This window comes from Poecilia mexicana, unplaced genomic scaffold (assembly GCF_051168715.1).
Source record: "Poecilia mexicana isolate PSO_F unplaced genomic scaffold, ASM5116871v1 scaffold_15, whole genome shotgun sequence".
NCBI classification, from domain to species: Eukaryota; Metazoa; Chordata; class Actinopteri; order Cyprinodontiformes; family Poeciliidae; genus Poecilia; species Poecilia mexicana.
This window is the reverse complement of record NW_028263384.1, coordinates 2,303,660-2,416,920: the sequence shown is the minus strand read 5'-3', so window position 1 is coordinate 2,416,920 and position 113,261 is coordinate 2,303,660. Positions and strand designations below refer to the sequence as shown.

Genomic DNA, 113,261 nt, shown 5'->3' with positions numbered 1-113,261 from the left:
TCAACCACACTACCTCAACATTATGAATATATTGGTACTCACCAGGCACAGGAAATCAAATGCATTCAATAACTGATCAATGGTGAATGTGACCAATGTGTTGCAATTGTAATAGAACAGTTACAAGTCCAGTTATTAAATCTCTCCACTTTTTATTCCAAGTGTCAGTTAATAAATTTGCGAATTTACACAATAATCTAACTCGGCGTTTTCTGTATTACATGGTACGTCGTATGTACTAAAAAAGGTCATTGCAGCTAAAATAGAAATCCGTCAATAAACATTTTCTGTTTCTTATTAGGCCGAAAAATAAACTAAAACTTATCACGCCTTTTTAAAAATTTAATTTTGTTTCCATATCCATAAAAAACATATTTTTCTGGGTTTTGTTTAGGAACAACGGACTTAAGAAGCGCTTCTAATCCCCTTGTTTTACTGTATTTATATGGTACAGGCGAAGCCAAGGCTCTCGCGATATCGCGTAATACCTTCCTAAAACCAAAAATAGACGAAGTCTCGCGATATTTGCATGGCGTTACCCCATTTTCCAGCTGTCCGTCACTCGATTGGGATTTCTGAACCACGGGAGAATCACCGGAAAGGCTTTTGGTGATAAACCGCCGCATTTTGGGAGAATACATCACAATTTATGGTTACACAGACACACAAAGAGTTACTTTCTAGAGCTTTTAAGGATGGAAGCTGAACTATGAGGTAAGTAGAGACTGTAGAGAGTGGCTGATGTGAAAGAATGTCCCTGAGCTTAGCCTGCATGCTAATTCTACTGATAACGGTCGGTTGGCCAGTTTCTCGTTTACTACAAGAGTAGTTCACTAGTTTAAACGCTAAATTGTTACATTCGCTATTTTAGGCCGTGTCTGATATATATGTTACGACGAGAACAAGATTGTAACGCGCTCACAGTCATGGAATTAGCCACTATGCTAATGTAAAATCAGTGCATCTCCTCTGTGACCCCCGTAACACTGATCGGAGTTACTGATGGCTAACCTCTGGCTCGATGATGCTCGGTCCCAATAGTCTCATAAGCTGACCACGTTACCCTATTTAAGAGGGAAAATGTGTGGATTTTTTCAAAAGATATATTGTCTGTACTAATAATGATGTTAGTCTCAGCTGTCAAATCCAAAGAAAGCTCCTAAAACCTTCTTAAAACCAAAAACAGCTATTATATGGGTTCAGGACCATTTGTGTATCGAACTGAATAAAAAAGAGGAAGGGAGAATCCGTTCTGGTACTGTAAACGCTCCCCCCTCACAAGAGAGCTGGGTACACTCCCTTTAAGCCTCACCGATGTGTAACTTCATCAGGTTCATGGGGGATAGGGCTTACAAGGCGGAGTCGGTCAGAGCTGGTCTCCATGGTAACGCGGATGCTGACAGTTCTGTTGAAGGTTGGGGGGCAGGGTGACAGGGTCCCAATCAACTAGACGTGGGACAAAGAGTGGACAATGTGAAGCATTGCTTCACCACTGTTCAAGGATTGCTGTTGATGTATATATTTTAAAAATTATAATTAATGCCACACAAAATTAGAAATGCACTGATTAGAACTTTGTAGGTCATTCCTATTTCTCTTTTAAGAATAATAATCTTAGAAGTTGTAAGAGTAGCTTTCAAAATATGCTCATATGCATCCTGCTATGAGCAGCCATAATTATTTATATTAAGAGTAGAGGCAATGTCACACTGTGTGTGTGAGGAGCAGTTGCTACAGTGGCTCCTAATGTTTTGCAAAATGAAGAAAAAATTTTCATGTCAAAGGCTCTTCATCATCTTACTTTAACTATTATATGATTAGAATAGCTTTCAGAATACATTTATAACACACTTTGCACCTTTATTGAAATGAAGTGAAATGACATCAGATTTATATAGCACTTTTCAACCCTCAAAAGGTTTACATTACGTGTCGTCTTTATTATGTGTAATGAATATCTCCACAGATATTCTAGGAATATCTGTGGAGATATTCCCAGAATTACTGAACTTCCCTGTTCATATCAGATCAGTTCAAAAATATGTATAAATCCTGGAGGAAAATTAAATGGAATTGAAAATTGTAGCTCATATTATTCATTCATCCTTAAAGCATCCTTAAAAGTCTTACATTTTAATACCTTAAAATATCTTAAATTCATTGAAAAAAGAAGTTAGCCTTAAATATGTTAACCACAGGTTTTGAGGACTAGTTAAGCTCATATATTTTATGAAGTTTTATTTTTTCTTGTGGGACTTTACTGTTAGACAAAACTTTTAGTCACATGCAGATGTATTCACTGTGTTCTGTGACTCAAGGGGGTTGTATCTATCTGCTAACTATTGGCTAATAGCTGGCTAGCTTTTTTACTCCATTACGGGTAAGTGCAAATTTATCACCAGTTGGCTGGGCGATGTTTGTCTTGATCATTGGCTCATTTCTGTTGGCAAACCCAATTGATTGATTGATTTGTAGTTTTCTTTTGTACATTTCTGTTGCGATACTCATCTTAAATTTTTCATGGTGATCTTACAATATTTTAATGTTGAGTTGGTGAAACATGCAGAAACCCTGTTATTGTCTTCACAATAATAGCTTTTCCAGAATTGCTGTGATCCATCCACTTTCAGATAAGTCATGTAGAGTGCACTTCATCTAAGGTAAAGGAGCCCGTATAATTATGATTGAAAGCAGTTTTTGGTTATCATCTTGGCGGTGTTGCATTATTGATATAAAATATCTTCACAAGGGCTGGTGACAGCCCATCACGCACATCCTGGCTTAAAAGGGAACTTCATGCCACAGCATGACTGGAAGTGCTTCACAGGTAGTTTCTTGCTTTTTAATCTGGTATTTTGTATTTTCCTCTGTATAAAGCTGAGAAAAGTCCTTTGGCCAATAAGGGAAAACTCTCTAAACGATGCCTTACTAATTCTTGCTTAACTAAAGTTGTTCTGCAATCATGACAATTGCTCTTCTTTATCTTTTTGAAGTAGTTTTTACATTGTTGTACTGAAATCTGACTTCTTGTGGTTGCTTTGACTTTTCACTGACAAATAAATCTGCCTATATCAAATAATGTCAAGCAAAATAGGAAACATTCATTCAAAGTCAAACGCAGCCTGCATCAAAATAAACAATCCTTCCTGACAGCTTGGCTAGCTGAGTAATGATGGTTCTGATTGGTTGTTTCTGACCGAGCTGAGTAATTCTGCAGAACACAGGAGGAGGCAGAGGAGATCGATTATTTTTTCAGAGATTATCTGTCTTGTATTAGGACAGCGAAAGTTTTAATCTATATCTAAAATCTTTTCTTGTTTTAAGTCGAGATACATGCTGCAGCTTTAAGCAGAGGTTCGGTGTGAGAGTTCACTGCAGGTGGAGCAGAAACGGCGCTACGTCTGTGAAATATTATTACTACCAGCAGCGCGTGGCGGAGGTTCAACAACGAGAACAGAACCAGCGTCTTACACCACTAGCTCGAATACTTAAATTATTTTTCAGGTTAATTTGTTTAGCTTTCTGACCGTGATGTTAATCCGGGTGAGTGTTGGTAGTTGTGCGCTACTATCTGGCCGCTCCGGATGTCCTATTTCCTGCGTTGAGCCTCGATGTAGCCAAACTCTGTGCTTGTTTTTTAAATGTCACATTAGATTCGTTGTGTTGATGCATTTTGATGTGCTTCACCCCCGAGGTAATTTTCCACCGCAACACGCAAACTTCTCCATTTATTCTGAGAGCGTTCAAGTTCCACACCACACTGCTTAGGATTTACCGCTGCACGTTTGCGGAGTGTGAAGAGAAGAGGAGACAGCTGCACATGCAGGCTGCGAATGAGATACAGGTGATCGGCAACAAGAGACCGTGATCGGCAATCACCGATCATACACTTTTTCACGGGAAATCGGCCGATTATGATCGGTGGTCGATCGATCGTAACAACTCTACCTGTTAAGTATTAAACATGGCCCCACAGGTTTATTTGTGTGGACAGATGTATAAATGTAACTTGTTTTAAATAGCACATTATAATATAAACTCAGGGTTCTCCCCAGAAAACTTGCTATGCCCAGTGGTAGGGGCTCTAGAGCTGTCATCCAGCAGTTCAGTTGTTTGATCCTAAGTTGCTTTATTTACTGAAGTTGTTGGTGTGTAGACCTGTAAAGGCAGGCATTGATACAGAGTTTTGGTCAATAAAAAACACACCTCTCTATGTGTTCACATACTGACCATACTATGTTGTCATTGCACTTCACTTAAGTTATTTAAGAGACTCATTAACATTGTTATTGCTGTAGAAAAATAAACTATAATAAATTAAGTGTAGGCTGGTAACTTGCCAGGCTTATGATACACTGAGGGAAACCCTGGAAATAGACAATGTTCATTAAGTCAAAGCAAGTATGTGAATATAAGTGCATTATTTGTTGCAAACAGTAATGCATGGGGCCCTAAATCTCAATTTTCCCATTAACACCTGTAAACACATGCAGAGTTTCCTCTGATCTCCATTTTGGTCTGAGTTTTTATAAATAATCATTTTTAATGATTTTAAACTGAGTTTTAATGTGGCTGGAAGGCCAAATTACATGAAAAGGTATCTGTTTTCAAAGATATTCAGCTACATGTGAACTATGCCTGAGATGAAGCAGTTCTTCTCTGTCATGGCCTCTGTCATGTCATTAGCCTGATGTGTGTGTGTTTGTCAGTCGTCTTCTGACGTCCAGTGTATTTCTATTCCTTATCTTAATCTGCACACTTCCTTTGGCTTTTATTTAGGTTATTTCTGATCAAAAAAATGTCGTTTTGATGCCTGAGAAGAAGTCATGAAAAGTGCTGGCAGTGCATGTCTGGATCACATACTCTCGTTTTCTTCTTTTTTTTTCTGAAACGGTTACACACTTAGTGCCATCATCAGCTTTCTGTGGGGCTGATGATGGGTGATGAAGCAGGTCATGGGGTGGGTTGAACTGCTTTGTGTCGTTGTCTCAGAGCAACAGAGAGCTAAGTGTGACAAACTGAGTGTGGTGATGCAGGTATTAATATACCAATGTCTGCAAGACATCTGTGTAAGAAACGGTCAACAAATTACATCCTGTATAACCTAATATACACCTTTTATGTTAATCATACATCAGCAATATTTGATCCCAAATCGCTTGCTGTTTTTCCTGTTCATTGATTTTTCAGATTGTCACTCCTGCTTATTGGAGAGATGTTTTTAAGGAATTTCAGTTTAGTAGAGCAAGAAAACAGTTGTTTTGTTCCTAACTTGTCTAAATTCATTACAAATTAAGAATAATGGAGAGGAAAGAATATAAACAGGGAGAGAGAAAGGACAGTCTTCTTTTGTGTCCTGTTCTGACAACTGTGTGTACACAACAGACTTACTACGCAGTAACATCCCTTTGCTCTAATTATACAGACTAATCCCACAAATACAAGGCGCTCAGGGGAAACGGAGCATTAAGCCTTCTAGTACACATGTGAAACACTTATAAGAATGTTATGCATTTTTTGATGTTGGGACTAGGAATGCTAGTTATCAATTGGGTTAATATAAAGTAGCTTGATCTTGTCGATTATTTTATTAGCGGCCATTTTCTTAAAAACCAAATTTTGCAGCACATCGGCTGAATGAATGCTATTGAGGTGAAACTTAAGAGCTTAAGTGTTTATATTTCCAAACAGAACCACATAAAGTTCATTTTACATCCCAAACCAGACTCTGTTTGGACCATTTCTATTCCCCATTCGGGTGTTGCCGCCATCTTTAATTCTGTATCAATCTTTGGCTGTGCTTAAGGATGACCAGCAACTCCCTCTTCTGGATGGCGACCAAACTACAACATTACGTTGGTCTATTTCCGGACAAAAAGTATGCCTTATCATTTTAAAAATAAAGAAAAATAAAATCCAATAAATCATCAGGTGAAAAAGACAAATACGTCCATCTCAAAGCAGACAAATCGTTATATTTCTGGGTTTCCCTCAGAAAACTTGCTAAGCCCGCTGGTTGGGGCCTCAAACACCTGGCATAACTTTGCTGGAATCAGAGGGATAAGCCCATGTCTATTGAGCTTTAATAAGCGCCACAGACACTGTTTTGGTTGCCCAAGCTTTATGGGGCAAGTTTTTAGATCTCCGTGTGACTACGCACATTATCTCTGGCTGACTTTAAGTAGACAAAACATTTGATATGGTGCAGTTTGATGCACCGTGTCACCACAAAGAAATAAAATGAGATGAAAATAAAACTAGGGATTATAAAGCGAACACAAAAGCTTTTCAATGGGCTGAACCATTGGTCCACTAATGCACAGTCTGCAAAATCAGACACACACAGTGTGCTGAGACCTAAATGCAGACGCCACTCTTCTCTTTAATATTTACATGATTCCACTACTTCAAATTATACAACAAAATAATATAGATTATCATAATTATGCAGATGACACACAGTTATATATTAGTCTATCGCCAGGGGACTACAGTCAGGTACATATACTTACTAAATGCATCGAGCAGATTAATGTCTGGATGTGCCAAAATTTCCTCCAATTAAATATAAACAAAACTGAAGTGCTAGTGTTTGGACCAAAAGATCATAGATTACAAATGATCACCCACCTTCAATCGATTGGCTTAAAATGTTCTGATAAAGCCAAAAATTTGGGAGTGATGATGGATCCAGATTTAAACTTTGACAGCCACATCAAATCTATCATAAAAACTGCATATTATCATTTAAAAAATATTTCCAAAATTAGACGACTGATCTCCCTACAAGATTCTGAAAAACTAATTCATGCCTTTGTCTTTAGCAGGCTCGATTACTGTAATGCCATTTTTACTGGATTATCAAAAAAAGCAATAAAACAGCTGCAGCTTCTTCAGAATGCAGCTGCAAGAGTCCTGACTAAAACAAAAAGAGATCATATCAGTCCAGTTCTGAGATCGTTGCACTGGCTCCCAGTTGCTAAAAGAATAGAATTTAAAATCTCTTTATTGGTGTATAAAACTCTACACAACAAAACCCCAGATTATATTACGGATCTTCTTCAGCCCTACATACCTCCCAGACCTTTAAGATCAACTGAGTCAAACCTATTAGTCATTCCGAGAGTCAGAACAAAATACGGGGAAGCAGTTTTTAGTTTTTATGCTCCAGCCCTCTGGAATAAGCTTCCGGCTCACTGCAAGTCTGCCCCAACTTTGAGTTTATTTAAAACAAGGTTAAAACATTTCTATTTGAAGTTGCCTATTCTTGAATTTTTTTTTTTTTTTTTTTTTTTTTTTTTACTTGTCTGATTGGTATTGTTTTTCTGTAAAAGCACTTTGAATTGTCTTTGACTGAAAGGTGCTATATAAATAAAATTGCCCTGCCTTGCCTTGCCACACATAATCCTTTGTTCACAAAGATATATCATCCCATTGCACACTCAACGCACACCTCTAAATGCACAGCTATATTTGCAGTTCACTTTGAGCTTTGTTAGCAGAGCAAAAGTGGTGATTTTTAAACTTGGCTCATACCTTGATAGATTCTCCAAGAAACAGTCCTCACTGGGGGTTGATATAAATGTTCATACAGATGAGCCAGTTTGAGTGAAAGGAGGCCCCACTGAGCGCCTTGTGCGCGATCTGTGCCAAGGTAAACTTCAGAGATCAAGCAGAGGTGCCAGTGGAGTGATTGGTGCTCGTTCCCTGTTCAGTGCTTTACAGGAAAACCCTGTAAAGCTTAAGATATATTTTGTGTTAAAGTTGACTATTAGGTTGTTTGACACATCGAAACAGCACATAAATGTATACATGTAGTTCCTTAGCACTAAAAAAAGTCTAAGCAGATGATATAATCAATTTTAACTAATTCTTCTCTGCAAGCTCTGTCAGATCAGATAGAAAGCATCGACAAACAGCAATTTTTAAGTGTTTCTGCAAATGGGCTTTGACTAGACCACATCAGTGCATCAAAATACTTTGATGAAACTCATTTCATTGCATTATCCTGCAGGAAGTTGAGACCTAATCCTTGTCTCAAGTCTTTCAGCCATCACCGTGTTTTTCTACTCCCTTATTTTGCATATAGGATATGAACATAACTTTTTTTTACTCTACTTTTGTCTTCTGAAAGTAATTTGCATAAATATCTCAGCATCTTTTCTGCTGAATAATTTCCGTATCTTTCAGTTTTTCTACTGCTGCACAAGCAGAAAATGATCGCTCATGCATTAGTCACGTATTGCGTAAAAGTTGACACAAAAGTCAAGTTGTTCCACAAGGAGCTCAGTTCTTTGAAAAGAGATTTGGCTCGACGTCTCACTAGATTTTGAAAACATTGTTGGTGAAAATGAACAAACTTGAGCATTACATGACTTTCTTCATGGTGTTTGGTAAATAAAGGCTTTGTGTGATTTGAGGATTACTCTTATCTCCAGTTCTTCCCAGTAAGGCGGTGGCCTGTCATTGCTCAGCTACTCAATTGCTGAGAAAAAGCTGGAGCTAATGTGTCTGTGTGAGGTGCTCTGTAGCTCTCTGACCTAGTTCCTTTGGTTACTTTGTCCCGCCACTCGGATGATAATGGGGAGCATAAAGACACCCCGCTATTCACCCCCAAGAGGGCCAGAAGAAACTGTCACCTACTCTCCCACATCGCCCCATTATGCCATGCGAGTCTGGAAATGGCAGTGGAATTGCTAGAATAAGGAGATATATAAATGTTATATGGGATAGCCTTTCAAGTGATTTTTGATATTGCACACACTCATGTTGTCATGACGATTGTGCAACTCAAATTGCTCAGTTAGACACCATTAGAGGCAAACTGGTAATGCTGTCATTAGCTAAGTGTTGTTTTCCTTGTAAAACGCAATAAAAGCCACGGCCTGTTGCAATGTTGCTGCTCTGCTTCGAGTGGAAGAAGGCAAGCGTGGATCTGATTAGCTGTGTTAAACAGATGCACTGTAAGGGGTGAAGCATGGTTTTAGTTCAAAATATTCAAGTAAGCCTCTAGTCTTTGCTTCGTCCAACAGAAAGGCTCTACTGGAGGTATCCATTGACCAGGAGTGGTAAACTTGTGTCCTCAAGCCTTTCTGTCAGATGTAAATCATCCCGCATTTGTGAATGTGAAGCAGAGTAGTTTCAAGGATGAGCATCTATGAGGCAGTGTGGCACAAAAAGAGGGTTTCTGCTCTGTCAACACACAACCAAGAGCACTAAAGAGAAATTCCCAACTGAAGCAGAAAAAAGACATCCGAGTGGAAAATGAACTCTACACTGATGCTGAAAAAAAGGATTAAAAGCTGCATCAGCACCTCATTCTGATGACCGGCGGGTGCTTTTTGGTACTTTTAACAGAATACTAATGCCCCTTTTCCACCGGCTCTACTTCAACAACCCGGCTCGGCTCGGCTCTGTTTCGGAGTGACCGCGTTTCCACCGGCCCACTTGGCTCTGTTGCAGGGTACCGCCTCCTGGAGCTACGTGCTGTGCTTCGTTACATGCGACCTAACGCGAGTTGATATTTTTCTGATACAAAAGAAGAAGAGAGAGCTGAGCTATTTTTTTATAGCCTGATTGCGATTTTTCTGAGACTTCAAGAAAATGTGACAGTGGGAGGAAAGCTGCGATGTGGTGAGGAGGAGCTGATCTCCGCCTTGCAGTGGCAGGAAAGCAGGTGGCTCAGACGGTTCAGGTGAGCTAACGATGATTTTTGTATTAAACTACGATAAAACTTGTAATAGTGCCGAATATACATGAGCTAATGTCAGTCAGGGTGTTGCAAATAACTTACAAATATCAGAATTAATTCATAATATATTTCAATGTGTTTTCATGTTGGTAAACTGCCGCCGCAGACCACCGTGGTTCTTCGTGCAGCCTTTGGGTTGTAGGATCTCATCAGTGTCTTCCTGACTGCTGGTCGGTGTTTACCTTCAGGATGTCCAGAGACCTTCACCTTTCTGGAGCAGGAATCACATGAGCTCAATATGCTGATGAAACATTTCTGATAAAAAAATGTGTCTGTTGTTTTTAACTTCTCAATACGTTTAATTATGATTCACCTGATGTCCAAGGTATACTGAGAACAAATAAAACCATATTCCTTCCAATCTGACTGGTTCTAGTTCCATGTTTTCACATTTTGGACACTAAGAATTTAAAGTTTAAACTCAGTCTTATTTATCACTAATTAAGGTTACAGGTTTTGGACACATTTTCTCCCTTTCTTACATTGAAGATTCTGCAGGAAGACAGATAAACAGTGAGTGGATAGAATGATGATGTATAAACTAGAAACTAACATGATTTGTATTTAGGGTTCTTGTTAATAGAAACCCTGATAATAATGTCAAAATGTTTGGTTTGCTGAATAACGTATTCCGTTTCGGATGGCTTCATTGGTAATCTACAATGTTAAGTTCAATGAAATATTTATGTAATATAATGTTATTTTCACTCTGGCTAAAGCTCCTCACATTTTGGGAGGATTGTATTAGGAGTTTGATGCCATATAAACTACAGTATATATAATAATGTGTGGAGTGAGCAGAAATAGAGACTTTGTTCACTGAGACACAACAACTTTTATTTTTCTGTTCGTCTCAATTCTTCATGGAGCTCTGCCATATCTGCTGGTAGCTGCTTCCTCCTGAAGGAGATCCTGTTCTGATGGTTCTCCTCATCGTTCTCCATCATGTCAGCCATGTTGCTCTTCTTCTGCTCCCTGGGAAAAGTAATTAGATGTTATAGCTTATAGCACATAAATGTAGATAAATAACAGTTACTAATGTGGAAGTTACATACACATAAGGAATTATTTAAAACAGATATGTTACTTTATACATGCAAACACTTTATTTTTCCATCCAACCATACAGAATTATAAATAACTGGAATAGTGTAAATTAAAGACAAAATGTAATTACTTGTAAGTTTTAGACCTATGCATGCATACAGCCATGGATAAAATACCACTATCGTTTTCTTCAGGTTTATTGCTCATTCTACAATTACTAATTCATAATTTGATAAGAGAACTGATATCTAGCCATTTTACAATAATAGGATGTCATATAATATGTTTTATTATCTCGCAACAGGGGAAACTCAGATGCAACAGCAAAATGAGAGACAATCGAAGCACATAGATTCACGCAAAGATAAGAAACAAGCGAAGGTAAAATGCTGTACAATATTGAGTTATTTAGAACTGTAATGTGCAACCGAGTGTCTTCAGAAAATGCGCATGTTGTGTTTGAGCAATAAAAATACAGCAGACTTTGTGTTTTAAATGTCTTCCATGATTGTATGTATGCAACCTTAAATGTAGTACAAACCAGACAGATATATCTACAAACTGCTCACCTGGCTGGAGAGCAGCAGCGGCGTCAGCTGCGTCTGCGTCGGTGTTCACCGTGGGGCTCCGTCGCTCCGAAGAGGCTAACGAGGCTGTACATTCGCTCCACTACTGACAAAAACGACTCATTCCTCACGGCTCCATCGAGATGCCGCTGAATATTGAAATCCAAACAAAGAAAAAAGCCGGCATCTTTTTTTAGTTAACGGCTTGTTTGTATCTTCCATCACTTCCGTGTTGCAGCGAGTTTCAAACGTCGCGCCTTCCTTTTTCTTCTCTCTCCGCTGATCCGTTTTGTCCACGCCCTCAGCCAATCAGTGAACAGCAGCGAAGCTTGCGTCACCTACCAAACCAGGGCCGGCCAGACTGGCCCTGCTCTGAAGCAGGACCCTAAAAAGCAGGGCCAGCCCCGTTGAAAAGGGCTGGTGGAAACGCATTTAAAGCGAGCCGAGCCGAGCCGGCCGAGTAGAGCCGGTGGAAAAGGGGCATAAGTTAGTAACTGCAGTCGTGCGGATGTGAGCTGGTGGGAGGGTCTGACAGCCTATCCTCTCTCACGACAGAGAAGAAGAAGACAATAGTGGATTTTAGCCTTTACTGAGGTAGATCAGATCGGGGGATAGGATCATATAAGATAACATAATTAAATGAGTTTAATAATAATACTATTATATTAATAATACATTTATTCATGGATATTTGTTGATTTTGATACATAGACATCCTAAAATCCCACAACTCCGGTCACCTCTCTGACATCTCAGTAGAGGGACTTTAAGCTGTATTAAAGACATTACCACACTTTCTATAGTTTTGCAATTACAATGTTTTGAAATCTCAATACACTTTGACTCTGTGAACCGCCTAATGCCATGTACTAATGAATTGTTGGAATTGCATTTCAATTTTTTACATTTAAAAAAAAAAATTGTGTTGTTGTTCTAGGCGTTGTGTATTTGCTGAAGACTGAGTGAACCATGGCACAGTTCCCCACTGCTTTCACAGGTCAGTATGTGTGTAAATATGACCAGGGGCATTGTAAGGGGGTATAAATGAGGACTGAATTTTCAAAAATATGCTGAGCAAGTAATGGACTTTGCCATAACTACTTGTAGTGTAATATTTCCTGATTTTGAAATATTGCCTGAACTTCTGCCAGGTTTAGTCACTTTAGCTCGGAGAGTCAGATTGGGATGAAAACAGACAGAGGAGTATTTCTAAACCTCTGTGTTTGATTTGTTTGACCATGAACAGAGTCACTATTCATCTTTGAAACACATCTGAGTTGGCTTAGGGTAGCAAAACCAGTGATGCTAAATCGTATTAGCATTTGAAGAAATAGTTCAAATGTTCTGGATGTAGAATGTGAACACAAGTTAGTTATTTCCTTTTTGGTTTTCTAAAATTGACTCAACACGAATCTCTAAACATGTGGGTTAAAAATTATACAGAAAGTTGGGGTTTAAGGAAAGCACTTAAAGTGGCTGAATCCTGGTGTGAGACTAATGTAGCATCTAATTTAATTGGCCGATGTATGGAACATTAAAACTAATAGTTAGGCTGGTCATTGAGAGGAAAACCTTCAACACCAGGTCGTTGTAACACTGCCTCTAGGTCTGGTCTTTATTGTGCAGATCTGATTTTACTGAACAAGAACTGAAACTTCTGACTCACACATTTCTCACATTCCAGCCTTTTCTCTGGCATTGCCCTGCCCTCTCAGACTCTAATCGTGTGTGTGTTGTATGGGTGTGTTAGGACAAGACGTGTTTCTGATCACTCCGGATGAAAGAGCCAAACATGATCAGCAGTTTCACGGCCTCGCTCCGTCTGCTGGGGGTTACATAACAGGTAACGAACTGTCCATCACATCTGGACGTCTGTGTATTTGTGAGCTGAAATAAGGCTATGAAGAAGTCGTAAATCTCCTTTACTGATATTTCCCAGCTGATTTACAGGAATCATTTTGGGTTTTTTTTTCTTCTTTTGCTTGCTTTTGTCTCACATTTTCTTTCTGTTCACTCGTTAGGTGATCAGGCTAAAAACTTTTTCCTTCAGTCAGGGCTGCCCCCGCCCATCCTGGCCCAAATATGGTGAGTCACGAAACCCAAAGGAAGCTTTTAGCTAACATTCTGACAGATAATCGCAAAATCAAATCACCTGTTTCTTGTTTCAAAGGCTGTTTAGAATTGCAGCTCTTACAGTTAGCTCTGTCACAGTTGTAATATTTAACAAACAAACAATAGTTACACTAATAACTAACATTATGACCTGGAATCATTAAAGAATCATGTTATAATGTTATTCCCTCATCAAAAACATATCTGGAGTGTTGCCTTGAATTTTTCATGTATATTTGAAAAATCCTTCAGACTAGCCAGCTGCAATTAGCAAAACACCTGGTGGAACTGGGCATCTGCTGAGCTCATTATTGGAGCTACTTTTCACTGAAACGCTGATTAAAAACTTAAAGGGTTAATAGAGGAGCCATGTTGTGATGACTTCCTGAAGGTGGAGTTTCAGAAAGGAGCTTCTTAAAGAGACAGAGGCCCAATTTCAAGATGTTAAATTATGAAGTCAAATTTCTTTTAAGTCATATTTGATAGTTTTTTTTTTTATAACAAGTGAATGTAACATAGTTACTTGATTGTGCTATAAAATGGCACAATGTGCCTGGAAAAAAACATAATGCTGCCATTTTAAAAGCTTCTGTAATAGGTTTGTCTTCTCCACCCCAAGTTGTAAGAGATTTGAAGTGTTATCATGTTTGTGTTGGAGTAATTGTGTTTCCTCTGAATGTGCAGGGCTTTGGCTGATATGAACAGCGATGGCCGAATGGACATCCACGAGTTTTCTATCGCCATGAAACTCATCAAACTGAAGCTCCAGGGTCACTCTCTGCCACCAACGCTTCCTCCCAGCATGAAGCAGCCGCCGCTCTCCTTACCCCCACAGGCCAGCTTTGGTGAGACACACGGGAAGATTTTACTTTTTATAGTTTAACTAAACCCCAAACCAACATTATTTGTTTGCAGATAAGTTGTATAAATTTAGTCTTTACTGTGCAAATTGTGAGATTTTAAAGTAAACTTGTCTGGCCCAAAACCATCCCTGTGCTGCCCGCTTTGGTTTGAAGAGTGGTTATTGCCATTGAATTGTCCTGTTTGTTACAAATGGCACAGCTTGGTCAATGTTTACGTCATACAGCCAACGTGTGATGGGATAAAATCATCCCACTCAAAGACACATGTGTCCAGCAGACGATGTTCACAACGTTTTTGCCTTTCGTTGTTTGTATGTTTAGACAGAAAAAAATGTAAATTCAGGGTTAGTAATAGTCTTTTTCTCCTTCCGACCTTTGCTATGGTAACAAATATTTTAACATTTATGTGTAAATATTGTTTTTGTCATTAAAGTAATCACATGAGCTCCTGTGTTTTCTCCCAGGCATGCCCCCTATGGCACCCATTCCGACTCCCATTCCAGCCCCCCTTCCAGTTGTGCCCCCACTCCCTCTTCCTCCTCTTCCCGTTGGGGTGTCTCCTCCTCTCGTCTCTTCGGCTCCTCCGCCCCTTCCTCCACCCATTGCCAACGGAGCTCCTCCCACAGCTATGATGCCGCCCATCTCAGGCTTTCCCCACTCAGGTAAAACAGAAGAAAGCTGTTTTTTTATTGTTTCATGCCTTTTATATTTTTATAAAAGGCATTAAACCTTTTATAAGGCTTAATGACTTATAAAACTGATTGTAAGGCATTATAATTGGTTTTATAAGGCAAACCAGCAAAAACCGATTAGCCGGTAATTGGCAAGAAACATGCATGAAACATGAACATCGGTTCACTTATTTGAATTAATCAGAAATTGTGCAGAAAAACCTTGAAAATGCACTGCTTCAGCATTTTCTGTCTCTTCCTAAAGAGAGGTTTTGATTTTTTTAAGTCACAATTGTTCTCGGATTTCTCTCTCAGCTCCCTCTGTGAACAAGACCTCTTCGTTCAATCGTTCCAGCACCAAGCCACAGAAGGGCTCATCGTTTGATGCTGCAGGGTAGGCTCTGAGTCCATTACTTTCTTCTATTCAGGTTAATCTAAAAACATAAGAATATAATTGAAAAGGTAATTTAGTTCATTAATAAACAAACTTTTTATAGTGTTTATTTCCAGCAGGACCTGAGTTCTACCTACACTTACCAAAGTACATTTAAAGTCCGCCATGCTACGCTGCATCGATGCAGTCATTTCTCCAAAAAAGAAATCTGACCAGTGCAGGACATATTTTGTACATAGTGGTTTCAGCAGGACAAAATTTCTGCCTAAAAATCTTATGAAATATAATTGTGCTTTTTTTATGGAATTTAGAGTTTGCAACCTTTGTAATTGAAAGAGCCATTTTGCACTCAGTCCAGCTAAATAAAACCTGTTTAGGACCACATATATTACATGACCTTAAAAAAAAAGATATATCTCCATCTTCTTCGGCTTATCTGGGGATGGGTCGCAGGGGTAGCAGCTTCAGAATGGAGGCCCAGACTTCCCTCTCCCCAGCCACTTCTTCCAGCTCCTCTGGAGGAATCTCATGGTGTTTCCAGGCCAGCCGAGAAAGGTGTCCAGTAGGGCTGTTGTAAACGAATATTTTAGTAATCGAGTAATCTATCGATTATTCTTACGATTAATCGAGTAATCGGATAAAAAAAATTATAAAATGAAATATTGGTAAATCTGGCATAATACTGGTGTTACTATCAGATATCAATATCAGTCCAATTTTTCATATTTGAGCATCCCTAACAGTTGCTTTTTTGTAGTTTAGAAAACTAACCTGTAACAATAATAGCTCACTTTCTAAGTTAACCAGAAGAAAAGTTATAGAAAAATCTGAAATTATATTGAATTTAATAACAAAGAGGCAGGCTCACAAATATGCTTATAAAAAATGTCTACAATCCAGCTTTTAGTTTATGTATTCATCTTCAGTGAGTTTAATAGATTAATTAAACTCACCTTGCCACCTAACCTGTCACGCTTTGGGTTTGAAAATACGGGAAATGCCGCCTGGAGTGGGAGGAGAGGGCGAATGAACGAACGTAAGATGGAGGGGAGGAAATAGACCAGCGGACTGACGAACCGTTAGACCGGGGGACGAACACGGGGGGTGGGGGGGGGGACCAATATGGGATATTTACGACACCTTCACTGGTCACACTCAGAAACTCATCTACCAGCCATGTACGATGCGCTCCGCCACCCGTTTCTTCTGACCGGGATATGAAATTTATTGTGCGGTTCGTCGGTAAAGCTACATTTACACGGTAAGCATCAGCTACTCAGCCGCCCGCCCTGTTCAGTCTATCCGCTCACCTCAGCGCTCTTCCCGCCGTTTGCTTTCAACCAGCAGCCCCGGAGGAGAAATGCTGCCGTACTCCAGGCATTCCCCCAGTCATTTTAAGGATGTTTATTGGTTCCCCAAAAACGATAAAAAGTCGGGCATTATCATCAATCAATAAAATCCCCACGGGCCAATCTTGAAGATTGGACTTTATGCCGCTGAGACTTAGCTTTTGTCAACAACTCAGAGGCGGAAGTGAGAGCTCCGCGCAATGCAAATGAAGTCCCGGCCGGAACACGGTGCGCTAACTAATAAAACATAAATTAACGAAGCTTCGAGGCAGGTAAATTTTCCTCGAGGAATTTTAGTAATCGAGGTACTCGAATCATTCGAGGAATCGTTTCAGCCCTAGTGTCCAGGAGGCATCCTGATCAGATCCCCAAGCCACCTCAACTGGCTCCTCTCGATGTGAAGGAGCAGTGGATCTACTCTGAGTCCCTCCCGGATGACCGCACTTCTCACCCTATCTCTAAAGAGCCCAGCCACCCTCAGACAAACTAATTTTGGCTGCTTGTATCCATGACCTCGTTCTTTCAGTAATGACCCAAAGCTCATGACTTCACCACGACAGACCGGTACAGCTCCCGTTTCACTGCAGACGCTGCACCAATCTGTCGATCTCCCGTCCAATTTTTCTCTCATTCATGAACAAGACCCTGAAATACTTGAACTCCTCCACTTGGGCAGGACATCCTCCCCGATACGGAGAAGGCACTCTACCTTTTTCCGGCTCAAGACAGTGACCTCAGATTTGGAGGCACTGATCCTCAACCCAGTTGCTTCACACTCGGCTGCGAATCGCTCCAGTGAAAGCTGTAGATCATGACCTGATGAAGCCAATAGGACCACATTATCTGCAAAAAGCAGAGATGCGATCCTAAGGCCACCAAAACGGATCCCCTCAACATCTTGGCTGTGCCTAACAAGTCTGTCCTTAAAAAGTAATGAACAGAATCTGTGACAGAGGGCAGCCTTGGCGGATACCAACTCTCACCCGTAACGAGCCCAACTTACTGCTGGCAATGCGGACCAGACTCTGACACCGGTCATACAGGGACCTGACAGCCCGTATCAAAGGGCCCGGTACCCCATACTCCCGGAGAACCCGAAGGGCTCCCCGAGGGACACGGTGGAACGCCTTCTCCAAGTCCACAAAACACAAGTAAACACATATATACATATATATATATATATATATATATATATATATCTCACAGAGGTGTGCCGATCGATCGGCCGCTGATCACAATAAGCTGATTCCTGAAAAAGTGTATGATCGGTGATTGCCGTTCACTGTCTCAACACGAGTTGCAGAGCCTTGATTTAAATGAACTGAAATAAGCACTTAAAATTTATCACTGTGTGTGTAAGGACACTATTTATATTGAATTACTGTAATAAAATAACTTTTCAATGATATTTTAATGTATTGAGATGCACCTGTAGCTATAAAAAGAGACAACACAGCATAGTAATCATTGCATCTTTCATGTTTCAATCTTCTCCCAGTACTCAGCCTCCTTCTGATTGGGCAGTTCCTCAGTCCTCCAGACTAAAGTACAGGCAGCTTTTTAACTCCCATGATAAGATGATGAGCGGGTACCTCACCGGTGCGTCCACACACACACTAACAGTTTTTTATTGAAATTTCAACGCCTTTCTCTAAACTACTCACATGAATTTCTAATTCAGGACCCCAGGCTCGCACTATTCTGATGCAATCCAGCCTTCCTCAGAGCCAGTTAGCCACAATCTGGTCAGTGCATTGAATTCAACCATTTATTAGCTAAAAGAAGAAGAGCAAACATGTGAAAATCTGTTGGATTATGATCTCCTCCAGGAGTCTGTCAGACATTGATCAGGATGGGAAGCTAACAGCGGAGGAGTTCATCTTGGCTATGCACCTCATAGACATGGCCATGTCAGGGTTACCACTGCCTCCAGTGTTACCAGCAGATTACCTCCCGCCAACCTTCAGGTATCTATCCCACTGTTGTCGGTTTGGTGAACGGGAGATGAACAGCCAATCAGATGAACATATGTGTGTGTGTGCGTGTGTCAAAGGCGTGTACGGAGTGACAGCGTCCAGTCAGACCAGAAGAGTGTCCCAGAGGAGACGGAGGAAGAGAACGAGAGCAACCTGGAGAAGAAACTACCAGGTGGTGTTTGTTCCGGCTCCATACCGTACCAGCTAGATTACTGGTATGGTAGCAGAAATCTAGCTTATGCTACCATACCAGCTGAGATTTGCCATAATAATTCCCTTAAATATACTTTGAACCTTGCTCATAATAGGTAAACAAACCAAATGCTCCACTTTATACACAAGCTACATATTGATGCTTAAAACCTATTGACATTAAAAAGTGCAAATATAGTTGTGCTTCCATTGACCATATTTTTCTGCAATCATTTTGATATTTTGAAAATAAATTTGCTTAATAAAATTTAGAAGAAAAAAAAAATTATTAAAAAATTTGCTGCTTTTTTTATCTTATCAAAATTGGTCTGGGGAAATTGCAATGGAAACACTTTTTTTCACATCACATGATGTGTGAAACAAAACAACTGAACATTCATTCATTTGTTTTGTCACATGACAAAACAACCGGATGTTGCCACTGGCGTAAACCACAAAGAAGACTACAACAGGAAGTGGTAGGAAGATGATGGCGCTGCATGTTTTTTAATTGCTTATTGGGTGAAAAAACAAATTTTTACCCATCGTTCTCTGCAAAAATCATGGAAAGCATATGTATTTGTCCCCCTTTACTTGAATACCCCAAAAGAAAGTACATCACAAACAACTGCCTTCAGAAGCCATCCAATTATTAAATAGGTTCTTCCACCTGTGTGTAGTTTAGTCTCGGTATAAGAAAAACAATCAATTATTGAAAGCCAAAAGAAGTCCTGCTTGTCCTGAATGTGGTATTTAGCCTAGCACTTAACACTGCACATCATCCTAAAAACGCTGTTGCCACGGTGACACATGGTGGTGGCGATATCATCCTGTGGGAAGGTTTTTGAAGCAATTCAGTGGATGTTGATAGTTTTGAGAGCACTATATCTGTAGAAGTTTAATCCTGTTCCTTCTGGAAGTTTCTTCTTGCACAACATTAAAATACTGCATGGTTTGTGTTGTTATGGAAACGTAAATGAATTTTTTTGCATTTCTGTTTAACTCTTAGCCAATTTCCTATTAATATTAAATCTAAACAGATGCTTTTTCTATTCACATTCTTCACTGTTTTTAGCCATTAACAGTGGTTATGTTTATATATTCCACCCCTCCACAGTGACATTTGAGGACAAGAAGAGGGAGAACTTTGAAAGAGGAAATCTGGAGCTGGAGAAAAGACGCCAGGCTCTCCAGGAGCAGCAGAGGAAAGAGCAGGAGCGGCTGGCGGCGCTGGAGAGGGAGGAACAGGAGAGGAAGGTACGCTTATTTCCATATCAACTATAACATGGGAGTAAAAAAAAAACAACTCTATTATCTGGTTACGTTTGCGTCTCGGTGCTTCAGGAGCGTGAGCGTCTGGAACAGGAGAGGAGGCGACAACAGGAGCTGGAGAAGCAGCTGGAGAGGCAACGAGAGCTGGAGAGGCAAAGAGAAGAAGAACGACGCAAGGAGATAGAAAGGAGAGAGGTAGAGAGAGGAGGAGGAGCATTCAAGAGGTTTTGTGTAAAGGATTTCATTTCCTAGTCCTGGAAATCTTAAATAGATTCAAAATGTGCAAAAATCTATTTCAAAATATGTTTAAGTTGTACGTCTTTGCCACTTCTATTTCCGAGTGTACCTCACATTGCATTACGTGTCCATTCAACCTCAGTAAATATTTTCTTATGTAAGAAAAAGCCAAACAGCGAAGCAAACAATACTGATAATTTAAGTTGCAGAAATTTATGCACAAACCTATTTTAGTTGAAATATAAACTGATGGAATTCGATGCGGTATGAGACCCTGTAGAATTATCTTAAATTAATGTTTACACTTCCAGAATCTCTTGCCCATTTGAATAGAAAATTAGTGTCTGAATCGAAATCACTAGACATTGAAATATTGGCACCTCTAGATTTCTACATCTGAAGTGAAGACGCTGCACCTGTAATTATAGAGCTCTCTACCACCTGTGTGGAATACGAATGCACTGCTCCAGTATCTGTTTTCACTTCCAAAACCGATACCGGTATCTCACGTTTAGTATTGGTCAATACTGATCCGATACAGAAAAACTGTTCTGAAAACATTTCTTTTTTTTAAATGTATTTTATTACACATTTATTTGGTAACTCTGCACCAATACAGCACTCCAAGAGTTTCATAAGTTGGTCAAGCATGTAAAAACAACACAACTTTAATTTGCTCAGTCACAGCAGTTAGAAATATAACACCCAATGTAAAATAATAAAGAAACTGAAGCTGACAAAAACGACAGGTTGAATACGTTGGTCGAAGATGTAAAAAATAAGCTGCAACAAACCTTTCAAATGGTTCAGAAAGTAAAATTAGGAATTCTAAATATAATGTAAAATAAACAACATGATGTTGCTCAGAGTACAAGCCATAGAATTAGACCGAATAGATCTGCAGTATTGTATCGAACAAATTCATAACCAATCAACAATTTTTTTTCAAACTCGAGACCGATACAGATATTAATATCAAATCGGTGGATATCTAGTTTTGAATCTCTGTGTTTACTGTAAATAAGCTCAAACATCACCCTGCCTTGTTGCTTCTAAGCAAGTATGCCTGGAAGCATTCTGTTATGGACCATGAATAGCTCCGTGTTGTGATTCTTTAGCACCTGTCTGTGTCCCAGGCAGCTAAGCGGGAACTGGAGCGCCAGCGTCAGTTGGAGTGGGAGCGCCAGCGTCGCCAGGAGCTCCTAACGCAAAGAAACCGAGAACAAGAAAGTATAGTGCTGCTCAAAGCCCGGAAGAAGACGCTGGAGTTTGAACTGGAGGCTCTGGTAATTCAAAATAACCTGTCACAAAACACACCCTGCACACACACTTTGACTGGAAGCATCACAGGTCCTCCACTGTACTTAAAGAGGCAGTGTTATGTAAATTGACTTTTATGAGCTTTACATCATGTTATGATGTTATTCCCGTATCAAAAACATACCTGGGGTGTTGCCTTGATTCTTTCATGCATGTTTGAGAAATCCTTTAATATCCATGGCAACCATTCAGCTGCGCAAAACGCCTGGGTGGACATAGCTCCAGACACCTGGTGGAACTGCACATTTGCTGAGCTCATTATATGAGCTACTTCTCTGCAATGCCGTTTTTGCCGGCGTGGCACAGAATGTTAACAGAGGAGCCATTTTGTGATGATTTCCTGAAGGCGGAGTTTCAGAAAGAGCAGGAGTTTCTGAAAGAAACAGAGGCCCAATTTCAAGGTGGTAATTTACGAAGTCAAATGTCTTTTAAGTCATATTTGATAGATATATATATATACAGGGGTCATGTTAACGGAATATTTTCCGTAATTGACCATAAAAACGCTTGCCCAGGGTTCAATTGATTCTGTCTCTCAAAACTGCTTGATATATATATATATATATATATATATATATATATATATATATATATATATATATATATATATGTATATATATATATATATGTATATATATATATATATTAGGGCTGAAACGATTCCTCGAATGATTCGAGTACCTCGATTACTAAAATTCCTCGAGGAAAATTTACCTGCCTCGAAGCTTCGTTAATTTATGTTTTATTATTTAGCGCACCGTGTTCCGGCCGGGACTTCATTTGCGTTGCGCGGAGCTCTCACTTCCGCCTCTGAGTTGTTGACAAAAGCTAAGTCTCAGCGGCATAAAGTCCAATCTTCAAGATTGGCCCGTGGGGATTTTATTGATTGATGATAATGCCCGACTTTTTATCGTTTTTGGGGAACCAATAAGCATCCTTAAAATGACTGGGGGAATGCCTGGAGTACGGCAGCATTTCTCCTCCGGGGCTGCTGGTTGAACGCGAACGGCGGGAAGAGCGCTGAGGTGAGCGGATAGCCTGAACAGGGCGGGCGGCTGAGTAGCTGATGCTTACCGTGTAAATGTAGCTTTACCGACGAACCGCACAATACATTTCATATCCCGGTCTGAAGAAACGGGTGGCGGACGCATCGTACATGGCTGGTAGATGAGTTTCTGAGTGTGACCAGTGAAGGTGTCGTAAATATCCCGTATTGCTCCCCCCCGTGTTCGTCCCCCGGTCTAACGGTTCGTCAGTCCGCTGGTCTATTTCCTCCCCTCCACCCCATGTTCGTTCATTCGCCCTCTCCTCCCACTCCAGGCGGCATTTCCCGTATTTTCAAACCCAAAGCGTGACAGGTTAGGTGGCAAGGTGAGTTTAATTAATCTATTAAACTCACTGAAGATGAATACATAAACTAAAAGCTGGATTGTAGACATTTTTTATAAGCATATTTGTGAGCCTGCCTCTTTGTTATTAAATTCAATATAATTTCAGATTTTTCTATAACTTTTCTTCTGGTTAACTTAGAAAGTGAGCTATTATTGTTACAGGTTAGTTTTCTAAACTACAAAAAAGCAACTGTTAGGGATGCTCAAATATGAAAAATTGGACTGATGTTGATATCTGATAGTAACACCAGTATTATGCCAGATTTACCAATATTTCATTTTATTATTTTTTTTTATCCGATTACTCGATTAATCGTAAGAATAATCGATAGATTACTCGATTACTAAAATATTCGTTTACAACAGCCCTAATATATATAGTTATATATATATATATATATATATATATATATATATATATATATATATATATATATATATATATATATATATATATATATATAACTATAGTCAATCAAGTAACATAGTTACTTGATTGTGCTATAAATGCCTGGAAAATACATAATACTGGTCCTTTGACAAAGCACATGAGATTCTTTTCCTCATATTCACTTAATGGACAGATGCGGATTCTGTTTTCTCTCTTTTTTTTTTTTTTTTTTTTTTTGCTAGGGGATAAATAGAATAAATTGAACAATACGTGTTTTCCTGTTCTCCAGAATGATAAGAAGAACCAGCTGGAAGGTAAACTGAAGGATGTTCGGTTTCGTCTTTCAACTCAGCGGAGAGAGATGGAGCAGACCAATCAGACAAGAGAGACACGCATCGCCGAAATCACACAGCTTCAGCAGCAGCTTCAGGTACATAAACTCAACACACACACAGACATTCTTTCCCATCTCATTTATCTAAGTCTGTTATGTTGCACACCTTTGGGTTTTGTTGTAATCTTCAACTTTAGGAGAATTAGGACTAATAATTCCTTGAATGATTTGAATACCTCAAATATTAAAATTCCTTGAGGAAAATTGATCTGCGTCGAAGCTTTGTTAAATTATGTTTTAATTAGCGCACCGTGCTCCAGCCGAGTCATTATTTGTGTTGCATAGCGCTCTCACTTCCGTCTGAGTTGTTGACAAAAGTCAAGTGTTGGCAGCGAAACGTCAAATTTCAGGTTCGCTTTGGTAGGATTTTATTGATTGATGGTAATGTACGGGTTTTTATCTTTTTTCGGGGAATCAATAAGCATCCTTAAATTGATAGGCGTGATTCCTGGAGTTTGGCAGCTTTTCTCCTACCAGAGCTGCTGGTTCAGAGCGAACGGCACGCCAGGAGTATTTATACAGGTGAGCGGATAAACTGAACACTGCGGCCACCTGCGCTGTAGTTGATGATTAACGTATGTGTAGCTTTACGGACGAATCGCAAAATAAATTTCATATCATCCCGGTCTCAACAAATGGGTGGCGGTACATATCTGGTAGATGCTTCTGTGTGTGACAAAATCCCGTCACTAACATGGACACAGAAGCTATAAATGTCTGAGTAAGGTGCGAGTTCATCTATTACATTGACTGAAGATTAAAAATAACTAAAAGCTGGAGCATAGACATTTTTTTAAAAGCGTATTTGTGAGCCTGCCTCTTTATTATTACATTGAATATAATTTCAGATTTTTGGATAACTTTTCTTTAGGTTAACTAATTTTCTAAAAAACAGAACAGTAATAGTAAGAAATGCTCAAATATGAAAAATTGCACTGATGTTGACTGCTATTACATTAGATTTACCAATATCTTATTTTATCAAAAAAAAATTTATGATTACTCGATTAATCGTAAGAATAATCGATAGAATACTCGATTACTAAAATATTTGTTTACAACCGCCCTAGCTGTAAGTTAAAGCAGAGGTGTAAGGTATGTGTTAGTGTGTGGTTGATATTTTTCTGTTGTATGCAGGACTCTCAACAGTGGCTGGGGAGGCTCATTCCTGACAAGCAGAATCTGAATGAGCAGTTAAAGCAGGTCCAGCAGAACAGTTTGCACCGTGAGTCAAACACACACAGCAGGGTTTTTGTCTGGAAAAGCATGGGATTTGAGTGTTTTATCCAGAAAATTAAACAAGAACATCGCTACAGTGTAGAAATGAATTAGAAAATATTTTCTGTCTTTCCGTATTTCTTTCTTTACGTCATGCTGTACTTCTCTCTTTCATTTTGTCTTCCTTTATTTGCTTTTTTCTTTCCTTCTCTTTCCTTTTTCTCCATTTCTTTCTCTTTTTCTCTTTCTTCCTTTCTTTGTTTTTCTTTTATTTGTTTTACCTTTCTTTCTCTCTTTTTTTGTCTTTGTTTCTTTCTTTCCATCTTTCTAAATTTTCCCATGATGTTAGAAAAAGTTCTGAGCTCTGGAAACTCTTGTACTATATCAGATTAAAAGGTTTGTTTTATAGCAGCAGCCAAGATTCTGATCATTTTTCCTGAATTTTATAGTAACTTCTAAGAAACCAGGATCTGTCCTACTGCCTAAGTTTATCTAACTAACATCATCTACTCTGTCTGTGTGTGTGTTTAGGTGACAGCCTGTCATCGCTGCAGAAAGCCATTGAACAAAAGGAGAATAGCAGGCAGCAGCTCAAAGAGCAGCTGGATTCAGTGGAGAGGGAGACCAGAGCGAAACTGTTGGAAATAGACGCCTTCAACACACAGCTGAAGGTAATGACACAATGTGTTTTTAGAGCGCATCATGAGACAAAGAAAACATAGATACACAACATAAATATTTAGCAAAGGGTACTGTTTGAGGGATAGGTTAAATAAATTGGAATGCAGCTTTAAGCTGGAGTTGCTGAAGAAATCTCAGCTACAAAACCAAAACATGCCTAAGTGTAGAAAGTCCACAAAGTTGGTAAAAGTACCAGCTGATAATGCAATAATGTTGTTTTAATAAGGATCAAACCCCACAAATAGGATTTCAACCCATGTGAGTAAAACTGCTCCAATCAGTCTGCGCTCTTTAACAATATTGACGACAGACAGCTTGATTGGCAAGGCTGATACTGGATCAATAAACTATTTAGAAAACACAAAATGGTGTTAATTTTAAAAGAATAACATTTATATAATATTGTCATAGATTATTCATACTGTTCCAGACATTTTCAAAATTCTTAGTAAAGCTTCAAAACATTTAAAGACCAGGCATAAAAATTTTGATTATTGGCACTTTAGGTTTAATATTGACCGATTTCATACTTAAGAGGAAAAATGTCTGATACATAAAACAAGATAATGGTTCATAAACTCTATTGTAGAGAGAGAAAATGAACCAGTCAAATGCTTATTCTCTACTTTTATAATGATGTCCATTTTTCATAGCATTCATCTCAAAGCTTAGTTGTACTTTGTTTATTGGTGAACTGAGCTTTGGTGCATTTCTGTTCCTATGGATGTTGTACTGCTGCTGCTGCTGCCACGTTTAATTGTTGTGTTTTTGGCGCCAGATTATGGAAGCAAACAACTGGTTATTTACAATGTATTTATAGACCGTGTCCATTGTCACATTTTCTCCTGTCACAGGAGGAATGTGGAAGTTTTTATGATAAACTTCCCCATAAATTCTTTGGATTTGTGAGATAGACCATCCTGAAATAGTGCATAAGTGTGAAGTGGAAGGAAAATTATTTTCTAGAGTTATGCTGCTACTAGTGACAGCAAGTTGAATTCTTTTTGTTGACTTCTGTACATGTTTGATCATTTATTTCCTTTGGATTTGGAATGCTGTGCAGCTGAAAAGAATTTTGCCTCAGCCTGCCACAATAACAAATTTTGCTGGACAATAAATTGTCCCAGAAATTATTGTGATAAAAGATAATATTGTTATTTTGACACTATTGTCAAGTAACCTAATGATAATGGCCCAATAATACTAGTTTGCCCTGTCAAAGACCAATAAACTTTGATTTTGTAAAGAACACCTAGCACTGGAACTGGAAGGGGTATTAAATATCCAAAATAAAACTAAGCAAACAAAAACAATAAATAAAAGCCACACATAACCAAAACTGCAATTAAAATGGATTATGAAGTATCTGTAAACAAAATGGCCGTTCAAAATATATTAGTCCTCTGAATTGAAATTGTTGAGCTGATTTTAATTTATTAATGTGATTAATTGCTTATTGAGACAGGCTGCTACAGGAGATCCTTCCAGCCCACATCTCCACCATCCGCAATAACTAATTAAGGCTATTAGTTATGGCTATGTCGTAAATGAGTTACAACATTTAATTTAACCTTTTAGAAAAAAATATTTTTAAATTGAATTTTTCTGCGTCTAAACAGGTTTCTTTCCTATGTATGCAACATTTTCCTTCAGTTTCACAATATGCTGTTGGATGTCAATTTATCACTCATGAAGAAGTTTATGGGCACTGATGATTTGACCAGCAAAAGATTAGATTTATTCAGTATGACGACTAGGGCTGTTGTAAACGAATATTTTAGTAATCGAGTAATCTATCGATTATTCTTACGATTAATCGAGTAATCGGATAAAAAAAAATTATAAAATGAAATATTGGTAAATCTGGCATAATACCGGTGTTACTATCAGATATCAATGTCAGTCCAATTTTTCATATTTGAGCATCCCTAACAGTTGCTTTTTTGTAGTTTAGAAAACTAACCTGTAACAATAATAGCTCACTTTCTAAGTTAACCAGAAGAAAAGTTATAGAAAAATCTGAAATTATATTGAATTTAATAAAGAGGCAGGCTCACAAATTTGCTTATAAAAATGTCTACAATCCAGCTTTTAGTTTATGTATTCATCTTCAGTGAGTTTAATAGATTAATTAAACTCACCTTGCCACCTAACCTGTCACGCTTTGGGTTTGAAAATACGGGAAATGCCGCCTGGAGTGGGAGGAGAGGGCGAATGAAGAACGTAAGATGGAGGGGAGGAAATAGACCAGCGGACTGACGAACCGTTAGACCGGGGGACGAACACGGGGGAAGCAATACGGGATATTTACGACACCTTCACTGGTCACACTCAGAAACTCATCTACCAGCCATGTACGATGCGCTCCGCCACCCGTTTCTTCAGACCGGGATATGAAATGTATTGTGCGGTTCGTCGGTAAAGCTACATTTACACGGTAAGCATCAGCTACTCAGCCGCCCGCCCTGTTCAGGCTATCCGCTCACCTCAGCGCTCTTCCCGCCGTTCGCGTTCAACCAGCAGCCCCGGAGGAGAAATGCTGCCGTACTCCAGGCATTCCCCCAGTCATTTTAAGGATGCTTATTGGTTCCCCAAAAACGATAAAAAGTCGGGCATTATCATCAATCCATAAAATCTCCACGGGCCAATCTTGAAGATTGGACTTTATGCCGCTGAGACTTAGCTTTTGTCAACAACTCAGAGGCGGAAGTGAGAGCTCCGCGCAACGCAAATGAAGTCCCGGCCGGAACACGGTGCACTAACTAATAAAACATAAATTAACGAAGCTTCGAGGCAGGTAAATTTTCCTCGAGGAATTTTAGTAATCGAGGTACTCGAATCATTCGAGGAATCGTTTCAGCCCTAATGACGACATATTAGGGGCATTGTAGAAAGATTTGAAAAAAAAAATGTACTGGTTAAAAAAAAAATTCTAGAAAAAAAAACATTTTTACAAAAACTTTAGAAAATTTCTGAGTTTTAAAAGTCAAAAAATTTGCTTGAAAATTTTAGATTAATCTCAAAATGTATCTAGAAAAAACATGTAAAGTTCTGAAAGTCCACAAAAAGGAGGAGTAAATTTCCACCAAAAAACTCAAATATTTTGAAATTCATCTCAGAATCGTTTTAGAAAAAAAAGGGAAATTTCTAGTTCAAAATTTCCACAGGTCAAAAATTTTCTGAATTTCACATTACTTATAATAATTATGAAATTTATCACAAAATTTTAAAATTTTTTACTAGCAAATTTTCAACTTTTGGAGCCCAGAAATCTCCCAAGGAACTTGCAGAGATTAATCTCAAACTTTCTGATTTTTATTTTTTTTTTTTGGCAAAATGTACTCTTTTTTTCTGTCTATAATGGCTCCAACACACCATGATACTTCAGAACCAGTTAGTCTTTATTTTATTTTATCTTATCTTATCTAGGTCCGTGGGAGAGGTCAGAGAATGCAGACTCAGTCTTGTTGTGTGTCGTAGCCAGAAGCAGATGGGAACACTCAGGAGATGGAGGAAGGCAGAAGAGCAGCTACCATAGAGACAAAAATAAACTAATTTTCTAACCACTAATCTAATCAATGTGGCTCAGGATTTATGTAGCGAAGCCAACATAACAGAGGTGTCAGTAGAAGTAGAACAGAAAGTAATAAAGCAGTTTCTTTCAACTCAAAGCACGTCTCAGTTGTGTAGTTGTTTACAGTAAACGAGACAAACATCACTGAGGTGCGAACAATATTTGACTTTACTTCCCTCTACCCTCCCCTCCATACCGCTATAACTCCCTAAATCTTCCTTGGTCACTGCTGTGCCTCTTTAACGACTGGGACTCTACATCTGCTCTGCTTGTGTACCTGTTTGTTTGTTTGTTGTTTTTATTTTTGCTCCTGGCTGTACTTGTTTTTATTTTATTTCTGCTTCCTCAACCTGCATTCCTCCCATTCATTTTCTCCCTGTTATTATTTGTTCAACCCACTTATTAAATCCCTCCTATATTTTCTACTCCTTTCATTTACCTCCCACACTGGCCTTTTGCTCCCATGCCAGTGTCTGTGTGAGTTCTATGCCAACCACTGTGCCAGGATAGAAGCCCTGCGATGCCAGCTTCACCGCCAAGAGAAAGGGAGACAGGTAGAGCACACTGCCATGGCTGGAATGGGGTGGTACTGCAGTTGGGATATACTTAGTGGTTATGTAACTGGAGTTCTGCTGCTGATCATCAGCTGACCACTAAGGTCAGTTTTTTGTGTTTGAATTGGATATTTACCAGGTGACTAACTTGCTTTTGACTTTAACCACCAAGAAGCAGAACCCTGAAAGGCTTTTTGTGTGTTGATGGTTGAGAGTAACCTAACTGCACAGTACTAGCTACGTTTCTGTTATAAAAGTGTACAAAACTTTGTCAGTCGTCCACTAATATCGAAGAAACACAGTTTCATTAAATATGAAATGCATGTGAATAAGTAAGTCATTAAAAATAAAAACATACCGTGTCATCATCCTTCTACCACTTCCTGTTATGTTGGATACAGCCGAAAAAGCACATCATCCAAGCGTAAAAACATTTTTCATAAAAAATATATATAATAATCACATTTATATACACTGCTCAAAAAAATAAAGGGAACACTCAAATAACACATCCTAGATCTGAATGAATGAAATATTCTCATTGAATACTTTGTTCTGTACAAAGTTGAATGTGCTGACAACAAAATCACACAAAAATCATCAATGGAAATCAAATTTATTAACCAGTGGAGGCCTGGATTTGGAGCCACACACAAAATTAAAGTGAAATGTTCCCTTTATTTTTTTGAGCAGTGTATAATATATATAAATAATGTTTTTAGTGTTTATATTTTTCAAAATTGGTGTGTTTCCATCAAAGTAAATTTATTTTTCAGAACTCCAATTACAACTAAATATCAGTTAATGCTTTAATATTAGCAGAACTAATGTTTGATTAGTGCTTTAGGATTGACACAACTAATGTTTTTAGCTAGCATTGCCCACTACTGCTAATTGAACATCAAATAATCTCTTAATAGAGCCAAATGGAACAAATTCGGATGTGTATTAGATTTTTGAGGCTCACTACTGAAAACATATTTTTCCTGGAATTTTTACTTTGTTTTAAAAGAAACTTCTTTTTACATATTTTTTATAAAAAGAAGTTTTTGAATATGAGCAGCATCATAGCACAAAATACGGTAATTGAAACGGTGCCGGCATCTTGCTTGTTTGCATAACGCTGACTAAACCAGCTTTTGTTAATATGTGTTGCTCATCACAGTGAATCACAAACGTCCTCCTTTAAATGAGTCACCATCATAGCTTTAAAAAACAGCTGCCATTTGGAATAAATTAGGACTTTGAAGGCAAATATGAACAATTGTGGTTGAAGGAATTTTAAACCCTCAAAGCTCTTTTTGCCTTTCATGTTTCTAATATTAAACACTTTATACTACAAGAGTATGTTTAACTTATTGGTTGTTAACACTAGAGTGTTTACAAAGAGCTGAGATAGTAACAAACTGACAAAAAAGTTCACTTTTATTCTTTCAATGACGAAATTGTGAACAAAATTATTGAAACGCTGAGAGATATGCCTTCTTCTGTGTTTGTGTGTATTGCCTGTTGTATGCGTGTGTGTGTGTGTGTTTCAGCGCCAGGAGCAGGGACAACTGCAGGAGTTATTATCAGCCATCAGTTTGTCTGACTCGGTTAGCTTCCGCTATAAAGGTCCATATAACAACCCATCCTTTCCTTCTTATAATCACCCTTGTTCTGTCTTTCTGTCCTTTCTTTGGTCTCTTTCTATATCTTCTTCCTTATTGCTTTTATTTGTCTTTTTAAAATAATTTGTCTTTCCCTTACATTGCGTTGTTTAGCTACCTGCTTATCCAACTAGCTAGCTTTGTTCTTTTAGCTAACAGTAGAAACGCACTGATCAGACATTTTTACAGAGCTTCTGATACAGAATTTTGCTGATTCAATATAGATTCCCCAAGATAACATAAGTTCTAATTTAAGCCTGAGATGTAGAAATGTCTGTTAATATTGCTAAACCACTTATTTTCCATGTCAAGTAGCTAGTAGTAGAAACAGAACCTAGCCTGCAACATGCTAAGGTTTGCTGCAGCTCAGTTCACTCTTGTACCAACATTATCTTAGAATTGGAGTAGCTCAGTTACTGTAGTTCTAATTTGTTCTTTTTGTCCACTTTTGTTTATAAGTTTTATTATTTTTCAAATTGAGGCATTGCATATTTGGACTGTTATTCCATCTGGTTTTGAGTGCTGTGCATCTGGAAGGATTTTTGCTTTTAATTTTTTACTTTAAGGCAGTTATTATGATGCATAACTGTGGCAACAAGATGCTTTTACAACTGGAAGCAGCTGATTATCATCCCAAAGCTCGAATAATACCTGAACTATGGCCCCAAATCCCAGAAGAGGTAGAATTACAACATATCTAAAATTATGAGACCACACAGATTTAAAGAGGAGCGGAATGCTCCAAAAGTAAAAAATGGCAGCAGAGTGGAATGACCAAAACCTATCAAAGTGTCCTGTGTTAAGCAGAATGACTAGCCGGCTTGCTACCATAGAAATTTTAAAAGCCTCATACTGAAAATGGCTAACTATAACAATTATTTGCTTCATAACATCTTTCATACTGTAGCGTTGTTGTTGTTGAAGCCTGCGCTGGTCTGCCAAGCTTAAAATAGTCCAATTGTGTCTCGGTGCATCTTTAGCTAACACTGTTGACATTTTTATGGTGTTCTTTGCTATGCATGGCTACTTCACCTCACGTCACTGTAGTCCCGCCTTAACTATTGTTTCAACCTGACAGGAAGCTGGGAGAGTTGTGTTAGGTTTAAAAATAAACAGGTTTAATGTGTGTGTGTGTGTGTGTGTGTGTGTGTGTGTGTGTGTGTGTGTGTGTGTGTGTGTGTGTGTGTGCGTGCGTGCGTGCGTGCGTGCGTGCGTGCGTGCGTGCGTGCGTGCGTGCGTGCGTGCGTGCGTGTGTGCGCGCGCGTGTGTGTGTGTGTAGGTGTTTGTCTGTGTTTAGGTGTGTGTGTGTGCGCGCGTGTGTGTGTGCACTTGCGTGCTTGTGTGTGTGCGATATATTTGATAAATCCAAATTTAAAGATAAAGAGCTCTGCTGAAAGACAGGGCTAGGAAATCTTAAAGGCAGACCTAACAAGAGTTAAATGTTAAAAGCAAGCCCCATAAGTGTCCAAAAAAGTATGTGTGTAAAGCTGGGCCTCTTAAGGTTCGAACATTAAAAGCAAGCCTCATAATGGACTAAAAAACTTGTGTGTAAAGGTGGACCCCGCAAAGCATAAATGTTAGAAATGTGTGTAAAGGTGGACACCACAAAGCATACATGTTAGAAACGGGCCCCACAAGTGAGCGTTAAACTGACATGTAAAATAAAGTTTCAAATTGTGTTTATAGAAGGTGATTTTTAGTGTCAAGATTTTTTTTGACTTGCCTGATTTTTTTCATAGATCTAGGACGTCTAGAAAGGGTGGGCCCCGCAACTCACCATTCTACTTTCGGACCCCTTGAAGTCTATAAATGAGTGCATGCGTGCGTGCGTGCATGCGTGCGTACGGAACATGGCATCCACATTGCATTGTTTTAAGCGACAGAGTGGTTTCTAACGGCACAGATGGTTGTCATGGGTACACAGATCTGCCCATGTTTATTCCAGCGCACTCATCCCTTTTCCACCCTCTGTTAGCCTTCCTTTATTCATTCAATCTTTTTAACCCAGTATGTCAACACAAGAGAGTCCTTTGTGCAAGCTCCGCCCCTCCCCCTTCAGCAGCGCACATTGCTTTGGGATTGGTAGCAGCAACATCCATTCCAGTAAAAAAAAAAATCTTCTGAACTTTTTGCAATTTTTTTGAAATTACAAATTTAGGAAAACTGATCATATGAAGCACTGAAGATGTAAAAACCGAACCAATATATGAAAATATACTTCATATTTTTATTTTTTAAACTTCACTATCACTGTATAACAAATTTTGCTGGATGAGAAATGTTCCCAGTAATTATTGCGATAAATAATAATGTTGTTTTGAGTCCATTTTCAAATAATATGATGATGGAATAATAATTCAAGTTTGTCCTCTCAAAGATCAATAAACACTGATTTTGTAAACATTAACACTATAACTGGAAGTTATTTCAAATATCCAAGAATATACACAACATGCAAAAACAATAAATAAAACGGATATCAAAACACACACAAATGAAACATGAATTGCATTCAATTTAAATTCAAAAACATTTTATTGATCCAAAGAGGAAATTAAATTACTAATGAAATAAAATGGATTATGATGTCTCTGTAAACAAAATTACTCTTCAAAAAATGTTAGTCATCAAAACGGTAATTATTGAGCTAATTTTAATTTATCCGGCTATTAATTAATGAAATGTTTATTCTCCCTGAAGGAGCAGTTGGAAAAAAAATGAGAAAGGAGATCAAGAACAGATTTCTGCACTTAAAATTTTTCTGAAACTCCTATACCAATACGTTATTTTTTGCCTATTGGTCTTCTCCCAGCCATATTTTTTCACCACTAAAGCAATTCACAAGGAATAAATCAAATGAAGATGAATCTAAAGTTTCAAAAAGTTTGGACAAAAAAAATCATAGCACTTTACAAAGATGGTGGAAACACTCCACCTCACTATGTATAGACAACAAAACATACATTGCTAGAAGACTGAAATGTATGAAAAGGTTGTGATTTTGTTTTAAATAACATTTATTTAAAAAAAAGGTTTATATATTGATTCCTTGTTTCCTTTTGTTGGAAACATGCCAAAACGTTATGCTGCTCCGTTTATTGGAAGGGGGCGGAGCTTGTCTTGATCACCTGACTAATACGAAACGTGCTGCCGCTGCTGGTGTTGTTGTTTAGTTGTGGACTGTAACCCGTAGCCACCGACCCTCTGACCCCACTTCACCCTCATTGCTGTTCCTTTCCTGTACGCCATGATGCTTTGCAGGAACTGCGGGAGATCCACAGCCGGCAGCAGAGGCAGAAGCAGAAGGAGTTAGAGGGAGGCGCTCAGTCACTCTCCCAACCTTACATGCAAACAGCAATCGAAAGGAAGTCTGCTGAGCTGCAGGAGGGCGGGTAAGACAGGAAGAAATACTGAAATGTTGGCTTTTTTGTTTTGGTAAATAATGTGACCTTCTTTGCACCTTATTCTTGCCAACATCCAGGTCATCGTCAAAGGAAGGAGTGGCTTGGCGGGGAGAAACGGGAAGCTCCGCCCCTAAAGTTCCTAGCCCTACCTCCGTGTCTGCGTCACACGCCTGGCTAAACAGAGTGACTCAGGAGGAAGAGGAGAGGAAAAGGAGAGGGATGGAGGAGGAAGAGGAGGGCAGGAAGGGGGCCAGCTCAGTGGAAGAGAAGGATGTGGAGAGCAGAGGAAAGAAGGATATGCAGGACAAACTGAACAAGTTGTTCAGCCAACCAGCCGACCCCTGGGCTTCATCAGGTGGGTTACAGCTGCTGCTGATTGGGATTCTCCTGAATATGTGGTTGGAATCAAGTGGGAAGTGGTTATATCTGTTCATCCAGTTGAAACTAGACTTTTACATACACCAAATAAAAAGACGCATTCACCTTTATTTCTGTCTGAAGTTAAATCAGACCAAGTTCTTTAGTTTTAGGTCTGTTAGAATTAAAGAGGCACACATTAAAGAGAGAATGTCAGAAATGTATTAATGTCTTCAAATTTAGAAGTTCATATACAGATTGATGACTGTCTCTTTAAACAATGAGGGAAAGCCCAGATGATCATTTCATGGCTTACGGCAGGTTAACTCAGTGGCTCCCAACCCTGGATCACTGTCCAACACTTTGTTAGGTGTCTCCTGGCTACTACACACCTGACTTAAATGAATCTCTGACTAACGGGGTTCTGCAACATATCAAAGCATACAGAGGATGTCATGCAGTCATCTGAATCAGGTGTGTTGGAACACACCTAAGACATGAGGAACAGAACTCTGTGGACCAGCATGGATGTATTTTAAGGTCACATCTTAAACATACTTATTTCTTGTTTGACATAATGAGAAAGTCAAAAGAAATCAGCCAAGATATGAGGAAGAGAATTGTGCAGCTGAGCAAGTCTGGTTCACCCTTGGAAACAATTTACCAATGCTTGAAGGTGCAGTGTTCATCTCTTCAAACTATTCTGTGTCAGTATAGACATGATGGGAATGTTCAAACATGGTACCACTCAGGAAAGAGACACTTTCTGTATGCTAGAGATGAATGTATTAATCGTCTCCAGAACAAAAGCCAAAGACCCTTTGAAGATGCTGCTGAAGCTGAAAAGACAGTCATTATCCACCGTGAAACATGTCCTGTACTGACATAAGCTGAAAGGCCACTTGACAAGGAGGAAGTCATCTCTCCATAAGAAACATAAAAACGCAGATTGCAATTTGCAGATGGACACAGGCAAAATATCTTGATTTTTGGAGACATTTGCTGTGGTCTAATGAAGCTAAAGTGGAACTGTTTCTCTATAATGAGCAGCGTTACATTTGGAGGAAAATCCGGGATGCTCGTACCATCCTAACTGTCAAGTATGATGGTGGTAGCATCAAGTAAAATCTATGGTACAGATTGGTCTTCCAAATGGACAATAACCCTGAGCACAAAGTCAAAGTGGCTTAATGACCATAAAGCCAATGTTTTGGTATAGCCATCACCAAAACATCTCAATCCTATGGAGAAGTTGTGGGAAGATCAGAAAAGGTTGGAATGAGTGTGAAAAGGCCTCCAAACCTGAATCTGTTGCACTGTTTTTCTCAAGACCAAGTATCTCTGCCTGTCTTATTTCCTCACTTTGTACTACGTTGATTAGATTTTTAGCGGCATTGGCTGAAAAATACTTCCATCAACTTGCTTGTTTAGTGTTTTTTGCACTAAACACCACTGGAAACAGTTACATTTGTTTTCATTTGACCATAAAACAGAAGAGCAGTAGTCTTCTTTGTCTTTGCCCAGCTAAGCTTCAATAAAGGCCTAGTGGGCTTCTATGTACCTAGTTCTGAGACGTGGCACGCATCTTGGTCTACGTCCAGTGTCACCTTCAGTATGGTATATCATGTGTATTGTTTTTTTGGTCACAAGCAGCCTGAGTTTGTTATATTTCTGGTTCTCTGATCTCCCTACAGTAGACAAGACTCCTGGCCCAAGTCTGTTTGACCAGAAAGCTTCTGCCAGTGGCTTCGAGCAACAAAAACAGCAGCAGCCAGTGAAGGTGGTCTACTACAGGGCTCTGTATCCATTCGATGCTCGTAGTCACGATGAGATCAGCATCCAGCCTGGTGATGTCATCATGGTGCGTACTTTGACCCATTCACTTCAGAAAGAAGCTTTAGAGAGTGCTTTCGACACGCGTTCTGTTTCGGTTTCTTGGGCTTCCTCCTGCAGTGTGCTTGTGTGTGAAAGACTGATTGCTTGTATTAACTTTTTCCTCTCTCCTCCGCTGTGCATACTGAAGGTGAAGGGGGAATGGGTAAGTCCTTGCCCCTCGTCCCCCCAGCCCCGCCCAGTGCAGTGTTGTGTGCTTCCACCAATCACAAGCCAAAAACAAAAGAAAACACTTGCTGCCATTGGTTCATCTCATGTCATCTAGATGTTTTTCCATTTACCAGTGGATGAATGTAATTGACTTTGTTTTTCACAAAGTCATCACAGATAGATGTCCAGCGCCTGTGAAAAGTATTGAATGTTGAACCATTTGACTTCTTTGACAAATCAATCAAAATCAACTGAATTTGGCTTTTCTTTTCTTTTTTTTCTTTTTTTTTTTTTTGACCAAAAAAATTTACAACATTCTTTTGCTAATTCTGTCATTTGTTTGTCACAAAAGCCAAATTTTGTTAACCATAAATGATTTGTAAAACTAAGAAAAGTTGAAAAATATCCAAAGGGGTGAGTACTTTTCATAGGTAGCCGGAATGCTGCCAGACCTCTTGTATTTTCATAATCAGCGTGAGCATCCCTTAGACATGGATCACTTGACAACTAAAAGGACTTGTAGTTATGTGTGTTTTAATAAATACGGTTGTGTCGCTTTTAAAGGGGCAGTATCATGTAAAATGTACTTTTCTGAGCTTTACATAATGCTATGTTATTCTCTCATCAAAAACAAACCTGGAGTGTTAACTTAATTCTTCCATTCATGTTTGAGAAAAGCTGCAGTTTCCAAGCCTACGAGCTTGGAAACTGCAACCTTTCCTCACAGTTCTCCCACTCAGCTCCTAGCCAGCAGCAATTTGTAAAACCTGGTGGTACATTCAGAGATGTGGGGTCACTTCATAAACAGGTCGCTAAATATGTTGACAATGCAAGTCTGGTTTGGTAAATGAAAAAAAATCTGCTTACTGGAATTCTGCTCTGAGAAGCTGAACTTAAGATGTTTTATTATTTCTTCTCTTCAACGGTGAATCTGAGTTACAGCTAAGCCGGAGTGCCTGCAGGCCTACATGTTATTAAGGGTGCATTTACACCAGCCACATTTAGTCTGCTTTAATCCAACTCTAGTTTGTCTGCTTTGAAAGTCTGGTTTGTCTGGGGAGGTGTGAATGCGTAATAGAACTCTGATGTGGACCAAAAAAAGCAAACTAGTCCACCCTAAAATCCTCGGTCTCGGTTTCATTAAAGTGAACTCTGGTGCGGTTCAAGTGCATAAGAGAACGCCAAGCAGACCGGAAGCTGCTTTTAAGCAGGAAACTCACTGTAGTGCAGGGCATTCTGGGTAAATAGAACCAGGAGTCAAATGCTAGAAAGAGAAATTGCAGAAACTGCAACTGCTAAAATCTCACACTACTCCACTTTTATTTCTATTTTGTGAATAAAGAAGTTGCGCTCATGTCTTCTGAGGTTTTCCTGTGGCTTCCTTCAGAGGTTCTTGGTGCAGCGCCCCTACAGGTGGCTCCCAATTAGTTTGGATTGTTTGACGCAGTTCAGTGAAAGTGAACCGCATCAGCTGAAAATGCAACAAATATTGCAGTTTTGGTTGCTAATCGAGCCAAGTCCACCAGACTGTCAGGTGTGAAAACACTCTAAGAGTTTTGTCTAGAAACACAGCATATCTTTGATTTTTCCTGTTGCATCCTCCTAATTATTCAAATACAAGAAATAGTTGCTGAGCAGCTATTTCATTGTAATTTGGTCAAGAAAGTTGCTAAATATAATGAACACTTGGTGGAACATTAACCAGCAAAAGGATTACTCCGCCTCACTTTTTCTCATCCATTTTTCTAGTATTTAATAACTTTGCTCACTGTGACAGATGGTCTCACTGGCAAAGCTTTGTTTTTGTTGTTCATTATCCCTTTGAAGAGTTGACGGTAGTATTTAGAGCTACCTGTGTGTCAGTAGACCTTTTTGTAATGTTGCCTCTGTGTTCTGATAGGTGGATGAGTCTCAAACTGGGGAGCCTGGGTGGCTAGGTGGTGAACTCAGAGGCAGGACCGGTTGGTTCCCAGCTAATTATGCAGAGCGGATACCTGAAAGCGAAGCACCAATCAGCTTGCGGCCTCCGTCTTCAGCCACACCCCCTTCGACCCAGCAGCCAATGGCCACTCCCCCTTCAGCCTCCGGACACGCCTCCACCTCAACATCTTCTGCTAACAGCAACTGGGCCGACTTCAGCACCACGTAAGTCGGACTTACTTCCCGACTCCTAAATGTGTCGATAGTTTTCCGCTGTCGCCTGATCGTCCGATTCCTTTGTGTCAGTTGGCCATCCAGCACAGCGAGCCAGTCAGACAGCGAGGGATGGGACGCCTGGCCTACCTCCTCAGCCAATCAGAATCCCTCTCTCAGCGTTCCATCGGCACAGTTACGGCAACGCTCCGCCTTCACGCCTGCCACCATGACGACAGGCTCCTCACCTTCTCCTGTACTAGGACAGGTAGAAAAAGGGATAAAATGAATCAGTCACTATGCAAAGACAGATAGTTGTAATATGCTGCAATCCCACCTTTTTTGTGTTTTATTTTTAGGGGGAGAAGGTGGAGGGACTTCAGGCTCAGGCCTTGTATCCTTGGAGAGCCAAGAAGGACAACCACCTCAACTTCAACAAAAATGAGGTAGCAGTCCATCTAGTGGTCGCTATCCAATCCCGTGTTTACAGTTACTAGTTACCTGAAGGACAGAAAAAAGATAACAGAAAATCTACTGTACAGGATATTAGGTGTGGAGTACCACAAGGATTGATCATTGGACCTCTACTTTTTCGCTTTCTAAATTTCTTCAGTGTATCTTATTTGTGGATGACAATCTTATTTTATTCAGGAGAAAATATTAAATTGCTGTACATTAGTGGTGTCCCGATCGATCAGCCACCGATCAGAAGCAGCTGATTTCCGTGAAAACGTGTATGATTGGTGATCGCCAATCACTCTCTCTCTTATTGCCACAAAAATCGATCACCTACATCTTGTACTTCGCAACCCTCTGAAGCCAGTATGCAGCGTATTTCCCCCTTTCCTTCACACGGCGCAGGCGCATGGTAGCAAATCCTAAGCAATGTTGTGTGGAACTTTAGTGCTCTGAGAGTGATGGAGAGTCCCGGTTGACAGAGTTTCAACTAAAGTCCTAAAGGGTTAGAGTCCCATTTAAATGGCGTTTTAACTAAAGTTCTAAAGGGCTAGAGAAGGGGTGCGGGTTTTAATGTTTCTTTTTGTTTGTTTGTTTATTCAATATTACATGACTCTGCATTTTAGTTTTTAAAGATCTAAAGCACTTTGAAATAAATGCCTTGCTGCTGAAATGTGCTATGCAAATAAAATTTAATTGATTGATGGAGTAAAGTTCCGTCTTGCGATGAAAAAATACCCTCGGGGTGAAGCACATCAAAATGCATCAACACAATGAATCTAATATGACATTTAAAAAAACAAGCACCTGACAGACTATCACTACATCGAGGCTCACTGCAGAAAAAAGACACTGGGGTGATCAGACAGCAGGTAAATCAGCGCAGTTCTCGTCCAGTTGAGCATGACAGTCAGAAAGCTAAGCAAATAACCCGAAAAATAATTTAAGTCATCGGGTTAGATAACCAACAGTGGAAGACGCAGGGTTCTACTCTTGCTGTTGAACCACCACTGCGCTACTGAGATGTCGTATTTCACAGACGTAGCGCCGTTTCCACTCCACCAAATGTTCTCTCACATCGAACAACTCCTAAAAGCTGCATGTAACATAACAAAAAAGTTTTTACATAGATTTTAAAACTTTCGCTGTCCTAACATGATAGATAATCTGTGAAAAAAGTCACCCTCCTCTGCCTCCTCCCTGAGTTCTGCAGAATTACACCGTTCGCTCAGAAACAACCAATCAGAACCAGCACCAAACAGCTGGCCGTGTTCACAGGCAGTTTCGACTTAGTAACAAGATTGTTTACTTTAATGTAACCTGCATTTAACTTGAAATGAATGTTTGCTTTTGTATTTGACATTGTTTGATACCGGCAGTGCTGTGATGTTTATTTGACTTAATGTATAATTTTAGGCTGTTAAGAGCCTTGGTGTTAAATATTGTTTTACCGATTGCAGGTTTTCCTGTTGTCTTTTTGACTGAATACTTGCTGCATTGTCTTTGCAAGTATTTTGCATGTTTTCTGTCTAAATTAGGTCATTTTGTTACCAGATCATTTTTCCAGTTTGCTAGATCACATAGTAGCATTTATACCTAAAGTGAAAAATTAACAGCCAATCTGGATGCTCACTATTGGTGATCGGCCTTCATGGATAATCCGTATCGGAATTGGCAGCAAAGAACCTGATCAGAGCATCCCCACTATACATGGTTGGAAATTAATTCAGAAAAATAAGAAAATGGTTTGATAGTAAAAGATTATCAGATTACTACCAGTAAAACAAAGTTTATTATATTTTGTTGCTATAAAAAATGCAGATGCACAATTACATATCAAAGTAGTTGAGCTACAAAAAAACAAAAGATATTAAGTTTTGGGGGTCCTCAATGATGAACATTTGTCATGAAAATCTTATATAAAATATCCGAAACAATTCCTGTTTTAACTAAGGTAAATGAATTAGTCCCTTGGATTCAGACTGATGATGATAGAAAGATGCATTTCAGTTAAAGGTGTCAGTTTATAGAACAACCTTGACAGTGAGCTAAAACAATCTAAACCTCTTTCTGCATTTAAAAGAAATGTGAAAATCATTAATGATTTCTTTTAGTTGTTACATGAAGTATTCATATTTATTGAGTGAATTAAATAAAAAAATGAAATGAAATGAACTATGGACTCGTGTATGAAGTTTTTGGTCTGAAAGCGGTAACGTTGTTTTTGATGCAGATCATAACAGTGTTGGAGCAGCAGGACATGTGGTGGCTAGGTGAGCTTCAGAACGGACAAAGAGGCTGGTTCCCCAAAAGTTACGTCAAGCTCATCTCAGCCAACATGACGATTCCCTCTGCTGCCGCTGCTGCTGCAGTCCGCAGCAAAAACACTAAGTAAGTTTAAAAGAGCCCATCACTCCACAGTCCTCTCAGAATGGCAACGCATCGATGACAATTAAATAATGTTTGATCCAATTCAGTGATGTCCATGTTCCTAAAAAGGAGAATCTTTATCTTAAATTCATATTGTACTCTGAGGTTATACTTGACTTTTTATTTATTTTTTTATTTTTTTGGTGTCAAAAGTATCCCATCATAAGCTATTATTATCACATTATGCCATCACACATGAAGAAAATTAATACAGGTGGCCCCAAGAACTAGATATTAAAAGAATCTAACTAAATGATATTTAAATTATGAACGATTCACCTGCTGTGGTCTGAACACAGTCTCACAACTTCGGCATGGATCTGAATTGTGTGGCAACTTGTGCTTAATCAAACATCTCAAGGTTTTGATGTTGATCTGAATGCTGAATCTGCACTCTGCTGCAACAATGGAGATTGGAATTATAAGAGCCACTTCAGCCAGTGTTTTGAAATCAGGGAACATTTCTCCAAGTGAAGATTGCTTTGCACTTCTGCACCAAGTGGTCAGGAGTGTGAATTGAAAGTGGTCAAAATGACAGAGGGCCTTCAGATTTTTTTGTCACAGTTTTAAAAATTTGTTAAAGGCAGAAAATGTTCGGTGAACACCACCTTAACCAGACTGCATCCAGCTGCATTTTGTTTTTGTCAGATCTGGAAGTGTTTGTCGAAATATGGTAAACTGTGATGGCTCTTTGGAAATCAGCTTGACAACATGACATTCCTTATATAGAAATTATTTTACTTTTAAATATTTACACATTTTGAATCTTTTCGTTTTGTTTGCCCTCTTGTCCCCTAGTGAAGCTGGAATATCGGAGAGTCCGCCCAATGGGAAACGACCCTCATCCTCTCCGGCAAAACCTTCCGAATCTGGAGAAGGTAACTCGATAAAGAACGTTTACTGTTTCCTGACTTTCTCTAGAGAGAGTGGTGACTTTTTCCTCCTGCTTTTCTCCAGAATATGTGGCCATGTACACCTATGAGAGCAGTGAACAGGGGGACCTTAGTTTCCAGCAAGGAGACATCGTCGTGGTGACCAGGAAAGAAGGGGATTGGTGGACTGGCATGGTGGGGGGAAAGACTGGAGTCTTTCCTTCCAACTACGTCAAACCACGTGACTCAGTGCCAGAGGTTGAAACCTATGTTTCAGATTATTTAGTCTGGGCTAAAATTATAGTTTGGGAATATTTGCAGGATTTTATTTTATTTATTTATTATTTTTAATTGTCGTGAATTTCCCTTTATCAGTCCCTGGGACCAGCAGGGAAGACGGGAAGTCTGGGGAAGAAACCAGGTGAGATTTTTTCTTATCTTTGTTCTAATAAAACAGATTTGGCTTAGATTAGTAAATCTAATTCAATCTATGTGCATCATTTGTTCTGCTGGTTTCCACTTAGTATTATAACTTGTTTCGCGTCTTTAGGAATTTAAATTAGAATGTTTGCAAAATGCTGATTTCTGCTTTTAGTCAAACTGTAATATTCTTAGACGTTAAAAAAACCCATCTTCCTTCCTTTTCCCTCTTTTAGAGATCGCTCAGGTGATCGCTGCTTACACTGCAACGGGCGCAGAGCAGCTGACGTTAGCACCGGGACAGCTCATCCTCATCAGGAAGAAGAATCCCGGGGGCTGGTGGGAGGGCGAGCTGCAGGTACACCAGCACTGTCCAACCTGGACAGATGTCTATCAGGTCGTCTTAACATGGACAACATAAACATGCTTATTAGAGGTGTAAACAGGGTGCCCTCATGTCCTTAAAAGTCTCAGTTTCATTTATCTAAAATTAAGGCTGTAAAATTTCTTAAATTCATTAAAATAAGGCCAGTGCCACATGACCTTTTGAGAAAAGGTAACTTTTTAGGCAAATATCTACTTTAGGACATTTCTTGTAATTTTTAAATAACCAGCATTTTATTTCAATTTTTAAGATTTAAAATAAAGATAAACATAAGCAGATGGACAATTTATTTTACAAAGCACACAGTTTCCAGCCTAGTGAGAAGGAAAACAGATATTTGTGTCATTCCTTGTGGAATTTCAATGCAAATATTGCAGAAAAAAAATTGAAGATAGTTAAAAACCTGCATTTGTTCTTATCTGTATTTACAAACATTAGCTAGTTTATAAGTTTTTGCCAAAATTAGTACACACTCTTAAAAAGTCTTATATTCATACATATAGAAGTAAGGCCTTAAATGTATTAAATTTATTTTAAAAGAAATTGAAGTTGGTCTTGAATACGTTCATCACAGGTCTTAGATTGATGTATTTTAAATCAAGGCTTTGAAATGTCTTAAGTTAATTAAAATAAGGCAAGACAGCCTTAAATATCTTATTCACAGATCTTTAAATATATTTAAATATTCTTGCCACCACATCTTGTGGTTACAGGAATATTTAATATTCAATCTCATATTCTGTTATTTTTTTCTTTCTCATGGGTCTTTTCAGGCAGTTGTTTGAGTTGTTTAATCTGCTTCTTCTTTGCGTTCTGCAGCTTCAACAGCTTCAAGGCAGTTGAAGCTGCTGGTAGCTAGCTAGCTGCTAATATACCTTTGCAGAACATTTGTTCTGGTTTCCACAGTGAAAACGGAAGGAGAAGGAAAAACTAGCTAGCTAAAAATATGCAAGCAAGCATGTTTTTTTTGCGTGTGTTTTTTTTTATTTTTATTTTTTTTAGCTTTTTTGCATCTATCATGGTTTAAGTGCAAATGTATTGGCAGGATGATGTTCATCTTCACTATTGGATCACTTCTGTTACGATGCTACATTCATTCTGTGCAAAAAAGCTTGGCACTAGGGTGGTTAAGGCTGTTTCTTTTGTACATTTCTGATGTGATTCAGGTCTTGAATTTAATCCAATGGTCTTAATAAGGCCTTAAGAAATAAATTACATTTTAAAATCAAATTCAAAGTCTTAAATATGAAACCTTCAAAAACCTTGTGTAAAGGTACACAACAATCATAGTTTGATACCTTGGTTTTACAGTCACAGTTTGGTGTGCTTTGAACAAGAAAAACTATTGTGGGTGAAAAACATTAAAGTGTAATGGTTTGAGTCAATTGCTCTAAAGGATGTTCAAAAGTAACAGCTCAGTGTGGGGGCTGAGCTGATATCTGCTGTCGTTCTCTATTTCTCATGATGAAGGCTCGGGGGAAAAAGCGGCAGATTGGTTGGTTCCCAGCCAATTATGTGAAGCTTCTGAGTCCCAGCACCAGCAAGACCACTCCCACAGAGCCCACCCCTCCTAAACTGGCTCCTGCCAGCACAGGTATGCATGTCACACATTTATATCTGTCTTTGTGGACCTCACTCATCATAGGTGGTTGATGCTACTGCTAACTAGCTGCTAATGTACTCTTGCTAGTTAGCTAGATTTTTTTATGTCTCTCATGGTTAAGTGAAAATTTATTGCCAATTTATTGTCATTTGTACATTTTTATCACAATACAGGTCTTAAATTTCATTAGTAATGGTATTAAAAAGGTCTTGAAAAATCTTACATTTGAGTTGGTGAAACCTGAAAAAACCCTGTAGTCATTGTGGAAGGTACAAAGAGCCGCAGGTTTCAGACACCTGGGCTAAGGTAGAGATAAATAAAAATAAAGGTGAGTCTGGGCAGATAAAACGAAAGAAATGCTTTAAGAAATGGTTTTTTTTTTAAGTCACTTTTGGTTTGGAATTTTGTGTCAAATCGAAAATGTTGATGTCTGGTCCGTCTTTTCTGTTTTTGTGAAGCTCTGTGTCAGGTGATTGGCATGTATGACTACGTGGCCCAGAACGACGATGAGCTGGCCTTCCAGAAGGGTCAGGTGATCAACGTGCTCAACAAGGACGACTGTGATTGGTGGAAAGGAGAACTGAACGGGAGGGAGGGCCTGTTTCCTAGCAACTACGTCAAACTGACGACAGACACCGACCCAAGCACGCAGTGTGAGTACGCGCACACACGACCCCACCTGTAACGTAGATTCCACCGGCAGTGTGCGCTAAGATGAGCAGACTAACGTTCAGTTCCGTGTAACACAAACACACTGTCACACTCAGACACACACACACACCCAGAGCCAGGTGTGGAGATGCTGTCCCTCTCTGTCAGTCTTTTTGACCCCAGGCTGGTTTCACCTTTCACCTTCACACTCCTTTGGGCCTCTTTGATAACCTCCCCATCATGCACCACCTCTGGGTGGTGTCTGTGTGTGTTTGTATGCTGTGTATTTGCATGTAGATGTGTGTTAATTTGCATGCATCAGTACATAAGCACCTTTTTTTCCTCTCTGCATGTTTTCCTTCAGCATGATCCACCATAAATGTGAGAGTTTCTACAGCGCAGCAGAAACATCACAACACAGTAAAAAGAAAACAGAAAAAGCTAAGCACGGGGACTGGCAAATGCAAATTTGTTGGCACCCTCTGTGGAATTTGAAGAAAAATAAATGAATATTTTCTCATAGTGAGTAATTCTGAGGAATTGATCTTTAATTCATTCAGTTGGGAGAAAAAGGAAAATCCCATGTTGACAAGCATCACAGATCCCTCACCATACCCAAGAGTGGACATGAGGTTTAACTCTGGCTTCATACTTTGTTTCTCCCCAGACCCAACTGGATGGGTGTTAGTTGCTGAATAATCCAATCTTAGTGCTTTCACACCCGAGTTGTTCATTGTGTTTACTACGAACTGTGTAAACACATTGAACTCTGTAAACACCACTTAAATGGTAACTTTATTGTCCTCAATCACAAACTGATTTGTGGCTTGTCTAATCATCCAACGACACATGCATTGAATTCACACATACACAAATTACCGTATTTTCCGGACTATAAGGCGCACCAGATTATAAGACGGATGCTAAAACATACGGTCAACAAAAAAAAAAAAAAGGTAATGGAAACAAAACAGTAAGTTTAGTTGAACTTTATTCGCCCAATACACTCACATTATTTTTTATTCTTCCACAAATCCATCAAAGTCCTCCTCTTCTGTATCTGAATTGAACAACTGGGCAATTTCGCCATCAAACATGCCAGGTTCCCTCTCATCATTGTCGGAGTCAATCTCGTTGCCAGGTGCCTGTTCAGCAATGATGCCGGCTTTCACGAAAGCTCGGACAACAGTTAAGGCAGATACATTAGCTCAGGCATCCATTCAATCCATTCGCACATGGTGGCGTAACTCACCCGGCGCTGCCTCCCCGTCGTGTGTTCGCAGTCTGTCATCCATCGCTCCCACGCCACTCGCAACTTCTTTTTGAACGCCCTGTTTACACCAATGTCCAGCGGTTGGAGTTATTTTGCTAATCCTCCCGGAATGACGGCAAACTCCAAACTAGTTTGCTTCACTTCCTTTTTCACAGTAGCAGTGAGATGGGCGAGCATGGAGTCGCAGATGAACAGGGACGGTGATGCGTGGAAAAACCTATCTGGTTTTTACCGGAGGCGTATGCTGCAGAACTCGGACAACAATTCTCTGATTGGTTTATTGCTGCTGGCGTACGTACTTTACGTATTATGTAATGTCCTCTGATTGGTTTATCGCTGCTAGCGTACGGACTGTACACTTTAGGTCTCTGTGTCAGGGACAGATTTTGGAATTCAGTCCACACATAAGGCGCACCGGATTATAAGGCGCACTGCTGATTTTTGAGAAAATTTAAGGCTTTTAGGTCCGCCTTATAGTCCGGAAGATACGATACATAAATTAAAAATTATGGCATAAGGATGTCTTAAAAACGTTAACAAATGTAAGTTAGTTAAATGTATTAGTCAGAGGTCTTAACTTTTGTTGTGGCAGAATTGTTTAATCTCATATATCAATTTTTTGGTGGTGGCAGGACTTTTCTCTCATACAACAGATTGAGTCACATGAAAACATCTTTCGTTGCATTCTCTGACACGAGGCCGTTCAGGCTCCCGCTAGCTAGCTGCTAATTTATGCTTCATAGCTAGCTAGCTACCATTTTTTGTCTATCATGGGTAAGTCCAAAGTTATTGCCAGTTGGCTGAACGAAGTTTATTTTCGACAGTGGCTCACTTCTGCTGCAAACCCATATAATAAGAACTTTTCAGCTGCATATATGTTTCTCATATATGCAATGTGAGAAACATAAAGCTGCTGCCAAGAGCCACAAACAAACCCCAGAAATGTCACTCAAGGGGGCATTAAAAATGCCTTAAAATGTATTCAATTAGACTTACTGACTTGTAAATACCCTGAAAAAACCGCTGTGCGACCTTTACCCCATGTTTCACCTTTCTTTTCTTCTCCTGTCTTATTGTATTACAATCTAATAATGGCCACTAGTGACTGAATGTGGAAAAGTGAAATAAAAAAAATTGATTAGGTGGACCTCTCCTCCTGTCGCTCACCCATGCATCATATAAAGTGCTCCACCCTCTTCAATAACACCCCTATAATAACACTGCATTATAATAGATGTGTTCCTTGGTAGCAAAAACAGATCAATAAACGATGAAGATGCTTCTTTTTCGTAAAGCATAAAGCTCCATGCAACTTTGAAGATGTATTTTCAAATTTGCTAAGTTTGAGCCAGATAATTTTCCTCAAGGAATTTTAATCAAGCTTCTTGAATGATTTGAGGAATTGTTATAGCCCTAATACAAAAGTATTCAGCCCCCTTTTCTCTGAATGCAACCACAGGTCTTCAGAAGTTCCCTGATGACTGCTAATGACTGAATAGAGTCCACTGAAGTGTAATCTAATCTCAGTACAAATTCAGCTGCTCTGTGACGAGAAAATCACTTATTGAATTTTACAGAAAAGAATAAAACCATAAATCCTGTGTGAGCTGTGTGTTGCTGTCGCTTTAGATGCTCCGGTCTTGTCCCATGTCTCGGTGCACCTCCACACACACTCTGTCTTGCTGCACGCTCCACCCACCTAGCACCCAACCAGACATTGTTCTTGTTGTTGTTTCTTGTTGTTGTTTTGTTTTTTTTGTTTGTTTGTTTTTTTTTGTTTAGTTGGGGTTTTTTTTTGTTGATGTTGTTGTTGTCGTCCTCTCTCTAGGATCATATCATTACCCAGAACCCCCCTCTCCTCAAAGCCCTCAAAGAGACCCACTAGGCCACGCCCACTAGGCCACTCTACCAATGGGACAGCAGCGAGAGGTCACATGACCCGGACATGACGCCTCTCCACCTGTAGAAGCCAGAGACAGGCAGACACACAGACAGACTGTAACGTTAAAAAATGAACACGCCCTGAACTCTTTGTCTATGCATGGTTCTGACCGGACTTGGCCAAACTCTCCAAACGGCATGCTTCACCAGGAAAGGAGATCAGTAGTCAGCACTCCTCCTGCTCCTCCTCTTCCTTTCTTGCTTTTCATCTCTTTCTGGTTCATCTGGCTAGAGGTTTCGATTGGGAATGAAGGGAGAAGAGGAGGGGAACTTGTTGAACTCCTCCCCTTTTTAAGATTGGACTAATGAACAGGTCTTTACTGGATCACAGTAGCTGTATACACACACATGTACTCCCATAGCCGCACACGTACACACACACACACACACACACACACACACACACACACACACACACACACACACACACACACACACACACACCTACACACACACACACACACACACAGAGCCTTGTGCCAGCAGGGTGAAGTGGATAGTGGGTCATTTTGTGGCTTTATGGGAGATTTAGTCATTCACTCAACTCATTCCAATCTCTTTTGTTTGTTTTGTTTTGACCCTGCTTCCATCGCTTTAGTCACATGTCAGTCAAAGGTGCTGGCTCCCCTCCCTCACTAACCCGTTCCCCCCACCCCTCCCACAGCTTCACAGAAAGACCCACTATCTGCTGGAGGACAAGTCTCAGAGTTAAACTGTCTCCTCTGCTCAATGCCAAAGATTCCCTTCCTCTATGTCTTGCCTCTTTCTTCCTCACCCTTCCCACCCAACTCAAAGGGAGAAGAGAAGTACTGATGGCAGCAGACGGTTAAAGGGATAGTTGAGAATTCCAATTCTGTTAAAACACTATAGACGGGTAATATCTTTCCAGCAATATATCAGTTTTCTCGCAGTCTTCATTTAGTATGAATTAGGTAGTTGGTCCTGGAGGCTGAAACCAGGTTAATTTTATGAGCCTTTATATGTTGTTTGCATTTATTTATTTACACACAAACCGATTATACAGGAAACGGAGACCGCAGGAGCATGCTCTGAAAATGGAAAACATTCTGTGCTTAATGTAAAAGTAATTCATCTTAAAAATTAATAAAATCATGTTCATTTAAACGTGTTGCACATATTTCACAGGTTGCGGTTTGTGTTTCCATGGGAAGATCATTGGTGGCGCACTCCCTCCTACCTTCTTTTTTTGTGTGTAAATAATCACTTGGCTTTGTGTGAGCAACTATTCAAATCAAAAATGGCTGGCATAAAAGCTCATAAAATAAATCATTTTAGTCTTAGCCTTTCTCGGACTAACTGTAGGCTTCCAAAATCAACTAATCTGGATTTGTACTAAATTAAGACAAGTTATTTATTGCAAATAAAAGACTAAATGTTTGCCTGTCTTAGAAATTGCTGAACTATCCCTTTAAATCTTACGCTGCAGCGCTGCTTGCCTTCTGGCAGGAAAGGGGACGAGCGGCCGGAGTGGAGCTGAAGTTCCTCTGCAACTAAATTACACAAAAGAACCTGATACACAGAACACAGCCACACACAACTCACAGCAGATATGTTTTAATATGTAAAACCTTACCATTCTGAATGTGTATTAACTTCAAATGATCCATTAATGTTTGATGTTTTGTTTACATTATTATTGTTTTTTCTGTTGCTATGTCGATGGGAGACATTCATGCAATAATGAGCTAGACCAAGATAAGGACACCGTGATGACGTGCAGGTGGATTTGGTACTAAGCCTTTTAGGGGTGCAGTGATTGTGCAGCGGCTGCTTTCAAATGTCTAAATCATTCCAGTGAAAGAAGTCATCGGACTTTTTAAGATTCTTACCCAAGTTATTGCGTTTGCACATAGGAATTCATCTTATTTCTAGGGTTTTGTTTGTTGGAGGAGTAAACATTGTTCCTCTTGCCCTGGTTAAACCAAGTAGCACATCTGACTCTAGATTAATATTAACACACACACACACACACATAGTGTCACAGTTATATTTATCATGTTTTTCACTTGGTAAAAAGGTGTTGATCCCATTTTCTTAAAAAAAAAAAAAAAAAAAAAAAAAAAAGGCCAAACTGCTTTGTACTATTGTTCCTTACCAAGCAGGTGCTGTTTTATGCTTGGCAAACATGTTTGTTCAACTTTGAGCTCCTTTTGCATTGTATGCAAACATGATTCAGCCATGCACAACTATTTCACCCCTCTGAGATTTTAAAGAAACAGTATTGTTTTACTAAAACATCAAAGACACACAAACCTGAAAGAAAAAAAAAAAAACTTTTTTCCAGTAGAGATGCACCAATCAGAGATTTGTGGTCATTTTCCTATATCTGACTTTCTGCTGATTGTAGACTTTTCCAATTCCTCTTTATGAGCTATATTTATCTAGCTTTACTGTCATAGGCGATCAGTATTTATAGTATAAGTGGCAAATGCAATGTCATGCTATATGAAGGAGACCAGTAGTTGTAAAACAGGGTTTTACTTTCTTATTAGCATGGTTGGAATTAACTCTAAAATTTCCTGAGAAATCTAGTATCTTGCATGAACCATATGGTTGTTGTTTTTTTTACCTGTTTGACAAAACATCCCAAAGTCAGGAGGGACTTGACTTCCTGAGTCAGATTGCACTTTTTTGTACCACTGAAAAAGTTGGTATAAAACAAACAAACAAACAAACAAGTACCAACAGGTGAAAGAGTGATATAATTAAAACCTGAAAGTCGCAACTTCCACACCAAAGGCTGTGAAAGTTGTTAATGACAACCTGGTAGCATTTAGAAGATCCATTCACTAATTGTCTATATAAAAATTGGAGTTTTGAGTTTGCAACCAGTCAACCGACTGGTCGCTTAACCAGCTGAAAATTGGCCAGTTCCATTCAGTTCCATTCAATTCCATTCAGTTCTGTTCAGTTGCGTTCGCGGGCAGATTTCTCGGTGCATCTCCACAATGAAATCAGTTTGTTTCAAGCGGATCATTTTTCCCTCACCTCATTCCATCCTGAAAGCGTCACGTTTTAGTGTCATTTTACTGAATCAGCCAATGCACAGGAGAGTCTTGCTTTTACTTGAGACAGATTATTTTCAGTGTATTACCCGTTGCAGACGAGACCTGAACCTTTTTTTTGTTGTTTTTTTGCATAGCAACAGACTAGTGTTGGAGGGACTGCCATATCTTTGTATTAGGGTTATTTGTTGTTGTTTATTGAAATGACAGTATTGTGATTTTAATGTTTACCCTCAGAAACACAGATGAATGAAATGATTATAAAAATACATTTTTTATACAGGAAGCAATAATCTGTTAGCATTATGAGCCTTCTTGAATCTCATTGGTTCCTCATTGAGTCAGTATTGAAAGTCAAGCTGTCTGATTGGTCGATAAGTTAAGGTCAGTGGGGGGTTTAGCAAACTGGACTTGTTAGTTTTGGGAGCTTGTTTAATTTACATTCACCTTTTTGTTTTGTTTTTTGTACTAGTTGGTAACTGATTATCAAGGCTTGACAGATGGAGCTCATGAGTTTAGAGAAAGGAGCCAACTAAACCAGAGCCACGCTCCTCCACACCGGTTTGGTTGAGGATATATGATGGCTAAAATCAATTGTGTCCCAACCTCTGCAGTTACTTTTGTCTCCATCGCCATTTATCTAAATCATTCAAGAATTCAAAGTAATACAGGTCAAAAAGGTTTGAATTTATACATGTAGTTTTTTATTTGTAGAATAAACTTTTATGATGTGTCAAAGTGGTTTTATTGGAAGAAAAACCTTAACTAAGCTCTGAGTTACATCGTGACTCTGGTTTAGTCTGCTTAGTTAAAAAAATATAAATAAATAAGATCTTTTTGATTCATAATTAATAACCTGTAATGCACTATCCTTTATGTGGATAAGTATAGCTAAACTGATGGTTAAAGAAAGCCAAATGTAATCAGAAAGGTGGCAGTGAGTGCATGTATGAATGAATGTGTGCGATCGAAAAACAATGCATAAATGAGCAGTTTTTATGGAAACCAATAAACGGGATGGAAACACAGAAGACTTGAATGAGTGAACAAAGTGTACAGAATGATGGTGTTTGTTGAATTGTTCTTATGAGGGGAGGTCTTCATGAAACAGGGAAGCCTGCTTGTTCTGATGATTAAACAATGTAAGATGGACTGCAGACAACTTGCCTTGTTATTCACATTATTACACATCCGTTTTTAAAAAGGCTCTTTAAAATAGCAATTTAGTGTAATAAATTGACTTAAATTATTAAAACTTGATAAAATATTCATTTTATAAAGATACTTCTCATATTGAGAATTGAATAATAAAATAAGCAATGCTGCTTGTCTCTATGGTGGATTCCAAAACTATTCAATATGTTGCACACTTAATAATTAATCAGTGTGGTTTTGTGCAGGTTCTTTTATTTTGATGAACGCTGTTGAGACATGAGAGCGACAGTGAGCGCCTTCGCTGACCAGCCGGTACTGCGCTTAATTGCCGTTGGCTCGCTGAGTCAGGAGCGTCACTGTGCTCCATGTGCCCACTGGTGGCGAACCGTTGTAACTGCAGTACAGCGCATCTCAGCAAGAGAAGTGCAGCTTAAGAGCACAGCCAGCACGAGAAAAATAGAAGCAAGTAAACAAAAACAAAAAAAAAGAAAAGGGAGGGGGTGTAATTATTTCTGATATCCATTCTGTCACAAATACCTTTACTTAGAATCATAAACCAAATCAATTCCAAACCAGGAACTTTAGTTCAGTTCATATAAACCAAATACTAATCATACTTCTGACAAAAGTAAATTTCAAGTAATCTTTGTTGAACCAACAAGTTTGTTTTTAACTGGGTGTAACTGGGTTTCTAACTGAGGCGTCTCCCAAAATTTAGTCAACTGTATTCATACAGAGCCAGTTCACAGCACATGGCGTCTCTGTAAAAAGTATTTAGTTCAGTCATACACATTAGGGCTGCAACTAACAATTATTTTAATAACTGACTATTCCAACTATTAATCAAATAAAAATTAATTGATTACTAAATTAGTTGACAATTACTTCAGTAATCGATAAATCACGATTAGTCATTTCAGCTGTTCTACACATAATCCACTTTCATCTTATTTATCAAACATTATTGTAAAGTTCAGTTCATAATGCAAAAACCCGAGGAAACAGAGCAGATTCTGCAAGTGTGCATGTTCATAAAGATAAGATCATAAAACAAAGCAAATATTTTTCCAAAATTAGCATGTCAAAATAATTTCAACCCTTTTAAGTAAAGTTAATGGGAAAATCAGTTTTAGCATTATAGCAAATAAAACCAATTAAATCTAATTCCTTTTGTCATGTGTCCTCTGTTGTTTTGACAATAACCTTTAAACTCTTAACTAGAACTGCACAATATTAGGAAAACATCTATGTCATAATATCTGTGAATTTTGCAATAGTGATATGACTTTTGATAAATAAACAATCATAAATTATTTCTGACTTTTTGCTTTTGGTTTCTAACAAACGTAGTTCCCAGCTAATAATATTCAATATTTCCATATCAGCAATAAGGCTTTATTGAAAAAGTTGCACCTGCTGTTTCTATGGAGATGGTCTACAAAAACATCTTTCTTTTTTGTGTAAAAGCTGTTTGTGTCCATGTAGTTTGATCATTAATTCAGCCTGTTGTCTGAAGCACACCACATTCTGTGCCTTCTTGTCTGGCTGAATCGCTCCAGCTCAGTGCAGCAGCTTCCTTCAACAATAAGTCATCCACCATCCTACACACATCAGTGCAGAGTGTCCTTATCGCAGAACAAAACTCCACTGTAGTAAACATAGTGAACAGAGCTTCATATTGACAGTGTCACATTTGACTGAGATGCCACTCCAGTGTTTGTATGTTGATCTCAGGTATGTATGACCTAAAATGGTTTCCTTTTGTTCTATGCTTAGTGTATGTAGCGCCGTTCCTGCTGAGAAAAGCCAGGGTGACGGTGGTGTGTTGTTTTTTTCTTTTCTGTGACATTTGACCTTCAGGGTGCGCTGACCTCCACCTGCTGGACATGCTGAGTCCGATGGAGAGGAAGAGACAGGGCTACATCCATGAGCTGATCGTCACAGAGGAGAACTACGTCAACGATCTGCAACTCGTCACTGAGGTAACCACAAGGTCAAAGTAACACGTCCATCTCACTCTCAGTACAAAAACCTGCCCCTAAGCACCTTGGGAAATACTTCCCACTATTGCATTTTTTCTTTATTTGAATTGCTAACTAAGCCTAGCTCGATAAGCAGTAAATAAATTCATTACCTGATCAGTTAAAATAAGCTCAATAATTTCCATTTGGACAGCTGTTAAAGACATGCTCCAGAATTTTGAGAAACACTGCAAACATTTGATATTCAGCATGAAGCAGTGTTCAGACATTTGCTATAAATTGATATCAAACGACATAAAACAGCAGTTCGCACGGTGAAATCTGCCTTGTACTAAACGTCACTTCTTCTCCGTTGGTGTAGATCTTCCATAAGCCTCTGCTGGAGTGTGAGCTGCTGACAGAGAAGGAGGTGGCCATGATCTTTGTGAACTGGAAGGAGCTCATCATGTGCAACATCAAACTTCTCAAGTGAGGAAAAAAAATCTATATTGTTGGTGGGGTTTAGATAAACGCCTCTTGTAGCTTTTACAGACTTGGGCTTTCCTTGCAGGGCTCTCAGGGTGAGGAAGAAGATGTCGGGCGATCGGATGCCTGTGAAGATGATCGGCGACATCCTGACCAACCAGCTGCCTCACATGCAGCCGTACATCAGGTCAGGAAGTGGATCGCTTTCCATCTGTAGGAGTTTTTGTCCTGCTTCTTGTAGTGGAGCAGCCATCTTGTTTCTTTGCAGGTTCTGTTCATGTCAGCTGAACGGGGCCACGCTGATTCAACAGAAGACGGACGACAGTCCTGAGATCAAAGACTTCCTCAAGGTTAGAACTCTGATCACTTCCTGAAGGCGGAGCTTCAGAAAGATTTCAAGGTGTTAAATTACATAGTAAAATTTCTTTTAAGTCATATTTGGTATACATAGCAATTTTTAACAACTGAAGTTAACATAGTTTCTTGATTTCCCTATGAAATGTCACTGTGAGCCTGGAAGACACACAGCACTGCCCCTTTAAACATGAAATAACTTTAAAAGTTTTCAAATTGTATTAAAAACATTTTTGTGGGGGAAACTGCAACTAAAACAATGTATTTGGATGTTTTGTGTTTCCATCAGAGGTTAGCCATGGATCCCAGGTGCAAAGGGATGCCTCTGTCCAGTTTTCTACTCAAGCCGATGCAGAGAGTCACACGCTACCCTCTCATCATCAAAAATGTTTGTACATAAAATTCTCGTGGAAATTCCGGATTTGCAAGGACTTTTTGTTTCCCCTTTCTATTCCGAATCTGAATTGTTTTGAACTGTTTCTGATTGCAGATCTTAGAAAACACTCCAGAGTCTCATCCAGATCACAACCATCTGAAAGCAGCGCTGGAGAAAGCAGAGGAGCTCTGCTCACAGGTGAAAACTGGAAACACACACTAAGGCAGCCGCCTACAGCGGACTGGAAAATCAGTTATCACTGGATCTGTCACTTATTTTTGGACATATATGCTTGTGAATTATGATCAAGCTGTAGTCTGCAATAGTTTTATGAGTGTAAAAAATAAGTGTCTGGAACAAGGCAGACAAAAGTTGACAAAAAGTGACATTATATACAGAACACCCAATATCAATGATTCATATGGTGGCTAATCTAGAAAAAAGTAAAAATCACCAGCCTGAATATAGTGAGTGATTTAGAGGGTGAAACAGAGACCAGCATCCTACCCAGAGATTTAAAAAGATTTTAAAAATCCAATTCTAGCCATATTAAGGTTCTGACCAGCATTGTTACCCTGATACTACACACCCTTATCTATCCCAACGTCTGTCACTAAGATACTTAAATGATCAAGTTGTGTGGAGATTGTGTAAACTAGTGCAGCAGTGAATGGCAGCATCTAAAAGTCTCAGTTTTCTACACATAATTAGTGTTTTATTCATGAGAGTTTAAGAGCATTGCAGGAATGTAGTTATCAAGATATCAAAAGTTACATCAATATTTTGTGATTCAACCATCTTTGAAATTACAAAAATAAGAAACGTGTACTTTAAAATTGTACTGTAAATGTATCAAATTAGTTATCTGCTCTTAAAAAACTACTTAGAACTCCAATTGTGATTTAACTGTGTTTTATGCTTTCAAAGTTTTTAGTTGTTTTACTCAAACATGATTGTAAGAGTAGTTAATCTTGATAGAAAATGTACTTGGATGTGCATGACGAGTTGAGTGTGTGATCTGTGTTCCCAGGTGAATGAAGGCGTCAGAGAGAAGGAGAACTCTGATCGGCTGGAGTGGATTCAGGCTCACGTTCAGTGTGAGGGGCTGTCAGAGGTGCAGTATCAGCCGCAACCGCTTTTTTAAGATTAATAAGAGGTGAAATACTCAAGACAAGGCAGCTTTTCTGAATATCTTTATTGACATATTTTACAGAGATAATATATATATGCAACATTTAAGCAGCCTCAACATACAGGGTGTCCACAGAATATGTATGGGGAAAAATTAATAATCTGATGGAGGGGAAGCAATTATATATCCAATAAAAATTGGTGTGAGAAAATAACCATGAGGAATCCCACATATAATCTTAGTTTGCTTAAATTAATCATTTATTAGAAAAATTATTTCTTTAGAAATGTTAACTGTGGATGCTGACATTAGCGTTGGGGTCATCTGCTACATGTTTGGCATTGAGATGCTATGTCAGGCTAGAACCGCTTCTCTGATAGGCTAACTCCTTTCAGCACAACCTGAACACAACAGTTGTCTTTCCCAGCGTCCAATCAGATCGTTTTAGAAGCAGAAATGAATCCCCAGTGGGCCGAGAGGAGCGACTTTGTTGTCCGTTGTGGTTTTTTGTGCACCAAATTTATGGGTGTAGTGGAAGCATGTGAGTACAAAGTAATAATAAAGCAATTATTTGCATTAATTGACCAAAATTAAAGCGTTAATCTGTTGGCCCTTATTATTTCTGAATGACAAAGTATTCGTAGCATGTGACCCATTATCACAATGTACTTTCTCCAGTCGATAAAAATCTTATGTCACTATGTCAGAAGCAGCACTGAGATCCATTTACTGTTAATATGTATGTGGTGTAAAACCTTTTGAAGTATACTTTAAAACTTGTGATGTTTTTAAAAAAAACTAGAATAAAAAGAACCAGAAACTTTGTAGAGCAAAACTTTTAACACCATCACCTTAAAACTTGTGTGATCATTTAACTTTTTTTTTTCTTTTTTAAATAAATTTCTCTGTGCTTTTTAGCAACTGGTGTTCAACTCGGTCACCAACTGTCTGGGACCCAGGAAGTTCCTCCACAGCGGGAAGCTGTTCAAAGCAAAGAGCAGCAAGGAGCTCTACGGCTTCCTGTTCAACGACTTCCTGCTGCTCACACAGGTGAGTCTTCCTTTAAGAACCTGTGTGGCTCAGTTGAATTATGTCATCAATCCAAATTTTCCAGAAAATTGATTATTTAAAAAGATTTACATGTTGCTACAGCTCTTGAGGTCTACACTTTAGATGGCGCATTTTACCAGATTAAAAAATGTATACTTGAAATGATTAACATCCTGAAAAATTTGTATACATCTGTTTTCACTGATTTCGACAGCTAGCTGAAAACGTCTGCAGCTCCTCGTCTATTGCAATATATTTCTGGACTTGTGGCACACTTAAACAAATTTAAACTTTTTTCCCTTCCTCAAACAGGTCACCAAACCTCTGGGCTCTTCAGGTTCTGACAAAGTCTTCTCCTCAAAAACCCACCTGCAGTACCGCATGTACAAAACGGTGAGAAGGCTGGCAAACGTACCTGTTCTCTCATTTAACGGAGGAAAATGAAAAACCTCATCATCTTTTCTTTAACTTTAATGCACTTTGCCTATTTCTGTAAGAAAGCACAAGTGTATTTTTCAACAGAAAGCAAACCCTCATTGATGGGTGTGTGATATGGACTTAAAATTGATCACAATATTTACTGGTACTGTTGTGATAACATGAAAAGTGACCATAAGAACTATCACTTCTTTTTTAGCTTACTGTAAGTCTGTGACTGCATGACTAAGCAATCAGTCCTACAAACTAACAGTGCTCTTCATTTGTAATGCACTTCTAGGACACCAGTCACATGATGAAGTGTGATTTGTTTGATTAAACTGCACATAGTAACCACATTTAATCATATTTTCAAACGTATTGATGTTTATTGCTGCTCTGATTGAACAAACAATGGAGAAAATAGTAAAACTAAAAATCTCAACAATATGGACAGTTTCAGTGGTTTTTAAAGATTATGAACTGGAATTTGTGACACCGATAAATCAGTCTTAACATGATAAATGATACAATATGTACCTGCTCCCACCCTCGTTTCTAACTGGATCTGTTTGTTTCTTTCAGCCGATCTTTCTGAACGAAGTGTTAGTAAAGCTGCCAACAGATCCATCAGGGGATGAGCCTCTGTTTCACATCTCACACATAGACCGAGTTTACACCCTCCGAGCTGAAAGCATCAATGAACGGTAACAGAAAACACAGACGAGAGCTTCAGATGTTTGCTTTTATAAGCTGATCATCACGTTTTTTTCTTATTTCTTTATTAATATTATTATTATTTTGTTTCTTTTACGTGTCCTGTCCTGCAGTTTGTGTGAGTGATTTACTGGAGTGTTACAGGTTTCCCTATGATGCCCTTCTTACTTTTTTAGAGACTTATTTTGGATTTATTTCAAATGTAATGTACACAGAGACAAAAAAGAAAGAGAGAAAAGAAACGGAGAAAGGTGGGGCAAAGGTTTAAAAAGAAAGGAGATAGGAAGAGAGGAGTAGAAGTCAAAGCCTTAAAAATCTGCCTCTAAACCTGCAGAAAGAGAGAAAACAAAACCTAGAAACCACAATGACAAATGCAAATATAATAACGGCTATAATATCTTTGGAAAGTCAACTGAGAGCGTATTCCTTAAATTAAATAATCCAACTTTTTGTCTTTGTGTTCATATCCTTACAGGACGGCGTGGGTTCAGAAAATTAAGGCTGCCTCAGAGCTTTTCATTGAGACGGAGAAGAAGAAGAGGGAGAAGGCTTATTTAGGTAAACTGGGCTCTCAGACTGGTTTCTGTGGTTTCATTTAAACCCCGGCGGCTGACCTGTCTGCTCCTCATCTCAGTCCGTTCTCAGAGGGCGACTGGGATCGGCAGGCTGATGGTTAACATCGTGGAGGGCATCGAGCTCAAACCCTGTCGCACCCATGGTACGTAAAAAGGCCATTGAAGGTCGACCTTTTGACAATTAAATCAATGTGTTATTGCTTTTTTTATTCAAAGCATCATGATTTAACATGATAATCTAATGAAGCTAAGCAGTAGCTTCTCTCAACTGGTTTTATGCACAGTAATCAGCAGCAACATTGTCTGTGTTTCAAGGTAAAAGCAATCCTTACTGTGAAGTCACCATGGGCTCTCAGTGCCATATCACAAAAACAGTACAGGTAGGAGAAAAATGACTATAAGCATTTTCTTACATTGTTTACATCGTGTTTTTACATAATAAAAATAATTATGAAATGAGTAATAAATATTCCATTTTGTCAAATCATCAAACAACTACAAATCAAATATGTTGATCCATGTCCAACTTACTACTTATCAAAAGTAAAAACAATTCAATTTTATTACATGGTCAAAACTTGATTTATTAATGTTGATGCTTTAACTGATAAAGAGCAAAATAAATCACTCAGGAATGTTTGAAGTATTTCTGTTTATATCCACTTTTTATACATGAACCAATTTCAGTGTTTTCTGTTGGAATTGGGAAAGTGGTACATATTTATCAACTGAAAAAAATTCTGCTTTTGTATTATATGTTTTATTGTCTGAAATAAACTAAGAAAAGAAAATCTGAATAGAAAAATAAGGATTATGATTGTAGATGTCTGTTAAAATTGTTAACAGTAACTAACATAATTGAAGTGGGAAAGTGTGTGACACTGTGACAGGCCCGTAGAATTTAGACTCGTAAAATGATGTTTTAGCCTTAAGAAGTTACATTTATAATTCAGCTTTATGTCGATTAAGATTTTCAATGTTTATTTTTTACTCTAAACAGTGGTTCAAAAAGTGTGCATGCATAGATATGGCAGAATATATAATCCATCAATGCACATACAGCTGTTAAATACAGTCCCCAGGATCTCTATACTATTATTTAATTTTCCTTTGGGATCAATAAAATGTTTTTTTGTTTGAATTTGAATTTAATGTGCCGTTTAATCACCTCAGAAAATACTTAGTTACTGCCCTGCCGAACAAACCACTGTGGGTTTTAGAGAACGTGAATTCAAAGTTCATCTGAGTTGTTTTCTTTGTTTGCAGGACACTTTGAATCCAAAGTGGAATTCCAATTGTCAGTTTTTTATTAAGGACCTTGAACAGGACGTCCTCTGCATCACTGTGTTTGAACGAGACCAGTTCTCACCTGACGGTGTGTGACGCATTCAGTCCACGTTTCTAAACCATCCAGTGTTACTGTTTGTCCCACACAGAGGGACAAAACGCCCCTTGACTTACCACGTCTTGTCTCTGCAGACTTCCTTGGCAGGACTGAGATCCGATTGGCCGAGATAAAGAAGGACCAGGGCTCCAAAGGACCAATCACGAAGAGGCTGCTGCTTCATGAGGTTCCCACGGGGGAGATTGTCGTTAGGCTGGACCTGCAGCTGTTTGAAGAGCCGTGAAACGAACAGCAGGTTGGACCAGATGGGACTGGCCTGGGAACGAACTCAGAGAAATGAAAACGGGGACAGCACAGCTGGACTGGAATAAACTGGACCAGAGGCCTGGAACGGGCAGGGGGTTACTCATTATGTGATCTGGTTGTTAATGTTTAGGGAGATTAATATGTTAACAGCAAGATTTGCTCTGTAAGAAATCCCCAGGAAAAGTCAGTAATTACACTAGGTAACTAAATATCATCCTCTTTAACAACAACAACCTTAAATGCCATGTCAGTTTTATTTTATTTGCCTTTTTTTTCCATTATTTGGAAGAAATTAAGGTAACACTTTATTTGAAGGGGGTTGAATAAGACTGACATGACACTTTCATAAACATGACATAACACCTGTCATGAACATCAATAAGCCTTCATGAATATTTATGACTTTTGTCATAAAGCGTCATTCGGTAAATAATGACACTTTTAATACAAAGTTGACATTATTCAAAATGTCTTTATGACAACTTGACATTAACCAGGAAATCATTATTGTTTAAATTTTACCTTTAATAACATAAAGTTACCTAATTTTTAAAGTCCAATCAGTAATACTTTTATAACAAATTGATATCAGTTATCATATAGATATCATATTCATGAAGGCTTATTCATGTTCATGACAGGTGTTTATGACAGTGTCATGACAGTCTTATTCACCCCCCTTCAAATAATGGACTGACTTGGGATCAAATGGAAAACATTTTCAAAAAATAGGTACATATCTTGGATTGACACATATTTAGCTGTCAAAGTCGGGATTTTAGGTTCATCCTGTCACAACAACAAATTTACCATGATAAATTGTCCCAGAAATGATTTCACTAAACAATAATACTGTTGTTTTGAGACCATTTTTGAGTAATTTATGAACAATGGCATAATAATGCAAGTCCACCGTATAAATAAGAAATAGACTTTAATTTTGTGAAAAACTCTTAACACTGGGACTACAGGATATTTGAAATATCCAAGAAAAAACATGGCAACCAAAACCCGTAAATAAAATTGGGGGGAGGGGTGCACTTATAACCAAAACCATAAAGAAAATGCATTGTGATGTCTCTGAAAACAAAATTGACCTTAAAAAATCAGAATGGAAATTATCAAGCTCATTTTAACTTATCATTCAAAACTGATTACGTATTGCAACAGATTCAGTTGGGGTACCATTGTATTAATTGCAAATATTTAACAGAAAGCAAGAAGGGAGGTTGCCTAGGTTAGCATAGAACTCTGCAAAAACACAAGCTATTGTATTTTTGTTCTAGTTTTAATGGAAATATCGAAATAAGACAAAACTAACTTGTATTGTAAGTAACTTTTCAGCAAGAATATCAGCTCTTTTTAAGTCAATAATTCCTTAATATTAATGAGAAAGTATTAGTCAGAAGTGAAATAATTTATCAATGGAACTAGTTCTTTTACATCAGCATTAATAAATTATTGACTTAAAACTTGCTTCTATTTCTTACTGCAAAGTTAAGACATTTGTACTGGAAACTAGACCAAAAATACTTGCTAAGATTTTTGTGTTTTTTGCTGTGAATACATAATGCCAGTAAAATAATGAAAATCCCAGTGCCCCCTTTCTGGTCCAGTTAATCCCAGTCTGGTCCTGTCCCAGTTCTGTGGGGTCCAGGTTGAATTCGGTCCAACTCCGGACTCAGACGGGTCGTTGCTGTTTCCGCCTCTTCTGCTTTTATCCAGACAGTCTTAGAGAAACTCCAGTGACAATCCCTCCTTTTTTTATGTCTCTCCAAACGTAATCGCTGTGTGTGACTGAGTGTGTGTGACATCAGGTGTGAATGACTAGAAAGGTTTAAAGTCAGGTAGGTGACATTTAAAGGCACTCAACAGCTTCTCAAACTCTTAATCAATTTTTCAATTGATTAAGATCCCTTTTTATGGATCTATCAAGATCCATAGAAAGGGATCTTGATAGTTTGGTTTTTAACCTCAATTGAACACTTGCCACATTTTCTCAGAAAGTGCTTAATATGTACAGGTGTATTGAAAAACCATGCTAATAAGCTGCAAAAAAAACAAAAAAAAAACAAACAAACAGATTTTAAGCAAGTATATGATAGGTATTCAGTGTACATGACCGACTTACAGACATGTCAATGTGTCGGAGTAACAGTCAATGCAGTGAACAGGTACAAAAGCTGATTTCAATCAAGGTACTGTGAACAAGAATGTCTTAACTTTTATTTTCTGTTGCGCACCTCAGCTCTGACATGTTGCTGCAGTGTTAAGCGGTCATGGTTATCATTACTATGCAGGGAGAGGGGGAAGAAAATGAACAAATGGAGATCCCTGTGGTTCAAGGCTTTTTTAAGAGGCTCCATGAAACGTATTCCCAGTTCCAGTCCTTAACAATACAGAAGCTTCAATACAGAAACCATTTTAATATACGTCAGCACTCCTAGCACTTTGAAAACAGCTATGTTCCTGATATTTCAGCAGAATATGATCCAAGTTGATATGTTAGCCAGCAGCCATTTTGAGTAGTGAGTCAGAAAGTTTGCCTGGAGGATAAAACATTCAGTCAGATCTGTTTCACCTCAGTATTTTTACCTCTACTGATATCTCTATGGAATAGGGTTAGGGTCTGTTAGCATAACCTTAAGGTTATACTAACTTATTGAAAAGATGACGTTGTAGTGTCCAATGCTCAGAATCATCAGTGGTTTTCTTTGAAATATTTTAAAAGACCCACTTTAACAGCAAGACAGTGGAAAAATATATCACCAAAATAAACACTAACCAGATAAAATATTAACCAGCATTCAAGCTTTTCCTTCTAGAATGACAGATAAGATTTGTGAAGTAAAAACAAAAATGCTGTTCATGTTTGGCACTATGTTTCTGTTTACACACATTTAATACATATCAAGTTGTTCATTTTAATCCAACAACAGTAAAAATACAGTCTAACACATAAAAACAAAACAAGATTATAGACTCCAGTAATCAAAACGATCAATTAGTTTAGCAAGCAAAGTAGTCAATTGACCATCCATCCATCCATCCATCCATCCATCCATCCATCCATCCATCCATCCATCTATCCATCTATCCATCTATCCATCTATCCATCTATCTATCTATCTATCTATCTTCCTCTTGTCCGGGGTCACGGGGTTAGCATTGAATCCATTTCAAATATTGACATGTTTAGAAAAAGTCCTTCAAGTTCCATTAAAAGTACTTTAGTAAATACCACAGAAGAATAGAAAAACACATCGCTAAGTATCAAAGTCATACAGTAACAATGCCAAGATACTGTGAGTGGCATCTATTGAAGCACAGATATAGAAAAACTAAATGAGGGGAATCAGAAAGATATTAACTAAAAATTGGTCCAAGAATGGAGCCTTGAGGAACCCCACAGTTGATCTTTGTTTGCTTATATTTATGACAAAAGTCTACCAGGCAAGATTGGATCCAAATTGGAAAAGTCTACTTCTCCCGTTCCATAACCAAGTTATTGGTTGTGTATTTTCAACTGTGCTACATCACTGAGATGTATTATAGCAAGACAGAATTTGTTGACACGTTGCTGTTAAAATTTATTTAAGCTTAAACTTTTAAAGTATGGTTTCAGTGATCAAAAACATGACTATATGAAATTGTAGAGTTATGGGTTAAAATCCCAACCGGGGACCTTTTTGTCTGATGTGTGGTGAGGAATAGTAAAGAGCTACATGCCAGTTATATGTTTGGTTTGATTTTTCAGGTTTATTTTAGTTAATGTTACAAAATGATAACTTTGGCAAAACAGTTATAAATAATAAATCTTATAAAACTGAGCTGCAACTTACTTAGTAAGGAATTTGGTTATCTCAAAAGCTACATGTAGCCTGTGTGAACTGGGCAGAAGAAAAGCTATTAAATTCTGTAATGTCTGATTTATTTTAAACAATTCTTGCATTGTTTCAGATCAAAGCTTGTAATTTGCTGAAAATGGGCCTGTCAAAAAAAAAAGAGAAGAAAGCCACTAAACTACATAGTGCTAGTGCCTTTACATGAACATGCTAACACTTCTTGGCCTTATACAAAAGAATGCTTCATTTCAATTAAACCAATTCACTTTTAGCATATCACTAACATGATTTTTGAGTTTAAAACAATTAGAATTTTATTTTACCCAAGTTTAATGCTCTTGAGTATTCAAAATGGCAGCTACATTAGCTGGTGGGACAACTGACAACAGTGAAGTTGTAAATGTGTTAGTTAGCTAGTTACTTTGCCTGGTAGTAGATCTAGCTAGTACTTTTAATTTAAAGCCACAGTTACAATAATATTCTGAATAATAAATGACAAAACAGCTTAGTGACCAGCCACTGTCTAATCAGCAGCTAAAGTATGTTGAAAGATGTGAACGAATGTTGGTATTTGTGGCAGACAGAAACCAATAACGACGATTATAAATGGTTTCCCCTCTTACACTTCCCTTCACACCGTACTGAAACTAACCCAGTCCAGTTTGAGCCCGTTCTTACCGTCTACCTTCCAGATTGTGAATAATACTGCTGTTACCTGAGAGTTAATATATGAGGAGCGATAACAACAAGCCTGTTGTTAATTATCACTGTAGAAGATGATGTATGTATTTGTCTTTCAATGTTCAGAATAAAATTCATTTGGACCAAGACTGGAGCTCATTGTTTCATGGAGTTTGAGTGTGGGAAGTTTTAAAGGAAATGCAGTAACTACTGGGAGCCGTCGTGAACGAGTAGTTTTAGGGAGATGTTAAGTTCGTTCCCATATTTTGATAAGTGTTGATGAGCAACAATAAAGGTAAACCAGTGTAACAGTTAAACTTTTATTTTGTGCATCATTACATTATACACTTTTATAGTCTACCGATTAGATGAAACTTCTTTTTGTCTGAATGAAAAGGGTTAACTCTGAAATTTCACTCGTCTCCAGAACATGAACTATGTGTACGGGTTCTCATACAAATATTTGAGAACCGGTAAACAATTATCTGAGTATTTGTACTTGCCATACTGTCATATGTGTACTATTGTATTTGTATTAGCGAGTACACATATGACAGTTCTCAAGAATTTAAATTAAAGGGGCAGTATTAAGTATTTTTTTTTTTTAGCTTTACATCATGTTATGTTATTCCCTCATCCAAAACATACATGTAGTGTTGCCTTGATTCTTTCATGCATATTTGAGAAATTATTTTATTCTTCATGGCAACCATTCAGCTGTGCAAGATAATGCTTGAGTTGACCTCGTGTCCTCAGAGCTGCAGGTTCTGCAGCTCCTCAGCTGGAGGTGGGGTGGAGGGGAGCTGCTCCTCGCAGAGCAGCTCCCCTGTACTCCACCCTCCCTCAACTCTCCTACTCAGCTCCTTCAGACTAGCCAGCAAAAATTAGCAAGCACCTGGTGGAACTGAGCTCATTATAGTAGATACTGCTCAATGAAACAGTTGTAAAAATGTTGCTAAAGGGTTAATAGAGGAACCATGTAACAATGACTTTCTGAAGGTGAAGTTTCAGAAAGAGCACGAGCTTCTTAAAGAGACAGAGGCCCAATTTCAAGGCATTAAATTACAAAGTATGATTTGTTTTAAGTCATATTTGATATATTTAGTATTTTTTAAACACCTGAAAGTAACATAGTTACTTGACTGTGCTATAAAATGACACTATATGCCTGAAAGACATGTAATAATGCCCCTTTAAAGGAAAAAAAAACATGTTGCTTCTTATAGTTCATATCTTAAAATAATTATTAACTATGTGTACTGTAGTGTTACAGTAAGGAAACATTATCTTTTTAGAGGGTGTGAATACTTTATAGGGATGGTGATGATGTGACAGTCTGACTCAGAAAATTATGTGTAATTGACCCAGAAGTCACAAACTGTTTGACACAGTATTATATGTGATTAACCCAGAAGTTACATCAACAACATGCACTAAGTGAGTGCAAAGCTGAAATGGGGAAAGCCTTTATTCAACCAAGCCAGTGTTTGTTTTTAGAATTCAGCAAATAAAAAAAATGGTTTATTGCAGTATACAAGACTAAACTACAATGGACTTTTATAAATATTAGATTAGAATTTTTAAATGAGTATTTCTGTTAAATCGTTTCTTTTTAATCAGTTTCTAATGGTGGTAGAAATGTAGCTTTAAACAAAACGATGATGTGGTGAAAGCAATAGGAATGTCCACTTGGTAAAAAGACGTAAATTTGTTTCTGATTTATTAAATATGCTATATAGTGAATGTATCGTATCGCTGTGTATGTAGTTCTGCTCGTTCTCAACACTGGAATAAGACTTTGTTCTTGATGATGCTTATAATAATCCAGTCCTATGGCGATTATGGAATGGGTTTTTACCTCCACAATTTGCGGCTCTGTTACATTTTCTTAAGTGATTAACCAACAAGAAATATGTGGTGTTCATTCAAATAATAATAATAATTAAAAAAAAACAGAAAATGTAACATTTTAAATAGTCTAAGTACTAAACATGTCAGTGAACCCGTTCACCTTAGTGGTGCCCTCTCTCCTTGTCTGATTTGTTTGAAACATATTTCTGGCTGTTTTATTATCATGTGCAATAAGGAGCTCAATAGAGCAGCACTTGGAGTAGAAAAAACCTGCTATTTTCTGCTTAATGCCTCATTGAGCAGCAGGTGGAGCTGTCGACAGAACAGCCTTGTTCTTGGCTTCATTACTACTTCTTTTCATGCTCTCCCCATCCCTTTGACCCTTCTGGTCTGCAGAGCCTCACAGCTGCCACATGTTGGAAAAACTATATATAAATCTATGGGAGAAATTTGTTACTTCATGTTCAACCATTCATAGTTTTTAATATAATGAAGGGAAGAATCTTCCATCCATTTCTCTATTTATGCTGTAATGTTGGCTGTGACCACAACCACAAAAACTATTTTGCCCCTGTGGTGCTTAAACCATTGCATATCAGTTTATTTATTTTGGTAATTATGATTTTCATAAACAATATAGATAAATTCTTAAAAATTCTCTAATCTTAGATTTAATCATTTTCTGAACACTTTGTATCACAGTATCCATCCTTTATTTTTGCTTCTGATCCCTTTATCTGACCCCATGCTTTAGATATGATTTATCAGTCATAAAACCACTTTTCCTTACAGTAAACCATGAGTATAAGATAGAAAATGACTTTAGATTGCAATTGTGAAACTGAATACAAAATGTCCTTAAAGTTGGAAAAAATTACTGCTTTGTTGATATATTTTTTGTGGCAGAGGGATATATTTGAAACAAATATGTCCTGTCATAACAACGGCCAAAATGCCCAGTTCTAGCTAACCCAGTACCAGGTTCACACAGAAAGCAGCCCGCAAGAAAGTAAAATAAGTCTCCAAAAACTGCCAAGTAACCTCACAGGACCAAACCTCTACAATCAAAAGAAAACTGAACATGTTTAACATTCATGGGATGTGTGCACAAAGGAAACATAAGGGACAGGAATAATATGCTTTGGACTTCTTCTTTATCTTTCATGTAGATTTATTAGTTACTCAGAACTCCTCCAGTTCATGATTTTTTTGTAAACAAATATTTGGTTTACAAAAAAAGGTTTCCTTCTTCTCAGTCTTGAAACATATAGAATTTAAGCATTTACTAATTGTGGAAAGATATTTAGTTTCAACTTTATCATCTTGTTATATTATTAAAAAAAAGATTTTGAATTTGTGAAGGTTAGAGTTTTGTTTTGCATCTTACACTGATTTATATTTACTTTATCTTTCATTTGTGACATTCCAACTTAAGTTTTTGTCTAGCTCTTAATTGCTTTGGTATAATAATGGTTATCAAAGCTAAAAACTATAAGTTTGGGGATATTTGGGTTGATTTATATTCGAAAACAGAACCTACATGTGTCCAGATACAAACAAAACAAAATTTCTCCCTCTACTCTACAGCCAACTTTTAGCAGTTTGCTGTTTTTGGGTTTATCAACTATTAGTACAATAAAACTCAACTGCGGAGGGGAAAATTAGTGGAAGAAATGAAGCTTACTTCAAAGGTGAGTTCATTTTTCTTCACTGATTCCAAAATTTCTAAACTGAGATAAACAGAAAGCCTAATGCAGCCATATTGGATTATTAAATTGGGCTTCGTGAAGAGTCTTTAACTTTCCAAGTTGGAACCTAAACTTTAGAAGGCTTTCTGGTTGTTGTTGTTTTTTTTCTATTTGAAACTCAGATATATTCAGGGGATTAATAAAACATGTTATGCTTTCACCACCAACCATTTACCTTTGCTGTACTGTATGCCTGTGGATGTGCTAAACCAGCTCCGGCTGTGCTCTGCTGTGCAATGTGGTGACATAAAAAGCCTTTACCAAGTCAAATCCCTCCTCAGTCACGACTCTGCCAGTGAAATGGTGTGAGTCACAACACAGAAAACACATCACCAAAAATACAGAATACAGAAAAAACTGCATCCTGTTTTAGGCATATTTAAAACATAAGTAAGTCATTGCTAGATATTGTATTGAATGATTTGGATATATAAAACTGGAGGAAAATAATCTAGCTAAAGAGAAAATGATTGAAAATTGCATTGATTTAAATTCAGCACGGTGCTGACGTCATCCTGTTTAGGCGGTCACAGAGACTGCCTGCACGTAAAGCCGGTGTGCGTGCATTTTTAATGTATGTCCTTGTTAGGGGCGACCCTGTTTGTCTGTAACTCGTTGTTCCCTTTAAGGATTCACATGAAAATGAGCCACAAACAGCGACGTTACCGGTAACAGTAACGTTAAGGGCTGTAATAGCTGTTAGTGTGCGCTCATTCGCACGCGCTCTCTCCCTCATTCATACACACACACACATATCACTACAGTCGCTGCCGCACGCGCTCTCCGTCACATCTGTGTGAGAGGTTAGAAAGCTAGCTAACACTGGTTCTTCTCTGTTGTTATAGAGTTAAAACGGTGTTTTCTCGTGTTGTTATGTGTAGACGTGGTTGTCTTTGAATAACGGATTATCTACATTTCCCCTCGGCTGACCGGGAGCCGCCATGGAATGCCGTGTTCTGTCCATACAGAGCCATGTAGTCCGGGGATACGTGGGCAACAAGAGCGCCTCTTTCCCATTACAGGTAAATGCTAACTGCATACACTCATTATCGGACAGCGGGCGACACAACACCCGTCACGAACACGACCCTGTCTGAGATGCCAATTAACACGGTACCTTCCTGACTTCCTGTGTTTCTGTTTCCCAGCTATCTTCTAGCAAAAAACAGCCCAAATTTCTATACATTTTCTATAGATATAACGTTCTAGTAAGTTCACATAATTATAATTAACATCTTCCAAGCTGTTATAATGTGCTTTTATTTGTAAGAATTTGTCAATTAAAACTTAATTTTACTGTTTTGATAATTGCTAGATAGACCATTATAATAATCTAAATATAAATGTTAACCCTCGTAGACAGGTGTCGCGTAAAATGTTGTGTCCCTGGCGCATGTAGTCCCTCCTTTCACCGTCTCTCTGATGTACTTCCATGCGAAAAACGTTCATTGAGGTGACGTTTGAGGATGGACGCGTATCGGGGACCAAATGACATGAAAACCCGTCCTTTTCTTGCGGGTTCGAGGCACGACACCTGTCATTGAGGATGCCCGATAATTGAGTCATCATGATGTTCTGGGAGGTCTCGTTGTCCGTCACCGCAAAACCGACGCTTTTCATTCACCAAAGCGACGGAACAAATAGTACGATAAGAGTGGAGCTGAGATAAATGACTGAGATGTAGCCTGCTCTGTAGAAATCACGAGGGGACGTGTGTAACATAAATTGTAAGCAATTTAAATACAAAAAGTAGGATTTAATAACTATTGCATTATTGAAACATTAATATCAATCAGCATAAGGGAAGATGAACTTTACATGAAATTCTAAACGTGATACACCAACATAATACTGCTGAGCATTTTTCAAAGATTTCCTACGCAATCATTTAGTCAGGGTCATTTATTGTTCTTAATTTTGCGAATTTTCTTACATTGTTGTAGCATTCTCTGTTTAACAGGGGTCACTCCAAGTTGCTGTCTGGTGTAAGGTAGCTATCTTTATCAAGGTCCTTAAAACTACTCCTTCATACTCTTACAACAGTTTAATTCGACCGGTATATTAAACCCATTACAGACAGGAAAAAATAAGAAGAAAAAAACTAAAAAAATTGTAGATTAATGTAAGACATTTTCTAGAAAACTTTTGGTGCTTAGAAATTTGAGGAGGGGCAGGGAGTTGTTTCTGGAAATGTTCTTAGAAAGCATTGCCTAGATGTGCAATGTTTTGAGATTTTCAGCTGTATTTGACTTGGCGACTGGATACAAACACACATAGACAGTAGCATAGTACCCAAGTAATTCTAAAAACTGTCAGAATAAATTCTACAGTAGTGGTCTCAAACTGCAGATCTGGAGAACTGGTGTCCTGCAGCTTTTAGATGTCTCTCTGCTCCAACACACGTGGATCCAATATTATCTCATTAGCAGAGCCTTGCAAAGGCTAGTTAGGGAGTTTAGCCATTTAATGAAAGTGTTTAGGACAAGAGACACAAGTTGAAGGACTCTTGCCCTTGAGGAATGCGGTTGAGACAACTCATCTGAAGGTTTTCACAGTTTGGGTGCACTGATTGCAGTCTTCTGGCCGATCACCGATCCTCTTGTCTGAAAAGTTGTTAAATTTAGCAACACCTGAGTGAAGTAGGTTCACATCACCTTCTCCAAATTAAATGAAGTTGGCATCACACATTTATGCTGGTTTGTGGAGCAGTTTTTTGTTTTTTTTGCCATTATAAGTTGTGAGATTTTAGAAAAAAAAGTTTCCAGAGGTCACCAGAGATCAACCTACTCCCCATTAACAAAATCAAACACTACTTATATTAATTAATTGTGCTCTGTTTGAGTAGCTAAAATGTTTGTCACTGAATACATTTGATTTTGTAAATGTCGAAGGGCTGATTGACCTTTGATGCCCTCTGCAAACATTTATTAATGTCTTTAAAATGATGGTAGCATGAAAATATTTTTCAGAACAAACCTTTGACACTAATTTAATTTGAAAAAGGTTTGAGGGACCAACTTCACTGAGGTCCATTGGCGTAAATCCCGGAGGGGGGGGGAGTGGAACCTCCCAATCTTGGAAAAGTCTAGAATTGTCTCTCCCAAAGAAATCATGAAGGAAATCCTTGTATTTAAACAATATCAATAGAGAAAAGGCAAAAGAAACAAAGTATGAAATGAATACCCCTTTCATCTAAGACAAAAATAAGAATGAATTTTTAGGTCCCCCCCCACCATTGTTAGAGCAATGGTTCAGTCCGCACAGGCTCCTTGGAGCCTCTGAAGTGAGGAGCTAACTGTTAGCTGTGGCTATGCAGCACAAAAATTCCAGGAAGTAAATACATAAAGCAAAAGACATGATACACATTTTATTTCCTTTAGCTACTCAATAGGAAGAAACACATTAACAAAAGTCAGACTGCAGTTTGTTCATTTCATTAGTTAGGCTGAATCATGATAAACTGCATTGTTATGCCTAAATCAAAACTAACAAAACTGGCTACATTGTTTTAATAGACTTAGTTGTTTTTGTTAAAGGTAGGAAATATCTCAATTATATTTGGCAATTTAACTCTTATGTTAGTAAGAAGAGTTTGAAATGGGCAGGAGGGACTGAGTGGTGCCACTAGCCGACAGCTCGGTGGAAACTGAGAGCAGAGGGGCTATTGCAGAGCAGCTGACTAAAAAACAAGAAAGTATGCCTTTATTTCTTACTATCTTTAACGTAGAGCCTTTAAAACCACAAAATCTGAATATTTTTCCATAAAAACCCTGGTGCTTTCAGCGGTAAGTTGAAGTTATGATACTTCCCAGATATTCAACATTTGAATTTTAGTTTGACTTTTGTGGGTCTCTACAGTTTGTTTACTGAGAAAAACACATTTGTTGTACATTACCACTCATCCAATTTTGCTCCTGCAGCTTGAACACATAAAAAAGAAAAATTAAATCACGTTACACTTTGCTGCTGTAACTTTTCTGATCCCCCAAAATTATGCTTAAGAAATTTCCTTCTTTATTGTCCCCCCAATAATGAGAGGGGCTTTACTCCTTTGCTCAGGTCAGCAAAGTTGCTAATTTGGCAACAGTGGAGCGACTATTGTTAACCACTTAAGTACTTCATTGATCCCAGTGAGAAATTACATAAATAATTATAATAAATAGTAGGGCTGTTGTAAACGAATATTTTAGTAATCGAGTAATCTATCGATTATTCTTACGATTAATCGAGTAATCGGATAAAAAAAAATTATAAAATGAAATATTGGTAAATCTGGCATAATACCGGTGTTACTATCAGATATCAATGTCAGTCCAATTTTTCATATTTGAGCATCCCTAACAGTTGCTTTTTTGTAGTTTAGAAAACTAACCTGTAACAATAATAGCTCACTTTCTAAGTTAACCAGAAGAAAAGTTATAGAAAAATCTGAAATTATATTGAATTTAATAAAGAGGCAGGCTCACAAATTTGCTTATAAAAATGTCTACAATCCAGCTTTTAGTTTATGTATTCATCTTCAGTGAGTTTAATAGATTAATTAAACTCACCTTGCCACCTAACCTGTCACGCTTTGGGTTTGAAAATACGGGAAATGCCGCCTGGAGTGGGAGGAGAGGGCGAATGAAGAACGTAAGATGGAGGGGAGGAAATAGACCAGCGGACTGACGAACCGTTAGACCGGGGGACGAACACGGGGGAAGCAATACGGGATATTTACGACACCTTCACTGGTCACACTCAGAAACTCATCTACCAGCCATGTACGATGCGCTCCGCCACCCGTTTCTTCAGACCGGGATATGAAATGTATTGTGCGGTTCGTCGGTAAAGCTACATTTACACGGTAAGCATCAGCTACTCAGCCGCCCGCCCTGTTCAGGCTATCCGCTCACCTCAGCGCTCTTCCCGCCGTTCGCTTTCAACCAGCAGCTCCGGAGGAGAAATGCTGCCGTACTCCAGGCATTCCCCCAGTCATTTTAAGGATGCTTATTGGTTCCCCAAAAACGATAAAAAGTCGGGCATTATCATCAATCCATAAAATCCCCACGGGCCAATCTTGAAGATTGGACTTTATGCCGCTGAGACTTAGCTTTTGTCAACAACTCAGAGGCGGAAGTGAGAGCTCCGCGCAACGCAAATGAAGTCCCGGCCGGAACACGGTGCACTAACTAATAAAACATAAATTAACGAAGCTTCGAGGCAGGTAAATTTTCCTCGAGGAATTTTAGTAATCGAGGTACTCGAATCATTCGAGGAATCGTTTCAGCCCTAATAAATAGGCAAATTAGAGCTGATTTATCAGAAGGCCGAATATTCGTAAAATCTCTACCTCCCAACATTTTCCAGTTATGCTAGTGTTTGACATGTTTCAAATTTCATTCAGTCTTTTTATATCTGAATAGTCTAATTTCAGTGCTTCAGTTATCTACTTTATTGGGCAGTCTGTATTAACTTGGAAAAAGATCCAAACCTCAAACTAAAAAAAAACAAAAACTGAATGAACAAGTGATTGTTTTATTTTGGAGTCTTGCAAACTCTTCTAACTTTTGCTCTTGGCTCATTACCTACATAAACAGTAATAAAAGTCTTGCCTCAGGGCGGTTTTTCAAGTGTCTTACAAAGAGTCATAACAAGCGCCGTCTAAATGAGGCAATTGATACGATATGTGAGAGGACATTAGGGGTATTAGCTCCTTCTGGCAATGAGCGTTGCCATCATGTCTCCTTTATGACGTCCATTATTGACAATAGGATGACATTAAGTGTCTTTGCATTAGTAATAATTACCCTGATGATATAGGCTTTGCCGTGGCTGGTGGAGGTTGGTGCGAGGATCATACAGTATGAGCTCCATCATGATGCTCGTGGTGAGAGGTGGCCCAGGTTTATTTTTAGCCTGCAGCACACCAGGATTTATTTGGTGCTTCTCTTCATGGCTGTTCCGCTTTGATGCTTGTCATCAGAGTTCAGTGTAGTCAGTAATCTTTAAGCACTATGCCCTATTAAGGCTAATTTGTACCACCTTAATGGTAAAGTAATGCAGAGCAACAGGGCCGGACTCAGCACACAGCCTCGACTCAGGCAGGTCACAGTCAATGTACTCCTACTCTGCAAGCTCTGCAACTCCACTTTTATGGATATTATAATCAAAATCCCCAATTCATTCTAATAGAATCAGTTTGGATGTTACAACAATAGAACAACAAGCTATTTACAATGAGGATAATTTTCTTTATAATGTTTGAAAAGCTCTATTAGCTTATCTTATTAGCATTCTAAAGGGATCGGCCAATCAGGATCCCTTTTGTCCCTGATCCGAGTCAGTTTAGTCCGGGCATTTGTCAGTCAATGTAGTGTCACTATACTACATTTCATCAGTATTTTATAGTCTAATATTGGGAACATTGTCCCAATTAGTTCTTTGACATTGAAGTTCTTGACACTGCAGGGCATTCATTTAGACCCACCAGGAGTTTATGCAGGTCAAACTTTAATACAGGTGCTGGTCATAAAATTAGAATATTGTGATAAAGTTCATTATTTTCCATAATGTCATGATAAAAATTAAATTGTCATATATTTTAGATTCATTGCACACCAACTGAAATATTTCAGGTCTTTTATTGTTTTAATTTTGATGATTTTGGCAAACAGCTCATGAAAACCCAAAATCCCTGTCTCAAAAAATTAGAATATTATGAAAAGGTTCTCTGAACGAGCAATAAAAATAATCATCTGAATCAACAAAGTAACTCTAAACACCTGAAAAAGATTCCTGAGGCCTTTAAAAACTCCCAGCCTGGTTCATTACTCAAAACCGCAATCATGGGTCAGACTGCTGACCTGACTGCTGTCCAGAAGGCCATCACTGACATCCTCAAGCAAGAGGGTGAGAAACAGAAAGAAATTTCTGAACGAATCGGCTGTTTGCAGAGTGTTATATCAAGGCACCTCAGTGGGAAGTCAGTAGGAAGGAAAAAGTGTGGCAGAAAACGCTGCACAACGAGAAGAGGTGACCGGACCCTGAGGAAGATTGTGGAGAAGGGCCGATTCCAGACCAAATTAAATTTTCATCTCCATAAAACTTTTCAGCAGATGGAAGCATGAAGTGCTCCAAAATCTTCTGATAGCTGCTGCATTGATCCTGCCCTTGATAAAACCCAGTGGACCAACACCAGCAGCTGACATGGCACCCAGACCATCACTGACTGTGGGTACTTGACACTGGACTTCTGGCATTTTGGCATTTCCTTCTCCCCAGTCTTCCTCCAGAGTCTGGCACTTTGATTTCCGAATGACATGCAAAGTTTGCTTTCATCCGAAAAAAGTACTTTGGACCACTGAACAACAGTGGTCCAAAGTGCTGCTTCTCTGTAGCCCAGGTCAGGCGCTTCTGCCGCTGTTTCTGGTTCAAAAGTGGCTTGACCTTTGACCTGGGGAATGCGGCACCTGTAGCCCATTTCCTGCACACGCCTGTGCACAGTGGCTCTGGATGTTTCTACTCCAGACTCAGTCCACTGCTTCCCCCAAGGTCTGGAATCGGCCCTTCTCCACAATCTTCCTCAGGGTCCGGTCACCTCTTCTCATTGTGCAGCGTTTTCTGCCACACTTTTTCCTTCCTACTGACTTCCCACTGAGGTGCCTTGATATAACACTCTGCAAACAGCCGATTCGTTCAGAAATTTCTTTCTGTTTCTCACCCTCTTGCTTGAGGATGTCAGTGATGGCCTTCTGGACAGCAGTCAGGTCAGCAGTCTGACCCATGATTGCGGTTTTGAGTAATGAACCAGGCTGGGAGTTTTTAAAGGCCTCAGGAATCTTTTTCAGGTGTTTAGAGTTACTTTGTTGATTCAGATGATTATTTTTATTGCTCGTTCAGAGAACCTTTTCATAATATTCTAATTTTTTGAGACAAGGATTTTGGGTTTTCATGAGCTGTTTGCCAAAATCATCAAAATTAAAACAATAAAAGACCTGAAATATTTCAGTTGGTGTGCAATGAATCTAAAATATATGACAATTTAATTTTTATCATGACATTATGGAAAATAATGAACTTTATCACAATATTCTAATTTTATGACCAGCACCTGTATATCTGGGTCCGAACATTCAGATACGTTCCTAAAACTCATGTTTTCCTGAGTGCTAGGTAGTATACGTTTATTTTAGTAGGTATCCACAGATAAATCGACTCAGATTTCCTTAATCTTGGGTGATTGGCCGATACGTACATGTGAAGCTGATCTTATACCCTGATAGTATCTACCTCCACAAAGGTATAAAAATCAGCCACTGTCCTCATCTACTCTGAGGAGAGAGGTTTGACTGACTGACTGGCCTACCAGCTCATGTCAGCTTGTTTGCAGTTAACAATAGTCACACCACTGTTGCCAATTCAGTGACTTCTTGCTGTATTTAGCAACATTTCAGATAAAAAAAGAAATTGTAATTGGTCAAAATCGTAATCGGCAGGTTGGACTTTATAAAGATCAGTCAATCGGCGATCAGCCAGAAAATTGCAATCGGTGCAGCCTTGCATAATAGGGCTTCTAGATTATGAAAAACAATAATTAGGATTATTTTTGGTCAATATTGATATTATGAGTATTTAAACTGATTATTCATTAAGTTGGGAGCAAAAAGGTGCATTGCGTAGTGTACAGAAAGGGTGACAAGGGTGTACAGAAATTGGATGGATGGATAGATGAATGGATGACATCGGTCCGATAAATAAACTATATATTTCCATCTTGTTGCCATTTTCTGGTGGGAAAGGTTGGTCATGTGACAGTGATGGTGGGACAGTAAAGGATTGTGGGGAGTTTAACTGAAGCAGAGAAGCAGTGTTGTGTTCAAGACTACCTAACCCGAGACCAAGACAAGACCAAGACCAGAGTGTATCGAGACCGAGACAAGACCAAGACTTTTAGGGTCCGAGACCAAGTCAAGACCAAGACCGAGGGAAATCGAGACCGAGTCAAGACCAAGACCAGCGGCCGTGCTACATGACACAATAAAATGTAAAATATGATCTAAATTGCTTCTCAAAATAATCTGAAAGATCCATATTCCCATAAAAACACCTAGATATTAAATACTTATTACATTTTACCAATATTAAATATTCCATTTCTGTGCTAAAATGTGTGATGGTCTCGTGCCATTCCTAAAAACATAACACCCTGGACATTTGCCCATATTGCTCATGTAAGAAACCACCACTGTCTGCACCATTTAACATAGCAATTGAGGCAATGCCCTGACGGTAAATAACGCTCAACTACGAACACTGACCAAGGAGCAACAAGCAAGAAGTAACCAAACAGAAGGCGCTCATTGTGACTGTTTTCACTCTCTATCCCAGTACATGAAGCCAGGTAGTCTGACACCATGGCAGACATTACAGTTGCCACTTTGAACAAAAACAATCAAAGAGCAATGTGCATGCTCTGCGTGCTCTTTCGTTCTTGTGTTTTAGTTATTTGTTAATTTAAATATCAACGTACTTAATTAAATAAAATAATGATGCAGTGTACACAGAGCATTACAAGAACAAAGAACGGGTGTTCTGTCAGATCAGCATACGTTGTCAGATAGTCGTACGCTTAGCTCATGCATACGTTGTCATTACCATATGATTTTATTTAATCAGCAACATAGAATCATGACGTAGATCATTATTAACAGTTATTAACAGTTGTATGGCATCCAGCTTCAGCCAGACCTGCTTTAAACACACTTTGAAACCACGACAACACATGTATATCTATCTAGTTATCATATTATGTCATATTATAAACAATTTAATGACTTATTTTCGTCATAACTTGCTGCATATGGTGAACTGACAACTCCTCTGACGGTCAGACTTCTTAATGCGCATGCATGGTACTCACTGCATGTTTGCTATTCTGACAGCATATGGTAATCTGATAGAACAACGGCTCTCAGTGAGTGACACTCCAGTCCTATCTAATAAGTAAAGAGCCGTGGAGAAGAATCGACTGTTTCTGAATGTCACATCACTATATTGCAGACTTTTGGACATAGCGTTGTCCCATATATGCGACAAGTCAGTCAACATCAGAAACACGTAGTTGCTTGGATTTTAATCGGTGCGTTTTGCATCCACTGAAAACAAAGATGTTAACAAATAAAGTGGACAGTATGCTGTACGGTTAGTGATATTTTCACAGTTGCGGTCTCGACTGGTCTTGAAATAAAATGCCGAGTCCTCAGCGGCTGAGACCGAGACAAGACCGAGACCAAATGTGGTCGAGTCTGAGACGAGACCGAGACCATCAAAAAATGGTCTTAAGACCGGTCTTGAGACCAAGACCAACTTCGAGTACCACAACACTGCAGAGAAGCAATGGTGGTGTTAACAATTTGACACTGATATTGTCCTAAATTTTTATATTGGTGTGTTTCTACTTAGGAACTTACACAAAGTTACAGTACAATAATTATTTGAACGTTTTTTTTGTACAGACTGCATTAACAACCTGAATAGACCAAAATATACAATAGAAATGCAGTAATTTATTTAGGACAAAGGCAAGATCATTTCTGTATCTGACCTTGACTGTTAGGGATTGGTCAGTAGTGGCCTTATGCCTGACTCTGTGATTCATTTGCAGTCAGGATGCAGACAAAGTGGGTCTGGCTTTTCTCTGCGAGTGCTGTATCTGGGGAACACCAATAAGTGCTGTCATGAGTCTCCAAACGTTTCCAGTAACACCTGAAAAAGTAGCTAGAATTGTAACCAATATTTTTAATAAAGAATAAAGTTGGCGAGTGGTTGTAAAATCTGCTCAAAATATTAATTTAAATATTAACTTAGCTCCAAATAGAACACATGCTAAATTGAAAGCAGTCTACTGAATTATATCCTTCCGTTGTTTATATCTGCTTATCCTTGAAGAGTCTGGGAAGGATCTCATCTGCTTCAAGCAGTCACAGGGAAACTCAACCTATGGAAACAAGGCAGTTTGGAAAAAAATGTTTGGCTCTAGGATGAGGTGGCTTTTTGGTTATATGGCTATTGGTGTATTTTACAAAGCTGTGATAGAATTTTTTTTTTTCGCATCACATGAGTCACAGAATCACCAACTGGATGTTTCTACTGGTGGAAATAAAGAAGGAGACGACAGGAAGTGGCAGGAGCATGATGGTGGCAGAGCGGCATGTTTTTTTAATGACTCATCGCGTGAACAAACTTGTCTAATTTTAATTGTGTTTCTATTTCACTGCAATTGAGGAATTGTGCTTTTTTGACATTAGCAGCTGGAGTCATACTTCAGATTAATTTTGATGTTGTGGTTTCAACTTTTAGTGCCGTGGCACACTCTTCTCAACCAATGTTCACCAGGAAATAATTTTACATGCATAGACAATACAACTGTCCAAAAATATCCAAATGGTCAGCATTGCAGTCTTCCTCGCCAGAGATTCTTGTCCACGGTGGTAAAAGTAAAGAAATGAGGTCAAATCTGGCACTGTGGGGAATTTTGATTAAAAAAACGAGTGGCAGGTCAGTGAAGAGGCTGCTCAGCTTTCAGAGTAATGGCCATGATTCAGCTGGTGTAAGAGAGACGGGGAGGATGATGACGATGATGTCCGCGAGCGTGCTGGGCATCCCTCTCTCTGTGCTGTCATAACGGAGACTGCAGCGTGAGGAAGACACGCTCTGATTGGCCGCCACAGGATTACTCCTAATGACGCGAAGACGAAGACAGAGCTGAGGTGCTGGGGATAAACTAAACAGAAAATCTGAGAAAGTAGAGACGATTCCCAGGATGGGTGACTCAACAGAGGCTTTTTTTTGTGCCATAATAGCTTATTTGTTTATTTCAAATAAGTTCACACTTATACACCATGATGCATATTTATTTGTTTGAAAAGGAGGTAGGTAGAAGCATAAACTTATCTTAGTTTACCCCTTTTATTCCCCTTCAATATTTGTATTATCAGTACAAATATTTATTTTTAATAACATAAATTTAGCTTTATCTAAATTTATTGATAATTCACTTATCAAATCACTTTTTGTTTAATGTTTTTCCTTTTTGAACATGTTCAAAACCTACTGCAATTAACCTCTGGGATTAATCAAGTATATTCATTCATTCATTCATTCATTCATTCATTCATTCATCCAAATCTATCCTAGAAGAAAAAACTCTGTCATTTGCAAACAAAACAAATTTGAGTACTTTTATTATACATTATAAATTATTTCCCTGCACTGTAGTATTAGTTTATACTTCTTGATTTTCTTTTTTTAAATTCAGATTTAGAGAAACGCTGTAGAAGTAAGCATGTACACTTGCATGAAGTACATAGAAATCAGACTGTGGTCAGTGTGATGGTTTGTGAACAACCTAATGCTCTAAGGAAGGAAGGCCTTGCAGAGTTAGGGAGACAGCAAGGGAGAAGTAGGCCCTTCCTTTGGCTTCTTGGCCATACATGGAGATTATTTATCTCTTGCTTTAAAGATGAGACAAAACCATCATCATGTATTCATGTTGCTGTAAATGTGTGTGGGAATTTCTGATCTAATCTTGTTTAATGTGGGAGGATTGCCTCAAATCAGGTACTTTACAGATGGGTTCTCCATATGAGAGAGTCACATGTGGGTACAGTGTGCAGAAGGCATAAGAGTTAAAAAAAAAGAAAGAAAAGAGGAAAATCTAGGCTATTTGGTGTTCACTGCTACACGCCTTAATATCTAAGAGTGTAACAATACAGTGTAAGATTGTGGAAAGTACAGAAACAATGACTAAAAAGCAAAGACCACAATTACATGATTTCCTCAGATGGGCCAGTTGGAAACAAAAACAAAATCCCATGTTTTTCTGATCCTTGAATGCACCATATCTAAGAGTTAGCGGTTTGGAGGTTTGGAAGCTGCTGCTTGTTGAGGAAAACTTGTAGTTAAACTGAAAGCAGGAAACGGGAAAACTTAATTTATTACAACAAAAACGTATTGTCTGCGTCTCTAATAGAAAATGCCCATTATTTGTGTTTTCAATGTCAAACTGTTGTAAATAATTTCCGTTCAGTGCAGAATTATCCCGTTCAGGTTAGATTAAAATAAATTTGTTAGTTCTTGGTCTTGAGGTGATCAGATGGATCCCTGAATCTTTCATCCATGAAGCTCCAAAACAGAAGTCAGTTGTTGGCTAACAACCTGACGTCTGTCATAATCTCACAGTGTTTACAAATAGTTCCTACTTTGTGCAATATAGTTTCTGCAGGCAAAACTGTTTGTTTGGTATGAATTTTGTGGGTGTGTTTGTGCAGAAAACAGCTCTGCTCAAATTCCATAAACTAGTTTTTCTCCCAGAAAAGCAGGATGGATAGTTCTGAGGAGAAATTGTCCAAGGCCGTGAGGAAAACACTGAACTCCTGCTCTGTTCTGGTCCGATGTAGTGGGCGAACATCCCACCAACACCTACATTTAAAATGAGATTTTGAACTTGTCAATCATTATTTCCTCCTCCTCTCAACTTCATCCATCCATCCATTTCCTTATGCCCTTGTCCCTAGTGGAGTTGTTCCTAGTTGGGAGTGTTGCTGGTGTCTATCTCCAGCGAGAGATTTCGGGCAAGTGGTGGGGTCACCCTGGACAGGTTGCCAGTCCATCGCAGGACAACACAGAGACAGACAGGACAAACAACCATGCACGATAACATTCATATCTAAGGAGAATTTAGAGAAATCCATTAACCTGACAGTCATGTTTTTGTCAAGCTAGCATAGCTGACCTACTTCCCTCTCCCTCACTATTTTACTTTTAATTAAAACTTTTTCCTGACTTTATTTAGTTGTTGTAGTGTTCTTTTTACATATCTCACATACATTTAAGATTTAGTGGGTTATGTTGACAACTTGACAGCTAAAACCAATTGTAGACATAGTGGCACAGCGGTTTTGTGGGATCTTCCCATTTCTCACAGGCAGGGTTTGGGCTAAAGCGAGCATCCTGAAACTATGTGATCACGTGTCAACATTTTGACTTCGTTCCTACCACTTTGGTCCCTGTTTATGCTACGCTCACACTGCAGCTATATTTTTTGGTCCCTTCTTGACCCATACCAATTTTTTTAATAACTGCATGTTCAAAGTTCCTGGTTTCAGCCATGTCACCTTTTTCACCCTCCATCCAGAAGGTTACTCAGTGCTAGTCTAACTAGTCAAACTGACATGCTACTTCTTGTTTCTAGAGCAGGGCTGGGCAATCCTGGTCCTCGAGGGCCGGTGTCCTGCAACTCTTAGATGTCTCCCTGGTCCAACACCCTTGAATCCAACAGCTGAATCACCTCCTCAGTGTAGTCAAGTTCTCCAGACTTCTGCTAATGACCTCATTATTTGACTCAGGTGTGTTGAAGTAGAGACGCATCTAAAAGTTGCAGGAGACCGGCCCTCGAGGCCTGGAGTAGCCCACCCCTGTTCTAGAGTCTGTCTCCTTCTCCATGAGTAGCGGAACTCCTTCTTAGATATTAACTAAACGATCACCACGACAAAAAAAAACAACAACTCACAGTCTAATCCACAGTTCAGCCTTTCTTGTGAAGGTTTTATCTACAGCTTCATGTTTTTGTTCGGCACCTCACACGTTGAAAGTCACACGCTGGTGGTGCTCATCCAGCAGGTTACGTTGCAGAAAGCACGCACGCTCAGGAGCATACAGACGTCCCTCCAAGGTCAAAGTTAATTTGGAGTCTTGTTCTGGCTGGCAGGGGCGGTGGGGTTTACAGGGGTGTTTCTTCTCTGAAAGTCACAGTGAATTGAAAAGAACAAAGAGCCCATTCATTCCGCCCGCTTTAGTCAAGTTAAACGAAGCCGTATGTGGATGAGCCGCAAGCCGGTCTCTTTCCACTCCGAAAGGACACCAAGTGCGTTTTTTTTCTTTATCTGCTCTGTAGATTTCTGCATCAATGTTGGATTGTCATGTTTTTGTAAATCTTCCTTTCTTTTAGTTTGAATTTCACAGAATTAGCTGTGCTGTAATATTCCTTTTTTCATCTAGAGTTGGTTCTCTCTTAGCAGTTCCAGGGCATCAGGTTTTCTGCGTATTCAGCTATAAATACCCACACATAAGTGCTGCAAAAATTAGACAGTGGGGTGATGGTGAAGCTTTTAGAGGCTACAAAAGTAAATAATGAAAAAGGGTGAAAGTTACATTTCGATTTGAGATGCTAAAACGTCCCCAAACGATTACTAGAAATGTTTGACTGGAGACATTTTGTTTCTGCTCTGATTCTCTTCTTCTTGTGTCTTTGTGTGCAGGTTTTAGGGTTTGAGGTGGACTCCATCAACTCGGTGCAGTTCTCCAACCACACAGGTTCTGACCGTCTTTCTGAGGGAATGATTTGGGAGTGTATGGTATAGATGGATTGTGTGGGTGTGCATGAGTCAGTCAGTGCTGCTGAAGTCGTGATGAGGTTTTAGAGTATTAACAGAGGAGGCTGCTGCTGAAGCAGGGGGCCACCCTGAAGCTGGGGGGTGGAGAACAGGAAGGAGTGGAGTTTTTTCAGGTCAGCGAACAACATTTCAACTCCATAATACTGATGTACTCTAACTCTCTCACATTTTTTGCCAAAAAACAAAACTCAACTTTTTGGCATACATGCAACATGTTACATGTGGCAGAAAACTGAAGAGGTGGCACCATTTAAAGTGAGGTGTAAAGGTCACTATTTTTTCACTTCCAAAACCAATACCACTATCTGAAGTTTAGTATCAGCCGATACCGATCCGACACAGAGAAACATTGCTGAACTGACTGAAACTGAAAACATTTTTTTTTCTAGACAGACATAAATGAACTGAATTACACATGTATTGATAACTCTGCACCAGTAGTGGACACTTAAATACACCAATAGCTTCACAAGCTTGGTCAGCCATGTAAAAACAACTTTAATTTGTTCAGTCAGAGCATATAGGAGCATAACAGCCAAGGTCAGATGAATAATAAAGCAACTAAAACTGGCAAAAACAATAGACTGACTATTTTTACGTTTGACAAAGATAAACTGCAACAAATCTTCTTTCAAATTGTTCAGAAAGTGTAATAATTCAAAATATTAAATAATATTCAAGCATAGAGTTAGACTGAAAGATCTGCCCTTATGGATTGGGCGCATTGTGACCAACACCTGATCTAGATGGGTTTTTTCAATATTGGTACTGATGCCGATATTAATATTGGATCAGTGCATCTCTAATGGTCACTGCCATAAACATGATTTTACTGAGGTTGGTACAGAAATTACCAGAAAAAATGAAGACATTTCTATTATTAGTGAAACACAGTTAACTTATTTCTGTACAGTTCACCTTTAAAGAGCTCGTGAGTTATTTGTACCCTGCAGTGTCAATTTCACAGCTCCTGCTCCAAAGCCACCTGAGCTTGTGTTTTTTGTGGAGTTTTATGTACCTCTTTCATGTTTGAAGTCTTGACAATTTGCATTTATAAGAGCTAAAATGTTAAAGGCTAGCCTGGCATTATTCTAAATGTTCTCTGATATTTTGTTTTGGCGAACTTTACAGAAAATATACAATGACAAGAGTCTCCAGAACTTGTTTCTAATTGTAAAGTTTTTATTGGATTTATTTTGTTGCGCAAAACACCAAAGTCAGTATAAAAATCAGTAAATTGTTCTTGAAATACAAATACGGTAATTAAATAAGAGAACTGCTCTTCCTCCCCTCCTCATCCTCTTCATTCCTTCCTTGAATCCCTGTGTTCTTACTTCTTACCTTCCTTGTATTTTTCATTGTTTACTGGTGAACTTTCTTGTATCCTTGTGCCCCGCCTCCCTTCTATCGTCAATTCCTTGTATACCTCTTTCCCATTCCTTATATTCCTCCTTCCTTCCTTGTTCCCTTGTATCTATTCTAGTTTCATCTTTTCTACCTTTCCTGTTTTATATTTAAAGCCAGAAGGATATAGAAATATGTGCCATATATTTATACAAAGCTTTTTTTTTTTTTTAGCATTTTACAGAGGAGTCAAGTTTCCTCCTTTACAGAGGAGGAAACTTGACTCAGGAAAGGTCTGACTCATATAGTTGACTGCATGGTGGTTTTTATGATTTTGTATTCTTGTGTTTTAATGATGTGAAGCACTTTGAACTGCCTTGTTGCTGAAATATGCTATACAAATTAACTTCATTGATTGAAATGTATAAAAACTTATCCATACCAAAATATACATGATTTTAGACTTTGAAAAACTTTGGATAAAATAAGTTACAACAATATTTAATTTCTTTAATTGAATTACTTTGGGATTAAAAATGTATTCTTAAAGTTGAATAAGTGTAAAAACTCTGTAGGTTGATGTAGTTAGAAATGGAATACACTTTTTTCCAAAACATAAAAACGAATATGATTTCAACAACAGTGACCTACTTAATTGCATATTGCCACCGATGTACAAAGTGAAAGTCTCAACTCTTTAACAGGCATGCTTGTGGCAGGAATTGTGTTTAATTCCTCAGAAACTGACTGATGATGCATGATCACTGGATGGTTCTGAGGGCTGTCTGCATCATCCTGTCTGCCTGTGTCACTTTACATGTTTTCCTCTAATTGCCAGTCCTTTGAATGAACAATCTGCACTGTGTGTTCTTGAAATCAGAGGTGGCCTCAGCTGATGTTATTCATCCCAGCAGAACTAAAAGAATGAACCAGCAGTGGGCTAAGAAAACAAGTAGTTTGTTCAGCTGTTCCCTCCGAGAAACACAAAGCATATTCAGATCGTAAATGTCTTGTCCTTGTTCCATAATCAAATGGTCTCGTCTAAGATTAGTCAAGAAATGTCCAGATGTTTTTGAATGTCTTTAATCTTATCAATGCTGATTACAAAAACTTTGATATCGTCACTTTGCCAAAATCTTTTTTGCCAGGTGATTTAAAAAAAAATAAATAAATCAAAAATTCCCAAATCACTTTTGGCAAAAAGGGCCATTATTTTTGGAAGACAACAAAATAAAATATCTGTGTTGGTCAAAAATAAACATTAGTGTTGAGATACAATAAATATTTTTCCAAATTTTGTTTGGAATAAAAGTAAAATGGTGTCTGATAAATTAGCAATTTTAAATTATTTTAACGAGCATTTTATTTCTGTTGACTCTCTATTTGATGATTAAAATTCATTCGGCCCAAATGTATATTCTGATGAGCAGTTTTTGAGTAATGATTGTAACTTCACCAATTTTAATTTTTCCCCTATTTGGAAAGCTGAGGTTCTCAGAGAATTGAAAAACATAGACATCAAAAAATCAGCAGGGCAAGATAACCTGGATCCTTTTCTTTTTTCTAAAATTAGCTGCAGAGTTCATAGCAGAGCCATTGTCTCATATTTTTAATACAAGTCTAATATGTAATAAAATCCCTAGAGTCTGGGAATCAGCATTTGTTTTGCCTCTATTCAAGGGTGGAGAATCGTCACAGGTAAACAATTACAGACCAATTTCTAAACCATTTATCCTAGCAAAAATTTTGAAAAATTAGTTGCAGATCAATTGAAGATTTCTTTAGATTCCAATTGTGTTTTACAAAATGTACAGTCTGGTTTTAGGAAAAAACATAGTACTGTTACTGCCACTTTAAAGGTTATTAATGATCTTATTCAGGCTGTTGATAACAAAAAGGATTGTGTTGCTCTGTTTATTGATTTATCAAAGGCATTTGACACAGTAAATCACACGCTTTTAATTGACATTCTACATAGCATTGGGCTCTCACATCAAGCTACCAAGTGAGTAGCTAATTACCTGTTGAACAGAACCCAGAGAGTTCAATTGACTGGCTTTACTTCCGCTATTAAATGGTGTCCCACAGGGCTCAGTTCTTGGCCACTTTTATTCTCTATTTAAATAAATAACTTGTGTGAAAATCAGTCAAATGCTTTTTATCGTTTTTATGCAGATGATTTAGTAATTTACTGCTATTCTTCATCACATATACAGGCAATTCAGTATTTGCAGTCTGCTTTTAATGTAGTTCAAACCTGCTTACAAACTCTGAAGTTAGTTCTGAATGTGGATAAGACAAAAGCAATGGTTTGTTTCACACTCTAGAAAACTACCAGAAATCCCTCTATTGCTTACAACTGCTGTAGGAACACAAATTGAGTTTGTCAGTAATTATAAATATCTTGGCTTTATTTTAGATTCTTTTAAGAATCACATAGCCAAATTGTTATGAACACTGAAAATGAAGATTGGGTTTTATTACCGAAATGGATCTTGTTTTTCTCTTAAAGCTAGAAGTAAATTGGTAGCTGCAACCTTCCTGCCACCCCTGGATTATGGTGATGTTTTATATATGAATGCTTCGACCAAATGCCTTCAATCACCAAATACTGTTTATCATTGTGCTTTAAGGTTTGTAACAGGTAGCAGACGTCTCACACATCATTGTGAGTTGTATGCAAAAGCTGAATGGCCTTCTTTAAGCGTATGGAGAAACAATCACCTGATGATCCTGATTTATAAATCTCTACTCTGCTTGGCTCCAGCATACTTAAACTTTCTTTTACATAGATCTGTTAATTCCCATTCTTTATGTTCTAACAACATTTTTCTTTTGCGTTCTTTTGCGTTCGGAAACGCTTGCTTCACGTTTCCGAACTGAAAAAGTGAAGCAAGCGTTGAGTGTGATGGCTCCTTCAGCCTGGATCAGCTCCAGTCTGAAATCAGGATGTCAGAATTGATTTCACTGGACTTATTTCGAGCGATTCTTTAAAACAGGCAATGAGATTCTTGTAAACAGTGTCACTGTTTTTAAATTGTTTTATACTGTTTTACACTTGTGCTATGTATTAATTAATTTTATTTTGTAACCAGGTTGCTGTGTATTGCAGACTTCTGCCCAGGTCCCTCTTGAAAATGAGATCTAGATCTCAACGGGGTTTACCTGGTTAAAAAAAGGAAGAAAAAAAATCCAGAATCCCCCCCAAATGTATTTGCAGTCCTATTGTGATAATGATAAAAATGACGATAAAAAACTACTTGTTTTCTTAGCACACTGCTGTGCTACAAACATAAATGCTGATCTTGAAAGACATTTCTATTTGAAATAAGTTTCTTCAGAACACCGCTTACTCAATGAAGTGTGATTTACACCACTAAACTGCACATAGACACTTCAAAAAAATCATATATTTCAATTTTACTAATTTTTTTTGCTATTGTAGAAAAAAAATAAAAGTAAAAATAACATTAACATAGTAGAATTAACATTTTAGTCAGGTTTTTTTTTACAACAACTAAAATGTATTACGGCAACAATAACAAGAAATGCTTCACAATAAATAAGCGACACGATCAATACCCACATTGAGACATTAAATCTTTAATTTTTTAACTGAAGCTTGCCTATTGCTTAAGTTAAAACTTCTGTTATCACGAGGAACAATGTTAGTGAAGTAGCCTGGTGCAGGCTGAGGGTAAGCATAATTGTGTAGTGTTGCTGTATGGGCGAACCCTCGGAATGAAGCAACCATATATAGAGATGAGTGACAGAGTTTGTGGCTCCACTTTTCTGTTGTGGTCTCTTTTCGTTTCGTTCATAATCACAAAACTGGCCATCAATCAACATAGTAACTTATTTGGGATGATCTTGACTTGAGAATTAAACAGTTGATTGTTTAAAAATTGGTTACATTACCTTTGGATGTTAAGTTTATTAGGATAGCACGTTTCAGAAGCAAGGCAGTTCACAAGGCTCTACATAAAACAACAAGCAGTCACCAACTGTGAAACAAGCACTGTTTTGTTAACAAATTAAAACTAACAAAATAATGAAAACTGAAACTGAAAAAAACATTTTTAACTGAAATTAATAACAGTAATTAATGGAAAAAAACTATAACTGGAAATGTATTGTGTGTTTATAAAACTAGCTAAAACACACTGAAATTATAGATATACTTCATATCTGTTTATGAAACTATTAGCCCTTTGAACTGATGTGAAATAGATTTTAGTTTTCCCCACACACACAGTATACATCAGAAGTCAGCAATTTGCAACACTCCATATTCCTCTTGGTGGCATTTACACTAGTCTTCAAAAGGGCAACAGCAAAGATTGGGAGAAAAACCAGAGTCAGTTGGTTGTTCAACAATAATCAAACACATTAATTTGAAAATGGTATCTTCTGCTGAGTATTCTTTAGTCAGTCAATATATACATAATCACTTTGGTGATTTTTAGGTGTAGAATTGAAGAAGGTCAAAGTGGGATAAAACTAAAACTATTACTATAATAAAAACTAAGCTAAAATTAAACTATTTATTTAATAAAAACTAACAGGCACACTCTAAAAACTAATTCAAACTAACTGAACTAGACAAATAAAAAGCTACAACTAAAATGTAATGAAAAGCCCAACACTATTATAACCCTGGAAACACTGAGTAGAACATTACATATTTGTCAAATTCCAGAACTGTCAGATAAGGCTTCTGCATGTTGATGTTCCTGCTAAATCCTGAATATACCCAATTTTTTCGTTGTCTTGGCCCTTTTATCGCAGCCTGTGGGGTTTACCCTGACTGGGAACGAGAATACAACCTGCTGAATGTGACAGGTAGCCAATCAGAAAGCGCGGTGACGTAAGAACAGAGGGGAATCCCAAGCAGCTGACATATCGCGCAACTGAGAGTCTGGTGGACATCGGAGATGAAATGTTTATTATTATATGTAAAGGTCATTATTATATATGTTTATGTTTATTCAGTTAAAAATGTTAACTATGAAAAAACATAGTCACCTCCAAATCATAGTGCAGCAAATAGAGCGGCTGCTCCCTCCGTCATTTATCCACCACCTTTTCTTTCTGTTATGTCTTTTATCTCTTAAAATGACTCCACATCCTGATATTGTTTCTACATCGTCATCCGTGTTTGGTTATTCTAAATTCCCGTATGCTATGTTGGGAGTTTTGTGGATTATCCTCTGGAATTGCGATGTTCTTGACTGGAATCGGTTCGTGTGGTGTGTTGCTCCTGCTGTGTGGCTGGACACACGAACCGATCGAACCTGTTTTACTTTTATCAGCTCTGTGATCACAGAGGTTTGGAGAATCGGCCGACAATTCTTAAATCTTGCCGTCTAAACCAGATTTAAGACTCACAAGCTCTACTCATCTCCTCTCAACCACTGCCCAAACGCTCTCTGACTCTGGTCGCTATGGTAACTTTTACATATCCCTTCAAAATAAGATACAGATGCGCCACAAAGACGAACATTTTACTTTCGTGAAAATTTTTACTCACGATAACGACTAACGGGAACCCTGAGCTTGTTTCTCTGCAACGAGACGGTCCCATCTGGGAGTGATGAGACAATGACACCCGAAGTGTTGCTTATATCCACAGCCTGCTTGGTCTCTACGTGGTGAAGCAGTTTGAAGCTTCATTGCCTCATTAGCAGCTGGTCGCCACATGTTACACAGAGCGGCTTGTAATGTTTCACTCACCTACCGGTCCGGGATAAATCCATTCTCCTGTCTCTTCTCTGGGCTTTTCCCCTTTGCAAAGAAACTTTCCAAAGATACCTGATCCGTTTCTTACTCATTTTGCTGCTTGTGGGCTCAGTGTTGGCGCGCAAGTAACCGAGAGAATCCGGTTAAAGGATTTTCAAAATAAAAGATCCTCCAGACTCAATACATAAAATGAAATATTTAATTATTTCTTGCGCGGCCCGGTACCAATTGGTCCACGGACCGGGGGTTGGGGACCACTGCTATATAAAATAGAAACACAGGACAAAATATTGCACATGCAAGTGGTTAAAAATGTCAGTACTAAAAATCTTAATTCTTTTTTTCTATTTCACAATTCAACTGTTGTGTTGATTTAAGCTATCATGTTTAAATAGATATTTCTAACTTTGTTCACAAAGAGAGCACTGGATAGTGCGTGAAGGAGCACCAGTTTTCCATTTCTTCCTAATTTGTTTTTTGGCACAAGTTCTGACATGCCATTGAAATCCAAAGCTTTAGGGTCATTTAGATCTGTTATTTAAATTTAATAAACATTAAAAAAAATCATAAGAATCTCTGTTAATATGACATTAGCAATTTTTTTTGTAGCTCACATAGGGAAAATAAGACCAGAAAAAGTCATCCGTCCTCTGTGTGAATTTGAGTGACCTTAACATAAAGATCCGAGAGACTCTCGCTCAAATTTAATCAGATCTTCTGTATATGAAACCATGATTTGCAATTTCTTCATGGAGAGTGTATAATTTGATTTGACATTGAAGTAGATGCTTGGAATCTGAGAGGCTGCAGAGATCAAGAGAAAAAAAAAACCTAAATGAGAAATGTAATCGACAGTGATTACATTGTCGATTGGACAGAGAAGGAATGACACATATTAAGATAGAGGGAGTGACGCGCCGCAGCAGCAAACAGCAGGCATTGGAATTGCGACAGCAACGTTTGATGACGACAGAGGCAGCCCTTATCTGTTAGCCTGCCATCAATTTTTTTCTCTTACTCTCCCTCTCTTTCGGGTGCTGTGAATGCTCATCTGTCTTTTTTAGCCCCTTTGGCTTTCTCCTGGCCTGTTGCTTAGCAACCAAATTCTCCACCACCATGTGACTTGACTGTGACTCACCTGTAGCTGCGACATCATCGGCCTGCAGCAAACATGTCATGCACAGACACCCGCATATGAACCCAGTTTGGGTGGTGCCCATGACACATAAATGTGACGACTTATTCAAAATCTCATGTTTAGTGCAGACCCAGACAGAAACTACATATAGGGACAGCATAGGTGTTAGTGGAAGGGTTTTTTCCTGCTACATCAAAATCCATGTCCTTATCTGAGCAGTTGTCATCGTGTGCACAGTGAGTTTTTCATATGTGTGCGTTCATACCTCTGCTCTGGATTAAAAAAGTTTGATACTTTGATATCAGTTACTCAAAACAACTGTCAGTGAAATGTAAAGTCAGGATTTTCTGATTGGTAAACAATAACTACTTTACAGTGAGAGTAGAAGCACGAGAGAGCATGGTGGCAGCAATGCCAGCATATGGAGTCAGTGAGGTCCTTATTGATCAGAGCAAGTCTTATTCATCAGAGACAGACACTGATCACACTGACCTCATGCTAGAGGTAAAACTTCATCATGCCTGCCCTACATTGCCGGAACACTGAGTTATTGTAATTCTTAGTTTTATGTCTGTTGTGCCTCCCTGCTGCTCCGACTTCAACCAAAAGGATCTCACAAAGCATTAAATAGTTGCTGTTCTGCTTTCCGGTTCTTTGTTAATGAAAATTAGGTTTTGTTGGGCCCCTTGTGGAAAATTATACTCTCCTGGAAGGAAGAATGTAGATCTCAAATGTTAGGATATGCACGTTTCTGGGAAACAAAAGTTAAAAGTTGGGGTTCTTACAAGAAGGGGCGGAGGATGATATGAGACTGTGAACTACATGACTTGATTTTCGCCATTCAAGTATGACAGTGACAACTAGGGATGTGCCGATCAGGTTTTTTCCTGCCGATACCGATCACCCATGAGGGCCGATACACCAATACCGATCACCGATACCGATCACATAATTATTATTATTATTATTTTTTTTTATCATAAACACTACCGGTTACATTATGTGGAAAAAGGAACCATGAATTCACCTTAATTTAGACAAAAACTTGTTTTTAATAACTTTTTTCAAGAAGAAAACTAAACAAAACAGGCATTGTGCAAATTGTACTGCTATTGATAATACTATCTTTAACAGACTGATAACATATGAAGGCTCTGAAGAGGCTAAATAATGCAAAGAGCCAAAGTAAAACCTCTCAACATTGCCAAAAAAAATTCAAGTATAAAACTTAACATTCAAAGGCAAAAACAGGATCCATTACAATAAACAATCCAGAGTTACTGAATGAAAACTTCCTGTTAGCATGGCGGCTAGCTGATTACTGCTAGCTCTGATTGGCTGTTTCTGACTCAGCGGGGTAATTATGCAGAACAGGGAGGAGATCGATTATTTTTTTAGAGATTATCTGTCTCATGTTAGGACAGCGAAAGTTTTAATACGTATATAAACTTTATTTTTTTTTAAGTTAGATGCTGCAGCTTTAAGCAGAGATTCGGTGTGAGAGTCACTACCAGGTGGAGCAGAAGCGAAGCTCCGTCTGTCAAATATTACTACCTGTAGCGTAGCAGCGGTTCAACAGCGGGAGCAGAACCAGCGTCTGACATCGCAGCTTGAAGGCTTAAATAATTTTCCAGGTTATTTGTTTAGCTTTCTGACATCATGCTAATCCGGGTGAGTGTTTGTAGCTGTGCGCTGCTTTACCTGCTATCTGATCCTCCTTATGTCTTTTTTACTGCAGTGAGCCTCGATGTAGCCAATCTCCGTCAAGTATAGCATTGTTTTTATGTGTATTAGCTTCGTTGTGTTGATGCATTTTGACTGCTTCAATTTTCCGCCGCAACACGCAAACTTCCCCATTCACTCAGTGCGTTATAGTTCCACATCGCTTAGGATTTGTTGCTGCGCGTTTGCGCAGTGTGAAGGAAAGAGGAGACCAGCTGCACAGGCAGGCTGCGAAATGAGATGATCGGTATCGGCAACAAGAGCCAATGATCGCCGATCACCGATCATGCACTTTTTCACGAAAATCGGCCCGATTATGATCGGTGACCGATCAATCGGCACACCTCTAGTGACAACTTATTTTAATAGTTCAGCGTGACCAACCAGGGCCCTTAAGCAGAGAGACCCAGACTTCCCTCTCCCCAACCACTTGGACCAGATCCTCTGGGAGAATCCCAAGGAGCTCCCAGGCCAGCTGAGAAACATAGTTCATCCAGCGTGTCCTGGCTCTTTCTTAGGGTCTCCTTCTGGTAGGATATGTCTGGAACACCTAACCAGTGAGGCAGCTCAGCTGCTTGATCCGCAATCACATTCTTTCAGTCACTATCTGGAGCAGGGGTACCCAAAGTCGGTCCTCGAGGGCCGGCATCCTGCATGTTTTAGTTCTCTCCCTGGTGGTAGTAACAACCTTTCCAGTATGTCAATTTTCTCCTTATGTCTTCTAGCGAGCCATCATTTGATCCAGGTGCGTTAAACCAGGGAGAGAACTAAAGTGTGCAGGATGCCGGCCCTCGAGGACCGACTTTGATCACCACTGATCTAGAGCTTGACACCATAGATGAGGAGAGGAACGTAGATTGACCGGTAAATTAAAGGCCCTGCTTTTCTACTCCGCTCTCTCTTCATGACAGATAGGCACGTCATTCGCATTGCTGCAGATGCCACATCAATCCACCTGTTGATTGGTCCGGCAATCAACAGGTGGATTAGTGTTGATTGCCACACCAATCAACACCAATCAGGGGTCACTCCTAAACAAGACCCTGAGATACTTGAACTCCTCCACTTTGGGCAGGACCTTGTTACCGACTAAGAGAAATAACTCTCTGGTTGGTAACAAGGTCCGACCAGAAACCTTGTCTGGATTTGGAGGGGCTGATTTTCACCCCAGCCACTTCACACTCAGATGTAGACCTCTCCAGTAAAAGCTGGAGATCATGGTCTGATCTCTGGCATCAGACAGAGGTTGGCAAGAAGGTGGACACATTTCAGGTAGCACTTTATAAGGTTTGAATTAGGACTCTTGAGTCTTTTAACAATAAAATTGATATGAAGGATGGCATACTCTGTGGTGAACTGATTTGAAATGATGTTGGTGTTTCCTCAAGGAGATTGTAGGATGGACTTGATCCAGTTTAAAGAAGCTCAATAAATCCATCTGATCGCTTGTTCTTTTCACAGGTTATTCTCACTGGAAAGGCCAGGTGTTGACGGCAGATGAGCTGCACGTTCTTTATGAGGGAATCAAACTGAACAATGTACACCAGTATGACTATGTATTAACAGGTGAATGTTTGCCTTTTTACTTTTACTGTGGTGTGTCCATTGGTAATGATTTGGAAATAAGTTTTTCAGTCAACCTTAACTTGAGGTACACTTAGGATTTATTGTGCCTGTGGAAGAATTGTGCATTTCATCTATGTTTTTCCCCTCTCTACTGTTTTAATGTCCTCTCTTGATGTTGCACATTTTGAACGGCCTTTCTAAATGCATTGGTCCTTGTTGTTGTGTGGGATGTGTTCAGGATATACAAGAGACACGTCTTTTTTAGAGATGGTGGTGGACATTGTTCAGGAGCTAAAGAGAGCCAATCCTAATCTGGTTTATGGTGAGCAACACTTTTCATTTCTTCTAAAAATAAAATTTCTAGAATAAATCTAGAAGAAATCTGATTATCCTAGAATGTATGGTTCTCATTATACCCGTACATTCTTATACTTGTATTTAATACAACTGTGTTTAACCAGTAAATATGTATTACTTACCAAATATGTATTACTTGTATTATGTGTTTGGTTCATTAGATAATCATAGGAATGCTCTTCCAGAACATTGACCTCTTGAACAAATCAGTACCTAAGTATTTGTCTTATACACCATGTTTCAGCTGCTATAATTGCTTTTATCTTGGGTGGTCACTGGGTTGTGCATTGATACCAAGTTCTCTGTTCCTTATGTAACACCGTTACTTTTCAGAAGCTTTCTGTATTTCTGAGCTGGTTCTGAATCCAACTCTCATTTACTTTAGGATCATTCAGTGAAACCACTTTTCTACAGCATAGACCCACTTTCTATCTTCACCAACAAAGCATCTCATGATCCCAAATAATTATGAGCACATCATCTCCTCTAACAGCATGCCGTTGTGCTATAGAGGAGCCATCCAGTTTTCTCTTTGTCATATCTTTCTAAAACGTCTCTTCTTTTGCGCTCCATATTTCTGGATGAGTTCAGATCTTCATTCCTCCCCTCACTGCAGTGTTTTATCTAATGTGGTTGCACTCAGAGGGTGAGCAGGTCTCTGATGGATGCATGACTCTGTATGTTTATCCTTTCAGTATGTGACCCCGTCCTTGGTGATCATGGATCCATGGTGAGATTATAGGTGTCTCAATGCAGTAGCAGTGGTGTTTATGTTTTGAATATGTGGGAGAAGTTGCTTTTATTTTCCTTGTCTGTTGTGATCTGTATATTTTGCTGTTTATGTATCTTCAAGTGTTGCTGCTAATACTATTATTAGTTAATTTAATAATATTAAATGGATTATTGAATTTTAATCCTCACAGTTATATATAGCGAAGTGTTATATATAACATTTTGTACAACTATGCTAGTTCAAGGCATATGGTTGTCAGCCTGCTTTTAAATGATAAAGTGTTTTTAACTTGTATGTCTCTTTCCACAGTACGTTCCTCAGAATCTTTATCCGGTCTACAAGAATAAGGTTGTTCCTGTTGCAGACATCATTACTCCTAACCAGTTTGAGGCTGAGTGAGTGTTTTACCTCTCATGTAACAATATGTTTCGAACTAAAACTCCTATGTTGTTATAAAAAATGGAGTCCTCTCTGTTATTACTCAACTTGCCTCATGAGCTAATTTCATTTAGGGATGCACCAATAAATTGGCCGTGATTTCCTACTTAGTGACTTTGTTGCTATATTTAGTGACTTTTCAGACACAAAAAAACTGTCAGGTAAAGCAATCAGAATCGGCAGGTCAGGCTTTTTAAAGTTTGGTGGTAGGTTAGAAAACTGTAATCGGTGCACACCTAACTTCATTCTCATTTTGATAGGAGCACAACAAAGAAATCTGTTAATCTGTCTTTTTTGGATGACATAAAATTGAGATTAGGGCAATGGCAAAAGGTCTGGCAGCCTCATCACCAAAGAAAAATTGATAAATTGTGTGTTTATGTATTATATATGTATTAGTATGTGTGTGTGTGTGTGTGTGTGTGTGTATATATATATACACTGCTCAAAAAAATAAAGGGAACACTCATGTAACACATCCTAGATCTGAATGAATGAAATATTCTTATTGAATACTTTTTTATGTACAAAGTTGAATGTGCTGACAACAAAATCACACAAAAATCATCAATGGAAATCAAATTTATTAACCAATGGAGGCCTGGATTTGGAGCCACACACAAAAACGTTCCCTTTATTTTTTTGAGCAGTATATATATATATATATATATATATATATATATATATATGTTTGTCTATTTGTATGTTCTAAACTTTGAAAACTTAAAAGAAAATATAGTAATAAAAATAAAAAGGAAAATTGATAAATCAAAACTCCAGTGGAAGCTTGCAGAGAGCAAAGTCATGTCAAGAAATATTTTTCTACCAATTACTGAGAAGAGTATGAATTGTTTTCAACATGACATTTTCTAAATTGGCAGTAAATTAAAACAAGTTTCTTTTTTTCCAAAATATTTGCTCCTTTTGCATCAAAACACAACTTCTAGGTTGTACAAAAAATAATTATGCATCTAAATTTGCTGGGAGTATGAATAATAATTGTTCTAAAATGGATTTGGTCTTTTAATGTGCAGTTTAGTTAAATGTTACATATACCATATTTTCTGAACTATAGAGCATACCAACAAAGTTTAAAAAAAACAAAACAAAAAAAACTGGAAACTTTTTTTGCTTATAGCAGCAGCAGTCTATAAACTGCTAATATCTCCACCACTCTCGGTTTTTCACAAGGATGGTTTTTCACAAAAGATGCAGCCCTCTGGTTTATTAAGGACGCATCCCTCCGTCTCTAACGCCGAACCATTGATTTGTTCACGCTGAGCTTACATGCAGCAGCTATCAATCTGTACTGCTAGATTGATGGCCTTTAACTTAAAAGCTGCATAATATGAACTTATTTGTGTGGTTTCCTTGATGAGGGGGTTGGAAGGAATTTCTCTGTCGTGCCTGCTGCTAGCATGTGCTTGTTATAAATGAAAATTGACTTCCAATGATTCACTTCCTGCTAAAGTTGGAGAAGAATCTACAGAAAAGCCACACTAGGCTATAAGCCGCATGGTTCAAAGCGTAAGGAAAAAAGTAGCAGCTTATAGTCCGAAAAATACGGTAGTACCTTTAGAAATGTCTAGGCTTTAAAAATATTTTTCTTTTACACATAATTGTATTTCAGTGCTGTTTCAAGGGGGCTTTCTTTGGATGTCTCTTTGTTTTATATCTAGACTTAATCGTTTAGGATGTGTTCTAAAGTATTAAATCTGTCTTAGCAAGGAATTCACTGCCCCTTGTTTGGAGTGAATTATAATCATCCAGATTATTTGATGATGTATTGTGTTAATTGTATGGGATTGGTTTGTAGTCTCGGCTGTGTTTACATGAATTAACATGGTGAAAAGAAAGGGAACACTCTCTGGCCTTTACTTCATTTAACTGACCATCATCCAGAAGCCGTTAAATCACTGGGTGCACTTAGTGTTTCATCAACACCTATTTAATTTTGACTTGATTTAATTTTAATTTTGACTTGACTAAAACCAAAGTGAACTTTTTTTTCTGTAGTTTGAGTTGAACCTGGTAGTCCAGATCAAAATTATGTCCTGAAATGTAAAACTACACTTGAAAGAGGGTGTACTTTTTTTCACCATTAAAAAGTTTATCTAGGTAAATGGGAAAGTTGCCACAACCTATTCTGGTTGTTGTGGCTTTATAAACAGAAGTTTGTTGGATGTAGCTGAAGATCCCTAGAAAATGTTTCTGGTCCAGTTTTGTCTTGTTTCTCCCCCTACTGGTCTTTCAGTTTCATTTCAAACAACTTTCTTTCAAAAAGTTGAATTACATAAAACATTTTAATCAAAACTCAACATTTAGTTTGAGTTTTGATTAAACTCGAGCTGCTTTTCGTTTTTTATTTGGACTCGGCTAACTTTCTACTCTGTTGTTTTAGATTATTAACAGGGAAAAACATCAGTTCTCAGAAGGATGCTGTGGAGGTAGTGGATCCAGCTTTCTTAAGCTATATATTTTCTTTTCTCAGCAGGAGTTTCTGATTCATAACTGAACTCTTGCTACCTTACTGTGTGGTGTTTTGTAGGTGATGGACCTTCTACACGCAATGGGCCCAGACACAGTCGTTATTACTTCCTCTGATCTTCCCCCCAGACTGGGAGACCGCTTCCTCGTCTCACTGGGTAGCCAGCGTCATGGTGGGTGGAACACGATACAATATTGTGTGCGTTTCCAAACACGTGTAGAAATTACAATGGTTTACAAAAGTACTCACACCCTTTGAACTTCTCCACAGTTTGAGGAAAATGTTTCACAGTTTTCAAAATATTTTATTAATGAACATCTGAGAAGTATAGCTCAGATTTGGCTTGGAACAACGTTTAATCAGCTTTGTACATTTAGAAAATCAGATTTTATTATGTGAGGGTATCAGAGTAAAACCGGACTGCAAACAAAGGCACACCCCAATTTCCAGATTTTTATTTAAGTAATGTAGAACAAATCAAATTTTTCTTTTTTTTTATGTAGAACAGCATCCATCCATTTTCTTACACCCTTGTCCCTTAGTGGGGTCTGGAGGGGTACTGGTGCCTATTTCCAGCGAACATTTCGGGCGAGAAGCGGAGTCACTAGTGTGTCGCAGGGCAACACAGAGACAGACAGGACAAACAACCATGCACACACACACTCACCTAGGGAGAATTTAGAGATACCAATTAACCTGACAGTCATGGTTTTGGAAGAAAACCCACGCATGCACAGGAAGAACATGCAAACTTCATGCAGAAAGACCATGGGTCGGGAATCAAACACAGGACCTTTTTGCTGCAAGGCAACAGTGCTACCTAATGTGCCACTGTACAGCTGTTGAACAACATATATTTACTAATTGAAAAGAAATTCCTCCTAATTATGCTGTACTTAATATCTGTCACAAAAACTGTAAGAATATCCATCAAAGTTTATGGTTAAGATGTGGAAAATAGTCAAAAAGTTCAAAGGGTGTAAATAATTTTGTGAGGCGCTGTCCCATACAGTGTCTCTCCTCTGCTGCTCAGTTCGTCCAGATGGAAGCAGGACGACACAGAGAGTTCGAATAGAAGTCCCCAAAGTGGACGCTGTCTTCGTAGGAACTGGAGATCTGTTTGCAGCCATGCTACTTGCATGGACACATCATTACCCCAATGATCTAAAGGTGTACAAACGCACACAGAAATGCATAGTCATTCACACTCACTCCTTTCAAGTCACAAATGAGAATAATTTGTTTCTGTTTCTCTTAGACGGCCTGTGAAAAGACTTTTTCAGTGATGCACCATGTTATCCAGAGGACCATATCTTATGCTCATGGTAAGTTGTACACAAGTCTTCAATTTTGTTGTGGTGGGACTATTTAATTTCATATATGCCATGTTTCTTGCTGGACTTTACTGATAAACAAAACTTTGAGTTGCATGCTGAGTTCTGTGATTCAAGGCGCTTTGTTGGCTACTGGTAACTAGCTGTTAATATACCCTTGCCAGCCAGCTAATATGGTCTTACAATGGTGTCTTAGCAGCTAGTTGGCTTTTTCATGTCCACTAAGGGTAAGTTCAAATTTTATTGGCAGTTGGCTGGATAATTTTTTTTTCTCAGCCACTGGCTGACTTCTGTTGCCATAATGGTCTGATGAAACTTCCAGAAACCCTGATTTAAGAGTACACAAAACCCACTTATAGAATTTAATCTAAGTATTTTTACCAATAGGGATCGCAGAATCGGCATTAAAAGCTTTTGTTATTACTGTGGGTTTATTACGGATATACACCAGGGTTTCCATCATACATTAATTGAAACCCGTCACAGTGAAATCTGTTTTTCTTTTGCCTCGTCTCCCTTCCTCCTCCTCCCCCCATCTCTCCTTCAGAGTTGGCAGGCCCCGGTCGGAGGCCCAGTCCGCCTCAGCTGGAACTGAGGATGGTTCAAAGTAAAGCCGACATAGAAGATCCCGCTATAGTAACGGAGGCCACCATCATATCCTAACATTGACATCTCATAAGACTCACATTAAGTCCCCCACCCTCTTCACCCCATCGACTTCTAAACTACTGCATCTCAATAAATAATAATAAAAAAAGAAAATGCCATTAGCTTCAACATGTCACTATCCAGACGTCTCAAACAGTTTAGCATCATAACACCTCCCTCCTGTGATCCTGAAACCTTTATCCCTTTAAGTCCTCAGTGTCGTAACTGTTTAAACCAGAACCCCCCCTGCCCCCCACCCCACCTGTAACTACCAAGTTGTTTTGCCCAGACCCCGTTCTGGAACCAGAGCCATGGATAGACTGAAACTTGGAGCTGACTGGATTGTGCCCACTTATACTGACAGTAGCTGTGTTTCCATTACAAATGGGCGCAAAACTTTGTCAGTAATCCGCTAATGTTGAAAAAAAATACAATTTTGCAGTTGCAGTGTTACCATTAAATAAGAAACACAATTAAAATCACAATTGAATAAGTTTGTTAATTAAAAACGTAACATGCCATGATCCTTCAAATACATGTTACATCGCCCCCCTTGTGAGGAGAAGGGGAGTAACACAACAACCACAAAATATTCGACAGAGTCCAAGTGATATAAAGGAGGGATTTATTTACAACAAAAATCCCAGAAGGCTCATACAAGCTGTGGGGGAGAAAGGGACAGTTAGGTGATGCCAAATCAAAGAAAATAATAAAACAAAACAGGGCCTAACTACCGTCTGTGCTGAAGAAAAGAAATAGAAAACAAAAACCCTGCTTACCTGATCTAACAAAAGTTTCCACCAAAACTTTACATGGGTGGCACCCACCTACTAACCTAGTGTGTCTAACAGAAAAATACCTACGTGATGGAAATGTACAGGATACCCCAAACTTACCTGGTCCTCTAACTCCCACCACAAACCTTTACAGAAAGCACCAGCAACAAGACATGTGTGAGCTAGCCAGCCAGATGGAGCAGGCTCAGTTCCCCAGGTGGGCTGCTTATATATCCAGGCTCCCTGGATGCTGATTGGCCCATGGGTGGAGAGGATCAATCAGGCGAGATCGACACCAGCTTCCCTACAACCTGTGAAGAGACAAACAAAGGAAGGGGGAGGGGAAAGGAAAAGCACAAACAGCCTGGCAGGCATGTAACATACTTCTTTGTTGTTTTTTTGTCAGTTGTAACATCCAGTTGTTGATCATTTGATTCAAAAAAGTATTTCCATTGCAGTTTCCTGGAATAAATCAATTTTGATATAGTCAAAAAAAAAAAAACCTCATCCTAGTGCCAAAACCTTTTATAGAGAGGATGGAGATTTTTTTTTTAATTGGTGTGTTTCCATGAAGGGAATTTATTTTCAAAATGTCAACTTGCGCAATTATATGGTCAATAGAAACACAGCTAGTGACGCAGTATTGAACCTCACTCTCAGTGTTGCACTTATGTGGAGGCTAATCACACAAGCACAAATAATACACGTTGCCTTGCAAAAGTATTCACTCTTTATGTACTTTGTAGTGCCTGACATACCTTTGCAAGGTATGCTAGGCGCTACAAAATTATACTTTTTTTAATCAGTTATATGTTATCATTCTGATAATGCACAATGCAGTAAACACCACAAAATCTGATATTTAATGTAGCATTTGATAACAAAAATCATTGAAATAAATTAACTTTATTTACGTAGCACCAATTCACCACAATGTCATGTAAATTGTACTTGAGTAGAAAAGTAATTTCATTTCAATCACACATACATTCCAATATAGTTCAGTTATCAAACAGATAATTAAACTCAGTTTATTGTTGAAATTAGCTTAAAATGTTTCTATCTAAGGAAACCCAGCAGATTGTTTCGAGTCATTGACTTGCGGTCTTCACTTTGCCTGGACAGACTGACGGTAAAACTACCCTTTACCAGGAAGAAATCTCCAGTAGAATTAGTACCTGGCTCAGAACCAGGGGTCTTCTGCCATGACTGACTGGGAGTTTGAGAAGGCAGAGCAGAAAAACAAACAAACCAAAAAAACAGGAAAACTGATGTAGACATCATATTAGACCCATTGCAGATAGTATTTCTGAGATTTTTGGTGAAAATTTAATCCTCTTTTTTCCTGAGATTGCTTGCAGAAATTTGCTAGAAAAAACAAGGAAATTTCTGTGATTAATCTCAAAATTTACATTGTCGTAACTTTCTATGTTAATGAAAATTTAAAAGTTAGTCACAGACCCATTTAGAACACTCTCCTGAACCTCTCTGGTGATCTCTGACTCTGACCACAGTGATTAGTCACTCTAGCTATGGCTCTGTCTTCCTTTTACTTTAACCCCACTCTTCCCCAGTCTTACAGCAGTGACGTAATGGTGACCAAGTCTAACCCTCAACATAAAGAAGAAAAAAAACTGCACAATGTATAGTTGATGTATAGATGTTGTACTATAATTGTATTGGACCATCTGTATGATATCTGATCTGTCTGCTGGACCATTGTGTTAACGCTATTGTAATATAGACCAGATGCACAACAATATCACTAAGCAGAGACCATCTGGGCTGGTTGTGGCACAGCCGGACACGTCAAGTCATTGTAACTTCTTAGTAAATGTCCGATAGTCGTAGTGTCAAGTTGAGCTTATTTCATGAAGAGAAAACTGGGTGGCAGAGAGCTGTTTCCAACCCAGTCGGCTTCCCCAGTGCCATAACCACCCCACATCATGTTGGCCACTTAACGGCCCAGTTCTGACCCAGAACCTTATGTCTTATATCTAACCCTAACTTTTGATATGCTGCCTTTAGCTAAATACATACATTTTGACTGAAATTATTTGTATTTTCTTTAGATTTAACCACTGATGATGGTGCTTTTATGGCCTCTCTTTCTTTTTTTTATTATTGATGTATGAGTACAACAATCAGCTGCATCTCTGTTAATTACTGCAGCAGCTCAGATGAGGAAGATATAATGAGTCTGCAGAGTTTCCTGGACGGTTATTTAGTTTGTCTGCTGCAGAAGAAACCCAGCCGTCAAGTTAGGAGGTGTCGTCCACACATAATGAGTTCTGTTTCAGAAAACTAAACTGGCATCTACATCAGAAGACAATGTGGGTATAATAATAACTATGATGATAAAGATGTGAGTATTGAAAGGAGTGACTATAAACATGTTGTCTTATTCAGGAAATTTCATACATGTGCACAATGCTGGAGGGCAAACAGGCCATTCTTTTACTTGCCATCCATTGCTGGGCTGCCGCAGTAGAACAATTCTGTTAACTAAATGAAATCTGGAAATGTAGTTGTTAATTCAGTGCAATGCACAATGTGGCAAACGTTTTTCAACAGAAAAACTGTTCAAAGTGATCATCTGGACACAGTGGTGCTTGATTAGCTATTTTAAACATCTGCTCTACTGATGATTAGTAAGAAAGTTGGTGTGGGGGTCGTCTTTTTTTTTTTTTTTTTTTTTTAACTGAGCCAAAACGCACCGAATCTACATCATGTTAAGGACCTACTTCCCTCTCCCTCATCATTTTTTTTTAATTAGAACTCTTTACTGACCTGTGTAATGTGACACTCTTAGACCTTTTTATCTAGTTGTAATATTGACAATTAGTAGCAAAACACTGTGTCGCTTTTTCTTTTATATATCGCATGTACATTTAAGATTTAGCGCCTCATATTGATAGCTAAAACTAATGGTAGTTATCATCACCAAACACTTTTTCTTGCTCCTGTTGCAAGCTGCAATGTGGGATAATCCATTTATAGTGTTGTAGATTTTGAGCAAGCAAATATGAGAGATTTCTGATTCCTTTGAAACAGAAACATGATGGAGGGGAGCATTCGTGGGTCCCAAGTAAGAACAATCGGGTTGTGCCAAGATAATGAAGTAGATTTTCTTTAGCTGTCCTTGTTTTAATACATCAGTTTGATATGTCAATATTGAGTGGCAAAATGTAAGGACCAAAATTTCTTGTTCAAATTTGATCAGTCAGCACATTTTTTTTTAGGAGCGGTAAATTCTTTTGTGTTAGGGTTAAGCTTTAAAATACTTTTATTAGAAAAATATACATTAAAAGCAGAGACTTTAGAAAGCTCTTGAAAAGTCCCACCCAAGTGGATATAAGGTTCTGGGCCGGTTTGTAATTCTGTACTGCTGTTGTCTCTATGAAGTGTTCTGTGATGCTGCCTTAGGAAGCTAAGATCATAACACCACAGTCCTGCTCATTCAGAGAGAGGTGGAGGGGGGAGGGAAGTATGCATGAGTTGTCTTAAATGTCAATGTTTTTTTTTTTGTGTTTTTTTTTTTGTTTTGTTTTTTGTTTCTTTTTTTTAGTTCATGCTCCTTGGTAAAATCTGAAAGATGTTCTGTCCTGTGTTTTTTTTTTTTTTAACTTTAAGCTTTAAAACAGGCTTTAGTTTAGGTTTGTTGGGCCCTGAAATTTGACCAGAAGAGCGGAGCGTGAACAAAAGTATTTACCTTACTCTAACAAGACTTTAATTAAAGAGAAGAAATTAGATTTTGGAGATATAACTGCAAAGCTTTTTTTCCACCTAGTGGTAGCTATACATAATACATTCTGGTACATACAGGATTCCTATAGGGGTACTTGGAGGACGCATAACTACACGGTGCTTCAGGTTTTATTTTCCATTAAAACATGTGACAAAGTGTTAGCCATGACAGTGTTTATTATAATGGAAACATCCAGTTAGTCTGGGTTTCTTGATTGTAACTGGGGGTAAGTTCAAACAAATCTTGATGTTTATGGTTGTTGGAGTAAATATTGACAAATGTTTAATTCATAAAGTAAAATCTAATGAATTGAATGAATCATACTCATCTATTTCTATAGCATACAACCCTGATAGTATCCAAGAACAGGATGCAACTGGGTGGTAAGTGAATACTCATAACCCCGGTGTACTTACAGGGTACACCTCATGATGCACCTCCTGGTATACCCTGTAAATACACCAGGTTGTGACCAAATGTAGCCTGTAAGCATTCTTTAAGTAGGCTGCAGGTAAATTCTAAGCACAGACAATCATGTTGTCTCAAAACAGCCTGATGCACTTCAACTGAACGATAGCTGTACTATTGGTACACTCTAGCCAGGTAATGTCTGCTTCAGACATTGACTGTGTCTCCTTTGACAGTGTATTCTTCATTATGTGGGCGTGAATATGGGCGGGCCATGACAGTGCAGGAGCAGTGGTTGATGTTGCGATGATGTTTTGTGTGTGTACCATTGGGCGACTGGTTTCTCCAACATCTCTTGGGATATATTTGTTGCCACAATTGATAGAAAGGTTTGAACCTCAAGGTTTCACCATGAAATTACCAATTTGCAACTTGTCCTCTTCGCCAACTACTACAGTCTTGTCGTGGATTGGTTGAGAAGTTGTTCGAGAAGGAATTTACAGGACCAATCAATGAATGCAGTGTGCTGCCAATCAAAACACTGATGTGTGCAATACACGGCTTGCAGTTGTGGAGAAGGGGCTCATGAGAACCAAATAAGAAGTCACCACTTACTTTATTCCAGTCCCCCACTGTACGCAACCCCACCAGTGTTTACCCAGGAGGTATTCTGTAAGAATCGCCAATAGGAACCCTGTAAGTACCATTGGATGTAATAGGCTGGTACCATAGGTACCTTTGAAGAATTGTTCTTACACTTAAAGTAACATAAGTATGTTAACTTGCAGATTGCCTGTAAATAAGCTGGCAGGTACCATGTACTGGACTGTTTATTGTTGTCCCTTTAAAAGACAATACCCCTTCTCAATTCATAAACATAAGAAGTAAAACTTTGAAAATTGAACGCAAGAATCAGATTTTCCTTTTATTTTCCAGAATTCAGTAAAAAGTCTTGGCTGTATAAAAGATGGCTTTAAATGGATAATGTCCCTTCTTATTATTGTTTTTTCATAAACTTAACTGTGTAATTTAAAAAGGATGAAATTGTTTAAATTCTTTAACAATAAGAGATTTTTTTTATTCTGGTTTGATTAATCACCTGAATGCAAAGGACTTTTTTTTTGTAAAGTGAGGTGTTTATTTTAAAGAACAAAATCATATCTTTATTTACCTGGTCTGGGGAACAAACAGCTCTCTGACCAACATTAAAATACAATTTTTTCCAAAAACTGCTGTAGTTTCTCTTGATGTCATATTGTGCCACTGTAGCACTAGTTGTTCGATCAGTAACAGACTGCTGTGTCTTTGTGGTTCTGGCCAACTGTGTCTCTTGGTTCTGTGAGGAATCTCTGCATCCGCTGTGTTCCCGGATCAGAACCCGTCAGCCTTTTGTGTCTGTGTGTGTGAGAAAGTGTTCATACATGTTTAAAGTCTTATGGTGACAGGGTCCAGTATGTATGAGTGGGAGCTGTTTATATATGCTTTTGGCCATTAGTTGCTGTTCCCTCCTTTCCCTCCTCTTTGTTTCCACTTTGCTAGTCATTTTTGGTTTCAGAATCGTTCATCTTCATTAAGAGATTGTTGACAAACGAGGTGCACTTTTTGACGTGTCTCATAACTTTGAAAACATGAACTTATTGACCTGAAAACACCTCCCCCTATCCCATCCTATAACACAACTTGAAGGAATGTGGTTCCAAGAAACCAAATAATGACTTTAGTTATGTGGTGCAGCCTGTTTTTCTCCACTTATTCCTAAACGAAGTAAAAACATCTCAAACTGCTCCAAATTGACATTTTTGAGCAGATAAAGCAGAACACCAGGGTTCCTGCACAGGGATGAAACGGAGTATGAAATTTTCTTCTCAAATCCCCAGATAAGTATGGAAAGACATTTGTATTTCCATACTCTGTTTACCTTTATTTGCTCATAATTAAATAACGTTATATATTCACATTTATTTAAATCTGATAAGCAACAACTGTTTCCACTGCAAGAATAATTATTATTCTTTACATATATTCTTGTTTTAATTTTAATATTCTTGTTTGAATTTGAAGGCTTAGGCAGAAATATTGAACAAAGTTGGACTCAAAGTGCTGTTACCTTCCAGCAAGAAGGTCCTGAATTCAAATCCTGGCCATGGGACTTTATGCATGGAAGCTGCATGTTCTGTCATGCATGTGTGGATTTTCTCTGGGTACTCCGGCTTCCTCCCACAGTCCAATAACTTCATTTTTAGATTAATTGGTCTCTTAAGTGACCCTAAGTGTCAGGGTATGTGTGTGTTTTTGGGGTGTACAATAAATCGGTATCAATAGAAAGCCCCAAATTTTCTTAATATTGGAAAATTGGTGATTGGTTAATACTTCCATGAGAAACCAATCTAATTCACTAATCTTATCTTCAAAGGTCTGAAAATCAGCCGCAGTACCCTTCTGCTCTGCTGTGAGGTCACATCTTGCACAGTTAGCAGTATTAGCAGCAACAGTTGCCAACTTGGCATCTGACATCGGTTAAAATTGGAAGTAGCATGTCTGGCATTTTAAAGATCGTGATCAGCCAGAAAATTGCAATCGGTGCAGATCTAGACTTAGTTTCAAAATATTGTATTTAAAGATGAACAAATTCTACTTCAACATATTTCCAGTGGTTTCTGAGGTTCAAGTTGTCTGAGATGTAACAAACACTAGAAAAAACATCTTCCACACATTATTCTATAAAGTTCGTTGTTTAAAATCCAACAACAAAAAATAACAAAGTGGAATTGCAGGACTGTCCCCATTTCTGCAATAAAAACATATCTTTAAATGTTGTCTGGTGAATGTTTCTCTATACATGTAAAACAAAAATAGCCTCAAAGTTGACTAAACTTTGGACCCCCTGGTGCAGGGTTCCAGGTCCAGGGGAAAATGTGCTGGAACCCTGGTGCACAAATTAAAAGGCTGCAAGACCTTAAGCCACTGTTCTACCATCACAATTGCTGCTTTTCTTTCTGCTTTAATATATTCAGACCTGATTAATATCTTCATTTGTGTCAGTAGTGGAAGGGCTATTCACTACTACAAGCTATTGTCAAAATTGAATGAACTAACAGAAAAATGCAGCTTTAGCAAAAAGAATTACCTATTTGTCTTGTGCAATAAATGTTTTTATTCATTTCTTGTATTCAGACATATTAAAACTAGATGGGGAAAAAAAAAATCATGACCCCATGCACCCATCCATTCTCCCCCTTCCTCATCTCTTCCCTCTCTCTACCTATCCTCTCTCACTTGTTTGGGTTGTAAAAAGCTCCCACATCAATGTGACATATCACATCCTGTGATCCTCTTCTCTCCTCTTGATCCACAGTTGCAGCTCTGTCATTTTCTTTTCCCTGTTCTCAGTGGCCAAAACAAAAATGGAAGAAATGTAATAATCATTGTTTGGTAACTGTTTTTAGTGCTATGTTTTTGGAGCATTCTGAGTATTTTCTAACATGTTACAATAAAAGATTGTAGTGTACAAATTCACATTTATAAAATATATATATATAGATATATATATATATATGAAAAATGTATGTTCTAATGCAATAAAGAGAGAATAAGACTTCTGAAAAGTTTCTTGCTGTCTTTAAGTTTCTCATTTGTAATTATTGATAGTCTGTCGTGTTACTGTTTTATAATTATGTGATTTACAAAAGTATTCATACCTCTTGACTTTTTGGTGTGTTTCGGGTGATGTGCAGAATTCCAGAAAAGGACCCAGTTGAATTTCCATCTAAAGTGACTTTCCTTATTCCATAAGGATTCAATTTGATGACTAATAGTTGGTCTGTAAAGAGATTCTACCACCTAAGATAGTTTTATGATCTAACTCTAATCTTATCTATTGTGTAATCATCTCATGTTCTTTGATTTTCAAGATGCCATTTGTTCACCAATGTTCTCCAACAAACGTCTGAGGCCCTCAGAACAACTGGATTTATGCTGAGATTACATTAGACACAGGTCAGTTTTGACAGGTGAGACATGGAACCAGTTAATTGCAGAGGAATCTAATTTACAGATGTCGGAGGAAAGCAGCATGAACACAAATACACATTTCTCAGATTTTTGTTTAGAAAAAAAGTTGCTCTGACAAGTCCAAATGATCAAGATTAAGAGGAAATCAGAAAGCTATCAAAATGAGTCAGTTTCTGCTTCAAGGTGAACCATGTCTGTGCCAGAACAGACAAGATTGCACGTGAAGTAAAAACATAACCAACCAGTATGCAAGTCATTCTGGAGGAGTTATTATAGCAATCTTCTCATTTTCCTGGTAAACAAAAATCTGTCTAAGATATATCAATGCATTTATTGACATGTCTAAGTTGGTGTTTAGGATACAAAGGCAGCAGCATGGGGGATTCGCTCCACCACACAGCAATTGACGGCACCACGAGGAGAATCCAGGTCCTGGACAACTTGCCATGTCTTGGTATTTCCGTCATAGCGCTCCACTTTAGAGCACAACTGGTCATTATCGTCTGTGAAACCTCCCACTACATAAAGCTGGTCCTCTAACACCACAGTCCCAAAGTTGCTACGGGAGTGAATCATGGGGTTCAGCATGCACCAACATTTGGTCAAGGGGTCATAAGCAGCAACCTCTGATACGTGCCTTCTACCGTCATAGCCACCAAGCTGGAAGAAAGACTGGAATTAAGACTAGGATTACAGCCGAGCTCAAGTCATGAACACGTTTCTTTAGCTCTCTTTACCACATAGAGCTGGTCTTTGTAGGCAATGACACCTGCTGCCGTTCG

The 113,261-nt window shown here is 38.5% G+C and overlaps 3 protein-coding genes and 1 long non-coding RNA gene across 4 annotated transcripts in view; 2 read left to right on the top strand and 2 right to left on the bottom strand.

The window, feature by feature from the left end:
- Positions 1-559: 559 nt before the first annotated feature.
- On the top strand, positions 560-67,145 carry itsn1 (intersectin 1 (SH3 domain protein)). The gene is made up of 46 exons (XM_088013151.1): positions 560-714; positions 12,302-12,361; positions 13,115-13,207; positions 13,386-13,449; positions 14,161-14,321; positions 14,804-15,001; positions 15,326-15,404; positions 18,252-18,352; positions 18,435-18,498; positions 18,583-18,720; positions 18,807-18,901; positions 20,039-20,178; positions 20,266-20,388; positions 21,567-21,716; positions 23,822-23,962; positions 25,064-25,151; positions 25,676-25,815; positions 29,870-29,953; positions 34,864-34,994; positions 35,084-35,361; positions 37,058-37,224; positions 39,307-39,551; positions 39,633-39,807; positions 39,899-39,985; positions 42,229-42,386; positions 43,224-43,303; positions 43,383-43,555; positions 43,673-43,718; positions 43,954-44,075; positions 45,573-45,696; positions 46,164-46,358; positions 55,612-55,733; positions 56,095-56,201; positions 56,284-56,385; positions 56,467-56,548; positions 56,842-56,940; positions 57,043-57,126; positions 57,959-58,042; positions 58,979-59,110; positions 59,423-59,503; positions 60,113-60,234; positions 60,720-60,802; positions 60,879-60,962; positions 61,135-61,199; positions 62,086-62,194; positions 62,299-67,145. Exons 2-46 carry the CDS (start codon positions 12,334-12,336, stop codon positions 62,445-62,447), a joined length of 5,373 nt encoding a protein of 1,790 aa, XP_087869277.1. The 5' UTR covers positions 560-714; positions 12,302-12,333; the 3' UTR covers positions 62,448-67,145.
- Positions 10,563-11,812, bottom strand: LOC148155241 (uncharacterized). Its single transcript, XR_015765436.1, has 2 exons — positions 11,368-11,812; positions 10,563-10,726 (listed from the first exon to the last, which is right to left on the bottom strand). It is a non-coding gene; the product is annotated as an uncharacterized LOC148155241 (long non-coding RNA).
- A 4,061-nt stretch (positions 67,146-71,206) lies between the features above and the next one.
- On the top strand, positions 71,207-104,814 carry LOC106926842 (pyridoxal kinase-like). The gene is made up of 11 exons (XM_015001999.2): positions 71,207-71,617; positions 85,895-85,949; positions 97,434-97,538; positions 97,777-97,860; positions 98,591-98,625; positions 98,938-99,023; positions 101,468-101,513; positions 101,615-101,726; positions 102,588-102,724; positions 102,813-102,879; positions 103,436-104,814. Exons 1-11 carry the CDS (start codon positions 71,537-71,539, stop codon positions 103,549-103,551), a joined length of 924 nt encoding a protein of 307 aa, XP_014857485.1. The 5' UTR covers positions 71,207-71,536; the 3' UTR covers positions 103,552-104,814.
- Positions 104,815-112,720: 7,906 nt separating this feature from the next.
- LOC106926841 (kelch-like protein 10) overlaps positions 112,721-113,261 on the bottom strand; it is a 7,910-nt gene continuing 7,369 nt past the window's right edge. Inside the window, exons 4-5 of the mRNA XM_015001998.2 lie at positions 113,217-113,261; positions 112,721-113,139 (exon numbers count right to left, since the gene is read on the bottom strand). The exon at positions 113,217-113,261 is cut by the window's right edge and continues 105 nt beyond it. Of these exons, the coding sequence (XP_014857484.1) occupies positions 112,834-113,139; positions 113,217-113,261 (351 nt within the window). The 3' untranslated portion in view covers positions 112,721-112,833. The remainder of the gene's footprint in view (positions 113,140-113,216) is intronic.

Excerpts from the sequence above, each read along its gene's own strand:
- LOC106926842 (XM_015001999.2), top strand. The coding sequence starts at position 71,537 with ATGGAATGCCGTGTTCTGTCCATACAGAGCCATGTAGTCCGGGGATAC. Across the intron at positions 85,950-97,433 it reads GCAGTTCTCCAACCACACAG|GTTATTCTCACTGGAAAGGC; the intron begins GTTCTGACCGTC and ends TTCTTTTCACAG. Across the intron at positions 97,539-97,776 it reads GTATGACTATGTATTAACAG|GATATACAAGAGACACGTCT; the intron begins GTGAATGTTTGC and ends GGATGTGTTCAG.
- itsn1 (XM_088013151.1), top strand. The coding sequence starts at position 12,334 with ATGGCACAGTTCCCCACTGCTTTCACAG. Across the intron at positions 15,002-15,325 it reads CTCAGGCTTTCCCCACTCAG|CTCCCTCTGTGAACAAGACC; the intron begins GTAAAACAGAAG and ends TTTCTCTCTCAG. Across the intron at positions 45,697-46,163 it reads ACTGGCTCCTGCCAGCACAG|CTCTGTGTCAGGTGATTGGC; the intron begins GTATGCATGTCA and ends GTTTTTGTGAAG.